At 45.7% G+C, this 144,179-nt stretch overlaps 1 protein-coding gene across 1 annotated transcript; it reads right to left on the bottom strand.

Moving 5' to 3' along the window:
• Window positions 1–61,846: 61,846 nt before the first annotated feature.
• On the bottom strand, window positions 61,847–131,215 carry LOC143995808 (uncharacterized). The gene is made up of 3 exons (XM_077490520.1): window positions 131,047–131,215; window positions 124,728–124,894; window positions 61,847–63,080 (listed from the first exon to the last, which is right to left on the bottom strand). The coding sequence occupies exons 1-3, from the start codon at window positions 131,196–131,198 to the stop codon at window positions 63,049–63,051; spliced, it is 351 nt and encodes a 116-aa protein (XP_077346646.1). The 5' UTR covers window positions 131,199–131,215; the 3' UTR covers window positions 61,847–63,048.
• Window positions 131,216–144,179: the final 12,964 nt, after the last annotated feature.

Raw genomic sequence — 144,179 nt, 5'->3', positions numbered from 1 at the left:
AGGACATAGAGAGATGCAAAGTAACATTGTTTATAAACATTGATCAGACAGGAGATAGAGAGATACAAAGTAACATTGTTTATAAACATTGATCAGACAGGACATAGAGAGATGCAAAGTAACATTGTTTATAAACATTGATCAGACAGGAGATAGAGAGATACAAAGTAACATTGTTTATAAACATTGATCAGACAGGACATAGAGAGATGCAAAGTAACATTGTTTATAAACATTGATCAGACAGGAGATAGAGAGATACAAAGTAACATTGTTTATAAACATTGATCAGACAGGACATAGAGAGATGCAAAGTAACATTGTTTATAAACATTGATCAGACAGGAGATAGAGAGATACAAAGTAACATTGTTTATAAACATTGATCAGACAGGAGATAGAGAGATACAAAGTAACATTGTTTATAAACATTGATCAGACAGGAGATAGAGAGATACAAAGTAACATTGTTTATAAACATTGATCAGACAGGAGATAGAGAGATACAAAGTAACATTGTTTATAAACATTGATCAGACAGGAGATAGAGAGATACAAAGTAACATTGTTTATAAACATTGATCAGACAGGACATAGAGAGATGCAAAGTAACATTGTTTATAAACATTGATCAGACAGGAGATAGAGAGATACAAAGTAACATTGTTTATAAACATTGATCAGACAGGACATAGAGAGATGCAAAGTAACATTGTTTATAAACATTGATCAGACAGGAGATAGAGAGATACAAAGTAACATTGTTTATAAACATTGATCAGACAGGACATAGAGAGATGCAAAGTAACATTGTTTATAAACATTGATCAGACAGGAGATAGAGAGATACAAAGTAACATTGTTTATAAACATTGATCAGACAGGAGATAGAGAGATACAAAGTAACATTGTTTATAAACATTGATCAGACAGGAGATAGAGAGATACAAAGTAACATTGTTTATAAACATTGATCAGACAGGACATAGAGAGATGCAAAGTAACATTGTTTATAAACATTGATCAGACAGGACATAGAGAGATGCAAAGTAACATTGTTTATAAACATTGATCAGACAGGAGATAGAGAGATACAAAGTAACATTGTTTATAAACATTGACAAGACAGGAGATAGAGAGATACAAAGTAACATTGTTTATAAGCATTGATCAGACAGGAGATAGAGAAATACAAGGTAGCCTTGTTTATAAACATTGTTTAGACAAGAGATTGAGAAATATAAAGTAACATTGTTTATAAACATTGATCAGACCATAGATAGAGAAATACAAAGTAACATTGTTTTGTGACAGAGCGAGGCTCTGTCCTTATGAAATCGGAGGAAAAAGAGACAGAGTTTGCATATCTCCAGCCCTGTGTCCGGGTCTTGAGGATAACGAGCAGGGTGTGTGCCCAGCTCCACACAGGCCATATAACAAAGGGCTGTTGGGAATGGAGTGTGGAGGATGGTGGAGTAGCTTGCTGCTGTGCATGTCCAAAGAGCCCAAAGCTGTGTGCGTTGAAGGGTTGAAGCTGTGTGCGTCCAAGGAGCCTAAGACTGTGTGTATCCAAGCAGCTCGTTTGAGGGGCAAGTACTTATAGCAGCACTACTGCTGAAGAGTAGCCAGGTGAGCTAGCATTTTTCATTTGGATTGTGTGTATTTAATTTAAGATTGGACCCCTGCGTGGGATTCCTGGATGGACTATTTTGTTTTTCCTTTTAATAAACGTGGGCTACCAGGCCCTTAACTATAAACGCCTGCCTGATGTGGACAGAAAAATGCCTCTAACCACTTGAGCTAAACACCCCAATGTCACAGTTTATAAACATTGATCAGACAGGACATAGAGAGATGCAAAGTAACATTGTTTATAAACATTGATCAGACAGGAGATAGAGAGATACAAAGTAACATTGTTTATAAACATTGATCAGACAGGAGATAGAGAGATACAAAGTAACATTGTTTATAAACATTGATCAGACAGGAGATAGAGAGATACAAAGTAACATTGTTTATAAACATTGATCAGACAGGACATAGAGAGATGCAAAGTAACATTGTTTATAAACATTGATCAGACAGGAGATAGAGAGATACAAAGTAACATTGTTTATAAACATTGATCAGACAGGACATAGAGAGATGCAAAGTAACATTGTTTATAAACATTGATCAGACAGGAGATAGAGAGATACAAAGTAACATTGTTTATAAACATTGATCAGACAGGACATAGAGAGATGCAAAGTAACATTGTTTATAAACATTGATCAGACAGGAGATAGAGAGATACAAAGTAACATTGTTTATAAACATTGATCAGACAGGAGATAGAGAGATACAAAGTAACATTGTTTATAAACATTGATCAGACAGGAGATAGAGAGATACAAAGTAACATTGTTTATAAACATTGATCAGACAGGACATAGAGAGATGCAAAGTAACATTGTTTATAAACATTGATCAGACAGGAGATAGAGAGATACAAAGTAACATTGTTTATAAACATTGATCAGACAGGACATAGAGAGATGCAAAGTAACATTGTTTATAAACATTGATCAGACAGGAGATAGAGAGATACAAAGTAACATTGTTTATAAACATTGATCAGACAGGACATAGAGAGATGCAAAGTAACATTGTTTATAAACATTGATCAGACAGGAGATAGAGAGATACAAAGTAACATTGTTTATAAACATTGATCAGACAGGAGATAGAGAGATACAAAGTAACATTGTTTATAAACATTGATCAGACAGGAGATAGAGAGATACAAAGTAACATTGTTTATAAACATTGATCAGACAGGACATAGAGAGATGCAAAGTAACATTGTTTATAAACATTGATCAGACAGGAGATAGAGAGATACAAAGTAACATTGTTTATAAACATTGATCAGACAGGACATAGAGAGATGCAAAGTAACATTGTTTATAAACATTGATCAGACAGGAGATAGAGAGATACAAAGTAACATTGTTTATAAACATTGATCAGACAGGACATAGAGAGATGCAAAGTAACATTGTTTATAAACATTGATCAGACAGGAGATAGAGAGATACAAAGTAACATTGTTTATAAACATTGATCAGACAGGACATAGAGAGATGCAAAGTAACATTGTTTATAAACATTGATCAGACAGGAGATAGAGAGATACAAAGTAACATTGTTTATAAACATTGATCAGACAGGACATAGAGAGATGCAAAGTAACATTGTTTATAAACATTGATCAGACAGGAGATAGAGAGATACAAAGTAACATTGTTTATAAACATTGATCAGACAGGACATAGAGAGATGCAAAGTAACATTGTTTATAAACATTGATCAGACAGGAGATAGAGAGATACAAAGTAACATTGTTTATAAACATTGATCAGACAGGAGATAGAGAGATACAAAGTAACATTGTTTATAAACATTGATCAGACAGGAGATAGAGAGATACAAAGTAACATTGTTTATAAACATTGATCAGACAGGACATAGAGAGATGCAAAGTAACATTGTTTATAAACATTGATCAGACAGGAGATAGAGAGATACAAAGTAACATTGTTTATAAACATTGATCAGACAGGACATAGAGAGATGCAAAGTAACATTGTTTATAAACATTGATCAGACAGGAGATAGAGAGATACAAAGTAACATTGTTTATAAACATTGATCAGACAGGACATAGAGAGATGCAAAGTAACATTGTTTATAAACATTGATCAGACAGGAGATAGAGAGATACAAAGTAACATTGTTTATAAACATTGATCAGACAGGAGATAGAGAGATACAAAGTAACATTGTTTATAAACATTGATCAGACAGGAGATAGAGAGATACAAAGTAACATTGTTTATAAACATTGATCAGACAGGACATAGAGAGATGCAAAGTAACATTGTTTATAAACATTGATCAGACAGGAGATAGAGAGATACAAAGTAACATTGTTTATAAACATTGATCAGACAGGACATAGAGAGATGCAAAGTAACATTGTTTATAAACATTGATCAGACAGGAGATAGAGAGATACAAAGTAACATTGTTTATAAACATTGATCAGACAGGACATAGAGAGATGCAAAGTAACATTGTTTATAAACATTGATCAGACAGGAGATAGAGAGATACAAAGTAACATTGTTTATAAACATTGATCAGACAGGAGATAGAGAGATACAAAGTAACATTGTTTATAAACATTGATCAGACAGGAGATAGAGAGATACAAAGTAACATTGTTTATAAACATTGATCAGACAGGACATAGAGAGATGCAAAGTAACATTGTTTATAAACATTGATCAGACAGGAGATAGAGAGATACAAAGTAACATTGTTTATAAACATTGATCAGACAGGACATAGAGAGATGCAAAGTAACATTGTTTATAAACATTGATCAGACAGGAGATAGAGAGATACAAAGTAACATTGTTTATAAACATTGATCAGACAGGACATAGAGAGATGCAAAGTAACATTGTTTATAAACATTGATCAGACAGGAGATAGAGAGATACAAAGTAACATTGTTTATAAACATTGATCAGACAGGACATAGAGAGATGCAAAGTAACATTGTTTATAAACATTGATCAGACAGGAGATAGAGAGATACAAAGTAACATTGTTTATAAACATTGATCAGACAGGACATAGAGAGATGCAAAGTAACATTGTTTATAAACATTGATCAGACAGGAGATAGAGAGATACAAAGTAACATTGTTTATAAACATTGATCAGACAGGACATAGAGAGATGCAAAGTAACATTGTTTATAAACATTGATCAGACAGGAGATAGAGAGATACAAAGTAACATTGTTTATAAACATTGATCAGACAGGAGATAGAGAGATACAAAGTAACATTGTTTATAAACATTGATCAGACAGGAGATAGAGAGATACAAAGTAACATTGTTTATAAACATTGATCAGACAGGACATAGAGAGATGCAAAGTAACATTGTTTATAAACATTGATCAGACAGGAGATAGAGAGATACAAAGTAACATTGTTTATAAACATTGATCAGACAGGACATAGAGAGATGCAAAGTAACATTGTTTATAAACATTGATCAGACAGGAGATAGAGAGATACAAAGTAACATTGTTTATAAACATTGATCAGACAGGACATAGAGAGATGCAAAGTAACATTGTTTATAAACATTGATCAGACAGGAGATAGAGAGATACAAAGTAACATTGTTTATAAACATTGATCAGACAGGAGATAGAGAGATACAAAGTAACATTGTTTATAAACATTGATCAGACAGGAGATAGAGAGATACAAAGTAACATTGTTTATAAACATTGATCAGACAGGACATAGAGAGATGCAAAGTAACATTGTTTATAAACATTGATCAGACAGGAGATAGAGAGATACAAAGTAACATTGTTTATAAACATTGATCAGACAGGACATAGAGAGATGCAAAGTAACATTGTTTATAAACATTGATCAGACAGGAGATAGAGAGATACAAAGTAACATTGTTTATAAACATTGATCAGACAGGACATAGAGAGATGCAAAGTAACATTGTTTATAAACATTGATCAGACAGGAGATAGAGAGATACAAAGTAACATTGTTTATAAACATTGATCAGACAGGACATAGAGAGATGCAAAGTAACATTGTTTATAAACATTGATCAGACAGGAGATAGAGAGATACAAAGTAACATTGTTTATAAACATTGATACTACAGGAGTTAGAGAAATACAAAGTAACATTGTTTATAAACATTAATCAGACAGGAGATAGAGAGATACAAAGTAACATTGTTTATAAACATTGATCAGACAGAACATAGAGAGATACAAAGTAACATTGTTTATAAACATTGATCAGACAGGAGATAGAGAGATACAAAGTAACATTGTTTATAAACATTGATCAGACAGGAGATAGAGAGATACAAAGTAACATTGTTTATAAACATTGATACTACAGGAGTTAGAGAAATACAAAGTAACATTGTTTATAAACATTAATCAGACAGGAGATAGAGAGATACAAAGTAACATTGTTTATAAATATTGATCAGACAGGACATAGAGAGATGCAAAGTAACATTGTTTATAAACATTAATCAGACAGGAGATAGAGAGATACAAAGTAACATTGTTTATAAACATTGATCAGACAGGACATAGAGAGATACAAAGTAACATTGTTTATAAACATTGATCAGACAGGAGATAGAGAGATACAAAGTAACATTGTTTATAAACATTGATCAGACAGGACATAGAGAGATGCAAAGTAACATTGTTTATAAACATTGATCAGACAGGAGATAGAGAGATACAAAGTAACATTGTTTATAAACATTGATACTACAGGAGTTAGAGAAATACAAAGTAACATTGTTTATAAACATTAATCAGACAGGAGATAGAGAGATACAAAGTAACATTGTTTATAAACATTGATCAGACAGGAGATAGAGAGATACAAAGTAACATTGTTTATAAACATTGATACTACAGGAGTTAGAGAAATACAAAGTAACATTGTTTATAAACATTAATCAGACAGGAGATAGAGAGATACAAAGTAACATTGTTTATAAACATTGATCAGACAGGACATAGAGAGATGCAAAGTAACATTGTTTATAAACATTGATACTACAGGAGTTAGAGAAATACAAAGTAACATTGTTTATAAACATTAATCAGACAGGAGATAGAGAGATACAAAGTAACATTGTTTATAAACATTGATCAGACAGGAGATAGAGAGATACAAAGTAACATTGTTTATAAACATTGATCAGACAGGACATAGAGAGATGCAAAGTAACATTGTTTATAAACATTGATCAGACAGGAGATAGAGAGATACAAAGTAACATTGTTTATAAACATTGATCAGACAGGACATAGAGAGATGCAAAGTAACATTGTTTATAAACATTGATCAGACAGGAGATAGAGAGATACAAAGTAACATTGTTTATAAACATTGATCAGACAGGACATAGAGAGATGCAAAGTAACATTGTTTATAAACATTGATCAGACAGGAGATAGAGAGATACAAAGTAACATTGTTTATAAACATTGATCAGACAGGACATAGAGAGATGCAAAGTAACATTGTTTATAAACATTGATCAGACAGGAGATAGAGAGATACAAAGTAACATTGTTTATAAACATTGATACTACAGGAGTTAGAGAAATACAAAGTAACATTGTTTATAAACATTAATCAGACAGGAGATAGAGAGATACAAAGTAACATTGTTTATAAACATTGATCAGACAGGACATAGAGAGATGCAAAGTAACATTGTTTATAAACATTGATACTACAGGAGTTAGAGAAATACAAAGTAACATTGTTTATAAACATTAATCAGACAGGAGATAGAGAGATACAAAGTAACATTGTTTATAAACATTGATCAGACAGGAGATAGAGAAATACAAAGTAACTGGATTACAAAGGTGATATCATTGTATAGAGCCAGTGATTCTGGACAGAGTGGGGGTAACCTGACTCTCCTGCCGCCACCTTTACTGGGCTTTCCCAAGCGACTGGGGATCCCGGTAAGGATTGTGACCGGTGGCACTCGGTTCTCAGAACTCGCTTTGTTGTTTCCAAACATTTAGCAGCTTCTACAAGGATCTGGACAAACCGATTTCAGTTTGATGTGATGCTTTGGAGGGCAGAGGAGAGATTTGGAGTCTAATAGACCTCAGATCTCTCCATCAAGAGGACCTGTCACAGCCCCGACTATCACAAGGGATGTTCTTCATCCTTTTAATAGCAATAAAATTGATAAAAAAAAAAAAAAAAAAAAAAAAAAAAACCTTAACAGTGTAAAAATAAAAACATTTTTTTTTTTTTGAAGCGCCCCCATCTCCCCATGCTCACCTGGAAATGTCAATGAATGCCTCAGTATTCGCAATGTAAGCGCAGATCGCACCACACACGTGCAATAATCCTAGCACCGGACCTCCTCCGTAACTCTGAACTGGTAACCTGTCCAGATACGTAAAAAAAAAAAAAAAAAAAAAAAGAAGCTCCGCCTCAAACAAAAGTCTCCTTTCGGGTGGAGTGAAGCTTCTCCGCTGGGTGAAAAGGTCGCCGTTTTAGTTTGACGGGTTGCAAACAGAGGCAGCGTCCCAGTGGAGGTCGGGGGATCATGGTGGGGATTGTCCAGATTTAGTTGTACAAATCGGTATCTGCAATGTCTGGAGCCCGGCCAGGGAAGGGAGAGTTCAGGGAGGGTTCACCACCTGCACTGTATGGGCAAACAGCAGGCCCGGGCACCGCATGTAATACCTTGTATCCACACTAATCTCCATAGTGAAACGCGAGATCGCCATGCCAAGCCTCAACTAAGTATCAAGGAAAAAGTTTTATGGCGGGGATTTCACGGGGGCCCGGGGGCCACGGGATACACATTTCATATCAGCGCTCCGATTGTCATCGGACACGGCTCGTCATTTCACCTCACCCATCTTCTGATCTGGTGTTCCTCCATGTATTATAATGACAGCGTGTTCTCCACGTATTGTAGGGATTGTCGGTGTGTGGTGCATGTATTATAGGGGTTGTGTGTGGTCCATGTATTATTTAATTATGTGTTGCTCCTCGCCAAACAGAATTTTTAAATTTTTTGGTTTGGTTCATGTTCCCTGAGGAAAGGGCCCAGGCCCCGTGCCAATGGTTGCACTGTCCCCTTGCCTATTAGCCTAGAAATTGGGCAGAACTGTTTTTTAATATTCGGCTCCTCATTGGAGATTGCAACCTTTTTGGCATCTGAACTTCAGTGACTGCTTGCAACCCGGCCACAATACATTTACTGCGACGGGGCAGCACAGTAAGCAGCCAGCCTCTGGTCCCCCTGGGGCTTGGGTTGTTTTTAGGGGGTTGGGCTTGGCCCCTTAGTTCCAGTTAAGGCGTCAGCATACCAAGACATTTTGGACAATTTCATGCTCCCAACTTTGTGGGAACAGCTTGGGGATGTCCCCTTCCTGTTCCAACATGACTGCCCACCAGTGCATAAATCAAGGTCCATAAAGACATGGATGAGCGCGTTTGGGGTGGAGGACCTTGGCTTGGTCCCTTAGTTCCAATTAAGGGAACTCTTAAGGTGTCACCTTACCCAGAACCCAAACTCCCTCATCCATGTCTTTATGGACCTTGCTTTGTGTACTGGTCCAAATCATTTGGTGGAGGGGGGATTATGGTGTGGGGGGAGGGGGGGGGGGATTATGGTGTGGGGCTTTGTTTTTCAGGGGTTGGGTTTGGCCCCTTAGTTCCAGTGTTAATTAGAAGTATGAATTTTGTTTTACGTGATGTATATTTTTGTATGATGTAAGACTATAAAATGAAATAAAGAATTAAAAAAAAGAAAAACTTATTGGATTTTTGAACTGCATTTCTATCAACCATGGGGTCTTAAAAAAAAAAAAAAAAAAAGAGTGAAGACTGTAAGCCAGACCTTCTCGTCCAACATCAGTGCCTGACCTCACAATTGCGCTTCTGGAAGAATGGTCAAACATTCCCATAGACACCCTCCTAAACCTTGTGCACGGCCTTCCCAGAAGAGTTGAAGCTGTTATAGCTGCAAAGGGCGGAGCCAACTCAATACTGAACCCTACGGACTAAGACTGGGATGCCATTAAAGTTCATGTGTGTGTAAAGGCAGGCGTCAGAATACCAAGACATTTTGGGCAATTTCATGCTCCCAGGTTTGTAGGAACAATTTGGGGACGGCCCCTTCCTGTTCCAACATGACTGCCCACCAGTGCACAAAGCAAGGTCCATAAAGACATGGATGAGCGAGTTTGGGGTGGAGGACCTTGGCTTGGTCCCTCAGTTCCAATTAAGGGAACTCTTAAGGTGTCACCATACCCAGACCCCAAACTCCCTCATCCATGCCTTTATGGACCTTGCTTTGTGCACTGGTCCAAATCATTTGGTGGAGGGGGGATTATGGTGTGGGGGGTTGTTTTTCAGGGGTTGGGTTTGGCCCCTTAGTTCCAGTGTTAATTAGAAGTATGAATTTTGTTTTACGTGATGTATATTTTTGTATGATGTAAGACTATAAAATTAAATAAAGAATAAAAAAAAAAAGAAAAACTTATTGGATCTTTGAACTGCAATCCTATCAACCATGGGGTCTAAAAAAAAAAAAAATGACCCATGGACATGTTTATTTCATGGGACTGACAGATCGGTAAGGCAATACAAAGCTTCAATAACCCCAATACTGCTTAACGTAGCAAAGAGCTTAATTCCAATAAAAAATGGCAAGAAACAGAAAGTCCTAAAACTCGAGATTGGATAAATGGAGTGAATGGGATACAAAAACCAGAGAAGGAAGAAGAACGGGACGAAGACCAGACAGGAGAGGTAGACCGTAAGGATAAATGGAAAGAATGGGATAAGTTTAAAAACTCCTGGAGATATATGATCGAGATAACTAAATGAATTAGAAAATAAGACTGGAGAAAGATCAGGAGATAGGAAGACCAAGGAAGGAGATAAGTAGTGGATAGACGAGGGAAGAAGAGCCATTGCCTACATTAACATGAATATTGGTGCGGGGGGGGGGGGGGGGGTGGTGGGTAAGGGGGGAGGAGGGTTAATTAGAAGTATGAATTTTGTTTTACGTGATGTATATTTTTGTATGATGTAAGACTAGGAAATTAAATAAAGAATAAATTAAATAAAAAAACTTATTGGATTTTTGAACTGCAATCCTATCAACCATGGGGTCTAAAAAAAATAAATAGTGGAGACTGTGAGCCAGACCTTCTCGTCCAACATCAGTGGCTGACCTCACAAATGCTCTTCTGGAAGAATGGTCAAACATTCCCATAAACGCACTCCTAAACCTTGTGGACGGCCTTCCCGGAAGAGGTGAAGCTGTTATAGCTGCAAAGGGTGGGGCCAACTCAATACTGAACCCAACGGACTAAGACTGGGAGGCCATTAAAGTGCATGTGTGCGTAAAGGCAGGCGTCCCAATACTTTTGGCAATAAAGTGTATATTTCATAGTTTGTGGACTCTATACCTTTCCTACAGACTAAATAATATACACTCATTTGAGTTATTTTCACCAAAGAAATGTAGCAGAATATATTTTTGCCTTAGGCTCGGTTCACACAGGACGCGGCACGACGCGGCACGACTTGCAGCGCCGCGACCTGCCGAGACCTCAGCGGCGACTTGCAAAATGACTTCTGTATAGAAGTCAATGCAAGTCGCCCGAAGTCATGCCAAAAGTAGTACAGGAACCTTTTTTCTAAGTCGGAGCGACTTGAGTCGCTCCTCTTAGAACGGTTCCGTAGTACAGAACGGGGGCGACTTGTCAGGCGGCGAAGTCGCCTGGACGAATCGCGCCTGTGTGAACCGAGTCTTAATTTATAATGAAAGATTATTTGTTTTGCAAACAAAGAAAAACACATTTAACCACTTCACCCCCGGAAGATTTGGCTGCTCAATGACCAGGCCATTTTTTTTTTTTGCGATTCGGCAGTGCATGGCTTTAACTGACAATTGCGCGGTCGCACAACGCGGCTCCCAGACAAAAAAATCAATGTCCTTTTTTTTTCCCCCACAAATAGAGCTTTCTTTTGGGGGTATTTGATCACCTCTGCGGTTTTTATTTTTTGTGCTATAAACAAAAAACAGAGCGACAATATTGAGAAAAAAAAGCAATATTTTTTACTATTTTCTATAATAAATATCCATAAAAAAAAAAAATTGTTTTTCCTCAGTTTAGGCCGATACGTATTCTTCTACGTATTTTTGGAGAAAAAAAAAATTGCAATAAGCGTATATTGATTGGTTTGCGCAAAAGTTATAGCGTTTACAAAATAGGGGATAGATTTATGGCATTTTTATTAATAATGTTTTTTTTTTTTTTTACTAGCAATGGCGCCGATCAGCGATTTTTATCATGACTGTGACATTATGGCGGACAAATTTTGGTGCTATTTTGGGAACCATTCACATTTATACAGCCATCAGTGCGATTAAAAATGCATTGATTACTGTGTAAATGTATCCGAGTCTCGCGAGATCACGTAGAATAACGCGATTTCTGCGCAGCGGAGCCAATCTGCCGCAGTAAAAACTGCGGCGGCGGCTGGTCCGCAAGCGGTTATATTAAAAATAAAAAAAAAACTGTTTATTTTAATTCATATAATACAAAATGAAAAACGCAGTGGTGATCACATGACCAAAAGAAAGTTCTATTTGTGTGAAAAAAAAAAATGATATGAATGTCATTTGGGTACAGCGTTGCACGACCATTACCAGTTAAAGTAGCGCAGTGCCGAATAGCAAAGAAAAAAACAAAAAACGCCCCGGGGTCACGAAGGGGGTTAAACCTTCCGGAGGTGAAGTGGTTAATTAGTGCGATCTTTATCTCTCATCTTGTTATATTGTGACATCAGATCTGTTCCGTTGCTACGGAAACAATGTAACAGATCTGACGTAGCAATATAATAATATGAGCTGTAACCATATATAGTATGTTGAGCTGTAACAATGTTTAAAAACCCGAATAGAACAATAAAACAAGACGATCTGTGACAATGTAACGGATCGGTGTTGCGTAATACAATGATATAACTTGTACAGTCGGCCTGCACTGACCCTGACAGAGACTTTTCCCATCCCGGAGGATGACTGCACCGTAATCCCAGATCTGGTTGGAATGCCGGCGGTGCGCGGGGGGCCAGGGAAGGGTTAAGCTGGCCCGGCGGCCGTGTTTGCTGCCCATAGTGGATCTGGACACCTGTTGCTCTGTGATTTCTGTTCGCTGTCCACACATGAAGATTCTGACGCAATGTAACCAGATCTGCACTCCAGAGCCAAGTGCCGGTTACCAAGAAAAGCCGCCTAAGGTGTTCCACGCTCCGGGGGGGGCAGTGATCCATCGATTCTACCGACACGGAGCCCATGACGGAGGAGAAGTGTTTATACTGGAGGAGTATGAGCTCCTCACTGGTCCCACTAAGCCTTTCACTGGTCCCACTAAGCTCCATGCTGGTCCCACTAAGCCTCTCACTGGTCCCACTAAGCTCTTCTCTAGTCACACTGAGCTCCTCACTGGTCCCACTAAGCTCCTCACTGGTCCCACTAAGCTCTTCACTGGTCCCACTAAGCTCTTCTATAGTCACACTGATCTCCTTACTGGTCCCACTAAGCTCTTCACTGGTCACACTGATCTCCTTACTGGTCCCACTAAGCTCTTCATTGGTCACACTGATCTCCTTACTGGTCCCACTAAGCTCTTCATTGGTCACACTGATCTCCTTACTGGTCCCACTAAGCTCTTCTCTAGTCACACTGAGCTCCTCACTGGTCCCACTAAGCTCTTCACTGGTCCCACTAAGCTCTTAACTGGTCCCACTAAGCTCTTCACTGGTCCCACTAAGCTCTTCTATAGTCACACTGATCTCCTTACTGGTCCCACTAAGCTCTTCACTGGTCACACTGATCTCCTTACTGGTCCCACTAAGCTCTTCATTGGTCACACTGATCTCCTTACTGGTCCCACTAAGCTCTTCATTGGTCACACTGATCTCCTTACTGGTCCCACTAAGCTCTTCATTGGTCACACTTATCTCCTTACTGGTCCCACTAAGCTCTTCATTGGTCACACTGAGCTCCTCACGGGTCCCACTAAGCTCTTGTCTGGTCACACTGAGCTCTTCACTGGTCCCCATTAAGCTCTTTTCTAGTCACACTGAGCTCCTCATTGGTCCCACTAAGCTCTTCACTGGTCACACTGATCTCCTTACTGGTCCCACTAAGCTTTTCACTAGTCACACTGAGCTCCTCACTGGTCCCAATTAAGCTCTTTTCTAGTCACACTGAGCTCCTCACTGGTCACACTGAGCTCCTCTACTGGTCCCACTGATCTCCTTTACTGGTCCCACTGATCTCCTTTACTGGTCCCACTAAGCTCTTCACTGGTCTCACTGAGCTCCTCACTGGTCCCACTAAACCAGGGGTAGGCAACCTTAAAGAGTTGGAGATTTATCTGAACAACATGGGAAAAGTCAAAGATCACCAAGCACAGTGTCGCCTCCTCACACCTAAATTACCATATTACCATGTTACAATCGCATGCACGGCAATCATGGGTTTAATCAGGTGGTGAGGAGGCAACACAGGGACGTGCAGTGAGGTGAGTGGCGGGTGAAGCACTGGCTAGTATCAGAGCCGTATACACACAGGTTACATACGCCGCAAACGCACACTGAGCTCCTTCCTGATCGCACTGAGCTCCTTCCTGATCGCACTGAACTCCTTACTGGTCGCACTGAGCTCCTTACTGGTCGCACTGAGCTCCTTACTGGTTGCACTGAGCTCCTTACTGGTCAGGTTGAGCGCCTCACTGATCCCACTAAGCTCTTCACTTGTTACACAGAGCTCTATAGTGGTCACACTGAACTCCTTACTGGTCACAATGAGCTCCTCACTGGTAACACTGAGCTACTGACCAATCATGCAAGGCTCCTTACAGGTCACGCTGAGCTCTTCACTGATCACACTGAGCTCCCTACAGGTCACGTTAAGCTCTTCACTGGTCACACTGAACTGCTCACTGTTCACGCTGAGCTCTCTTCACTGGTCACACTGAGCTCCTCACCAGTCACAAAAGGCTCCTCAATGGTCACACTGAGCTCCTCCCCAGTCACACTGAGCTCTTCACTGGTCACACTGAGCTCCTCAGAGGTCACGCTGAGCTCCTCAGGGGTCATGCTGAGCTCTTCACTGATCACACTGAGGTCCTCATTGGTCACACTGACCTTCTCACTGGTCCCGTGGAGCTCCTAACTGGCAACAAGGGCTCCTCCCTGGTCACACAGACTCAGATAATATCCTTTGACTTTTGCTTGTCGTCACAGACTTGGGGCTGCAGATGAACCATTGCCCAGAGAACCCAGTGTTTTACTGTGTTTTCAAGTTATCCAGACTGTGCTGGTCACTAGTTGACTTTTATGTCCATCTGGACTTTTATCCAGCCTGGGCACTGCATCAGGGCTTCATCGGGTCCTAGCCACATTCACGCGGAACTGTATAGCAGCTAGGGCCAATACCCACTAACTTTACTAGGAGCCGCTTTTAAGGCCCACTGTCCTGCCACGTCGCTTACATCTCACCAGGGTTTGGTAACCACAGCTATGGAACTGTTGACCGGTTACAAATGGCACCCAGGTACTCATAACCAGCTGTCACTTCCGGCCCCGTCTGTGGAACATGTTGCTTTTTGGATCATATCAACTGAGGGTCCAGGGCTATAAAATGGTATCCCGGAATTGCTAAGTAGATGAAGGATGAACAAACTCTGGACAGCCGCACTCCGGATCAGATGAGAAGTAAAAGGTGCCTTTATTTCTTCAAAATAAAAAAGCTCACATCACGCAAATAACAGCAGCAAAGGGAAAAATCTAAAACAAAATTGTTGACGCGTTTCACGCTAAAGCTAGCGCTTACTCATAGCTATTTCTCATAGCATATACTCATTTCTGTATAAATTCAGTGTGTTTCTCTAATAACGCAGCTCTTCTTGTTTACTCCAAAAACTGGTGTTGCCTATTTCTTTGGGGTGCCTACAGCTTTAGTCACTTTCCTCATGTTCCAAAGCTTGGGAAGCAGCTGCTTGGCGGAGATACCCAGTCGGGGTGTGCGGAGGCCATGACACTTGTTTTCCATGTTGCGATCACATCTAATGCCGCGTACACACGATCGAATTGTATGACGTACTTAGTCCGTTGAAACACATTTCAACGGACAATTCGATCGTGTGTGGGCTTGAGCGGACTTTTTCAGCGTGAAGTCCGGAGTACTAAGAATTTCGGTTTGCACAACAATCTTCCCGTCGTACTTTGGTTTCAGCGGACAATACGGTCGTCAGTATGCTAGTCGGGCGGACTAAGAATGGCGCATGCCCACATAGGATTTACAGGGCGGAAGCGCTCTGTCTTGTAAAACTAGTGTTCGTATTGAAGCTAGCATATTCGTCATGCTGCTAATTTTGTGATTTTTTTAATATAGCACATTCTTTTCTTCTTCATAATGCGAGAAAAGTGAAGTTGCTTTGCTGCTTATATTCACACAGAGTTATCACAAATGTCTTTATTCATCCTCATCCTATGATTAATATTCCAATTCGAGAATAAATAAAAATAAAAGCGCGAATCGTCTCTAACCAAACTTCCACTAACGCAAAGTCAGCAGAAGGAGCCCAAAGGGTGCTTTGCTGTGTCTTGGACTTCCTATTTCTAGTCCCGTCGTACGTGCTGTACACGTCATCGCGCAAGCTTTCGTCGGACTGTTTGTGTATCCATGTGCGGCCAAGTCCGTTCAGTCGAAAGTACGCCGGATTGTCCGTAGGATTGTATGACGGACTAAGTACGTCATACAATTCGATCGTGTGTACGCGGCATAAGGAAATTTATCATTTGACCACAAGCGGACAATGTTTTCTGTTGTGTGCAGAACTTTTTTTTTCTTGTTTCGGATGGAGTGTGGAAGGGTTAGAACCCCTGTTAGGTTTTTTTTTTATTGGAGTCCGCTGGGGAGTTACTATTTGTCCTTTCACCTAGACAGAGATGGGAATTCCAAACTTTTAGGGCACATTCACACTTGTGCATTGTGGCAACATGAGGTAAAATGAGGATTTTCCCACAATGCACAGCAATGCGCTTGTTATATGTGTGGGGCATCTCAGTCCTATTCATTGTGAATGGAACTCCTAATGGAAAAGGGAAAGGTCCTGGAAGTCGCACATCTCTGCAAAATCCCATAACAATGTGTATGAGCCCTCAGCCCCGGGCTACAGCCAGGCCACGCCTCCAACGCGTTTCATTCAGCCCAGCGCACACCATGCATCGTGTTGCTAAAAAACGCTGATGTGACTTTTTGACCCATTGGCAGACCATTTATAATAAAGGAGATCCCGTTATGCCATGCGTGTGCCATAACACACTAAAACATACCGATAAGTGTGCAGGGGCTTGAAGTGAGGGAAATCGTGACCTTTTACCATTAAAAGGTCAGTCAGTGACCTTGGCTAAGCTGAGATGATGTCATCTATTTGAGTGTTACATCATTCATTCTCATTAAGGTTGTAAACTTTGAAACTTTAAATCAGAACTTCTTCACAATGAACAGGAGTCCTTTACAGTTTACTGCAATCACCCATCCTGTAGGTCACGGTATTTTAATGTAAAAGGGTTTATGGGTGTACCCATGTTGGGACAAACAGGACACCACCACAAATAAATGGACAGAAAGCTCAGACATAATAATAAAGATGACCTTTACAGGGTATTCTCCACAAGGACCTTTCATAGCTCAACCTTTATAAAGAGGACCTTTCATGGAGGACCTTCCACTGCTCAACCTTTATAAACAGGATTGTCCACAAGGACCTTCCACTGCTCAACATTTATAAGGGGACCTTCCACTGCTCAATCTTTATAAGAAGACCTTCCACAAGGACTTTACACTGCTCAAACTTTTTAAATAGGACCTTCCACATATGACCTTTCACTGCTTAACCTTTATAAATAGGACCTTCAACAGAGGACCTTCTACTGCTTGACCTATGTAAAGAGTATCTTCTACGAAGGACCTTTCATAGAAGAACTTCCACAGCTTAAACTTGAAGTGAATCTTTCACAGGGGACATATCCCAGCCCAACGTTTATAGGATTTACCAAGGAGGATCTTCAACTGCTATAAAGATGACCTTCCACAGAGGACTTTCCACTGCCTAACCTTCATAAAGAAGATGTTCCATGGAGGATCTTCCACAACTCAACCTTTATAAAAAAGGAACTTTGACAGAGTATAGAAAAAAATCCCCTGCTCAACCTTTATAGAGAACCTTCCATGGAGGACCATCCATTGTTTAGTCCTTAGAAGAGGACTTTCCATGAAGGACTTTACACTGCCTAACCTGCTTAACCTCTATAAAGATGACCTTCCAAAGAGGACCTTGCACAGAGGACTTTCCACTGCCTAACCTTCATAAAGAAGATGTTCCATGGAGGATCTTCCACAACTCAACCTTTATAAAAAAGGAACTTTGACAGAGTATAGAAAAAAATCCCCTGCTCAACCTTTATAGAGAACCTTCCATGGAGGACCATCCATTGTTTAGTCCTTAGAAGAGGACTTTCCATGAAGGACTTTACACTGCCTAACCTGCTTAACCTCTATAAAGATGACCTTCCAAAGAGGACCTTGCACAGAGGACTTTCCACTGCCTAACCTTCATAAAGAAGATGTTCCATGGAGGATCTTCCACTGCTCAACATTTATAAAAAGGAACTTTGACAGAGGACTTTCAACTGCTCAACCTTTATAAACTGGACCTTCAATAGAAGACTTTTCAATGCCTAAACTTCATAAAGAAGACCTTCCATGGAGGACCTTCCACTGCTCAACCTTTCTAAAGAGGACCTTCCACCATCCATTCTTTATAAAGAGGAACTTCAATGATGACCTTACACAGCTCAATTTTTATAAAGAGGACATTCCACTGCTCAACCCTTATAAAGAGGTCCTTCCCCCACTCATTCTTTATAAAGAGGAACTTCAATGATGACCTAACACAGCTCAACTTTTATAAAGAGGACCTTCCACTGCTCAACCCTTATATAAGGGACCTTCCAAAGAGGATCATGCTCTGCTCAAGCATTATAAGAGGACTTTTAATTGAGGATCTTCCACCACTCAAACTTTATAAAGAGAACCTTTTATAGAAAAAATTCCCCTGCTTAACATTTATAAGGAGAACCTTCCATGGAGGACCATCCATTGCTTAGTACTTATAAGATGACTTTTCATGAAGGACTTTACATTGCCTAACTTGCTTAACCTCTATAAAGAGGACTTTCCATTGAGGACCTTTCACTGCTCAATCTTCATAAAGAGGACCTTTCACAGAGGACCTTCCACTGCTCAACCCTTATACAGGGGACCTTCCAAAGAGGACCTTACTCTGCTCAAGCATTATAACAAGACTTTCAATTGAGGATCTTCCACTGCTCAAACTTTATAAAGAGAACCTTTCACAGAAGACTTTGCCCTGCTTAAGCTTTATAAAGAGAACCTTCCATGGAGGACCGTCCATTGCTCAGCCCTTATAAGAGGACTTTCCACTGCAAAACCTTTAAAACAAGGACCTTCCACCGTTTGCCCTGAAATGCCTAAAAATTGTTACATTTTTCCATGAGACAGAACTTTACCTTTTAATTCAGAAACAATTTCTTCCCCTAAACATTTAGAATCCTGAAATATCTTGCTTGCAGCAGGCGACAGCTCCGAACCCTGGTGGCAGAGTGGCAGGTGGGCTGCTGTCCAGCAGGAGTCCCAATAACAACACCTGACGCCGGGGTTGGGTGAGGAGAGACGAGGAGATAATTTAGAAGCGGGTAGCAAGTGGATCTATATGATTTAATTGAAAGGATTAACACAAAGGTCCGGTATCTGCATACACGGTGCCATGGCACCCTTTGAAGGACAGTTTTAGGAGCCACCCTGCTCCCCTCCCTCACCATCTTCTCCTAGGCACACACAGGGCATAAGTGTCAACAGCATTCCCCGAGGCAGCTGCCACTGTGGCAATGGAAGTTAGACATTAAGGATCAGGAGAGGACGAGAGTGTCCAGAGGCGCACTCGCCAGGAGCAATGATATATTTAGATGGAATTCCTCGGCTGCCATTCTCGGTGCCTGCTGCAAGAAGGGAGGGGTGCGAGGAGAACACTGCCTGCGTTTACTCACTCACTGGAGGGTGGCATAACCATTTCAAGCCTCAGACACAGCCTAACACTCACATCATTCATATAAATAGAGATAATAAGGGAAGGAGGAGGGCGATGATTACACAAGTGCAGGATAGACATGGGCCATGCCAAGGTGATCCTTTAAAATCAACTAAAACACCAACATATTTTACAATGATGTACAATTTGAGTAGACTGAGTAAGGATAAAGAAATGAGAAGAGCTTACAATCCATTTGGGTATAAGGGAGGATACAGAAGGTGGAAGAGCTTACAATCCATTTGGGTATAAGGGAGGATACAGAATGTGGAAGAGCTTACAATCTATTAGGGTATAAGGGAGGATACAGAAGGTGGAAGAGCTTACAATCCATTAGGGTATAAGGGAGGATACAGAAGGTGGAAGAGCTTACAATCCATTAGGGTATAAGGGAGGATACAGAAGGTGGAAGAGCTTACAATCTATGGGGGTAAAAGGGAGGATAAAGAAGGTAGAAGAGCTTACAATCTATGAGGGTGTAAGGGGGGATAAAGAATGTGGAAGAGCTTACAATCTATTGGGGTATAATGGAGGATACAGAAGGTAGAAGAGCTTACAATCTATTGGGGTATAAGGGAGGATACAGAAGGTGGAAGAGCTTACAATCTATTGGGGTATAATGGAGGATACAGAAGGTAGAAGAGCTTACAATCTATTGGGGTATAAGGGAGGATACAGAAGGTGGAAGAGCTTACAATCTATTAAGGTATAAGGGAGGATACAGAAGGTGGAAGAGCTTACAATCTATTAGGGTATAAGGGAGGATACAGAAGGTGGAAGAGCTTACAATCTATGAGGGTAAAAGGGAGGATACAGAAGGTAGAAGAGCTTACAATCTATTAGGGTGTAAGGGAGGATAAAGAATGTGGAAGAGCTTACAATCTATTAGGGTATAAGGGAGGATACCAAATGTGGAAAAGCTTACAATCTATTAGGATATAAGGGAGGATACAGAAGGTGGAAGAGCTTACAATCTATTAGGGTATAAGGGAGGATACAGAAGGCAGAAGAGCTTACAATCTATTAGGATATAAGGGAGGATACAGAAGGAAGAAGAGTTTACAATCTATTAGGATATAAGGGAGGATACAGAAGGAAGAAGAGTTTACAATCTATTAGGATATAAGGGAGGATACAGAAGGTGGGAGAGCTTACAATCTATTAGGTATAACAGAGGATACAAAAGGTTAGTGTAATAGATATAAGAATGTGTTATACTTACAATATATTTGTTTCTATTAAAGGCTAGTTCACATCACATACGTTCCAGTGCTTTTTTTTCTGCATTCAAAACACATAGAAAGTAGGCTACAGTACATGGTTTTTAAGGGCATAGTTAACACTAGCGCTTGCAGTTCCAATGCGTTCTGGAACCAGAAAATAAAAGTAGAATATGCTGCGTTATTCCTGCACAGAACTGTGCTGGAACGTGGTAAAAGGCATAAAAATAAAGTGCACCGGAAAGCACCTCAATGCATCAAAAATGCACAAGACCCCTGTACAGTGAAAAAAATAAGAAAAAAACCCCATCTAGAACGCATCCAGAAACACATCAAAAACACATAAAAATGCATCCAGGACAGATCTGGAGGACATTTTTGTGGTGTGAACTAGTCCTAAATCTTTATGTAATTAAAAAATCAAGGCTCCAGGTGATGCACCTATACATTGAGAGTGGAGCTGGTATTGGTGGTGGGGGTGTCATGGTCTGGGGCTTGAGTGCTGCCGGCACTGGGGGGGCTACAGATCATTGAGGGGACCATGAATGCCAACATGTACTGTGACATACTGAAGCAGAGCATGATCCCCTCCCTTCAGAGACTGGACCGCAGGGCAGTATTCCAACATGATAACCACCCCAAACACACCTCCAACACCACCACTGCCTTGCTAAAGAAGCTGAGGGTAAAGGTGATGGACTGGCCAAGCATGTCTCCAGACCTAAACCATATTGATCATCTGTGGGACATCCTCAAACGGAAGGTGGAGGAGCGCAAGGTCTCCAACATCCACCAGCTCTGTGATGTCATTATAGTTATGGGGGAGGGGAAGAAGACTCCAGTGACAACCTGTAAAGCTCTGGTGACCTCCATGTCCAAGTGGGTTAAGGCAGTGCTGGAAAATAATGGTGGCCACACAAAATATTGACACTTTGGGCCCAATTTGGACATTTTCACTTAGGGGTGTACTGACTTTTGTTGCCAGCGGTTTAGAAATTAATGGCTGTGTGTTGAGTTATTTTGAAGGGACGGGAAATTTACACTGTTATACAAGCTGTACACTCACTACTTTACATTGTAGACAAGTGTCATTTCTTCAGTGTTGTCACATGAAAAGATAGAAGAAAAGATTTATAAAAATGTGTGAGGGGTATACTCACTTTTGTGCAATACTGTATATATGTATATATATATATATATATATATATATATATATATATATATATATATATATATATATATATATATATATATATATATATATATATATATATATATATATGTATATATATATACATACACACAAGTGGATATAAAAAGTCTACACACCCCTGTTAAAATGTCAGGTTTCTGTGATGTAAAAAAAATGAGACAAAGATAAATAATTTCAGAACTTTTTCCACCGTTAATGTGACCTATAAACTGTACAAGTCAATTAAAAAACAAACTGAAATCTTTTAGAGGGGGGAAGTAAAAATAAAAAAATAAAATAATGTGGTTGCATAAGTGTGCACACCCTCTTATAACTGGGGATGTAGTGGTCAGAATTAAGCAATCACACTCAAACTCATGTTAAATAGGAGTCAGTACACACCTGCCATCATTTAAAGTACTTCTGATTAACCCCAAATAAAGTTCAGCTGTTCTAGTAGGTCTTTCCTGACATTTTCTTAGTCTCATCCTACAGCAAAAGCCATGGTCCGCAGAGAACTTCCAAACCATCAGAGGGATCTCATTGTTAAAAGGTATCAGTCAGGAGAAGGGTACAAAAGAATTTCCAAGGAATTAGATATAACATGGAGCACAGTGAGGACAGTCATCATCAAGTGGAGAAAATCTGGCACAACTGTGATATTACCAAGAACTGGACGTCCCTCCGAAATTGATGAAAAGATGAGAAGAAAACTGGTCAGGGAGGCGGCCGAGAGGCCTACAGCAACATTAAAGGAGCTGCAGGAATATCTGTGGTGACAACAATCTCCCGTATTCTTCATATGTCTGGGCTATGGGGTGGAGGGGCAAGACGGAAGTCTTTTCTTATGAAGAAAAACATCCAAGCCCGGCTAATGTTTGTAAAAACACATCTGAAGTCTCCCAAAAGCATGTGGGAAAATGTGTTATGTTCTGCTGCTGAAACCAAGGTTTAACTTTTTGGCCATAATTCCAAAATATATGCTTGGCCCAAAAACAACACTGCGCATCACCAAAAGAACACCATACCCACCGTGAAGCATGGTGGTGGCAGCATCGTGCTTTGGGGCTGTTTTTCTTCAGCTGGAACAGGGGCCTAAGTCAAGGTAGAGGGAATTAATGAACAGCTCCAAATACCGGTCAATATTGGCACAAAACCTTCAGGCTTCTGCTAGAAAGCTGAACATGAAGAGGAACTTCATCTTTCAGCATGACAACGACCCAAAGCATCCATCCAAATCAACAAAGGAACGGCTTCACCAGAAGAAGATTAAAGTTTTGGAATGGCCCAGCCGGAGCCCAGACCTGAATCCCATTGAAAATCTGTGGGGTGATCTGAAGAGGGCTGTGCACAGTAGATGCCCTCGCAATCTGACAGATTTGGAGTGTTTTTGAAAAGAAGAGTGGGGCAAATATTGCCAAGTCAAGATGTGCCATGCTGGCAGACTCGTACCCCAAAAAAGACTGAGTGCTGGAATAAAATCAAAAGGTGCTTCAACAAAGTATTAGAGTAAGGGTGTGCAGACTTATGCAACCATATTATTTTAATTTCTTTATTTTTACTTCCCCATCTAAAAGATTTCAGTTTGTTGTTTCATTGTTGTACAGTTTATAGATCACATTAAAGGTGGAAAAAGTTCTAAAATGATTTATCATTGTCTCATTTTTTTACATCACGGAAACCCAAAATTTTAACAGGGGTGTGTAGACTTTTTATATCCACTATATATATATATATATATATATATATATATATATATATATATATATATATATATAACCACACATGTAGACCACTCTCTATACATCACCTATAAGGTATACATAAACACTACCTAAATTTATCCCCAAACCTCCCTCTTCCCTCCTCTATATCATAATCCAGAAATATTTATTAGCGATAAACAGATTGTATTTCTCCCCATGGCATCCTTGTCAAATGTAAAATATTTTATAGGGGCAGCTACTGGGAACTGTTTCTACTGATTTTGGCATTCCCCCAGAACTACATCTCGCAAGAGTCCTTCTCCTGCACACAGTGGGTAGCCCCTCGGCTGTCCAGACAGCAGCATTGTTTTGCTGGGAAAGAAACCAATGTATGTATAAGGAGAGGGACGGAGATAATCTTTAGCTGTACTGCCCAGAAGGGAACTTCTCCTCTTGGACAAGAACCCTGCTGCCTTAGGCTCTAAGGGGTAAATGGAGACATTGGGGCACACTGGGGATCACTAAATAACATGGGATTATCTGGCTGAAGTTGGAGTCATGGGGCACATACTGTATGGGTGCACTGGGGCAAATAGATGACATAAAATTATCTAAGGGGTAAACGGTGACACAGGGGCACACTGGGTCATTAGGGAGTTATGGCGGCAGATAAGAGTGCATTGGGGTCATTAAATGACATGGGATGCTCTAAGGGGTATATGGAGACACGGGCACACTAGGGAGTTATGGAGGCAGATATGAGTGCATTGGGGTCATTAAATGACACAGGATGCTGTAAGGGGTAAATGGAGACACAGGGGCACACTAGGTTCACTAGGGAGTTATGGAGGCAGATATGAGTGCATTGGGGTCATTAAATGACACGGGATGCTCTAAGGGGTATATGGAGACACGGGCACACTAGGGAGTTATGGAGGCAGATATGAGTGCATTGGGGTCATTAAATGACATGGGATGCTCTAAGGGGTATATGGAGACACGGGCACACTAGGGAGTTATGGAGGCAGATATGAGTGCATTGGGGTCATTAAATGACACAGGATGCTCTAAGGGGTATATGGAGACACGGGCACACTAGGGAGTCATGGGGGCAGATATGAGTGCATTGGGGTCATTAAATGACACCAGATAATCTAAGGGATAAATGGAGACAGAGGGGCTCACTGGGGTCACTAGATAACACAGGATGCTCAGGGTGCAGCTGAAGTCACGGGGGCACATATGGGTGCACTGGAGTCACTTCATGATAAAGGATGTACTGGGTGCAGTTGGGGCCCTGAGGGCAATGGACAACAAAGGATGCTCTAGGTGCAATTGGAGTCATGGGGGCACATACAGTAAGGGTTCACTGGATTCCCTAGATGACACAGGATGCTCTAAGGTGGGAATTGGACATGGTGGCACAGTGGGGTCATTAGATAACACAAGGTGCTCTGGGTGCTGTTAGAGTCATGGGGGTACAAATGGGTGCACTGGGGTTATAGATAACACAGGAGGCTGTGGGTGCAGTTGGAGTCACGGAGGCACATATGGGTGTACTGGGCTCACTAGAGGACATAGGATGCTCTAAGAATAAATGGAGGCACAGGGACAGAGGGGCACACTAGGGTCACTAGAAAGCACAGGATGCTCAGATTTCAGATGACGTCAGGGGGACACATATGGGCACACTGGCGTCACTTGATGACACAGAATGCTCTCGGTGCTGTTAAAGTCATGAGGGCACATTTGGGTACACTGTGGTCACTAGATGACACAGGACCCTCTGGGATGTTGTTGGAGTTCTTGCACTAGGGGTCATGTGTACCCAGAGGATAAGGACTGGCACGGAGGATACAAGTAATAAACTGCAGAAGGGTTCAGTTAGAAGCGTAGCTGCGTGTCCTCTTGCAATTTAGAGCAGCTCTATTAAGGTGGACTTTCTTTTGATTGGCCCGCGGCACTGATCAGCTGTTTTCCTAATGGCCTTGCCCCATGTGAAACCTGGATGTGCCAGCGGTCATATGCCAGAGAGGATGCCTGGCACTGGATCCAAAGAGAGGTGGGTATTACATCAGCACCTAGGAACCATGTCCTGAAGATCTGACCACTGAACTCCCAAAGTGATATGAGAACTGAAATACCACCTCCGAGTGGACTGACCCTGTAAGGTTAATTCTAGAATGTTGATGTAACTCATAAGAAACGGGACACCCCTTTGGAAATGACAGGAATGGAATGTTCTATAAACACCTCATTGCTGGAATCCTCCAACCTTACCAGATCCTACCACTTTTTAGGAAGGCTGGGGGGTGGGGGGGGGGGGGGTGGTGCTAATTACAGTAGAGGGGACGGTGGAGGCTGGAGGAGTGAGGAAGCGGATGAGGTTACCTGATACTTTGTAATATGAAGTATCGTCTTCTCTGCAGATGTCACCTGGGGCAAGTGTCACTTGTACAGGTGACCGCAGGGCTTCTCAGCATCGATCAAGTGACAGACAAGTAGATGTACAGATGGCTGTACAAACTGAGAGAATTTTGATATATATTTATATACACACTCCTCGTGCCCCTCAGTGCTTTCCTTTAATAACCTACAAGCTCACTTTCTCACTTCTAAACTACCACTTATAACAATGACTCTGGCCCCTAACCTGACACAAATTGGAATAGAATACCTCTGCAGCTTCAGAAGAGTTTCTGGCAAGTGGGAAATCCCAACCCCACCTGAAACAGAAAAATAACTTTTGAGTGGACTGGCCCTTTAAAGCCCAACTCTGAGAGCCCTACACCACCCCCTTTCCCCCAGAGATCAACATTTGGCAGTAGGTTGCCCTCAAGGATGCCATCAGCTCTGCTCTCTGCGTTATATCTGGAGCGCAGGGAACGGTGGCGACACCTCCTTAAGGGGCAGGTCCATGACTCCCTGCACTCAATATATGTCCTCAGTCTTCTGGATTGATTGAAGACTGAGGACATCTAGTGGTGAAAAAGAACCCTGAAACTGAGGACATCTAGTGGTGAAAAAGAACCCTGAAAATGAGGACATCTAGTGGTGAAAAAGAACCCCGAAAATGAGGACATCTAGTGGTGAAAAAGAACCCCGAAAATGAGGACATCTAGTGGTGAAAAAAGAACCCTAAAGCTGAGGACATCTAGTGGTGAAAAAAGAACCCTGGAACTGAGGACATCTAGTGGTGAAAAAGAACCCTGAAACTGAGGACATCTCGTGGTGAAAAAGAACCCTGAAACTGAGGACATCTCGTGGTGAAAAAGAACCCTGGAACTGAGGACATCTAGTGGTGAAAAAGAACCCTGGAACTGAGGACATCTAGTGGTGAAATAGAACCCTGGAACTGAGGACATCTAGTGGTGAAAAAGAACCCTGAAACTGAGGACATCTAGTGGTGAAAAAGAACCCTGGAACTGAGGACATCTAGTGGTGAAATAGAACCCTGGAACTGAGGACATCTAGTGGTGAAAAAGAACCCCGAAACTGAGGACATCTCGTGGTGAAAAAGAACCCCGAAAATGAGGACATCTAGTTGTGAAAAAAGAACCCTAAAGCTGAGGACATCTAGTGGTGAAAAAGAATCCTGAAACTGAGGACATCTCGTGGTGAAAAAGCACCATGAAGATTGAGGACATCTAATGGTGAAAAAAGAACCCTGAAACTGAGGACATCTAGTGGTGAAAAAAGAACCCTGAAACTGAGGACATCTAGTGGTGAAAAAGAACCCTGAAACTGAGGACATCTCGTGGTAAAAAAGCACCATGAAGATTGAGGGCATCTAGTGGTGAAAAAAGAACCCTGAAACTGAGGACATCTAGTGGTGAAAAGAACCCCGAAACTGAGGACATCTAGTGGTGAAAAAGAACCCAGAAAACTAGGACATCTAGTGGTGAAAAAGAATCCTGAAACTGAGGACATCTTGTGGTGAAAAAGCACCATGAAGATTGAGGACATATAGTGGTGAAAAAAGAACCCTGAAACTGAGGACATCTAGTGGTGAAAAAAGAACCCTGGAACTGAGGACAACTATTGGTGAAAAAGAACCCTGGAACTGAGGACAACTATTGGTGAAAAAGAACCCTGGAACTGAGGACATCTAGTGGTGAAAAAGAACCCTGAAACTGAGGACATCTAGTGGTGAAAAAAGAATAATGACATTGAAGTGGAATCAGGAGGAGAGAAGGCAGTGCATAGAAACTGGGGCCTTATCAGGGGCGGACTGACAATTTATGGGGCCCCCGGGCAATAGGAGAAGATAATGTGGCCCCCCAGGGCAATAGAAGATTATAGGGCCCCCAGGCAATAGGAGATTATGGGGCCCCCAGTATACACACACACACACACACATATACAGTATACACACACAGAATACACATACACACACTGAAAAGGTACTGGAGAGGCGGGGCAGCTATAATCTTGGGATTTTTTAAAAAAACACAGATTTTTACATCCCGTCCCTGGTTTTATTGAGGCTGTCAACCCTGATGGGGCCCCTTAGTGGCAAATGGTCAGTCTGCCCCTGGGCCTTATAAAGAAATAAAAAGATTTGCAGAGTTGGCATTCTGCACCCGGGCCCATAGGAGATATACAGAGATATGATTGTGCACCCGGGCCCATGAAATATTCCCAGGGATGCCAGTCTGCACCTGGCCCTGTGAGAGATGCACAAGGGATGACACTGTTGTACCCAGTCCCATGGAGGATGCACAGGGATGCCATTCTGTACCCAGTCCCATGGAGGATGCACAGGGATGTCATTCTGTACCCAGTCCCATGGAGGTTGCACAGGGATGTCAATCTGCACCCAGGATCATGAGAGCTGCACAAGGATGTCATTTTGCACGTGGGCCCATGGAGGATGCACAGGGATGCATAGCTCCAAACTGCCCCTGATTTGGAGGGGCTGTCCCTGATTTTTTGATTTTTTTGGGGGATATTTATTATAGCAAAAAGTAAAAAATATTGTTTTTTATTCAACATTGTCGCTCTTTTTTTGTTTATAGCGCAAAAACAAAAAAAAAAACACAGAGGTGATCAAATACCACCAAAAGAAAGCTCTATTTGTGGCTGAAAAAAGGGGGTTCATTTTATTTGGGTACATCGTCACAGGACCGCGCAATTGTCAGTTAAAGCGAGGCAGTGCCGTATCGCAAAAAAATGGGCTCGCCATTAAGGGGGCAAATCCTTCAGGTTCTTAAGTGGTTAATGTTCATGTGTGCGTAAAGGCGGGTGTCCCAATACTTTTGACAATATCGTGTATATCTAAAGCCCAAACAATTTATAGAAAATGCTGGAGAAAATGCTGCTCTAAGCTCCCTTCAGTGTTGGTAACAACATCGAATGCCTAGCCATGTTGAAGTGGAGGGCTGGCTGATTTAAACTCCCCTTTAGCAGAGATTATGTAAAAAAAAAAATGCCCCTGGGGGTTTTGCTGAGCGGCCCTGAAGGGAAGCTGGAGCAGCATCGTCCTCAGGAAAGACTATTTATTATTCTTTATGTATTCGTTCCTTCAGGATTAGAATGTAGGAAATGTTCTGATTGAGGAACATGTTCATCTGGCCTCATTCCCTTTCTCAGATTCTGATTGTCAGCACCACCCTGAACAGAGGAGGACGATGGCGGACAGCAGAACATGCGAAGTGCATTAAACCCTGCGGAGATGAATTGCTGCAGGGCGCAGGAATCCAACATGGGGAGTCTCTGGAGCGTGTCACCGGGGATGCTGATGCTGAACACAAGCGCACCATTTACAACTCTTTCAAACAATCAATGATCCATACTCGGCATTGATTTTCCTGGGCTTTTACTGTGTAAATCTAGCAGCAGATAATAGTTTTTATTAACTCGTGAAACGCCGCTCACCGGCTGCACAGTGCTGGGATGGAGTGTAAGCCAGAGGGCTCCAGCCACATGGGAGGTGGGGAGCCAGACTGGGGTGCATGGAAGATTCCCCAAGGATGTCATTTCTGCATTAGGGCCCGTGGAACATTCACAGTACTGGGATGGGGTGTTAGACAGGGCCCCAGCCACAAACAACTACATGGGGGGGGGGCACAAGTGGGGGTCACAAGTGACCACAGGGAGGTCACTTGTGCAGTGGGGCCCATGGAGGATGAACTATGATGCCACTTCTGCATCAAGGTCCATGGTAGAAGCCACAGATGTCATTGTGCAGTGAGGACCATTAAAGATGTCCATGGAAGATGCACAGTGGTGTGATGGACTGTAAGCCACAAATGACTACATGGGGAGGGGGGATCACAGGACCAGTCCTGACGGCCCAGACTGGGGTCCATGGAAGACACACAGAAATGCAATTTCCATGATTTGGCTCATGGAAATTGCACTACGATATGACCTCTGCAGCGAGGCCCATTGAAGAATCCGGGGATGCGATGGGGACCATCGAAGGCTGGAATGTCACCTGTGCGGTGGGGACCATGGAAGAAGACTGGAATGTCACCTGTGCGGTGGGGACCATGGAAGAAGACTGGAATGTCACCTGTGCGGTGGGGACCATGGAAGAAGACTGGATTGTCACCTGTGCCATGGGGACCATGGAAGAAGACTGGAATGTCACCTGTGCGGTGGGGACCATGGAAGAAGACTGGAATGTCAACTGTGCGGTGGGGACCATGGAAGAAGACTGGAATGTCACCTGTGCGGTGGGGACCATGGAAGAAGACTGGATTGTCACCTGTGCCATGGGGACCATGGAAGAAGACTGGAATGTCACCTGTGCGGTGGGGACCATGGAAGAAGACTGGATTGTCACCTGTGCGGTGGGGACCATGGAAGAAGACTGGAATGTCACCTGTGCGGTGGGGACCATGGAAGAAGACTGGAATGTCACCTGTGCGGTGGTGACCATGGAAGAAGACTGGAATGTCAACTGTGCGGTGGGGACCATGGAAGAAGACTGGAATGTCACCTGTGCGGTGGGGACCATGGAAGAAGACTGGATTGTCACCTGTGCCATGGGGACCATGGAAGAACACTGGAATGTCACCTGTGCGGTGGGGACCATGGAAGAAGACTGGAATGTCACCTGTGTGGTGGGGACCATGGAAGAAGACTGGAATGTCACCTGTGCGGTGGGGACCATGGAAGAAGACTGGAATGTCACCTGTGCGGTGGGGACCATGGAAGAAGACTGGAATGTCACCTGTGTGGTGGGGACCATGGAAGAAGACTGGAATGTCACCTGTGTGGTGGGGACCATGGAAGAAGACTGGAATGTCACCTGTGCGGTGGGGACCATGGAAGAAGACTGGAATGTCACCTGTGCGGTGGGGACCATGGAAGAAGACTGGAATGTCACCTGTGTGGTGGGGACCATGGAAGAAGACTGGAATGTCACCTGTGTGGTGGGGACCATGGAAGAAGACTGGAATGTCACCTGTGCGGTGGGGACCATGGAAGAAGACTGGAATGTCACCTGTGCGGTGGGGACTATGGAAGAAGACTGGAATGTCACCTGTGCGATGGGGACCATGGAAGAAGACTGGAATGTCACCTGTGCGATGAGGACCATAGAAGAAGACTGGAATGTCACCTGTGCGGTGGAAACTATGGAAGAAGACTGGAATGTCACCTGTGCGGTGGGGCCCATGGAAGAAGACTGGAATGTCACCTGTGCGGTGGGGACCATGGAAGAAGACTGGAATGCCACCTGTGTGGTGGGGACCATGGAAGAAGACTGGAATGTCACCTGTGCGGTGGGGCCCATGGAAGAAGACTGGAATGTCACCTGTGCGGTGGGGCCCATGGAAGAAGACTGGAATGTCACCTGTGCGGTGGGGACCATGGAAGAAGACTGGAATGTCACCTGTGCGGTGGGGCCCATGGAAGAAGACTGGAATGTCACCTGTGTGGTGGGGCCCATGGAAGAAGACTGGAATGTCACCTGTGTGGTGGGGCCCATGGAAGAAGACTGAAATGTCACCTGTGTGGTGGGGCCCATGGAAGAAGACTGGAATGTCACCTGTGTGGTGGGGCCCATGGAAGAAGACTGGAATGTCACCTGTGCGGTGGGGCCCATGGAAGAAGACTATGGAAGATGCACTGTGAAGTCACTCCTGCACCAGGGCTCATGCAAGAAGACAGGATGTCACTTATGAAGTAACTCTTGGCACAACTCTTAAAAGTCCCATGGGAATAGCTTTCCTTTTGCCATTTTGTTGAGTTAGGGACTGAGCTCCACCAACATCTCTGCACTTTTCACCATCCTTGGTTAAGCCCATGGAAAGTTCACAGAGATGTCATGTATATCCTAAGGCTCATGAAAAAGGTACAGGGAGGTCACTTCAGCCCCAGGGCTGAGGGCCCATGGATGAACTCCAGTCATGATCTGTACCAGGCCAATGCAAAATTCACAGGCATATCACGTATGTACTGGGGCTCTGGAAGATGCACAGTGATATATCTTCTGTACTGGGGAGGTAACTTGTGCACTGCGGCTCTGGGAGGATGAACAAGAAGGTAACCCCTGTACTGGGGCCCATAGGGGATGCACAGGGAAAGGTTCCTTCTGCACCATGGTGAATTGGGAATCCACAGGGAGAGAACCTCTGCACCAGGGCCTATGTCACTTGTAAAGTAGACCCCATTGAAGAATCTGGGGGTGTCACTTGTGCGGTTGGGCCCATGGAAGATGCACTATGATGTCTCTTCTGCAGTAGGGCTCATGGAAGAAGCCGGAGATGTTTATAAGCAGTGAGGACCATGGAAGATGCTATGTGATTTCAATTCTGCACCAGGGCCCATGGAAGAAGACAGGAAAGCCACCTGTGTGGTGGGGACCATGGAAGAAGACTGGAATGTCACCTGTGTGGTGGGAACCATGGAAGATGCCTATGGAAGATGCACTGTGAAGTCTCTTCTGCACCAGGGCTCATGCAAGAAGATACGGGATGCCACTTATGCAGTAACTCTTGGCATAACTCTTAAAAGTCCCATGGGAATAGCTTTCCTTTTGCCATTTTTTTGAATTAGGGCCTGAGCTCCACCAACATCTCTGCACTTTTCGCCATCCTTGGTTTATGCCCACAGAAAGTTCACAGTGATGTCATATATACCCTAAGGGTCATGAAAAAGTTACAGGGAGGTCACTTTGGCCCCAGGGCCCATGGATGATCTCCAGTCATGATCTGTACCAGGCCAATGCAAAATTCACAGGCATATGACGTATGTACTGGGGCTCTGGAAGATGCACAGTGATATATCTTCTGTACTGGGGAGGTAACTTGTGCACTGCGGCTCTGGGAGGATGAACAAGAAGGTAACCTCTGAACTGGGGCCCATAGAGGATGCACAAGGAGAGGTACCTTCTGCCCCATGGTGAATCAGGAATACACAGGGAGGAAACCTCTACACCAGGGCCTATGTAAGATGCACAGGGATGTCACTTCTATGGAGGGACCCATGGGAAATGCACTGTAATGCAACTTTTGCACCAGGGTCCATGGAAGATGCACAGGGAGGTAACCTCTGCACAGGGACCCAAAGAAGATACACAGGGATATCACTTACATAATGGGGCCCATGGGGGATGCACAGTGATGTAACTTCTGTACTGGAGCCCATGGGAGATGCAGAGGGAGGTAGCTTGTCCATCGGGGCTCATGGGAGATGCACAGTGATGTCACTCCACAGAGGGGCCCATGGGAGATGCACAGTGATGTCACTTCAAGGAAGGGCCCATGGGAGATACACAATGATGTCACTTCAAGGAGGGGCTAATTAGAGATGCACAGTGATGTAACTTCTGTACTGGAGCCCATGGGAGATGCGCAGTGATGTCACTTCACAGAGGGGCCCATGGGAGAGGCACAGTGATGTCACTTCACAGAGGGGCCCATGGGAGAGGCACAGTGATGTCACTTCACGGAGGGGCCCATGGGAGATGCGCAGTGATGTCACTTCACGGAGGGACCCATGGGAGATGCACAGTGATGTCACTTCACGGAGGGACCCATGGGAGATGCACAGTGATGTCACTTCACGGAGGGACCCATGGGAGATGCACAGTGATGTCACTTCACGGAGGGGCCCATGGGAGATGCACAGTGTTGTCACTTCATGGAGGGGCCCATGAGATGCACAGTTATGTAACTTCTGCATGGCAACTCATTATAGATGCACAGAGAAGTAACTGGGACTCCTGGAAGATGCAGAAGGATGTCACTTCCATGGAGGGGCCCCTGGAAGATGCACAGGGATGTCACTTCCATGGAGGGGCCCCTGGAAGATGCAGAGGGATGTCACTTCCATGGAGGGGCCCCTGGAAGATGCACAGGGATGTCACTTCCATGGAGGGACCCATAGGAGATGCACAGGGATGTGATTCTATATGAAAGGGACTTGCTATGCAGCTGTATAGAAGAGGAAAGGCTTTATGATGAGCCCACTTCTGTCTCCCTGGCCGGGACGGGCAGTGCCAGGTGGGTCTCCGCCTTCATCCTTCTCATACAGGGAAGAGCCAGGCATCTCGCAGGCAGTAATGGAGAATCATCTCACATGACGTTTAATGGCATCTGCTTGTCTATAACAATTCATGTTTATTGCCCAACATGTCAGCTGGAGTGCAGGGAGGTGTGCAGGGTGTGCAGAGGTACAGCTGGTAATAGGTTTGTATCCAGATGTGACAGCGCACAATCATAAAACAGAAATATGAGCATCTACTGCCCTCGGGGTTAGAGCACTTCACCGGCTTCACTCACCGACAACTGCTTATTTACTAAACGACCAACAGACACGCGTCCCCTTCCAGCTACACTCAGCAGAATGGGAACCTGACATTTCTATGTGTATAACCCGTCCTGATAAATCTCATTCTGATATATGCTTGAATCTGATCTCCGGGCACATATAAAAGACACATTATTGCCACTCTGTAGCCATTAATAAATAGTCCCTGTACAGCTGAGCTCAGGCTTAGAGAGAGAGAAGCAAAACAAGGAGCCAATCAGTTGTGCTGCAGGGTATGCAAGCACCAGCCTTTGAAGTGGTAGGTGCCGTTTCTTTCAGCAGCCACCCCCAAACCTAGATTGCTATAATACTGAGCCTGCTGTTGCCTGCCTGACCTGACTACTGTCTTCTAAGCATATTAGTCAATCGGAGCCGCACGCAAAATTCTCTTTTCCTCTAATGCTCCTTATTTTGATGTTGGTGATACAAATTAATCCATGTTGTTCCCACACAAGGACCAGCCCTCCTTAACGTATTTCACCCATTCTTGTGCTCAAGCCTTCATTGATGAAACGCGTTAAGGAGGAGTGGGCAAGGACAACATGGATGCATTTATGTCACTAAGAGCAAAATAAAGAGCTTTGGGGGAAAAGAGAATTTTGTATGCCCCTCGGATTGACTAATATGCTTATAAGATAAGAGAGGACCTCTGCCGTTCAGAAGAAAGTGAGTGAGTCGCGGATCTTAAGCAGGGCTACACCTTTGAGAGGTCTGACTACATGCCTGCCTGGAGCCTGCCTTGTCCTCTGCCTGGACCTGACTACTCTCTATCCTGCCATATGCCTTGTCCTCTGCCTGGACCTGACTACTCTCTATCCTGCCATATGCCTTGTCCTCTGCCTGGACCTGACTACTCTCTATCCTGCCATATGCCTTGTCCTCTGCCTGGACCTGACTACTCTCTATCCTGCCATATGCCTTGTCCTCTGCCTGGACCTGACTACTCTCTATCCTGCCATATGCGCTGTCCTCTGCCTGGACCTGACTACTCTCTATCCTGCCATATGCCTTGTCCTCTGCCTGGGCCTGACTACTCTCTATCCTGCCATATGCCTTGTCCTCTGCTTGGACCTGACTACTCTCTATCCTGCCATATGCGCTGTCCTCTGCCTGGACCGGACTACTCTCTATCCTGCCATATGCCTTGTCCTCTGCCTGGGCCTGACTACTCTCTATCCTGCCATATGCCTTGTCCTCTGCCTGGGCCTGACTACTCTCTATCCTGCCATATGCCTTGTCCTCTGCTTGGACCTGACTACTCTCTATCCTGCCATATGCGCTGTCCTCTGCCTGGACCAGACTACTCTCTATCCTGCCATATGCCTTGTCCTCTGCCTGGGCCTGACTACTCTCTATCCTGCCATATGCCCTGTCCTCTGCCTGGACCTGACTACTCTCTATCCTGCCATATGCCTTGTCCTCTGCCTGGGCCTGACTACTCTCTATCCTGCCATATGCCCTGTCCTCTGCCTGGACCTGACTACTCTCTATCCTGCCATATGCCTTGTCCTCTGCCTGGGCCTGACTATCTTCTTGCTTGACACCTGCCTTGACCTCCGCCTATACCTTACTACTCTCTTCCCTGCCACCTGCCTTGACTTCTGCCTGAAACTGACTACTCTCTTCCCTGCCATCTGCCTTGACTGACCTCAGCCTGGAACTGACTAATCTCTTGCCTGCCACCTGTCCTGACCTTTGCCCAGACCTGACTATTTTATTTCCGCTGCATGCAATGCCCACTGCTCACAGCTGACTACTCTCTTGCCTGCCACCTGCCTTGACCTCTGCCTGGACCTGACTATTCTCTTGCTTGCAACCTGCCTTGACTTCTGTGTGGACCTGATTACTCTCTTGCCTGCCATCTGTCTTGACCTCTGCCTGGACCTGATTATTCTCTTGCCGCTGCATGCATGCCCACTGCTCAGACCTGACTACTCTCTTGCCTGCCACCTGCTTTTACCTCTGCCTGGACCTGACCATTCTCTTGCTTGCTACCTGCCTTGACCTCTGTGTGGACCTGATTACTCTCTTGCCTGCCACCCGTCTTGATCTCTGCCAAGAAATGACTAATCTCTTGCCTACCACCTGTCTTGACCTCTGCCTGGACCTGACTATTCTCTTGCCACTGCCTGCAATTCCCACTGCTCAGACCTAACTACTCTTTAGCATGCTACTTGCTTTGACCTTTGCCTGTACCTGACTACTCTATTGCCAGCAGCTTGCCTTGACATCTGCCTGGACTTGATTACTCTCTTGCCTGCCTCGCCTTCTGCCTATACCTGACTACTCTCTTGCCTGCTACCTGCCTTGAGCTCTGTCTGGACATGACTATTCTCTTGCCTGCCACCTGCCTTGACCACTGCTCAGACCTGACTACTCTTTTGCCTGCCATGACCACTGCTTAGACCTGACTACTCTGTTGCTTGCTGCCTACCTTGACTACTGCCCAGACCTGACTACTCTCTCTGATCTGCCATTTTGTAAACAGTCTTCACACCATAGCCATTGGTGAGTCGATGCTGATGGCTGTGATCTGGTGAAAGCTTATCAGAAGGAAAACTGAGCACTTTTAACACAGCTACATCCCCAGTTATAACAGTCACTCTATTGTGGGGGGGGGGGGGGGGTCATGGATGTAAGGGCGAGTGGAGGCCTTAAGGTAAGAAGGGGGGGAACTGATTTAAAGGTCCCCTCTTACATCAGTGCCCTCACTCCCCTCTTACATAAGTGAACCCCTTTACCTTAGTGTACTCACTCTTAAGACTCTGGTGTAAAAGGGAATTGTGCAGACTCTGGTGTAAAGGGGAACTGTGGTGTAAGAAGGTCCTTTGGTCACCAGAGCCTCCCCTTACATCAGAGTTCCCAGCAAGCCCCCTTACATTAGTTAGCAGAGTTCACCCTCATACAGTGCAAGGGGAACTCTGTGGCCTCTGAGGGAAGGAGGAACTCTCCAAACTCTGATGTAAGGGGGGGGGGGGCTCTTGTGACCAGAACACCTCTTACACCAGAGTTCCCCTTTCCATCAGGGTCTGCAGAATCCCCCTTGAAGGGGAAGGGGGCCCACTATAGAATATGTGAAAGGGTCCCAATGCGGGACCATAATAAAGGGGCCCACGATGGGAGTAAAGAGCCTTCATGTTTTTTTTGTTAGGTCAACTACCCAAGGCCACATGGCAACATCTACAGAGGAGGGGCAGCCACCCCTTCCCTCTGGGACCCTGCTCTCAAGCAGGAGACCCTGAGCACATGTGCCCTTGGCATTTATACAGTCACCCAGCATGCAACTAGGCACTTTCCTCTACCAATAGCCAGGGCTGTAACAATGCCTGCACCCTCACTTCTCAGGTTTCCTCCCAGTGTCCAATATGTCTCTCTATTGGACCAGTGTGAAACATTCAGACAAGCCGAGCTGCACCTAAACACCAGGAGCAGACCTCACTATTAGATCCTGCTCCCTGGTAAGCAGAGAACATTCTAAATTTACCTAATGGTCCTCCTGTTAGGCAGAAAGACCCAAAACTATGCTCTCTTCTAGCACCTACCTAGGAGGGTGCTACACGCATATGTTTAGCTTATTTAAAGTGAACATCCAATTGGCCTTTCCTCTTTTTATAATAATAATTCAGGTATGTACAGTTAGGTCCATATATATTTGGACACAGGCACAATTTAAGTTTTTCCAGGTAATTACCAAAACATATTCAAGCTATAGCTATATAATGGATATGGTTTAATTTGAGAGTATGTACATCCAAATCGGAGGAAGGGTTTAGGAATTAAAGCTCTTTAGAATAGCCACACCCTCCCCCCTGCCCTTTTTAAAAGGGGCCAAAAGTAATTGGACAATTGAATCGAAATCTGTTCCATGGCCAGGTGTGTACTACTCCTTCGTTATTTCTTCATCAATGAAGTAGGTAAAAGGTCTGGAGTTGATTCTAAGTGTGGTATGTGCATTTGGAATCTATTGCTGTGAACATACATCATGCGTTCAAAGAAGCTGTCCATGCAAGTGAAACAGGCCATTGTAAGGCTTCAAAAACTAAACAAATTCATCAGAGAGATAGCAGCAACATAAGGAGTGGCCAAATCAATAGTCTGGTACATTTTGAGGGAAGAACAACGCACTGGTGAGCTCAGTAACATAAAAAGGCCTGGACGTCCATGGAAGGCAACAGTGGTGGATGATCGCAGGATCCTCTCTATGGTAAAAAAAAAAAAAACATTCACAACATCCAGACAAGAGAAGGACACTCTCCAGGAGGTGTAGACAAGTGAAGGACACTCTCCATTTAGGTGGGTGTATCCCTGTCAAAGTCTACAATCAAGAGAAGACTAAAGCCTCATACACACGATAGGACTTTGTACAAACTTTCCCTTGGATTTTTGTACAAAGGGCGTCGGCCCTGAACTTGTATTGCATACACACAGCAGGACTTTTTCAGCCAACTTTCACAAAATCACGTGGTTTTTCTGCTCTTTACCGCCACCTTTGGTCAACTTCTGTAATGTTGTCTGATCTTTTGCATTGGTTCTGAGCATGCCTGTTTGTACTTTGTACAAAAGTCCTATGGTTTTCTGTACACACGATCAGACTTTGCTCCATCGGACTTTTGTTGCCAGAAAGTTTGTCTGTTCGCACAGCCAACAAAAGTCCGATGAAAACCAAAAAAGTTTGTCCGATGGAGCGTACACACGGTCGGACATTGCTTCAAAACAGCTAATTTGCATGTTTGTTGTCAAAAAGTCTGATCGTGTGTATGGGCCTTAAGGCCGCGTACACACGGGCGGATTGTCTGGCCAAATAAGTTCGTCAGACAATCCGACAGACAGTCCGTCCTACTTTCGAATGAACGGACTTGACCACACACGATGAACAGACAGTCCGCCGAAAGCGTGCGCGATGACGTGTACGGCACGTACGACGGGACTAGAAATTCGACATCCAATACACAGCAATGCAACCTTCGGCCGTGTAAATCCTTTCTGAGCATGCGCCATACTTAGTCCGTCGAACTAGCCTACTCACGAGCGGATTGTCCGCTGAAACCAAGTTTGGACGGACAATATTACGGAAATTCCGAAAGACTTAGTCCGCCAGACTGTCCGCTGAAAAAGTCCGCTGAAGCCCACACACGAGCGGATTGTCCGCTGAAACACGTTTCAGCGGACTAAGTTGGACGGACAATCCTCTCGTGTGTACGCGGCCTAAGAGAACTAATCAGAGACTAATCAAGAGAAGCAAATACAGAGGGTTCACCACAAGGTACAAACCATTCATAAGCCTGAAGAATAGAAAAGTCAAATTAGATTAAAAACATCTAAAAAAGCCAGACCAGTTCTGGAAAAGCATTCTTTGGACGGATGAAACTAAGATTAATCTGTACCAGAATGACAGGAAGAAAAAAAGCGTGGAGAAGGCTTGTAACAGCTCATGATCCAAAGTACACGTCATCTGTGGTCACATGGCTTCCAGTGGCACTGGGTCATTGGTGGTTATTGATGATGTGACAGAAGCAGCCGGATGAATTCTGCAGTGTTTAGAGATATACTGTCAACAGAGATTCAGCCAAATGCAGCAAAGTTATTTGGACGGGGCTTCACAGTACAGATGGACAATGATCCAAAACACAAAGAAAAAACAACCCAGGAGCTTTTGAAGGAAAAGAAGTGGAATATTCTGCAATGGCTGAGTCAATCACCTGATCTCAACCCAGCTGAGCATTTCACTTGCTGAAGGCAAAACTAAAAGGCAGAAAAGACCTACAAAGAACTCCTGAAGACAGCTGCAGATAGAGCCTGGAAAAGCATCAGAAAGGAGGAAGCCCAGTCTTTGGTGATGTCCATGGGTTCCAGACTTCAGTCAGTCATTGACAATAAAGGATTCTCAACAAAATATTCAAAAGGAACATTTTATTTATGATTATATTAATTTGTTCAATTACATTTGAGCCCCTAAAAAGGGGGGTGGGGGGGGACTGTGTATAAATGGTTGCAGTTCCTAAAATTTGTACTTATGTTCAACCCCTTGATTTAAAGCTGAAAGTCTTCACTTCAAATTCATTTGGATTGTCTTGTTTTCATTTCAATCTGGAGCCAAAAGTATGAAAATTGTGCCTGTGTCCAAATATATATGGACCTAACTTTACGTTCTGTACCGTTACATCGGCTAATGCCAGGTGCGAGCATTGAGAAGATCCGGGCCCCCCCGGGGGCCATCTGCAAAGTATAGGCACAGCAGCTGACCCTCGCTCAGTCACCGGTGAAGTGGCGCATCTAACGCTGCCCGCTGAAGGGTAATAAAGCCTCGGGAATCTGCCTCCTTTCTTCATTTAATTTGAAGCCATTAGCATTTTTCTAGTTAGCTTGTTATTAGCTCCTTAATCCTACTCTATAGCCAATTAACTCGGCAATCTCTATAATCTCACTCATAAAATTCTCAGGTCACGGCCCCTCCACACACTCATTTATTATTAACAGGGGAGCCTCTGCCAATGTGATTTGTAAATGGCAAAATTCGATAAGCGAAGGCACCCATAGACGCAGGACGAAGGTCTCCCAACCAATACAAAAAGATTTGTATGATTGTTTACCAATCACAGAGCAGACCATTTGAAGTGACCCTGTCACTAGTTGAAAAGATTTACAGTGCCTTGTGAAAGTATTCGGCCCCCTTGAACTTTTCAACCTTTTGCCACATTTCAGGCTTCAAACATAAAGATATAAAATGTTTATTTTTTGTGAAGAATCACCAACAAGTGGGACACAATTGTGAAGTGGAACGAAATCTATTGGATTTTTGAAACTTTTTTAACTAATAAAAAAATGAAAAGTGGGGCGTGCAAAATGATTCGGCCCCCTTGTGTTAATACTTTGTAGAGCCACCTTTTGCTGCGATTACAGCTGCAAGTCGCTTGGGGTGTCTCTATCAGTTTTGCACATCGAGAGACTGAAATTCTTGCCCATTCTTCCTTGCAAAACAGCTGGAGCTCAGTGAGGTTGGATGGAGAGCGTTTGTGAACAGCAGTTTTCAGCTCTTTCCACAGATTCTCGATTGGATTCAGGTCTGGACTTTGACTTGGCCATTCTAACACCTGGATACGTTTATTTGTGAACCATTCCTTTGTAGATTTTGCTGTATGTTTGGGATCATTGTCTTGTTGGAAGATAAATCTCCGTCCCAGTTTCAGGTCTTTTGCAGACTCCAACAGGTTTTCATCCAGAATGGTCCTGTATTTGGCTGCATCCATCTTCCCCTCAATTTTAACCATCTTCCCTGCTGAAGAAAAGCAGGCCCAAACCATGATGCTGCCACCACCATGTGTGACAGTGGGGATGGTGTGTTGAGGGTGATGAGCTGTGTTGCTTTTACGCCAAACATATCGTTTTGCATTGTGGGCAAAAAGTTGGATTTTGGTTTCATCTGACCAGAGCACCTTCTTCCACATGTTTGGTGTGTCTCCCAGGTGGCTTGTGGCAAACTTTAGACGAGACTTTTTACGGATATCTTTGAGAAATGGCTTTCTTCTTGCCACTCTTCCATAAAGGGCAGATTTGTGCAGTGTACGACTGATTGTTGTCCTATGGACAGACTCTCCCACCTCAGCTGTAGTTCTCTGCAGTTCATCCAGAGTGATCATGGGCCTCTTGGCTGCATCTCTGATCAGTCTTCTCCTTGTCTGAGCTGAAAGTTTAGAGGGACGGCCAGGTCTTGGTAGATTTGCAGTGGTCTGATACTCCTTCCATTTCAAAATGATCGCTTGCACAGTGCTCCTTGGGATGTTTAAAGCTTGGGAAATCTTTTTGTATCCAAATCCGGCTTTAAACTTCTCCACAACAGTATTACGGACCTGCCTGGTGTGTTCCTTGGTCTTCATGATGCTCTCTGCGCTTTCAACAGAACCCTGAGACTATCACAGAGCAGGTGCATTTATACAGAGACTTGATTACACACAGGTGGATTCTATTTATCACCATCAGTCATTTAGGACAACATTGGATCATTCAGAGATCCTCGCTGAACTTCTGGAGTGAGTTTGCTGCACTGAAAGTAAAGGGGCCGAATAATTTTGCACGCACCACTTTTCAGTTTTTTATTTGCTAAAAAAGATTAAAATATCCAATGGATTTCGTTCCACTTCACAATTGTGTCCCACTTGTTGGTGATTCTTCACAAAAAATTAAAATTTTACATCTTTATGTTTGAAGACCTGAAATGTGGCAAAAGGTTGAAAAGTCCAAGGGGGCCGAATATTTCGCAAGGCACTGTAAGCAAACACAGGATGAAAAAGGATGAAATGCTGCATTCAGAAGAAAGAAAAACAGCTCATGGTGTGAAAGAAACTGAAAGTGGCTTCAGACGGACTCCTCCTGGGAGTCACTGGAGCATTATAGGACCTTGATTAGAGCGGTGCCTAAAATCCTTGAGGTTTACCCAGGGGCATTGTTGGAGTCCCAAAAGACCCATGGCCACCTCCAGGCACCTACTTCTCTTGCCTGCCGCATGCCTTGACCACTGCTCAGACCTGACTACTCTCTTGCCTGCCACCTGTCACAACCTCTGTCTGTACCTGACTATTGCCCATGGATTGCCTTGACCGGACTACTCTCTTGCTTGCTGCCTCCCTTGACCTCTGCCTTGACCTAATTACTCTCTTGGCTCCTGCCTACCTGGACCTGACTACTCTTGCCTGCCACCTGTCACAACCTCTGTCTGTACCCGACTATTGCCCATGGATTGCCTTGACCTCTGCCTGGACCGGACTACTCTCTTGCCTCCTGCCTACCTGGACCTGACTACTCTCTTGCCTGCCACCTGCCACAACCTCTGTCTGTACCTGACTATTGCCCATGGATTTCCTTGACCCCTGCCTGGACCGGACTACTCTTTTGCCTGCCACTTGCCTTGACCAATCAACATTGACTCATCTTTCAGCCACCAATGCTCACCTCATTTAAAGTCCCAAAAGCTCCCCTTTTTTCTTACTCTCTTTCCTGCCACCTGCCTTGACCCGACTACTCTCTTGCCTGCTGCCTGCCTTGACCTCTGATTGGACCTGACTACTCTTTTGCCTGCCACTTGCCTTGACCAATCACAGAGCAGGCATTTGCCATTCGAAGTGACAGTCACTAGTTTAAAAGATTTATTTGGCACTTACCTGAAATAGAAGAGAGGTTCTAACCTGGGCACTCCGCACTCTAAGATATAAAGCCCAAGTGTAAAGGAAACTGAAAGTGGTTTCAGACTTACTTCTCACCAAAGCGTTTCACCCCCACCTACAGGGCTTAGTCATATGTGACCACATGACCAAACCCCGTGGAAGGAGTAAAATGTGTCAGAGGGCGTGGCCTGGGAGGAGTCGGGCTGAAGTCAATTTCTCTTTCCTTCAGACCTGGACCGTTTTTCTTGCAGTGCGGTGTTTCATCCTCTTTCCTCCAATGTGTGCAGATATAGTCGGGACAGGCTTTCTTCAAGCTGGCACCTGTGGTTTCCATCTTTCTTACCTACCCTGTTTCCCCCGAAAATAAGACCTAGCGTGATTGTCGGTGATGGCTGCAATATAAGCCCTACCCCCCAAATAAGACCTACAAGGACTTTAACTAGGGCTTATTTGGGGGGTAGGGCTTATATTGCAGCCATCACCAACAATCACGCTAAGTCTTATTTTCGGGGGAAACAGGGTAGGTTGGATTTTGCTAATGCATAGATGTTCTGCAGGGCTTCAAGACCACAAAAGATGGGTTGTTTGGAAATTCAGACACTCGGAATGTCCAAGTAGATGTGCTGCAGGACTGTCCTGGGACTCGAAGGCCGGGCAGAGCCCTTTTGCACATCTGCATTTGTGCTAGAGTGAAAAAAATGGCGGCACGAGAGGGGGGGGGGGGGGGGGTTGGGCATATCTACACATAAAGGGGACTGAGTTCCTCTTTAAAGCTAATTGTTGTTCTCCATTTACTTCCCTACCTTCCTTTTTGTTGTCTTCCGTCTCTTGGGTCCCTTTCTCTTTCCCAAATACATTCCCATGAGGTCCATTTACACCCTCTAAGTGCTTTAACATGTACGTCGCTCATTAATGTGCGTTGTGCTAAGGCATTCCATTGAGATGAATGGGCTGTCAACGCACCCTAACTTGCTAAAAAAAAAGTACCTGACATTTTTTGTAACGCAATGCACAGCCCATTACCGTGAATTACCCTGGCACAAAAGTCGAAGGGTTCTTATACTTTAATACGTTAACATGCATCGCTTTTTAAGGCAATGCGCTCTATCGTGGTAAAAATTGGACATTACCCTTTTTCTGAAATGCAGCACACCCAGGGCAATACCGTGCATTGCAGCAAAATACAGCAGAGGTGCATTTCCTTAGTACCCCTTGGGGTGCCATTCAAAATTAAAGTGGTTGTAAACATCAGACATGAAATATGAACAAAGCACATCCCTCTATAGTGTGTACTTGTGCCAGTCCAGAGCATTAAGTGTATTTTTCTGTCTGCTGCCTCCTTCCTCTGCTATCTGCATGGGTTACTCCTGACAAGAGTTCCTGACACCAAGAGAAACAAGGTGACAGAGGAGGGAGCTCCAGCACACAGCCTCAGCTCTGTTCCTGTGTGAACGGGGGGTGTGTCCCCTTCCCTCCAATCAGCACTCAGAGTTCACCTCACTGAGCTCTGCAGAGTGTAACTTCAGCTCTCTGCCCCCCCCGTTTTCTGAAAGCTGAGACAAGCTTTATAACCTCTGCACTTTGAAAAGATGTAGAGATGAGAAGACTGCAGATAACAAGTACAACTTATGTAGGAGAATTTGTTTAATATCTGTGTATCACCTGAGGCCGTTCACTTCACTGGGTATATGGAAGGGTTTAGAACCACTTTAAAGCTGAACTCCCCAAAAATATTCTGGATACGAAAGCTCTCAATATTGCCCATCGGTAGTCCCAAATCAGTATAGTGGGTATTGTGATTTAGCATTGCAACATCATGTTTATGTATATACAAGGGTTCTTCAAAAAGTTTCAGCACTTTTTTAAACTTTAGTAAATATAAAAAAGTGCTGAAACTTTTTGAAGAACCCTTGTATATACATAAACATGATGTTGCAATGCTAAATCACAATACCCACTATACTGATTTGGGATTACTGATGGGCAATATTGTGTGTGTGTGTATATATATATATATATACACACAGTATCTCACAAAAGTGAGTACACCCCTCACATTTCTGTAAATCTTTCCTTCTAACTTTTCATGTGACAACACTGAAGAAATGACACTTGTCTACAATGTAAAGTAGTGAGTGTACAGCTTGTATAACAGTGTAAATTTCCTGTCCCCTCAAAATAACTCAACACACAGCCACTAATGTCTAAACCGCTGGCAACAAAAGTCAGTACACCCCTAAGTGAAAATGTCCAAATTGGGCCCAATTAGCCATTTTCCCTCCCTGGTGTCATGTGACTCGTTAGTATTACAAGGTCTCAGGTGTGAATGGGGAGCAGGTGTGTTAAATTTGGTTTTATCGCTCTCACTCTCTCATACTGGTCACTGGAAGTTCAACATGGCCCCTCATGGCAAAGAACTCTCTGAGGATCTGAAAAAAAAGAATTGTTGCTCTACATAAAGATGACCTAGGCTATAAGAAGATTGCCAAGACCCTGAAACTGAGCTGCAGCACGGTGGCCAAGACCATACAGCGGTATAACAGGACAGGTTCCCCTCAGAACAGGCCTCGCCATGGTCCACCAAAGAAGTTGAGGTCACGTGCTCAGCGTCATATCCAGAGGTTGTCTTTGGGAAATAGACGTATGAGTGCTGCCAGCATTGCTGCAGAGGGCGTAGGGGTGGGGGGTCAGCCTGTCAGTGCTCAGACCATACGACACACGCTGCATCAAATTGGTCTGCATGGCTGTCATCCCAGAAGGAAGCCTCTTCTAAAGATGATGCACAAGAAAGTCCACAAACAGTTTGCTGAAGACAAGCAGACTGAGGACATGGATTACTGGAACCATGTCCTGTGGTCTGATGAGACCAAGATAAACGTATTTGGTGTCAGATGGTGACAAGCGTGTGTGGGGGCAACCAGGTGAGGAGGACAAAGACAAGTGTGTCTTGCCTATAGTCAAGCATGGTGGTGGGAGTGTCATGGTCTGGGGCTGCATGAGTGCTGCCGGTGATGTATCAAATAGTGTCCCCCCATCAGATAGTGTCCGCCCTGTACTGCGCTTGTGCAGTATGGAGGACAAGGAGAAGCCGAACATCTCTGAAGATAAATGGCACCTGTGCAGTGAGTCCAGGTTCAAGCCCCACCATCCAAGTGGACATAGAGTTAGAATAAAAAAAAATAGCGGAGCGAAGCGAGGGCGTGCCCGAAGAGTGGTGAGCGAAGAAAGTCCGCAAGGGGCCCTGTTACTATGAGCAACCTTATGTCCACTTGGATGGTGGGGCTTCAACCTTGACTCAGTGTGCAGGCGCCGTTCTTCTTCAGAGACTTTCAGAGTCTCCTTCTCCTCCGTACTGAGTAAGCGATGCGCCTGCGCAGTACGGGGCGGACACTATTCGATGGCCGGACACTTTTTGACAGAACACCGGCACTGGGGAGCTACAGTTCATTGAGGGAACCATGAATGCCAACATGTACTGTGACATACTGAAGCAGAGCATGATCCCCTCCCTTCAGAGACTGGACCGCAGGGCAGTATTCCAACATGATAACCACCCCAAACACACCTCCAACACCACCACTGCCTTGCTAAAGAAGCTGAGGGTAAAGGTGATGGACTGGCCAAGCATGTCTCCAGACCTAAACCATATTGATCATCTGTGGGACATCCTCAGAGGGAAGGTGGAGGAGCGCAAGGTCTCCAACATCCACCAGCTCTGTGATGTCATCATGGAGGAGGGGAAGAGGACTCCAGTGGTGACCTGTGAAGCTCTGGTGACCTCCATACCCAGGAGGGTTAAGGCAGTGCTGGAAAATAATGGCGGCCACACAAAATATTGACACTTTGGGCCCAATTTGGACATTTTCACTTAGGGGTGTACTGACTTTTGTTGCCAGCGGTTTAGACATTAATGGCTGCGTGTTGAGTTATTTTGAGGGGACAGGAAATTGACACTGTTATACAAGCTGTACACTCACTACTTTACATTGTAGACAAGTGTCATTTCTTCAGTGCTGTCACATGAAAAGAGAGAAGAAAAGATTTACACAAATGTGAGGGGTGTACTTATTTTTGTGAGATACTGTGTGTGTGTATATATATATATATATATATATATATATATATATATATATATATATATATACACACACACAAGTGGATATAAAAAGTCTACACACCCTTGTTAAAATGTCAGGTTTCTGTGATGTAAAAAAATGAGACAAAGGTAAATAATTTCAGAACTTTTTCCACCTTTCATGTGACCTATAAACAGTTTTGTGATATAATGTATATATATATATATATATAATTCAATCTTCCGAGAATCTTTTCCTGCAATGATGAGATATAATGGGTATATATGCAACAGGACTGACCGCAACAGTCCAAAGTTTATAGCCAAAAGCTGGCCATACACCTATAGATTATCTGCAGATTTTCTCTGGTTAGATGGAAAAAGTGCAACAGATTTCTCCATGTTCGCTAAACTGTGTGGATGGAGGAATCTCCCACTTTTTCCATCTAACCATAGAAAATCTGCAGATAATCTATAGGTGTATGGCCAGCTTTTTAGTCAGAGCTTGCGGCACTCCAAGATTCTTTTTATTTTTCAATAGATAGAAATCATATACAATCACGTGATTGCTATCTGTCGTTATCTCCGGGTTTTCTTTAAGAGAACCCCCCACGTACAGATATGACGGGACATATATTCCAGGTGACTGAAGTCAGCATAATTCTCACCATACATCGATATCCTCCACTTTGAATGGAATATTGATTCCCGTATATTTACATCCTTCCATAGGGCAGCAGAAGGGTTTTTGCCACAACATTGTAAATTCTAAATTTAGCAAACTGAAATCTATATTTATGTTTTAATAGAGGGCTTCCCCCCCATATCCTCTCCCCCCCCCCCCGCAGCCCCTTTATGTTTTATGTCGTTTCCTTTGTATGGTTGAATTCTGTGTTTTTGCATCTACAGCATGTCTCCATATTGCTTCCTGAAGCTGGTCACATGCAGGTTATTAGCTGTTCAGTTTCTTTAATCTTTTAAGCAAAACTGATAGGAAATCTCATCTCTTTAAAACCCAACTTTTCGGCATATATTGGAGATAGGTATTGATGGTCAAATTTTGACTGCTTTGACCCGATTGGGGGAGGTCCCCTCACTTTCTGTCTCAGTGATATGAGAAATGGAGAGGGGGGGGGGGTTATGACAAAAAAAAAAAAAAAAAAGAGAGGCAGAAACAGGAATAAAAACCTGTTGGGGCTCTAACCCTTCCCCCGAAGGCTGGAGTTGCTTCCACAAATGTAGCTTCATTCCTATGGGATAGCCATACTCCGCTGAAGTCTGCCATAAGCACACTTCCTCCATAGGAATGAATATGGCCAAGAATGAAGGTCCTGGCTGGAATTTTTTTTGGAAGGGAAACTGTGCTGCTCCAAGTAGGGATGCACCATGAAGATTTCTGGAATGGCAAGGAAGGTATTTTACTAGGTGGGGTGCACTTAGGGGGATGGGGTTCAGTAAATAAAGAATAATTGCACTAAAGGTGCATTGTGGTGCCACTCTTTCTCAAAGGACAAGGTGTGTCGTGGTGCCATATTCTCAAGGAACAAGGTGTGTCGTGGTGGCACTCATTCTCAAAGGACAAGGCGTGTCGTGGCACCACTCATTCTCAAAGGACAAGGCGTGTCGTGGCACCACTCATTCTCAAAGGACAAGGCGTGTCGTGGCACCACTCATTCTCAAAGGACAAGGCGTGTCGTGGCACCACTCATTCTCAAAGGACAAGGCGTGTCGTGGCACCACTCATTCTCAAAGGACAAGGTGTGTCGTGGCACCACTCATTCTCAAAGGACAAGGCGTGTCGTGGCACCACTCATTCTCAAAGGACAAGGCGTGTCGTGGCACCACTCATTCTCAAAGGACAAGGCGTGTCGTGGCACCACTCATTCTCAAAGGACAAGGCGTGTCGTGGCACCACTCATTCTCAAAGGACAAGGCGTGTCGTGGCACCACTCATTCTCAAAGGACAAGGTGTGTCGTGGCACCACTCATTCTCAAAGGACAAGGCGTGTCGTGGCACCACTCATTCTCAAAGGACAAGGTGTGTCGTGGCACCACTCATTCTCAAAGGACAAGGTGTGTCGTGGCACCACTCATTCTCAAAGGACAAGGCATGTCGTGGTGGCACTCATTCTCAAAGGACAAGGCATGTCGTGGTGGCACTCATTCTCAAAGGACAAGGCATGTCGTGGGGGCACTCATTTGCAAAGGACAGGGTGCGTCGTGGTGCCACTCATTCTCAAAGGACAAGGCATGTCGTGGGGGCACTCATTTGCAAAGGACAGGGTGCGTCGTGGTGCCACTCATTCTCAAAGGACAAGGTGTGTCGTGGTTCCATATTCTCAAAGGACAAGGCGTGTCGTGGTGCCACTAATTCTCAAAGCGCAAGGTGCATTGTGGTGCCTCTCATTCTCAAAGGACAAGGTGTGTCGTGGTGGCACTCATTTGCAAAGGACAAGGTGTATTATGGTGGCACTCATTTTCAAAGCACAAGGTGTGTCATCGTGCTGCCATTCATTCTCAAAGCACAAGGCGTGTCGTGGTGCCAATCACTCTCAAAACACAAGGCGCGTTGTTGTGCCAATCATTCTCAAAGCACAAGGTGTGTTGTGGTGCCTCTCATTCTCAAAGCACAAGGTGCATTGTGGTGCCACTCATTCTCAAAGCACAAGGTGTCTTATGGCACCACTCATTCTCAAAGCACAAGGCATGTTGTGGTGCCAATCATTCTCAAAGCACAAGGTGTGTTGTAGTGCCAATCACTCTCAAAGCACAAGGTGCATTATGACACCACTCATTCTCAAAGCAAGAGGTGCATTGTGGTGCCACTCATTCTCAAAGCACAAGGTCCGTTATGGCACCACTCATTCTCAAAGCACAAGGTGCGTTATTGGCACCACTCATTCTCAAAGCACAAAATGTGTTGTGGTGCCACTCATTCTTAAAGCACAAAATGTGTTGTGGTGCCACTCATTCTTAAAGCAATGCACCTCTGACTCGTGTGTTGCAGTGCGTTGTTGTGTGTCAGGAAAATTGATGAATGTCTGATTTTTTTTTTTTTTTTTGCATTGGCAGTCCATTTAAATGAACTGGCTACCTTAACACGCTGAGGGTGATAGTATGAATGCCTAACGCACAGCAACAGATTGGAATGATCTGAATGAGCCCTAAAGAGAAGGCCCCCATGGTACCAAAAACACACAAGCACACGATAGCCTCTACGGTTGTTCTTTATAATCTTCTGCGGTGAAAATTTGGAGCTTTACACATTCAGCTTAAGGCTGGGAACTTGACATCAAACTGAATTCATTAGGAACGTGATTGTGGTCAGAAGATGCCACGGATGAGATCGTCCATAGCAGCTGTTGAGAAGATAAGCACGCCGACCAGCCCTCTTACAACATGCCAGGTTTATATGAAAAGCCTGCTGGAAGTAAACACTAGCTGCCAGTGATATTAATAAAAAAAAAATCATATACAAGAGTTTCTGATGTTGGGCCAAACACTTGGAAGGGCCACACACCTCCAGTGGAAGAGTCCGGCTCTACAGCAAGAATGGCGAATGCCAGACATAGCTGCTGGTTTACATTTAGTACAGAGGAATTTTCAGAAGTGGAGAGTAGAATAGCACAGAGAGATCTTCAGGTCTACAGAGACAGCTGGAGAAGAGACAGTGCCTTGAGATGAGGCACAGCTGACTGCGGACAGGTGCAACCAATGGCTTCTATGATAGAGAGAAAGAGAGAGTGATGAGAGAAGACAGACACGGGACTGACTGCTATGTGGATCAGGCTAAAGGAGGAGAAGCAGACACTCCGGGAAGACACGTCAAGTGGAGCGATAACATGACCAAGAGTGGATGAAGGAAGGAAAAGCAATGGTGACAGAGGTCCAGGCTGTATTGCGTAAGCAAGACACAACAAGGTCATAGTAGGCAAAAAAAATCTCCATATGGCACCCTTGGGCACATGCCCAAGCCTGAAACTTGTAAAAGGTGAGCAGCACCAAATTACACACTTGGCAATTTTTGGTAGGAGAAGGTAAAAACAAAAAAACCTTTCAGTGAAACGAATGGCAGAGATGCCTGGTGTGGTGTGTCTTAGCCCTTGTACACACGGTCGGAGATTCCGACAACCAAATCCGTTGGATTTTGTCCATCTGATTTTGTCCGAAACTGTTGCATACACACGGTCGGACGAAGTTGTTGGAAAATCCGATCGTTCAGAACGTGATGACGTAATTTCATTACGATGGGACTACGTTCAGGCTAGTAGCCAATAGCTTTGATGTAGGAATTTGATCTGAGCATGCGTGGCACTTTGTCTGATCGGAATTCTCTACACATGATCGGAGTATGTCCGATCGGAGCATTTTGTCGGAAAATATTTCCGGCAAGTTGGAAAAGTTGGTCCGACGGATATTCTGACGGAATCAGTCCGATGCAGACCACACATAGTCGGAATATCCGACAAAACGCTCCGATCGGACACATTCCGATGGAATCTCCGACTGTGTGTACAAGGGCTAAGGGTAGGTCGGAGTCATCAAGTTAGATGAATATCAGATAGCTTTATTTCACCAAAACGCATGCTTCAACTTGCCATTCTGACAGTTTATGGTATGTGACAGGGCAAGTCCCTGCCACTATGGAAATGTAATAACAAAGGATTTGCATTAAGGCAAGGTTCTAGACTATAATTTTTCTGGATTCTGATTGGGGCCTGGAGCTTGAAGGTTCCAAAGTGTCTTGAGTGGGACAGAACCTTCAATCCTGTGTCTGCATGCCTGCGACCTATGTGAGTGCACAGGGTTGCAGGGTTCTTATATACCGAAGCCTGAGAATAACTCAAAGCCCCCAGTTTGGAGATAGCTCCCATACTGGAGACAGAGGATCTCACCCAGGGGTCAGAGGAGTCCCCGTCAGCAGCCAGGAGACAGAAGGTCTCATCCCAGGAGTCAGGTGGGCTTCTATAGGGGTGTCCGCTATCCAGAGGCCAGGAGCGGGGGATGCAGCAGGGCGCTCTGACTAAAGGCTAAGTGAGCCAAGTGAACCAGGAGAGATGGGCAACACAGTCAGAGGAACTGGTAAGAAGACCAGCAGTGCTGCTGACAAGGGAGCCAGATGGCTCAGCGTTTTCAGCTGACATTTCCTGTTGATGTGGAAGAACCCCTACGTGGGCAACTGATGCTTGTGTAAACTTTCCGTTTTGTTTAGTAAAAGTGGGCTGCCATGCCCTAAAATACAATTTGGACTGGCAGAACTCATTGGGAAAAAGTATCTGCCACATGAAAGTAATCAGCGCAACACCACAGGTGATGCACAAATGTTGGACATTCTCTCTTGTGGGCATCTTTTGGTGATCTAAAGCTATCCGATATTCATCTAAACTTGATGATCCTGACCCATCCTTAGACACACCACACCAGGTACCCCATTCGGTTCACTGACTGGCGTTTTTTTTTTTTTTTACCACCTTTCATCCTACCAGTACAATGGCCACCTGAGAACTCCAAGATTAGGACCCCCGCGGTATTGAGAGCAACTGATTTCACCCAGCATGGAGACGGGGCCTTTCCTCCACCTGCGTTTATGGAAGGTTGCTTGGTTGTAGCCTCCAGGGTCACCACAAACTCACTAGATGCAATTCATGTTTTCTTTTTGTTTCTCTTGAGGAAACTTCTACATTTAGACACATACTACACTATTAGGGCTCTCCCCTCGCTTTTTTTAAGAGGATACTTTGGGCCTTTTAATTGATCCCCAGTCTCCTGTTGTGGTCTGACCAGTTGGACCTTTGGGGACCACCACACTACCTGAATCCCAGACATTGGCAATTTTTGTTGTCGTCTCCTTCCAGCTTTGGCAAATCACTACAAGAGGTATAACAGATTGAATGGAAAAAATGGCCACCTGAGAACTCCAGGAGGATCCAGGATTGGGACCCCCGTAGCATTGAGAGCGACTGATTTCACCCAGCGTGGAGACACCAGAACCTCACTAGATACAATTCATTTTTTATTTTAGTATCTCTTTAGGAAACTTCTACATTTAGACACATACTACATTATTAGGGTTCTCCCCTCTTTTTTTTTCCAGTGGATTTCTTTGGCCTTTTAATTGGTCCCCAATCTCCTGTTTAGATCTCACCAGTCGGACCACCACTACCTGAATCCCAGACGTTGGCAATTTTTGTTGTCTTTTCCTTCCACCTCTGGCAAGAGATACAACAGATAGAACTGTCCCTTTGCACTCATTTGATAAATATTCAATTTTCTCTACAGCAACTGGAATGGAACCTTCACCACACAACCCCCACATCTGAACATCGAACAGAACAACAAGCCGGGCTCTCCTTGTGTACTAGAAGAGTGCGGACATATTTCCCATGTCATCATTGTGGGACTCAGAGCCAAAACTGAAGATGAGAAGACAAAGAACTCTTCTACATCATAGGATCATGATTTGTATTTGCAGGCACTTGATTGGAGGACTGTATAGCCCAATGGCAGCTCTACACATAGAGCCAATAACTGTAAATTCCGTTTTAATTTCCACTCGTGTGTATGCAAAATGCGTAGAGGCTTCTTGGTAATTATGGACGTCACTTCCTGTCACAAACCCGAACCAAAACGAGGCTTGGAGCACACGCCGTGATCGAGGAATGAAGCGGCATAGTAGATCCCCAAAACAAAATGCTGGATAGACTCAGTGCTGGTTCTAAGGCACTAGAAAATGTGAGTGAACATTTCTTATATATTTTTCACTGGCCAAAAATAAATCTTTTATATATAAACATACTGCGCAATGATGAATATTAAATTTTTAAAGAGATACCAACATTTGGCATGGAGAAATGAGGAGCGTCTAGTGGCTAACTAGTTGGAGGAACGCCAGGATAGCGGAGTGGCAATCCCAATATGAACCAAACATCTCAAGAAGAGAAGAACAGACAGCGGCGACAGAAGACCGGGCCACCGCCAGTACAAGAGCTGGAAGAAAGAGAGGAGGCCCGGCAAGAACAACTGAAGAGGGGGACAAGACCCCCGAAGTCGGAAGAAGACCCCCGGGCGGAGGCGAAGAAGAAAGACGGGCTCCTCCGCTAGTAAAAGAGCTAGCAGAAGATAGCGGAGGAGTCCGGCGAGAAGACCCCCGAGACGGAAGAAGACCCCCGGAGCCGTGCAATAAATTATTTTAAACCCTTGTGTGTTGTGTTTTATTTACACTTTTTTCACAGGTGAATGGGTAGAAGTACATTGTACCCCATACTCATTCACATAGGGTGGGGGGGCCGGTATCTGGGGGGCCCCCTTATTAAAGGGGGCTCCCGGATTCCGATAAGCCCCCCGCCCGCAGACCCCCGACAACCAATGGCCAGGGTTGTCAGGAAGAGGCCCTTGTCCTCATGAACATGGGGACAAGGTGCTTTGGGGTGGGGGGGCCAAAGCACCCCCCCATGTTGAGGGCACGCGGCTTGGTACGGCTCAGGAGGGGGGGGGGGCGCTCGCTGGTCCCCACCCCCTTTCCTGACTGGCCGGGTAGCGTGCTTGGATAAGGGTCTGATATGGACTTTGGGGGGGACCCCCTTGCCGTTTTTTCGGCGCAGGGCTTCCCCTTTAAGTCCATACCAGGTGACGGGGCCAGCGACGTGTCAATCTCTCCGCCAAAGGCGGCGACATTGACTTCCTTCGCTAGTCCCGGCTACCTGGAGCCGCTTTCAAAATGAATGGACTTTCCTCCATGTGTGGGCAAGTCCGTTCATTTCAAAAGTACGGCGGATAGTCCCGTGTGTGGGCAGATCCGCTCGTTCAGACAGTCCGGCGGACTTTACCGCAGTTTGTCCGCCAGACTAAGTCCGCCAGACAGTCTGATTGTGTGTACGCGGCATTACAAAGCACGGATGAAAATTGAAGCACATGAGCACACTGAATGCATGTGACAAATGGCAATGGACATCGGGGATTAATATCATATGTTTATGGTTCAAGTTCTGATAGATTGCACTTTATAATATTTGGCACTTTATTGTCACATTGCACTTTATAGATTTAAAGAGCAAGGTTGGTATAAAACACCGTATTAGTGGTAACATTGTATGACCACCTGTTTGGATTAGCGCAATTACATTAATTGAATAATAACTTTTTTCCCTAAATCTATGGTACAGGACATTTTAACTGCAGAAGATCAATTTTGTAACATTACATTATATTTTATCGATTTTTTTATACATATTTTTTTTGCGTCGGTGACACAATTTCACATATAAAACTACATACCTGTCCAGAGGATGTGCCAGGAAATTCCATAAAGTGTGAAACCTTTGGGTGGATTCCCCTAGTACTAACGTTGATTCACCAGATGATTAAAGGGTAAATCCACTTTTGTGGGGGAAATAAAAAAAATAACAAATAAAGGAAAAATAATATAGCGTGTACAATTGCGATACAAGTCGTATTGTAATTCGATGTTATTAAAAAAAAATGACCTTTCCTTTTCAATCTGCAGCCGCTCTAATTTTCTATAAATGCAATGCAATATGGCTACCTGGAGGTTCTGTGTACTGACCACTCCCCCAAGAACATCATTTGCTGCTTGTGTGATTGGCTCGCCAATTTTCCCAGAAGTCTGCCTAGGATACAGGTCAGATTTCAGGCATCCCCTGCAACAAAAGTTTCATTCTTGGTAAGATATTTCCAATAGGAACACGTCTAAAGGGATGCAGGCCCAGCAGATTTCCTCATTAGTGCTCTGCAGCTGCCACAGCTGACTGATAATTATGAAACCACTCCCATTAGACGGTGCAGAGGCACAGACAAAACACACAGGGATTTCTTCAGAATAACAAAAAGGTAGGAATCTGCAACAAAGTTTGCAATGTACAGAGATCACCCAGTGGGGGAATGTTTTTTTTTCTGAACAAAAGTGTTACTCTTTAATTCATGATTATGTTAGGTTTGGCTATATATATGGTGTTGACATTAGTGATCTACCCTACAGCAATGTTTTGTTCTGGCAAGCTGCTCCTGTTATCTGGGATGGGGGAGGGGTGAGATCGGGGACGGGGGTGCTCTTTATCATTCTTTTTCGACTCATGCTTTATAGGATGTCTGAGAGGATTGTTTAGACCAGGGGTCTCCAAACTTTCTAAACAAAGGGGCAGTTTACTGTCCTTCAGAATGTGGCCAATGGAAGAAGAAAAAGTCTTGACATCAGTGGGGAGAAAAAAATGCCCTATCGTTTGTTTCAGTGGAAGTAACTGTGCCTCATCATTGGTGTTGGGGGGGGGGGGGGGTTGTGCCCTATTCTTGGTGTCACTGGGAAAAATTGTGCCCCATCATTGGGCCCAATTGTTTGTGTCGTTGGGAGAAATTGTGCCCCATCATTGGGCCCAATTGTTGGTGTCATTGGGAGAAATTGTGCCCCATCATTGAACCCAATTGTTTGTGTCATTGGGAGAAATTGTGCCCCATCATTGGACCCAATTGTTTGTGTCATTGGGAGAAATTGTGCCCCATCATTGGACCCAATTGTTTGTGTCATTGGGAGAAATTGTGACCCATCATTGGGCCCAATTGTTGGTGTCATTGGGAGAAATTGTGCCCCATCATTGAACCCAATTGTTTGTGTCATTGGGAGAAATTGTGCCCCATCATTGGACCCAATTGTTTGTGTCATTGGGAGAAATTGTGCCCCATCGTTGGTGAAATTGGTCCCCATTGTTGGTCTCATTGAGAGGAATTATGGCTCCAAGGGCTGGATAAAAGCAACCAAAGGGCCGCATCTGGCCCCTTTGCCATGGTTTGGAGATCACTGGTTTAGACTAACTGGAATGTCCGTACATCTCAGTCTTCACCGGCGGTTGGAGTGTACCACTTGTAACTCTTCGATGTAGGTATTTAGGTAACTAGGTTCTTTTGGTTATGTTGATATTGTTATATAAGTGAGCCTGGGTACCATATTTTTTTTCCAACAAATTTAAGTATCAAATACATGATAGTGGTTCAAAAACAGAGATTGGACTTTAGAGGTCGGACTTTTACTAAAGTCTGACCGCCGTTTTTGAAATACTTTCTTATGTTAAGAAAACACGAGGAGGAGTGGGACCCCCCCCCCCCCCGCCCCCCAAAATCTGGGATGGGACAGTTTAATGGAAGAGATTGCGACTTATCTAATCCACAACCATTGCCGACGAGGGCTGGAATGTTACCGGAATGATTGCAGTCTATGTGAACCAAGAAAAGCTCTCCTCAGCAAAGGTTCCTCCACCGTGTAATAAATAGGACACGAGACACAACAAAAGATATCTGCACTTTATTTAAGGCCCAGGATCAGAAAGTACTAAAAACACAGGCAGTATTCTAAATAAAAGCAAGTCATATAAAAACAATGGCATTTTTCCCCCCTCTCGGAGGGTGGGGCAGTGTTCCAACGTCCTAAGCAGTCAGTAGTCTTCTTATACTGACCGTTTTCTCACCTGGGGTCCCCTGCAGCCAGGGGATCCCTGATCTGGCAGTGATGGATGACCCCTCCGAGTCAGAGGTAGAATTTTAAACCTTGAATAAATCAGTTCTTGGCCATGAAAGGGGGTGGGAGGTTTTCTGGGTCCACACCCCCGAGGTCCCATTTAAAAAAGATTAAATGGGAGGGATTTACTAAAACTGGGGAGTGCAAAATCTGGTGCCGCTCTGCATAGAAATCGATCAGCTTCTAACACTAGACGCACCCGGGTGTCGGTGATAAAGCACCGCTATTTTTACCGTCGTTATAGCTGCGCTATTTGGCCGCTAGTGTGGCGGTTTTAACCCCCACTAGCGCCAAAAAAGTGTTAAAACCGCCCGCAAAACGCCGCTGCAGCAGCGCTTTTTTCCCGGCGGATCGTCGGCGCTGCCCATTGATTTCAATGGGCAGGGGCGCCCTAGGAGCGGTTTATTCACCGCTCCTCCTACAGCGCTGCAAAGAAGCTGCTTGCAGGATTTTTTTTGTGACGCCCTGCCGGCACAGCGCCCTCGTGCTTTCACACTAGGATTGCAGCTGAGGCTTTTTTTTCAGGCGCTTTACAGGCTAAAGCGTCTTAAAAAATGCCTCTAGTGTGAAAGGGGTCTTATTGCCAAAGCTTAATTGAACGAGCTGAAGTTAGAAGCTGATTGGCTACCATGCACAGCTGCAAAAGATTCTGAGTGCTCCAGTTTTAGTAAATCTTCCCCCAAAGTGAATATCTCGGCAAACCATAAAAAAAAAAAAAAAAAAAAAAAAAAAAAACAAAAAACACATTATTATATCTCTGCAATAAAAACTCTGCAGATTCCCCTCCCCCCACATTTTGTCTCAGTACAGAAATCCAGGGCTCTCCTAACTTCCTGTTTGAGGTGACACCACCGTGCCCCCCCTGCTGCACTGAAATCCCAAGCATTGCTGCCAAAGCCTTGCCCAGTTCTCACCTACTGGACTACAGAAACCCTCCTTCACTCCATAACTTAAAAGGGAGGAGGGTTCTGTAGTCCGCTATGGTACAAATTTGTGGGCCTTACAAACACTTCTTAGGGGTTTATTTGCATAATAAATCTGTATAGAGTAAGCAAAAGAACAAAAGTGAATGCAGTGTGAGCTATACATAGAAGTATCACTGTATGTCCCAAAGAAACTTTTCCAAAAAAAAAAAATAATAATAATTCAGAATATGGGTGAATGCAAGAAATAGGGATGGTCAAACGCAAATAATAAGGGGGTGTCTAATTCTGGCAGTAGAGTCAAATTATGTATATTGAATGATAGACGTCACTCCAATTATGGGGTCACCAGGGATGCCCAAAAAATACCAGGTGGGTGTTTTAGAAAGGAAGGAAAAAGGTACAGAAAGTTATATGGGGGGGGGGGGGGTGTAGAACAGGGGTGTATGGGCAGAGCATGGGGTGTACGGGAGTACTGGATTGTAAGGGATCAGGGAAACAAATGTGAGGGTGGAAGTAGGGACACTTGACCGTAGTAGAGTTTGCTGGAGTTCAGTTGCTTGGGAATTTTAGTGTAGTAGAGGCCATATTGTTAAATCGCTACAGGAAGTTTTGAGCTAGAGAAAATAAAAAAAAAACGCTGGATAGCCGCACTCCACAAAAAAAAAAAAAAAAATCACCTTTATTATATAAAAACAGATATCAAGGCATCATAGGTGGGTACAAACTAACTGCACATCTTCTGACGCGTTTCACACCGAATGCGGTGCTTAGTCATAGCTGAGGGATATACAATGTAATACCGACATATAATCACACACATAGGTTGGACTTGATGGACTTGTGTCTTTTTTGTTTAAACATCACCTACTATGTAACTATGTAAGTGCTACATATACAGACAGATTATATATATATATATATATATATATATATATATATATATATATATATACACACACAACCGAAAAATTCAACAATGGCCAAAAAATGTGTACCAATAGTAGTCAAGTTGAAAACACCTGTGAACATCTAGAATCTACAGATTAACCATTACACAAAATAGAAAGAGACCCCCCTTGCATATCAAAATATTTTCATATGTAGAATCTCCAGTAGGGGGGGGGGGGGGTCTCTTTCTATTTTGTTTAATGGTTAATCTGTAGATTCTAGAAGATCACAGGTGTTTTTCAACTTGACTACTAATAATACACAGGTTTTGGCCATTTGTTTCATTTTGAAGTAGTATATATATATACACACACATATACACACACACACACAGACGTCTATATATGTAGCACTTAGCTATGACTGAGCACCGCATTCGATGCGAAACGTGTCAGTGGATGTGCAGTTAGACGGTATGATGCCTTGATATCTATTTTTATATAATAAAAGGTGAATTTTTTGGAGTGCGGCTATCCAGCTATATATATATATATATATATATATATATATATATATATATATATATATATATATATATATATTTATATATTTTTTTTTTTCTCTATTGCCTCTGTTGCAAACAGAGCCAGCACCCTGCTTGATTGTGGAGACAGCTGCTGAATCTAGGAGAGGTAATTACCTTGGGACGGTGAACTCCCATATCCTAGGAAGTTATGAGCTCCCTGGATTTCTGGCAGATAAATGTATTTTCAGTATTAATAGTATCTATATATAATATAATAAGTATCAATAAATGGAGAATTGTGCTGGTACTGCAGAAGACTTCTGACTTTCCTGATCTGTAAACTTGTTCAAGGTCAGTGACTCAAAAATTTTCAAGGCCAGTATAACAGCCCCAACAAAAAAAACAAAAAAAAACAACCTAAGGCCTAAGATTTGTTCAGCAGTGACATCGGGAACAGGCAGCAAACCCCACCACACCTCTGAGGTCCTAACTGGTCTCTACCAGCCTCTGTGTAATACCCGGGTAACAAGATGCTCCTAGGGATCACTCATCTGCCATATTCATGGCCTCATATATGCCAAATTGGGGAGGATCCATCAGGATACAGGGGCAGGCTGCTACGCGGATCCACCATGCCCACCCCCCGTGTCATGTGCCTAGAAGTTCCATTCACCCTGCGTGCTCCGTGGCTCAGGACTACTGCAACGTCTGAAGCCTGGGCAGTAGCTGGCCAAATCCTGCCCTGATGAAGCCAGCACTGATGAAACCTTTCCGAGTGGTTGCAAAACCATAGGAAGGGCATTTTTACATTTCTCTGCCCAGTGCTTAATTTTGTAAAATGTGTGCATACCCAACGCTGTTAACTTTGGATAAAATCGGAACAGATTTGAATTCTTATCAAGTTTTATTGCTACGTGTGCCCCTATTAGACACATTCACCCTCTCCATTTGTCCTGTTGACTATTGTTAGAACGGGAGGGGGGGGGGGGCATCTGTTCCAGTGTCTAAGAGGGTATTCTATGGGTGAGATTACCTCTCACTTCCTGTTGTGTCTACTGAAGAGGAAGTGAGGAGAAAACATCCTAAGGGGATGCAGAGGGCAAAAAAAATAAAATAAACTAATAGGGGATTTAACCCATTCCTATTCTATCCATAAATACAAGGTTTGCTCTATATGCAGACTGCCCAGGATTTTCGCATGGGTGAAGATCAAGAGACAGTAAAAAAAAAAAAAAGGTGAAAAACAAAACAATGGCTCTGCATTTTTTCACATGGGGGAAGGGTACGGAGAAGGCTGTACGGTGCGCAGAGGGTTGTACAAACTTCTGTTCCAGTACAGGCCAATGCCCTTCCATATTCAATGCCATGCTATGCCATTGCCCGGTATGGTAAATGTAGTGCAGGAAGGCCACCTCTTAACATTCAGAAAAATGGCAGCAGGAAGGGACTGCTAAGGGCTCTTTCACATTACACATGTGCGCATTAACATGCGCATGCTGGTGTACGTTGTGAATGCGGCACTGTCATGCATCGAAATGCATTGATAAAAAAAAAAAAGCACCACAGTGCTTGCTTTCTTTCCATCTGAATGTAATTCTTAATTGCTACAGTTGCACTGCAAAAGCTTTACAGCATGCCGCTGCACACAAATGCAACCAATCCTATTTTTTTTTTTTGTCCAGCGCACGCCAACGCACTGCATTGGTATGAACTGAAGCCATAGGACATTTTTCCTTGGTCTTGCCCCGCGGCTGCGTTGGGCAATGCTGCTGCCCGTGAACGAGCCCTAAGAGAATTTAGTGAGTTTCACTCACTTAACACTGAAAAAAACAACAACAACCACAAAATGTAGACTCCGCCCACAGCACCAAAGATATAAAATATATAAAATAATTAATAAATTCTCTTATATCCAAAAACTATGAAATAAACTTTTCTTGGCTGAATTGCCAGCATGAAATTAAATAGATATCTCTGTAGAAGTATAGACTATGAAATGTGCGCGTGTTCACTCGGGAACACAAAGACCGCCAGAAACGCGGTGAACGGCTGGTCGGGATTTATGTGTGCCGCCATCGGGCTCCGGAGGATAATACAGGATAATACACACCAAGCCCTCTGGGTGGAGCTCTGTGGGGACCCTGAGTTGTAGTCGCTCCAAAAATCGGACCTGTAGAGGCCGCACAACGTCATAGGCGGGGCTTGATCCGCAGAGGCTTTCCTGGGAAACAGAGATGAAGAGTATTAGATGATGGAGGCGACAAATCAGAAACATCCAGAAAACAGACGGCATGAAGAGCAACTCCAACAGCACAGCTCACAAATAAACAGGAACTGTTCTCTAACACTATTATTTGCCCACATACTGCCCTGCCCCCCCCCCCCCCCGCCATCAGTCCCCTACAAGGATTCAGGACCCCTTTTCCATGAAGTCCTCCGGAACCCTCTTCTATTACAGCCCCCGAGGACATTATTCTCCTTTAGCACCTCCAGACATTAGACACTCTTCCCCATAGTCCTAAAAATACACTCTTAGATCTCAGTTACCCCCGAATTCAGGACACTCTGCCCCATCAGGCCCCCCGCCCCAGACACTCTGACCCGTCAGTCCCCCCAGACGCTCTGCCCCGTCAGTCCCCCCCGGACTCAGGAAACTCTGCCCCGTCAGTCCCCCTGGACGCTCTGCCCCGTCACTCCCCCCCACAGACGCTCTGCCCCGTCAGTCCCCCCCACAGACGCTCTGCCCCGTCAGTCCCCCCCACAGACGCTCTGCCCCGTCACTCCCCCTCACAGACGCTCTGCCCCCGTCAGTCCCCCCCCACAGACGCTCTGCCCCGTCAGTCCCCCCCACAGACGCTCTGGCCCCGTCACTCCCCCCCACAGACGCTCTGCCCCGTCACTCCCCCCCACAGACGCTCTGCCCCGTCACTCCCCCCCACAGACGCTCTGCCCCGTCAGTCCCCCCCACAGACGCTCTGCCCCGTCAGTCCCCCCACAGACGCTCTGCCCCGTCAGTCCCCCCCACAGACGCTCTGCCCCGTCACCCCCCCTACAGACGCTCTGCCCCGTCAGTCCCCCCACAGACGCTCTGCCCCGTCAGTCCCCTCCACAGACGCTCTGCCCCGTCACTCCCCCTCGCAGACGCTCTGCCCCCGTCACTCCCCCCCGCAGACGCTCTGCCCCGTCAGTCCCCCCCACAGACGCTCTGCCCCGTCAGTCCCCTCCACAGACGCTCTGCCCCGTCAGTCCCCTCCACAGACGCTCTGCCCCGTCACTCCCCCCCACAGACGCTCTGCCCCGTCACTCCCCCCCACAGACGCTCTGCCCCGTTACTCCCCCCCACAGACGCTCTGCCCCGTCAGTCCCCCCCACAGACGCTCTGCCCCGTCAGCCACCCCCACAGACGCTCTGCCCCCGTCACTCCCCCCCACAGACGCTCTGCCCCCGTCAGTCCCCCCCACAGATGCTCTGCCCCGTCAGTCACCCCCACAGACGCTCCGTCCCGTCAGTCCCCCCCCACAGACGCTCTGCCCCGTCAGTCCCCCCCACAGACGCTCTGCCCCGTCAGTCCCCCCACAGACGCTCTGCCCCCGTCAGTCCCCCCCACAGACGCTCTGCCCCCGTCAGTCCCCCCCACAGACGCTCTGCCCCCGTCAGTCCCCCCCACAGACGCTCTGCCCCCGTCAGTCCCCCCCACAGACGCTCTGCCCCGTCAGTCCCCCCCCACAGACGCTCTGCCCCGTCAGTCCCCCCCACAGACGCTCTGCCCCGCCAGTCCCCCCCACAGACGCTCTGCCCCGCCAGTCCCCCCCCACAGACGCTCTGCCCCGTCAGTCCCCCCCACAGACGCTCTGCCCCGTCAGTCCCCCCCCAGACACTCTGCCCCGTCAGTCCTTCCTGAAGAAAAATTGGAATGTAAGAAAACAATTACAATGTGAGTAATTAGCTTCAAGCCTATCTCCGAGATTAGAGGTCCCCAGGGAGTTTAAAAAAAAAAAAAAAAGACTGGCTGCAATACTCGCCTGCAACTTGGAGCAGCCCCCATAGGACTTTTTTTCCCACAAGATAACCTCAGTTTTCTGGGTTATATGACGGCCAGTGTCAATTCAAAGAGGAAAACTGAGCACACAGTGTGAGTGCAGGGTGTCATGGCCAACCCCCCCCCCCCCCCCAAGGAGGTGTCACCACAGCGCCATGCACTCACAGTGTATTGATGCAGAAGGTGGTGCCGATTTAGTCAGTGTTGCTCTCTGCATCAGTGAAGGCCGAATAGCCTGGAGCAGAGGTAGGGGAGACCTGGAACCTCATGTGACCAGCCTGAGGACATTGGAAAAGGGTAAAAAAAAAAAAAAGTCGCTGTAGAAAAAAAAAAAAAAAAACCTTTGCAGGTATAAAGTGCATGCCCTGGGGTAATGTCTAATACTTCAATAGCTGAACACCGGACCGCTCTGACGGCCAAAGAACTGACACTTCTGGGTGGTGTTGGCGCTTGGCACATGCAAACACAGAGCAAAAGAGGGCGTGGCTAAAGGTGTGCGCCTGCTCTGCAGCCATGGCAGAAATGACAGAAAGCAAAGCGCATGTGAACAAGACCTTAAAAGGGTTGGAAAGCCTAAACTTCATTTACCTTAATGCATTCCTTACATTAAGGTAAAAAATGTTTAGGTGTTGGCCCCCCCCCCCCCCTGCCCCCCATTTGTTCTTACCTGAGCCCTTCATTGGGTCCAGCGCTGCTGGGCATGTCTGCAGCTCTTCTCTCCCCTCCCTTGTCAATCAAAGCCAGTGAGGAGGGAGCGGAGTCAAGTCCCGCTGTCTGTGTCAATGACTCGGGTGCGTACACAAGACGCTTCCGGGGGGGGGGGGGTAGTACACGGCACAGAAGGGAGGGGCCAGAAGCGCCTGTGGGGGACCCAAAAAGAGGAAGTTCATGGCCGCCATTTGCAGGGAGATATTTAAACTACTTGCCTACTGGCCACTTCAGTGCTGTTACACTTTGAATGACAATTACACAGTCATGCAACACTGTACCCAAATGAAATTTTTCTTCTTCACACAAATAGAACTTTCTTTTGGTGGTATTTAACCACTGCTGGGTTTTTTATTTTTTGACAGAAAATTTCGAAAAAAAAAAAAAAAACAGTTTCATAGTTTGTTATAAAATTTAGCAAAAGGGTAATTTTTCTTCTTTGTTGATGTGCGCAGATGAGGCTGCACTGATAAAGCGGCACTGATGGGCATTGATTGGCAGCACTGGCGGGCAAAGGTAGGTGGCACTGATAGTCAGCAATGATGGGCATTGATTGGCACCACTGGTGGGCAAAGGTAAGTGGCACTGATCGGTGGCACTGATGGGCATTCATTGGCAGCACTGGTGGGCAAAGGTAGGTGGCACTGACAGCACTGATCGGTGGCACTGATGGGCATTGATTGGCAGCACCGGTGGGCAAAGGTAGGTGGCACTGAGAGCACTGATCGGTGACACTAATGGGCATTGACTGGCAGCACTGGTGGGCAAAGGTAGGTGGCACTGATAGCACTGATCGGTGGCACTGATGGACATTGATTGGCAGCACTGGTGGGCAAAGGTAGGTGGCACTAATAGCACTGATCGGTGACACTGATGGGCATTGATTGGCAGCACTGGTGGGCAAAGGTAAGTGGCACCGATAGCACTGATCGGTGGCACTGATGGGCATTGATTGGCAGCACTGGTGGGCAAAGGTAAGTGGCACTGATAGCACTGATCGGTGGCACTGATGGGCATTGATTGGCAGCACTGGTGGGCAAAGGTAGGTGGCACTGATAGCACTTATCGGTGACACTGATGGGCATTGATTGGCAGCACTGGTGGGCAAAGGTAGGTGGCACCGATAGTCAGCACTGATCGGTGGCACTGATGGGCATTGACCAGCAGCACTGGTGGGCATTGATGGGTGGCACTGGTGGGTACTGATAGGTGGCACTGGCATTTGGCACTGGTGGGCACAGATGAGGCAGCCACAGCTCTCTGTGTGAGGGGCAGATGTCCCTCTCAAAGAAGCCGGAGAATGGCTTTTTTTTTTTCCTCAGTTTTTCGTCTCTTCTGTTTACGTCACGTGATCAGCTGTCATTGGCTGACATTTGATCACGTGGTAAGGAACGGGATCGACCCCTTACTCTGATCTGTGATCAGCCGAGTCTCATAGACCCAGTGATAACAGAGCGCGCCGCGCGACCCGCAGGCAGCTCATGCATGGCAGGACGTCTATGGACGCCTCCCAACAATCAAGATCCGTGTTGTAGCCGTCTTTCAGCTATAGCGTGGGTGGCAAGTACCGGTAGTTAAAAAAACAAAAAAATACCTTTACAATCACTTAGAATTATTTTTAATTCTTTTTTAGATTTTTTTTTTTTTTTTAGATTTTTTTGTTTATTTATTTTTTTACATTTTGGGGGGCTTTGACGAAATATTAGGGTCCGAAACAGACCCCTGATGTCTCACATTTAGGACGGAGAAAGGGACTGAGGACAAAGCTCTATCTGCAGCCTCATCTGCAGAGATGAATGAAAAGGAAGAGGTCTGAGGCATAGTTTACTATGCTTCACCGATGTATGAACACAGGAGGGATCGGTACTGATCGCTCACAGTGTTCATTAATAATAAAAAAAAAATGAAGGGGCCAATGAATGACATTTACCTGCCCCTTTCCTGGTTGTCCATCCTGAAACAGTGCCCCCAACAGCAGTCAGCAGGAGAGGAGAGCAGGGAAGCCGAAAAAGCTGAGAGGAGAGCGGAGAAGCCGGCAAGGCTGAGAGGAGAGCGGGGAAGCCAGAAACGCTGAGAGGAGAGTAGGGGAAGCTGGAAATGCTGAGAGGGGATCGGGGAAGCCGGAAACGTTGAGAGGAGAGCGGGGAAGCCGAAAACGCTGAGAGGAGAGCGGGGAAGCCAAAAACGCTGAGAGGACAGCGGGGAAGCCAAAAACGCTGAGAGGACAGCGGGGAAGCCGAAAACGCTGAGAGGACAGCGGGGGAAGCCGAAAACGCTGAGAGGAGAGCGGGGGAGCCGAAACGCTGAGAGGAGAGCGGGGGAAGCCGGAAACGCTGAGAGGAGAGCGGGGGAAGCTGGAAATGCTGAGAGGGGATCGGGGAACCCGGAAACGTTGAGAGGAGAGCGGGGAAGCCGAAAACGCTGAGAGTACAGCGGGGAAGCCGAAAACGCTGAGAGGAGAGCGGGGAAGCCGGAAACGCTGAGAGGAGAGCGGGGAAGCCGGAAACGCTGAGAGGAGAGCGGGGAAGCCGGAAACGCTGAGAGGAGAGCGGGGAAGCCGGAAACGCTGAGAGGAGAGCGGGGAAGCCGAAAACGCTGAGAGGAGAGCGGGGGAAGCTGGAAATGCTGAGAGGGGATCGGGAAGCCGGAAAACGTTGAGAGGAGAGCGGGGAAGCCGAAAACGCTGAGAGGAGAGCGGGGAAGCCAAAAACGCTGAGAGGACAGCGGGGAAGCCAAAAACGCTGAGAGGACAGCGGGGAAGCCGAAAACGCTGAGAGGAGAGCGGGGAAGCCGGAAACGCTGAGAGGAGAGCGGGGAAGCCGAAAGCGCTGAGAGGAGAGCGGGGGAAGCTGGAAACGCTGAGAGGAGAGCGGGGGAAGCTGGAAATGCTGAGAGGGGATCGGGGAACCCGGAAACGTTGAGAGGAGAGCGGGGAAGCCGAAAACGCTGAGAGTACAGCGGGGAAGCCAAAAACGCTGAGAGGACAGCGGGGAAGCCGAAAACGCTGAGAGGAGAGCGGGGAAGCCGGAAACGCTGAGAGGAGAGCGGGGAAGCCGAAAACGCTGAGAGGAGAGCGGGGGAAGCCGGAAACGCTGAGAGGAGAGCGGGGGAAGCTGGAAATGCTGAGAGGGGATCGGGGAACCCGGAAACGTTGAGAGGAGAGCGGGGAAGCCGAAAACGCTGAGAGGAGAGCGGGGAAGCCAAAAACGCTGAGAGGACAGCGGGGAAGCCAAAAACGCTGAGAGGACAGCGGGGAAGCCGAAAACGCTGAGAGGAGAGCGGGGAAGCCGGAAACGCTGAGAGGAGAGCGGGGAAGCCGAAAACGCTGAGAGGAGAGCGGGGGAAGCCGGAAACGCTGAGAGGAGAGCGGGGGAAGCTGGAAATGCTGAGAGGGGATCGGGGAAGCCGGAAACGTTGAGAGGAGAGCGGGGAAGCCGAAAACGCTGAGAGGAGAGCGGGGAAGCCAAAAACGCTGAGAGGACAGCGGGGAAGCCAAAAACGCTGAGAGGACAGCGGGGAAGCCGAAAACGCTGAGAGGACAGCGGGGAAGCCGAAAACGCTGAGAGGAGAGCGGGGGAGCCGAAAACGCTGAGAGGAGAGCGGGGGAAGCCGGAAACGCTGAGAGGAGAGCGGGGGAAGCTGGAAATGCTGAGAGGGGATCGGGGAACCCGGAAACGTTGAGAGGAGAGCGGGGAAGCCGAAAACGCTGAGAGTACAGCGGGGAAGCCGAAAACGCTGAGAGGAGAGCGGGGAAGCCGGAAAACGCTGAGAGGAGAGCGGGGAAGCCGGAAACGCTGAGAGGAGAGCGGGGAAGCCGGAAACGCTGAGAGGAGAGCGGGGAAGCCGGAAACGCTGAGAGGAGAGCGGGGAAGCCGAAAACGCTGAGAGGAGAGCGGGGGAAGCTGGAAATGCTGAGAGGGGATCGGGGAAGCCGGAAACGTTGAGAGGAGAGCGGGGAAGCCGAAAACGCTGAGAGGAGAGCGGGGAAGCCAAAAACGCTGAGAGGACAGCGGGGAAGCCAAAAACGCTGAGAGGACAGCGGGGAAGCCGAAAACGCTGAGAGGAGAGCGGGGAAGCCGGAAACGCTGAGAGGAGAGCGGGGAAGCCGAAAGCGCTGAGAGGAGAGCGGGGGAAGCTGGAAACGCTGAGAGGAGAGCGGGGGAAGCTGGAAATGCTGAGAGGGGATCGGGGAACCCGGAAACGTTGAGAGGAGAGCGGGGAAGCCGAAAACGCTGAGAGTACAGCGGGGAAGCCAAAAACGCTGAGAGGACAGCGGGGAAGCCGAAAACGCTGAGAGGAGAGCGGGGAAGCCGGAAACGCTGAGAGGAGAGCGGGGAAGCCGAAAACGCTGAGAGGAGAGCGGGGGAAGCCGGAAACGCTGAGAGGAGAGCGGGGGAAGCTGGAAATGCTGAGAGGGGATCGGGGAACCCGGAAACGTTGAGAGGAGAGCGGGGAAGCCGAAAACGCTGAGAGGAGAGCGGGGAAGCCAAAAACGCTGAGAGGACAGCGGGGAAGCCAAAAACGCTGAGAGGACAGCGGGGAAGCCGAAAACGCTGAGAGGAGAGCGGGGAAGCCGGAAACGCTGAGAGGAGAGCGGGGAAGCCGAAAACGCTGAGAGGAGAGCGGGGGAAGCCGGAAACGCTGAGAGGAGAGCGGGGAAGCTGGAAATGCTGAGAGGGGATCGGGGAACCCGGAAACGTTGAGAGGAGAGCGGGGAAGCCGAAAACGCTGAGAGTACAGCGGGGAAGCCGAAAACGCTGAGAGGAGAGCGGGGAAGCCGGAAACGCTGAGAGGAGAGCGGGGAAGCCGGAAACGCTGAGAGGAGAGCGGGGAAGCCGGAAACGCTGAGAGGAGAGCGGGGAAGCCGGAAACGCTGAGAGGGAGAGCGGGGAAGCCGAAAACGCTGAGAGGAGAGCGGGGGAAGCTGGAAATGCTGAGAGGGGATCGGGGAAGCCGGAAACGTTGAGAGGAGAGCGGGGAAGCCGAAAACGCTGAGAGGAGAGCGGGGAAGCCGAAAACGCTGAGAGGAGAGCGGGGAAGCCGAAAACGCTGAGAGGAGAGCGGGGAAGCCGAAAACGCTGAGAGGAGAGCGGGGAAGCCGAAAACGCTGAGAGGAGAGCGGGGAAGCCGAAAACGCTGAGAGGAGAGCGGGGAAGCCGAAAACGCTGAGAGGACAGCGGGGAAGCCGAAAACGCTGAGAGGACAGCGGGGAAGCCGAAAACGCTGAGAGGACAGCGGGGAAGCCGAAAACGCTGAGAGGACAGCGGGGAAGCCGAAAACGCTGAGAGGACAGCGGGGAAGCCGGCAACGCTGAGAGGACAGCGGGGAAGCCGAAAACGCTGAGAGGAGAGCGGGGAAGCCGAAAACGCTGAGAGGAGAGCGGGGAAGCCGAAAACGCTGAGAGGACAGCGGGGAAGCCGAAAACGCTGAGAGGACAGCGGGGAAGCCGAAAACGCTGAGAGGACAGCGGGGAAGCCGAAAACGCTGAGAGGACAGCTGGGAAGCCGAAAACGCTGAGAGGACAGCGGGAAGCCGGCAACGCTGAGAGGACAGCGGGGAAGCCGGCAACGCTGAGAGGACAGCGGGGAAGCCAGAAACGCTGAGAGGACAGCGGGGAAGCCGGCAACGCTGAGAGGACAGCGGGGAAGCCAGAAACGCTGAGAGGACAGCGGGGAAGCCGGCAACGCTGAGAGGACAGCGGGGAAGCCAGAAACGCTGAGAGGACAGCGGGGAAGCCGGCAACGCTGAGTGCTAGAACTGATCCCCCTGCAGCACAGCAGGAGGTAGATGAGGAGACGCCAACAGCACTGCAGGGGGAGGAAGAGGATTAGTGTCTGTAATAAGGTAGTACACCCAGTCCTCCAGCTCAGCAGGTACTCAGGCCCCTCTTTTGAACTGATAGGGCCCGGGCCTGGTACAGGAGGGCCAGCTGTACTGCCTTATTAATGGAGCTGGCACACAGGGGAGTGCCCACCTACATGCCTAAGCCAGAGGAGGCTGGGAGGGGGGGGGGGTAGAATTCAATCAGCTCCTCCACTGCCCAATCAGGTATCAGGGAATGAAGACCAAGCTGGGATGAATAACTTCAGGATGCCGATCTATTCCCGCTGCCAGGATGTCGCTCATCGGGTAAGGCAGTTCTACATATTTCAATGGTGGATTTGAACCAGAAAGTTCTTATGAGCCATTTCCTGGCAGAGGAAGGTTCTGGTCCCGATGCCAGCAATCACCTTGTCTCTGCCGTCCTGCCAGCTACGGCTCATATCTCGGTGCCCGTCCAGTTGGCATTCCAGTGTGTTGAGGATATGCGGAGGGGCGTGCGGATATAGTTACAGTGTTTGTGAGAAGGCTGGCTATGAGGCTGTTGACAGAGCGTTGGCAGGACGGGGTACAGGCGCGTACGGCTGCTGTCACAGTGACGAGTGTTCGGTTATATTTAGAGCCTCTTAAAAAACATTAACAGCCTTACTTAGCCACTTCCAGGGCCGGACTCCATGACATGTAAACACGCCACCGACACCCCAGGCCCATCTGCCCCCAAATGACCAGGACACACGGGCACCGCCATCCCTGCCCTGTGCTGGTAGGCTCACCTTCAATAATAAAGATATATAGGAGGGCCTACAATCTGCACGTCGCCCAATTCTGCACGGAATGCCCCAATATAGCCACTTCAATACCAGGCACTTTTACCCCCTTCGTGCCCAGGCCAATTTCCAGCGTTGTCACACTTTGAATGACAATTGTGCGGTCATGCTACACTGTACCCAAATGACATTTTTATCATTTTTTTTTCCACATAAATAGAGCTTTCTTTTGGTGGTATTTAATCACTGCTGGGTTCATTTATTTTTTGCTTAAAAAAATTGAAAAATTACTATTTTTTTGGAAAAAAAAACAATCTTTTTCTTATTTTTTGGCAGAAATTTTTGTAAATAAGTGATTTTTCTCCTTCACTGATGGGCACTGATGAGGCGACACTGAAGGGCAATAATGGGGTGGCACTGATGAGGAGGGCACTGATATGCAGCTTTGATGAGCACTGATAGGTGGCGCTGGTGGGCAATGATAGGTAGCACAGATAGGCTGCACTAATGAGGCAGCACTGAAGGGCACTAATGGGGTGGCGCTGCTGGGGAGGCACTAAAATGCAGCTTTGATGGGCACTGATAGGTGGCACAGATAGGCTGCATTGCTGAGGCAGCGCTGAAGGGCACTAATGGGGTGGAAGTGATGAGAAGGCACTAATTTGCAGCTTTGATGGGCACTGATAGGTGGCACTGGTGGGTAATGATAGGTGGAACTTGTGGGCAATGATAGGTAGCACGGATAGGCTGCATTGCTGAGGCAGCGCTGAAGGGCACTAATGGGGTGGGACTGATGAGAAGGCACTAATTTGCAGCTTTGATGGGCACTGATAGGTGGCACTGGTGGGCAATGATAGGTGGCACAGATCGGCTGCATTGCTGAGGCAGCACTGAAGGGCACTAATGGGGTGGCACTGATGAGAAGGCACTAATTTGCAGCTTTGATGGGCACTGATAGGTGGCACTGGTGGGCAATGATAGGTGGCACAGATCGGCTGCATTGCTGAGGCAGCAATGAAGGGCACTAATGGGGTGGCACTGATGAGAAGGCACTAATATGCAGCTTTGATGGGCACTGATAGGTGGTACTGGTGGACAATGATGGATGGCCCTGGTGGGCAATGATAGGTGGCACGGATAGGCTGTACTGATAATGCAGCACTGAAAGGCACCGATGAGGAGGCACTAATGCAGCTTTGATGAGCGCTCACAGGTGGCACTGGTGGGCAAAGATAGGTGGCATGGATAGGCGGCACCGATGGTCGGCACTGGAAGGCAGCACTGATTGGCATCACTGATGGTCACAGATTGGCATCACTTATGAGTACAGGTTGGCATTACAGATGGCCACAGAGTGGCATCACTGATGGGCACTGTTGGGGCTGCACTAATGATCAGTGGCCTGATTACCTATACAGGCCTTCCCTGTGAGGAAGTGCCGCTGATTGGCTCTCCTCTCCTCGCGCTCTGTCAGTGTGAGGAGAAGAGAGCCGATAGTTGGCATCTCTTTGTTTACATGTGATCAGCTGTGATTGGACATCACACTCATATATTAAAGTGAGTTTCCCCATAGGAATCAATGGAAACTCAGATAATTTGTTCCAGTGTCACTGCTAGTGTATGCAGTATCGCATGTGGCCAGAGGTGGGGGGCGCCGGAGACACTCGGAAACACTTGGAGAAGCTCGGAGACACTCGGGAACTGAGTTTTTCTGAGCACTTCTGAGTGTCTCTGGCGCCCCCGCATCTCTGGACATATGTGGTACTGCACACACCAGAGGCTTGAAGCCTGCTCAGGATTTTAAAAAAACAACAACACGTTTTTCAAAACGCTTGTAAACTGAGTTACTCGCAATCCGAGGTTTTCCCGTACTCTCAGACCCGATTCACATCTATGGCATTTTTAGTGCTTTTTGCACATTTGCACTCCAGTCCATTTCACATGACTTCCTATGGAACACGTTCTGTAGAGCAAATCTACAAAATGCACTAAAAATGCCATAGGTGAGAATCAGGCCTCACCGGCCACTTGATCAGGTACACTCGTAAAATTGCTTGGTAACACAAATCAGCCAATCACATGGCAGCAACTCAATTTAGGCATTTAGATGTGGTGAAGACGACTTGCTGAAGTCCAGCAGAGCATCAGAATGGGGAAGAAAGGGGATTGAAGTGACTTTGAACGTGGCATGGTTGTTGGTGGCAGACGGACTGGTCTGAGTATTTCTGGGATTTTCACACACGACCATCTCTCGGGGGTTTACAGAGAATGGTGGGAAAAAAGAGAAAATATCCAGTGAGCGGCAGTTGTGTGGAGGAAAATGTCTTGATGTCAGAGGAGAATGGGCAGACTGGTTCCAGATGATAGAAAGACAACAGTATCTCAAAATAACCTCTCGTTACACCCAAGGTATGCAGAATACCATCTCTGAACACACAACACATCCAACCTTGAAGCAGATGAGCTACAGCAGCAGAAGACCACACCGGGTGCCACTCCTGTCAGCAAAGAACAGGAAACTGAGGCTACAATTGGCACAGGATCACCAAAATTGGACCATAGAAGATTGGAAAAACGTTGCCTGGTCCGATGAGTCTGGATTGCAGCTGCGACATTCAGATGGTGGGGTCAGAATTTGGCGCATGGATCCATCCTGCCTTCTATCACCGGTTCAGGCTGGTGGTGGGGGTGTAATGGTGTGGGGGATGAGATATCACCGGTTCAGGCTGGTGGTGGGGGTGTAATGGTGTGGGGGATGGGGTATCACCGGTTCAGGCTGGTGGTGGGGGTGTAATGGTGTGGGGGGATGGGGTATCACCGGTTCAGGCTGGTGGTGGGGGTGTAATGGTGTGGGGGATGGGGTATCACCGGTTCAGGCTGGTGGTGGGGGTGTAATGGTGTGGGGGATGGGATATCACTGGTTCAGGCTGGTGGTGGGGGTGTAATGGTGTGGGGGATGGGATATCACTGGTTCAGGCTGGTGGTGGGGGTGTAATGGTGTGGGGGATGGGGTATCACCGGTTCAGGCTGGTGGTGGGGGTGTAATGGTGCGGGGGATGGGGTATCACCGGTTCAGGCTGGTGGTGGGGGTGTAATGGTGCAGGGGGATGGGGTATCACCGGTTCAGGCTGGTGGTGGGGGTGTAATGGTATGGGGGATGGGATATCACCGGTTCAGGTTGGTGGTGGGGGTGTAATGGTGTGGGGGATGGGATATCAGCAGTTCAGGCTGGTGGTGGGGGTGTCATGGTGTGAGGGGATATTTTCTTGGCACACTTTGGGCCCCTTAGTACCCATTGATCATGGTTTAATCACCACGGCCTTCCTGAGTATTGTTGCTGACCATGTCCCTCCCTTTATGACTACAGTGTCCCCATCTTCTGATGGCTCCTTCCAGCAGGATAATGCCCCATGTCACAAAGCTCCAATCATCTCACCACTGGACAATGAGGTCCCTGTCCTCCAATGGCCTCCACACTCACCACATCTCATCCAATAGAGGACCTTTGGGATGTGGTGGAACGGGAGATTTGCATCATGGATGTGCAGCCGACAAATCTGCAGTAACTGTGTGATGTTATCATATCACTATGGAGCAAAAGCTCTGAGGAACGTCTCCAACACCTTGTTGTATCTATGCCATCAAGAATGAAGGCCAAAGGGGGTCCAACCCGGGACTAGCGAGGGGGACCTAATAAAGGGGTTCCATCCCGCTACTAGTAAGATGTACCTAATAAAGGGGGTCCAACCTGCTACTAGCAAGGTGTACCTAAGTGGCCGGTGAGTGTATATACATCCTCGGATGGGAAGGGTGATATCTCAGTCTTCACTGCAGCAATGATCGAAACTTTTAATGCCATTGATTTCCTACAGGGGCCCCCCCTCCACCAAACATCCCATTGGGGGGGAGGCCAGGAACAATGCGACTGTCTTGGTGGCATTCGGTGAGAACAGGGGAAGGAATGGAAGTTCCCGCCTCTCTTCTTGGATGTCAAAAACCAAAAGCAACGAGGATCTCATCACCTACAGTTTTCGGTTTTGTTGTTTGAAAGCATCTGATCAGACCGATCGCAGACCGATCAGATGCTTTGGAGGCCAGAGGAGAGATTTGGGGTCTAATAGACCCTGGATCTTGGCATAAAAAGGACCTGTCACAGCCCCGACTATCACAAGGGATGTTGTTCATCCTTTGGAATAGTAATAAAGTAAAAAAAAAAAAAAAAAAAAAGTAGAGGTGTCAAAAAAAGATTATTAAAATAAACAAAGATTTTTTTTTTTTTTTTTTTAAATCGGGAGCAGTGATCGCTGTCATGTCAGTGGTAGCCCCCCCCCCCCCCCCCCCAGTTAGAATCACTCCCTAGGACACACTTAACCCCTTCATCTCCCCCTAGTGTTTAACCCCTTCCCTGCCAGTGTGGTTACTGATATTCATACTATTCATAACTGAAACACCTTAAGAAAGAATGCAGTCACCAGCACACAAGACCACAAAATCAGTTATGGTGCAGAGACTTCATGGAGACTGGTAAGGGACTGTGTGCCAATACATCCCCTGGGTGTGCCAATCCCCCTGGGTATCCTCTCTGCTCTTTATAGACTGTTCCTGCAGGTTCCCTCTAGGACTCCCCCACCCTGTATTGGACTGGAGAAGGACAGTGGGAATACGATAGTGGAATTTTAAAACGTTCTGAGTGTTTTATCCTGCTCGTTATATATGAAGATACAGAGATTTCACCACCTCATTTTCACATTCCCATCAATATGTAAATGATGGCATCAGCAGCTCGTACTCCCCTCGGCACCAGTGTGGCACAATGCCCAAGACAGAACGGTCTGTTACCAAAAAGCATGTGCAATTCCCTGCCAGTCATCAGCTGGCACAGTACACACAGTGTATAGTAAAGAACCATTGAGATATCACTGACAGACAAATGACGTCCTATGACCACACGGTGAGCTGAATGTTCCTCTGTTACACCTGTCCTCATAGAGCACCCTGCCCAGGTCCAGCCTTCCTCTCTGGAGGTACATTTTTGACTTTAGGTAGTCCTTAAATCTAAGCTGTAAAATGATCAACTGAAAATAACTGTTACTTTTCTGAAAATAAGTATACTTTTTCTAGTGTGTTCGTTTCGTGAATTGAGCCTAATGTCTATAACAGCCTTTGTCAACCTTTTTACCCAAGGAACCCCTCAAATAAACGTTCAGATCTCGGGAACTCTTATGCCTCGGAATTCTCGTCGGAAAATCTCTGATGGTTTTGCGACGGAATTCGGCTCAAGCTGTCTTGCCTACACACGGTCACACCAAATTCCGATCGTTTATAACGCGGTGACGTACAACGCGTCTAGAAAAAGGAAGTTCAATAGCCAATAGCTTCTGTCTCGTAGTTGAATCTGAGCATGCGTGATTTTTGGCGTGTCGGAATTTCATACACACGATCGGAATTACCGATAGAACGTTTTTCCGTTGGGAAAATTGAGAACATGCTATCAATTTTTGGCTGGCGGGAATTCGGACAGCTAAATTGTGATGGAGCATACACACGGTCGCATTTTCCGATGAAAAGCTCTCATCTGTCTTTTTCTGGCCGGATTTCCGATCGTGCGTACGCGGCATAACTGGATAAGTAAAGTTGGATGGGAAAATGAAAAGATGCCCCTATTCATGGGTAGTCAGTAGAATAAGAATACTCTTACATTGGTGGTTGGAATGTTACCCTTACAGACAGTTAAAAAGATCATTGGCATCATGTTGCTGGCTTTTCCACGTGGCATTGGTCTTGCAGGCACCATCCCATCCAGTGAGAGGTCAATCAGCCACATCTCTAGGAAACCCTACCAACCTCTGGAGGAACCCTTTTTGAGAATGGTTAATCTATACCTTTCAGGGACAAAGCGTTAGCTGGAGCAACAGGGCTAGCTTCCTAACAGGTTAGGTTGAGAGGTACGACTAGATTTAAATTAAGAGATAGGGCTAAAAATTAGGTTAAGGGATATGGCTATAGTTTTAGTTAAGATAAGGCTAGATTTAAGGTTCGAGGTAGGGTTAGCAGTTGGGTTAAGGAGTAGGGGAAGCAGCTAAAGTTAGAAGTTAGGGTGAGACCATTGAATAAAGCATAAGAAGAAGGGTTATCTTAGGATTATTGGTAGGTGTTAGGTTGAGGTGAGAAGTCAGGTTGGGGTATATGATGAGAAATTAGGTCAAGAGATACGGGTTAGAAGTTATATTGAGGGATAGGGTGAGAGGTTAGGTTGAGGGACAGTGAGAGAGTCTAGGTTGAGGGACAGGGTGAAAGGTTAGGTTGAGGGACAGGATGAGAGGTTGGGTTGAGGGATAAAGCGAGAGGTTGAGTTGAGGGATAAAGCGAGAGGTTGAGTTGAGGGATAAAGCGAGAGGCTGAGTTGAGGGATAAAGCGAGAGGCTGAGTTGAGGGATAAAGCGAGAGGCTGAGTTGAGGGATAAAGCGAGAGGCTGAGTTGAGGGATAAAGCGAGAGGCTGAGTTGAGGGATAAGGTGAGAGGTTGAATTGAGGGATAAAGCGAGAGGCTGAGTTGAGAGATAAAGCGAGAGGCTGAGTTGAGGGATAAAGCGAGAGGCTGAGTTGAGGGATAAGGTGAGAGGTTGAATTGAGGGATAAAGCGAGAGGTTGAGTTGAGGGATAAAGCGAGAGGTTGAGTTGAGGGATAAAGCGAGAGGTTGAGTTGAGGGATAAGGCGAGAGGTTGAATTGAGGGATAAAGCGAGAGGTTGAGTTGAGGGATAAAGCGAGAGGTTGAGTTGAGGGATAAAGCGAGAGGTTGAGTTGAGGGATAAAGCGAGAGGTTGAGTTGAGGGATAAAGCGAGAGGTTGAGTTGAGGGATAAAGCGAGAGGTTGAGTTGAGGGATAAAGCGAGAGGTTGAGTTGAGGGATAAAGCGAGAGGTTGAGTTGAGGGATAAATCGAGAGGCTGAGTTGAGGGATAAAGCGAGAGGTTGAGTTGAGGGATAAAGCGAGAGGTTGAGTTGAGGGATAAAGCGAGAGGTTGAGTTGAGGGATAAAGCGAGAGGCTGAGTTGAAGGATAAATCAAGAGGTTGAGTTGAGGGATAAAGCGAGAGGCTGAGTTGAGGGATAAAGCGAGAGGCTGAGTTGAGGGATAAAGCGAGAGGCTGAGTTGAGGGATAAAGCGAGAGGTTGAGTTGAGGGATAAAGCGAGAGGTTGAGTTGAGGGATAAAGCGAGAGGTTGCATTGAGGGATAAAGCGAGAGGTTGAGTTGAGGGATAAAGCGAGAGGTTGAGTTGAGGGATAAAGCGAGAGGCTGAGTTGAGGGATAAAGCGAGAGGCTGAGTTGAGGGATAAAGCGAGAGGCTGAGTTGAGGGATAAAGCGAGAGGCTGAGTTGAGGGATAAAGCGAGAGGTTGAGTTGAGGGATAAAGTGAGAGGCTGAGTTGAGGGATAAAGCGAGAGGCTGAGTTGAGGGATAAAGCGAGAGGCTGAGTTGAGGGATAAAGCGAGAGGCTGAGTTGAGGGATAAAGCGAGAGGCTGAGTTGAGGGATAAAGCGAGAGGCTGAGTTGAGGGATAAAGCGAGAGGCTGAGTTGAGGGATAAAGCGAGAGGTTGAGTTGAGGGATAAAGCGAGAGGTTGAGTTGAGGGATAAAGCGAGAGGTTGAGTTTGAGGGATAAAGCGAGAGGTTGAGTTGAGGGATAAAGCGAGAGGTTGCATTGAGGGATAAAGCGAGAGGTTGAGTTGAGGGATAAAGTTTGAGGTTGAGATGAGGGATTAAAGTTTGAGGTTGAGTTGAGGGATAGAGCAAGAGGTTGAGTTGAGGGATAGAGCGAGAGGTTTTGTTGAGGGATAGAGCAAGAGGATGGATTGAGGGATAGAATGAAAGGTTGGATTGAGGGATAGAGTGAGAGATTAGGTTAAGGGATATGGCAACATTATTAAGTTGAATTATAGGGTTAAATGTTTTATTATTCACAGTATGATCAGGGGTTATACTCCAGCCTAGAGAATCCTAGAGGTTTTGATTGAGGAATAGGCTGAGAGGCTAAATTTAGAGGTTAGGGTGAGGGATATGGCGAGAGGTTAGTTTGAGGGACAGAGTGTTAAGATATAGAATATTTGGAGTCCGGAATAATGAAACTTCTGGAAGACTCCTGCAGAATTCCCCCTTATATTGAACTGTTTGCATCTAAAACATATAGTTTAGTAATGTGTAGTAACTCTTAGGTATTAAGCAATGTTGTTGTGTTAAAGGAAATTGTAATGTGCTGCCAAGTGATGTCTGTACTACTTTGGCTGTACATCGGCCCTTTTCTGGCATAGAGCTATCACAAAAAGGTCCCTTTTGAATGAACCCCTCTTGTGTAATCATAAGATTGATATAGTATGACGAGCTGAAGTTATATTTGTATCGGGGGCCACAACCCATTGAGCTGTTGATCCGGCGTACGCTGTATCTGTATGTATTATTATACTTAAGTAACCTCGTACTTGCAAAGAATGCTACTGGATCGTTGGTGCCTTTCATTTCAAAGCATGGACACAACGGTTGAATTTAACAGATGGTGACCCCCGAATCGTGTTTTCTTATCTGCATCTCCACCTCCGGCTCTCGGCCCACTTCAGGAGGGACAAAATGGCCAAAAGTGAGATATTTCTCCCATATTATTACTGTCTTTGCCTGTCTGGGGTCAACGCTGTATCTTGGCCTATGCCAACAAAGCGCAGGCCTAGGGCAGCATTTTGCAGGGGGTCAAGAAAGCTGCCCCAACCCCCCGTAAGGAAAAAACAAACAGCCTCCTCCTGAAGAGTGCCCACTGGCTTGCGCTACACTTCCAGTGTAGCGCCAGTTTCTTTGGGACAGATTGGGCGGGGGGCAGGGTCCAGGAGGGAAATCGGGTCTGGTGTCCCCATAAAGCGGCCGCACTGCTGCCGGTATGATAATACGGGCTGATGACTGGCCTGGCGCTCGCATTGACTGGAGGCCAGGGGAGGTGCCAGCACCCCCAAAATTCATATGCCGCCTCTTGCATATGCCATATGATACATCAGCTCTGTCTGCAAAAGCTGCTGTTCCTTAGATAGTCCCGTCAGTGGCGGATTGATATGCACTCCCTGTATCAGTGAACATGCAGAGCCTGCAGCTGCCCCCCCCGCTGTTGCCTCCTCAGTCAACGGAAAGGGCACTGTACCTGCTCCCTTCCCCAGCCCGCCTTATTTGACTTTTAAGCCATACAGGAAGAGGTGCCGGCAGCTGGATCAGGCTGGAGAGAGAGGGAACACAGCCCAGGGGATGAGCTTCAGGATGCAGCGAAATACCCAAAGCACCTGCAATGAGCCTTGTAAGTTCGTTTTCTCCTTACACATGATCTTAAGGAGGGGCACAAGCAGATTCTACCAGCATGCAGAGAGCGGGCTATACGGTGTTGGGATACAGAAGGTTGGAAGAACAGCATCAGAGGAACAAGTTCATTTTCTCAGTCTATTCATGCTGCATTGTGACACCAGCAAGGCTCTTGGTTAAGATCCTCAGTGGGACATACAGGACAGAATTCATGCATTACTTTCTTGCACCGGAAAATGTGATGAAATTTACAATAACCGCTTTAGATAATACCATGAATGTGTTCTTTCTATATTATTGCATTACCTGATATCTTATTCAAATAATTTGCAAACCAAAGTCAGTTGCCATGCCGGCCATTACCTTTTAAAACAAATTTCTTCATATATCTCAATATGCAATGGCTTCATATACTTGAAAAAACAAACCAACCATTAACCAGTCCATGTGAATGTGCAAACCCAGTCCTAGTAGGGTTTGTTTTTTTTTGCACACAATCCTAATATATCTTTTTATCTGAGACAAAAAGGTTCACCTCATGCATTGACTCTGCACATAGCGAACTTCTGAACGCTGCGCTCTGTACATAGCGAACTCCTGAACGCTGCGCTCTGTACACAGCGAACTCCTGAACGCTGCGCTCTGTACACAGCGAACTCCTGAACGCTGCGCTCTGTACACAGCGAACTCCTGAACGCTGCGCTCTGTACACAGCGAACTCCTGAACGCTGCGCTCTGTACACAGCGAACTCCTGAACGCTGCGCTCTGTACACAGCGAACTCCTGAACGCTGCGCTCTGTACACAGCGAACTCCTGAACGCTGCGCTCTGTACACAGCGAACTCCTGAACGCTGCGCTCTGTACACAGCGAACTCCTGAACGCTGCGCTCTGTACACAGCGAACTCCTGAACGCTGCGCTCTGTACACAGCGAACTCCTGAACGCTGCACTCTGTACACAGCGAACTCCTGAACGCTGCACTCTGTACACAGCGAACTCCTGGAACGCTGCGCTCTGTACACAGCGAACTCCTGAACGCTGCGCTCTGTACACAGCGAACTCCTGAACGCTGCACTCTGTACACAGCGAACTCCTGAACGCTGCACTCTGTACACAGCGAACTCCTGAACACTGCACTCTGTACATAGCGCAAAATACACAAGTAGCCACTTGGTATCCACTTTTATTATACAGAGAGGAAGAGGTTGAGCTCTAAGAGGAAAAACTGGAGCCTAAAGAGGAAGGGGGTGTTGTTTACAGATGACAGGGTGGGTCTTGATCAGAAAGGGGTGTGGCCTTGACAGCAAGGAGTGGGTCATATTTAAATTAGGGGTGCGCGAGTTTAGTCAGGCCTAGGGCAGCATAAAACCTAAAATTACCACTGGTAGGAGTGAGGTGCTGGGGAAGGAGTGTAGCTATAGAAGGTAGCACGTTTCTTTTATTTTTAAAATGCATTCTGCTTGTGCATGCTTACTGAGAATAATTATTTCTAGAATATTCGGATGATTATAAAGCAAATAATTGCAGCCAGAATAATAAGAGTACTAATTTTTCCTTACCCTTTGAAATGACAATATAATATATATGCTTTGATTAAGGGATGTACTGTAGCGGGTACCACAATTTCTAAGAGTGAATAGAAGTTGTTGAATGTTGAATTTTTTGCATGATTTTTTTGTACATCTGTGGTCCTAGGATGAGTAGTCCTCAGTGGATAGCCACAGTGAATATATGACCTGCTGTGTGTCCTTTGGAATAGGGAGTCTAGTCAGGGACTAGCCTATTGCCACTCAGAGAGGAGACGTTCCTCTGAGAATATCTCATGATATATTTGACTGCTGGTCATTGAGTTATAAAAAAGAGGAACTTTTGGTCCCGGAGTTCCAAACTTTGTCATTTCTTAAAGAGGTAACAAAAAATTTCTAAAGAAAGATAACGAGAGAATATAAATTCTTCACTTAACGAAAGTATACATAAACAGAAATGGGAAATTTGTTTAACAAAAATGTCTTACCCGTAATGGCAAGCTATGGGTTAACTAGGGAAAATGCTAAATGCCTTTTAAAAATAGAAAAGTCCACAGGGTTAAGTATTTCTAAATTACACCCAAGTGCCCCCATAGTTAAAATGATGGTAAGCGGAGAGCCAGAAGCTCTTAAACATCATGTTAAACGATGTAAATTCACCCGTAAAGAATATAAAAAAAAAAAAGATCCTGCTAAGTGATGGCCATCCGAAGGATTTCTAGATGCCCAAACCATAGATGCCTTATTCAGCTGGCTTTTTAAAATGTCAGACTGCGGTGGTATTGAATGTTTGGCTGCATGGGAAGAGCTATCCAGAAAAGATAAGAAGCCCCCTCCTTGTAAAACGCGTTCTGAAAAAGCTTTTTTGCAATTTGAAGAGTAAGGCCGCGTACACACGGGCGGATTGTCTGTCCAACTTAGTCCGCTGAACCGTGTTTCAGCGGACAATCCGCTCGTGTGTGGGCTTCAGCGGACTTTTTCAGCGGACAGTCCGACAGACTTTGTCTTTCGGAATTTCCGTAATTTTGTCCGCTGAAACTTGGTTTTGTCCGTCCAAACTTGGTTTCAGCGGACAGTCCGCTCGTGTGTAGGCAAGTTGGACGGACTAAGTATGGCGCATGCTCAGAAAGGGTTTACGCGGCCGAAGGTTGCATTGCAGTGTATTGGACGTTTTTCTAGTCCCATCGTACGTGCCGTACACGTCATCGCGCACGTTTTCAGCGGACTGTCTGTTCATCGTGTGTGGTCAAGTCCGTTCATTCAAAAGTTGAACGGACTGTCTGTCGGATTGTCTGACGAACTTAGTTGGGCGGACAATCCGCCCGTGTGTACGCGGCCTAAGAAGAATTGCCAAATGCATGGGCTTCCCCTTATGTTGCATTAAGAAGAGGTTAGGTTGAGAGAAAGGGCGAGAGGCTAGTTAGGCTGAGGGATAGAGCGAGGGATCAGGTTGAGGGACCAAATGAGAGAGATTGGGTTGGGGGACAGAATGATTAGGTTGAGGGACAGACTGAGTGGTTAGGTTGAGGGACAGAGCGAGAGGTTAGGTTGAGGGACAGAGCGAGAGGTTAGGTTGAGGGACAGAGCGAGTGGTTAGGTTGAGGGACAGAGCGAGAGATTAGGTTGAGGGACAGAGCGAGAGATTAGGTTGAGGGACAGAGCGAGAGATTAGGTTGAGGGACAGAGCGAGTGGTTAGGTTGAGGGACAGAGCGAGTGGTTAGGTTGAGGGACAGAGCGAGTGGTTAGGTTGAGGGACAGAGCGAGTGGTTAGGTTGAGGGACAGAGCGAGAGGTTAGGTTGAGGGACAGAGCGAGAGGTTAGGTTGAGGGACAAAGCGAGAGGTTAGGTTGAGGGACAAAGCGAGAGGTTAGATTGAGGGACAAAGCGAGAGGTTAGGTTGAGGGACAAAGCGAGAGGTTAGGTTGAGGGACAAAGCGAGAGGTTAGGTTGAGGGACAAAGTGAGAGGTTAGGTTGAGGGACAGAGCGAGAGGTTAGGTTGAGGGACAGAGCGAGAGGTTAGATTGAGGGACAGAGCGAGAGGTTAGATTGAGGGACAGAGCGAGAGGTTAGATTGAGGGACAGAGCGAGAGGTTAGATTGAGGGACAGAGCGAGAGGTTAGGTTGAGGGACAAAGCAAGAGGTTAGGTTGAGGGACAAAGCAAGAGGTTAGGTTGAGGGACAAAGTGAGAGGTTAGGTTGAGGGACCAAGTGAGAGATTGGCTTGAGGGACAGACTGAGAGGTTAGGTTGAGGGACAAAGTGAGAGGTTAGGTTGAGGAACAAAGTGAGAGGTTAGGTTGAGGAACAAAGTGAGAGGTTAGGTTGATGGACAAAGCGAGAGGTTAGGTCGAGGGACAGAGCGAGAGGTTAGGTCGAGGGACAGAGCGAGAGGTTAGGTCGAGGGACAGAGCGAGAGGTTAGGTCGAGGGACCGAGCGAGAGGTTAGGTCGAGGGACAGAGCGAGAGGTTAGGTCGAGGGACAGAGCGAGAGGTTAGGTCGAGGGACAGAGCGAAAGGTTAGGTTGAGGGACAGAGAAAAAGGTTACGTTGAGGGATATGGCAAGAGTTTACGTCAAAATATAGGGTAACACATTGGATTATTCAGTATGACCAGAAGTTATATTCAATAATCAAGCCTAGGCCAAGAGGTTTGATTGAGGAATAGGCCAAGACGATAAACTGAAGAATAGGATGAGAGATTAGGTTGAGGGCAGTACTCAGTACCGTTTCCAGTGTAAAGCTTTTGGAGCAGAAGTTTTGCACGGAAAGTATTGGTATTTAACATTATCAAGCCATGCAAGTGTCAACAAGAGTGAAAAAATGTTTTAACAATTGGAGACGCCATCACAGACAATTTCCACCATGCTGGATGATCCAAGTGTACGAACATCAATCATTTTATATAAAAAAAAGTGAACACCGTGTGTTCAGCGAAAACAATGGAGGGTTACTACCTGCCAGCAAAGTGAAAAGAAATAGGGTGATGCCCCATAGATACGCGCCAATGTGTTACTGGCAGCGGCCAGGGTAGTGCTGTATGTATCTTCTCATCACAGCAGTGTCGTCACATTAAGAGACAGTGAATATTACTCAACCTGGTTTGGAGGATAGCAATGAGATTCTCAGACAAAGCCCTGCTATCTTCACCATCTGCCACGAGTCTCTGCACCGTTACCGCTCGGCAGGGGCTCTGGCTGAGCTACCGCATTGAGGTGCTTGAGCAGCCCAGCAGCCAAAAACAGCGGGAGGCACCGTTAATGCTCACACAGCGCAGTCAGGGGGACCCGGCTATAATTTACAGAGGTAACTGTGGGAACTGATTAGAATTGTCTTTCCTTGCATCTCCCACTGAAAATCTCCTATAAATTCTGTGTAAAGAGGTTCCTATGTACCATTAATATAAAAATAAACTCCAGCGCTGGTCTCTCCTTTCATGCCGCCATCTTTTTTGTCATGAGGAGCCCGATGTGTCTCTGTTACGACGAGACATCAGATCTAGCGACTGTGCAGACAATGCGCAGAACGAAATATCACACAATTTGTCTCTCGGGAAGACAATACAGTTGCGCTCATAAGTTTACATACCCTGGCAGAATTTCTGATTTCTGGGCCATTTTTCAGAGAATATGAATGATAACACAAAAACTTTTTTCACTTATGCCGCGTACACACGACCGGACTTTTCGAAGGACTTGGTCCGGCAGACAATCCGACGGACTTTGCAGCGGAGGTCCACCGGACTTTCAAATGAACGGACTTGGCCACACACGATCACTCCAAAAGTCCGACGGATTCAAACGTGATGAAGTAGAATAAGGAAGTTCATAGCCAGTAGCCAATAGCTGCCCTAACGTCAGTTTTAGTCCGTTGGACTAGCACAGACGACCGTATTTTTCGACCGGACTCGAGTCCGTCTGAAAGATTTGAAGCAAGTTTTATTTCTAGGTATGCCGGACTTTTGAGAAGAAAAAGTCCGCTGGAGCCCATACTAGAGCTGCACGATTCTGGGAAAAATGAGAATCACGATTCTTTTGCTTAGAATGAAGATCACGATTCTCTCACGATTCTCAAAAAAACTGTTTTATTTGAAAAATTTACAGGCAGGGTATCGCAGAGTATTGGCAGGAAGGGTATGGGCAGAGTATTGGCAGGGTATTGCAGAGCATTGCTAGAGTATTGGCAGGGTATTGCTAGAATATTGGCAGGGTATTGCTAGAGTATTGGCAGGGTATTGCTAGAGTATGGCTAGAGTATGGCTAGAGTATGGCTAGAGCATGGCTAGAGCATGGCTAGAGCATGGCTAGAGTATGGCTAGAGTATGGCAAGATTATGGCTAGAGTATGGCTAGAGTATGGCTAGAGTATGGCTAGAGTATTGGCAGGGTATTGCACGAGTATTGGCAGGGTATTGCTAGAGTATTGGCAGGGTATTGCTAGAGTATTGGCAGGGTATTGCTAGAGTATTGGCAGGGTATTGCTAGAGTATTGGCAGGGTATTGCTGGTTACTTCAGGGTATGGAGGGATGGCTGCTTCCATCTCTGGATCTCTCCCCTCCACTGTACAGATTAGTTACAGAGGGGGAGAGAGGAACTGGCGTCATGACATGACGCCAGTTTGTTAACAAGCGATCGCTCCGTCGGAGCAATCACAGTGTAAACAGCCCGGGTGTAGAAAGATGGCCGCCGCTTCGGAGCTAGGCCGAAGCCTTGGCCTTTCCTAAGGCCGAGACAGCGGAGCGCTCCGCGGAGCGCGACATGTGCCGATCCGAGCAGGGTGATCCGTTCGGATCACGGATCGGTGACGATCCGTTGCACCCCTACTACTGTGTATAGCAGTGCACACTCACACTGCTGTTTCCCGGCCACTGTACCCGCCCACAACCAGGCAGCGGCACGCCACATCGCACGCTCCAATGACTGACGTCATTTCCGGTGGCTGACGTCAGTTCTGATATCCGCCATTTGCGTTCCACGCTCATTACGCGGAACCGGCGGCACTAAAAGAAAATCGCGCACCTCTAGCCCCCACACGATCAAATTGTCCGATGGATTCCAGTCCGCTGGACCAAGTGAGTCGAAAAGTCCGGTCGTGTGTACGCAGAATTAGTGTTTGGTTCTGAAGTGGCCATCTCAGTCTCCTGACCTCAATATCATGGAGCCACTCTGGGGAGATCTCAAACATGCAGTTCATGAAAGACGGCCCAAGAATTTACAGGAACTGGAGAACTTTGTGCCAAGAGGAATGGGCAGCTTTATCATCTGAGAAGATAAAGAGCCTCATCCACAAATACCACAAAAGACTTTAAGCTGCCACTGATGTTAAAGGGGGCAATACACAGTATTAAGAACTGGGGTATGTAAACTTTTGATCAGGGTCATTTGGCTAGTTTCTGATGTCATGATTGATAAGAAATGGCTTCAGCCAAACACTAACCATGACTGAACGAAATGTTTTTGTGTCATATTCTCTGAAAAATGCCCAAGAAATCATAAATTCTGCCAGGGTGTGTAAACTTATGAGCACAACTGTAGCCTCCTGGGATGGTGACGTGGACATCCCAAGAGGCTGTTGGTGGCCAACACGTATACCATACTTGCCTAGCAAAAAATTAGGAGGAGGGTGGACATCACTATAAATCTAGATTAAAAAAAGAGATTTACTTTTCATAAACGTTGAACATATTCAGTGATTTTGTAAGGGGGAGGAAGGACAAGGCAAAGTTGCCCCTCAGCTAATAGTTCTGCTTGAACATGATGCGTACATTTTCATCAGAGAACTTCTACTCACGATTTCATATTTCTGGCACTATGTTGGGGACAGGAGGGCTTTTGGGCAGCACACATTCAGGCATGTGTCAAGAAGAAACACAGTGGCCACATAAACAGGTAACCTCAGGCTTGGGAAAAGGTGTCAAAGCATTGGGGTAGAGCAGGTTGGTGGACACTAAAATATTTTCTGTGCAGAGAACACAATGGAAGTTTTCCACCTGCCAGCAACCTGAAAAGGATAGGAGGATGCCCCATTGGCCACCCCATGATATGTGCCAATGTGTTAATGCCAGCGGCCAGGGTGGCGCTGTATGTATTTTGCTGCAGAGAAGGAACAGATTCCAAAGGCCTCCAGTGACCACCAGAGTTCTATGAAGAGGTTTGCTACATATTTTAGAATGAAGGATCAGCCTAAAACCGGGCTCTCCAAACTACGACCCGTAGGCCACATCTGGCCCACGGCAACTGTCTGTGAAAATACCCCTACTGTCTGGCAGTGGTATCTGTATTCTGGAGACTGGCACATCCACTGCCAGTCAGTCTGCCATGACCCTCCCCCAGATGGGAACTCCTGGATATAAGGGGAGGTTCTGGTGGGCTCTTTAGGAAATAACGGCGGACTCTAAAAGGAGCTCCTACATTTAAGGGGGAATCCTGATAGACACTCCTGGATGTGAGGCGTAACTCTTTGCCCTTGTATACACGGTCGGACATTCCAATGGACAATGTCCGATAGAACCGCGTTGTCGGATAATCCGACAGTGTGTGGGCTCCATCGGAACCAAGTTTTCCAGCTGGGCTATAAAATTTTCTGACAACATGATCCAATCGGACTTTGTCCGATTATATGTAGAGAATTCAGATCGGACAAAGTGCCACGCATGCTCAGATCAAATTCCTAGACCAAAGCTATTGGCTACTAGCCTGAACGTAGTCCCGTCCTAACGAAATAATGTCATCACGTTAAGTACGATCGGATTTTCTGACAACTTGGTCCGACTGTGCGTATGCAACAGTTTCAGACAAAATCCGACGGATTTGGTTGCCAGAATGTCTGACCGTGTGTACAAGGGCTAATGGGCACTCCTGGATGTAGGGGGAGAACCCAATGGGCACTCCTTGACTTAAGGAGGACTCTAATAGGCTCTCCTGTATGTAAGGGGAGTCTCCGATCGGTAATCCTGGATTGAGGTGGGGGGGGGGACTTTAATGGTCAATCCTGTATGTAAGGGAGTGCCCTCCTGGAGGGCACTGCCTTTGATGGGCACTCCTGGATGTGGGGTGGAACTCTAATGGATGCTCCAGGATGTAAGGAGGGACTCGAATGGGCATTCCTTGATGTAAGGGGGGACTCCAAGGGGCACTCCTGGATGTAAGGGAAGACTCCAAAGGGCTCTCCTGGATTTAAGAAGGGGAATCTAATAGGCATCTCTGGATGTGGGGTGGAACTCTAATGAGCACTCCAGGATGTAAGGGGGGGGGGGGGGACGACTCCAATGGACACTCCTTGATGTAATGGGGACTCTAGGGGGCACTCCTGGAAGTAAGGAAAGAGTATAAAGGGCTCTCCTGGATTTACGGAGGGGAATTTAATAGGCATCCCTGGATGTGAGGTGGAACTCTAATGAGCACTCCAGGATGTAAGGGGGGGGGACTCCAATGGACACTCCTTGATGTAAGGGGGACTCTAGGGGGCACTCCTGGATGTAAGGGAAGACTCCAAAGGGCTCTCCTGGATTTAAGGAGGGGAATCTAATAAGCATCTCTGGATGTAGGGTGGAACTCTAATGAGCACTCCAGGATGTAAGGGGGGAGACGGGACGACTCCAATGGACACTCCTTTATGTAATGGGGACTCTAGGGGGCACTCCTGGAAGTAAGGGGGACTCTAGGGGGCACTCCTGGATGTAAGGGGGATTCTAGTGGGCACTCCTGGATGTAAGCCTCTGATGGGCACAACTGGGAGAGTAAGAAAGACTAGTTTCATTGACTTGGAAATATTTGGAAAATTCACAATATGTTCTTCATACTGAATAGATCCTTGGTCTACGTGGGGATCCAGCTCTGTCCTCACTCGGGGGCGGTTCTTAGCTGGTCTTCGGGTCCCCTAGTGGTACCTCAGTCCTGGAGCCTAACGCCCTGGGGGATCAGGGTAAGGTCCTTCCTAGTGGAGGATATCAGACACCCGTCTGCACTTTTTAGTGTGTCACTCTTTATGTGTGTGCACTTTTTTTATGCACCGGGTGGAAGTTTTTTGGGTGTATTTTTCATGCCATGGGCTTTTTCAAAAGAAAAAGAAAAGTGGTATCACAGCCAGCTCCAAACTGAGCATACTCTTGTCACCCTGCGATTTGTGAATGGTCCCGCAGACTTCGTGGAGCTGTGTTGTATTCCAGAAGGCTGTGGGCAAAGAAGGGGGCCGAACTTCCGCTTGGATCACCTAGGCAAACCAAGCCTATGTGGGAACGGTCACCTATCAAAACTAGATGACCACTATCCACCTCCCCGCCCCCCCAAAAAAAAGTTAAACGGGAGAGGGGGGAGGCAACAAAGTGGAGCGTCCCCTTTTGGGTGAAGTTGAAGGGTGGATGGGGGTGCAGGATGGGCAAATCATGTCTTTCTATAACTTTCCAAGTTCCTGGTGTCACAATATACAATAACAGTGTCATTTTTCCGAAAAGCTCCAACTCAATAATAAGATGCCTCGAGTGCCATTCTCCAACTCTGCCTAGGATGAGATGATGTCATCAGTCCGCTGCAGGAAGGAGGAAGCATTTCCTCAGTCTCCCCTCCCCCAGTTTTTTCTAATTTTGTAACAAGCGGAGAGATTGCAGCAGAGGCTGATCGGTGTCCGCTCATCTCCACCTGTTATCAGGCTGCACACTAAGCAGATGCGAAGAGACGGAGCAGCTAGCGGGTCACATTCCCTCCCTGCCTTCTAATGTATAGATCTGGAACCCGGCTATAAAAGCAGTGAAGGCCTCAGCTGATGTCTGCCGTTCTATACGGGAAGGTCTCTTCTGTTAAACTCCAAGTCTGACCTAGTTAAAGCGAGGCCGGCATGGTTCCTTCGCTCCGAACCCCCCTCTGCCTTTGTTTGCACCCTGTCAGACGACCCTCTGAATGTTCACAGCCGTTTTTTTTACAGGTTTCGCACTCCTGTTACAAGTGCCGTCTCAGCACTGCCGCTTGTCACTGTCTGTAAGCAGAACCAACCAAGGTGACACAGGTGGCACTCCCTAGGTGCCTGCAACCTTCTCACCAGAGGGTCTGTAACCTTCCTCGTCAATAACTAATTAATACAAGTCTGTGATCCCACCGATATGTAGGACATCAGCAGCTCCGCATGGCACAGCAATACAACAGCCAGAGCAAACCTAAATGAGAACTCCACCCTAAACTCTCTCTTCCCGTAATTCTCACACCTATGTTCCCTAATCAAGCGAAGGTATGATCACAACGTAGAGGACTGCGGCAGCAAAAGACGATGGCAAATCCCACGGTACATATCTCAAGTGAAAGATATAACCCCATGTCAGAAAAAAAATAACTAAAATTCAAAAACAGAATCAGAGTTGGAAAAAGGATCACCCCCCCCCCCCCACCACCACCTAAAAATGACTTGTAAACTCAATCAGGTGTAGCAAGCAAAGAGATTTGGGATTTTTAGGGTGCAAGAACACAATACAAAAATGTAAAAAAATATAAAAAATTTATTTTAACATTTATTTTAAAGGGGTTGTAAAGGTTTGTTTTTTATTTTCTAAATAGGTTCCTTTAAGCTAGTGCATTGTTGGTTCACTTACCTTTTCCTTCGATTTCCCATCTAAATGTTTTTTTTCTTTGTCTGAATATCTCACTTCCTGTTTCTCCTCAGTAAACTTCTCACCATCATCCGGGCGGTGGTTAGTCAGCCAGAACAGCTTACTGAGGAGGAACAGGAAGTGAGAAATTCAGACAAAGAAAACAAAGAAAAAAAACATTTAGAAGGGAAATCGAAGGAAAAGATAAAAGTGAACCAACAGTGCACTAGCTTAGAGGAACCTATTTAGAAAATAAAAAACGAACCTTTACAACCCCTTTAAAATATTCAGAACATTGTCATCATATATAGCCTACATATTATTAACGATTTATATAGCGCCAACAGTTTACGCAGTGCTTTACAATGTACAGGGGGGACAAAACAATTACAGTACAATACAAAAAGGTACAGGAGGGTACCATACAATACAATAAAATAAAATACAATTACAATACAAAACTTACATATCCATACGGTTGATGGAAAGGGTGCAGCGATTCCAATTCTCTACATGTTTCGCCATACGATGGCTTCTTTAGGAGAATTGGAGTCGACTGCACCCTTTCCATCTACCGTATGGATACATATGACAATGTTCTGAATATTTTAATGCCAAATTAAAATTTTGCGTTTTTTTTTCTTTTTACATTTTTGTATTGTGTTCTTGCACCCTTAAAAATCCTAAATTTCTTTGCTTGCTATACTTATTAACCACTTAAGGACCGGGCCTATTTTTCAAACTTGTTTACAAGTTATAATCCGTTTTTTGTTTTTTGTTTTTGCTAGAAAATTACTTAGAATCCCCAAACATTATAATATTTTTTTCCTAACACCTTAGAGAATAAAATGGCATTTTTGACACACCGTATTTGCGCCTTCGGTCTTACAAGCACGCTTCTTTTTTTGCAAAAAATAGTCCCTATTTTGAATTAAAAAATAAGACAACAGTAAAGTTAGCCCAATTTAAGAATCTCCCGGAGCATTTCAGTCCCTGGTAGAGCAACTGAAGAAAACAATCAACTATGGGTGGCAAGGCACTGACGCTGGGATCTAAAGTAAAAAAAAATGGATACCAAAAAAAAAAAAAATATTAAAATGCTTTACCAATGCCTAGAAGCACAGTCAAGTCTATTATTAAGAAGTGGAAGAATAAAATGGCGTTTTTGACACACCGTATTTGCGCAATCGGTCTTACAAGCGCACTTTTTTTTTTTCAAAAAAGTCCCTATTTTGAATTAAAAAAATAAGACAACAGTAAAGTTAGCCCAATTAAAAAAAATATATATATTGTGAAAGATGATGTTACGCCGAGTAAATTGATACCCAACATGTCACGCTTCAAAATTGCGCCCGTTCGTGGCGACAAACTTTTACCCTTAAAAATCTCCATGGGCGACGTTTAAAAAAAATTCTACAGGCTACCAGTTTTGAGTTACAGAGGAGGTCTAGGGCTAGAATTATTGCTCTCGCTCTAACGATTGCGGCGATACCTCACATGTGTGGTTTGAAAAACGTTTTCAGATGCGGGCGCTACTCGCGTATGCGTTCACTTCTGCCTGCAAGGTCGGCGGGACGGGGAGCGTTTAAAAAAAATTTTTTTTTTATTTTACGTTTTATTTATTTTTACACTGTTTTTTTTTTAAAAAAAAGTCACTTTTATTGTTATTACAAAGAATGTAAATATCCCTTGCAATAGAAAAAAAAGCATGACAGGACCTCTTAAAGCGGGGTTCCACCCTAAAGTGGACCTTCCGCTCATCGGAACCCTCCCCCCACTCCGGCGCCACAATTGGCACCTTTCAGGGGGGAGGGGGGTGCAGATACCTGTACAGTACAGGTATCTGCACCCACTTCCGGGATAGCTCTCTGCGGAAAGGGGCGTAGATTACGCCCCTTTCCGCAAGTGCCCCGCTGCCTGCTGGGAAACACACAGATCCCAGAGGCAGCGGGTCCATTCTTATTGCGCAGCGCGACTCGCGCATGCGCAGTAGGGAACCGGGAAATGAAGCCGAAAGGCTCCACTTCCTGATTCCCATACCCAAGATGGCGGCGGCAGCACCCGAGAGACGATCTAGATATCGGCTTCGGGTGCCGACATCGCGGGCGCGCTGGACAGGTAAGTGTCACTATTTTAAAAGTCAGCAGCTGCAGTATTTGTAGCTGCTGGCTTTTAAAAAAAAATAAAAATAAAAACGCAGAGTCCCGGCGGACTCCCGCTTTAAAGCGGGGTTCCACCCTAAAGTGGAACCTCCGCTGATCGGATCCCTCCCCCCCTCCGGTGTCACAATTGGCACCTTTCAGGGGGGAGGGGGGTGGAGATACCTGTCAAAGACAGGTATTTACACCCACTTCCGGGCATAGACTCCCGTGGGAGTCTATGTCATTTCCTGCCCTGCCGCGCTGTCTGCTGGGACACACACGGGTCTCAGAGACAGCACAGAGAATTCCTATTGCGCTGCGCGACTCGCGCATGCGCAGTAGGGAACCGGGAAGTGAAGCCGATTCGCTTCACTTCCTGATTCCCTCGCCTAGAATGGCGGCGGCAGCAGCCGAGAGCTGAGCGATCGATCGGCCTTGGCTGCCGGCATCGCTGGACCCCGGGACAGGTGAGTGTCCATTTATTAAAAGTCAGCAGCTGTAGTATTTATAGCTGCTGGCTTTTAATATTTTTTTTTTGGTGGAATCCCTCTTTAAATATGAGATCTGGGGGGTCAAAAAGACATCACATCTCATATTTAAACTAAAATGCAATAAAAAAAATAAAAAAATTTTTTATGTAATTTGAAAAAAATAAATAAAAATTAGCTTTAAGAGGTATGGGCGAAAGGGACATTTTGACGTCGCTCCCGCCCTGCAATGGTATGGAGACCGGTGGGGGCCATCTTCCCCTCACTCCTCTCCATACCAAACAGAGAGAAGGACGCGGCCGCCTCTGCCGGCGGCTCCGGTAAGTGGCAGAGGGGGCACACCTTAGAGCAGCGGGAGGGGCCCTCTTCCACCACCGATAAAAGTGATCTCGCGGCGAATCCGCCGCAGAGACCACTTTTATCTGAAAGTGGACCGCCCGCTGAAGAAGTGGATACCGGGGGTTATGGCTGCTGACTGCTGCCATAACAATACCCCTCTTCAAACAGCTGACCTATAACGACAGCGGGCGGTCCGGAAGTGGCCAAATTATGGGACGTGGTGCCGATCACTGTCAGACACTCAGCAATCTTCTATACATTCAATCAGATGTAGCTAATCGCCTTCTCAATGGCACACAAAGCCGCTCGACTTTCAACTGTGATCAGCTATGGTCATTTTGATTAGCTCAGCATGAAAAGAGCTTTCCTGGAGCATTTTAGTCCCTGGTAGAGCAACTGAAGCAAACGCTCAACTATGGGTGGCAAGGCACTGACGCTGGCATCTAAAGTCAATAGATGGATACCAAAAAAAAAAAATGAAAATGCTTTACCAATGCCTAGAAGCACAGTGAAGTCTATTATTAAGAAGTGGAAGGTATTTGGTACAACACAGACCCACCCAAGATCAGGACGCTGCTCCAAAACTGGATGAAAGCCAGGAGGAAACTGGTCAGAGATGCCACCAAGAGGCCCACAGAAACTCTGACAAAGAGTGGTCAATGTGTGCATGTGACAACAATATCACAAATTATCCACTAATGTGGCTTTTGTATGGGAGGGGTGCAAGAAAAAAAGACGCTCCTCAAGAAAGGCCACATGTAGTCACCGCTGAGCTTTGCCAAAACGCACCTTGAAGATTCTGAGCATAGATGAACATGGATGGATGGAGCACGGATGAGCCAGGGATGGATGAAGCACGGATGAGCCAGGGATTGATGGAACATGGATGAGCATGGATGGATGGAGCAGGGATGAGTCAGGGATGGAGCAGGGATGAGCCAGGGATGGATGGAGCAGGGATGAGCCAGGGATGGATGGAGTATAGATGGGCACATATGGACCATGGACAGGCATATATGAGGCACGGATGAGCACATATGGAGCATGGATGAGCCAGGGATGGATGTACCATGAATAAAAACAGATCAGCACTGTGGGCACTCCAGAGACAGCCCTGCTGCACCCGGCTCCCTCCTCTCCTCGCACACTGTACTGATTGGTGAGAGGAGAGGGGAGGAGCTGCACCGGACAAGCTCCGGTTTGTTGACAAAGAATCGCTCTGTCATTGGACGGAGCAATCACATGGTAAAGGGCCGCTGTCATTGGCCCTTTACCCCGTTTCGTGAACAGTCATAGACATTCCCAGATGTGCGCCCCGGGATTCTGTGAGGACGTCCATGTCGACCACGCTGTAGCCATCTTTCGGCTATGGCCTGGTCAGCACTTGGTTAAAGGGAGGCGATTCGTTTCCATACCCGGCTGTAGGTATCAGAGCTATATAAATGTATAAGAGTGCTTGGGTGTAACCTACATTTTTTTTACACTTTTTTTTTTCACTTAAAAGTGTCAGTAAACCCACATCCTAAAAAAACAATGAATAAATGGTGTATTCCATGCTATGAGATCCCTTTTCTGTAGTCTGCAAAGATCCTGGTTGATCCCGCTGCTCTCTATCTCCCCCTTCTGTCCATGTCCCCAATTCAGTTGGGGATTTTGCAGAGCAGTGTTGGCAGCTCTGCACACGCTCAGTTTTCAGTGAGTTTCTATGCTGAGGATTTCCTCCCCATCACGTCTGAGCAGCCCATGTGACTAGAGAGTCCCACATGTGGGCGTATACACAGTGCTAAATGACAGGCCCATCCCCTCCCTCCTCCTCCGTGCCCACTAAGAGCTGGGGTGGAGCAGCGGGACGTGACGGACAAGGCATTTTGGGAGCGCCGCTAAATACAGCGCCCCCAACCCGCCCCAAAGATGCTGCTTGCAGGAGTTTTCGCAACGTCCCACAAGCACACCGCCCCAGTGTGAAAAGGCACACTAAAATTAATGGAAGGCACTTTTCTAGCGCTAAAGCGCCTGAAAACCGCCTCAGTGTGAAAGTAGCCTAAGTCTATTCATTTTCATGATGTGAATTAATTAAAATACGGATTTGCCCGATTGGAAAAAGTAAGTTTTTGGGGGGGGTGAAAGATCGAATTATAATCACTTTTTAATAGGGGATTAATACCAGAGATAAAACAATAATTCTACCCACTATACAAGACTCTGGTCCGGCCGCACCTGGAGTATACTGTCCAGTTCTGGGCACCAGTCCTCAGGAAGGATGTGCTGGAAATGGAGCGACTACAAAGAAGGGCAACAAAGCTAATAAAGGGTCTGGAGGATATTAGTTATGAGGGAAGGTTGTGAGCTCTGAACTTATTCTCTCTGGAGAAGAGACGCCTGAGAGGGGAGATGATTTCATTATATAAATACCGGACTGGTGACCCCACAATATATAAATACCGGACTGGTGACCCCACAATATATAAATACCGGACTGGTGACCCCACAATATATAAATACTGGACTTGTGACCCCACAATATATAAATACCGGACTGGTGACCCCACAATATATAAATACCGGACTTCTGACCCCACAATATATAAATACCGGACTGGTGACCCCACAATATATAAATACCAGACTGGTGACCCCACAATATATAAATACCGGACTGGTGACCCCACAATATATAAATACTGGACTTGTGACCCCACAATATATAAATACCGGACTGGTGACCCCACAATATATAAATACCGGACTTCTGACCCCACAATATATAAATACCGGACTGGTGACCCCACAATATATAAATACCGGACTGGTGACCCCACAATATATAAATACCGGACTGGTGACCCCACAATAGGGAGAAAACTTTTTCATGGAAGGGAGTTTAACAAGCCAATAAAATTCGAAAAGAGGTTTAAACTTGAACTAAGTAGAGGGTTCTTTACTGTAAGAGTGGCAAGGATGTGGAATTCCCTTCCACAGGCGGTGGTCTCAGCGGGGAGCATCAATAGTTTCAAGAAACTATTAGATAATCACCTGAATGACCACAACATACATGATATACAATGTAATACTGACATATAATCACACACATGGGTTGGACTTGATGGACTTGTGTCTTTTTTCAACCTCATCTACTATGTAACACTATGTAACTATGTAATACTATGTAACAATGTTCTACTATGTAACTATGTAACAATTTTTATTTATTTAGTTATTTGATCTTTCACTTTCAGAGGTAGAGAAGAGATTTGAGATTTTATAGACTCCGGATCTCTTCCCTATTCCTATTACAATGGATGTTTACGTTCCTTGTACTAGGAATAACAATTCTTAAAAGCATAAAAATAAAAATAATAAGAATAAATAAAATGTAAAGCTCTCCCTATCCCTCTGTGCTCGGGGCACAGACGCGAACGCATACGTAGGTCGCGCACGCATATGCAAACGCTGTTCACATCACACATGTGAGGTATCGCTGCGAACGTCAGAGCGAGAGCAATAATTCTATCATTAGACCCCCTCTGTAACTCTAAACATGTAACCTGTAAAAATACTGAAAGTGTCACCTATGGAGATTTTTAAGTATCATAGTTTGGCGCCATTCCACGAGTGTGCGCAAATTTTAAAGCGTGACATGTTAGGTATCTATTTACTCGGTGTAACATCCTCTTACCAAAAAAAATTTGGTTAAATATTGTGTTTTTTTTTTGCATTAAAATTTATTAAAGCGGACCTTCAGTCATTTATTTTTTTCATCTTTCCAGCTATTAAAGTGGTTGTATACCCGAGGACGCTTTTTTTTTTACACACCTGTAAGGCAAAAGGCATAATGAGCTAGTATGCACCACATACTAGCTCATTATGAAATACTTACCTTAGAACAAAGCCCCGACATCTCACCCGATCCACGCCAAGGGAGCCGACATGTTCCCTTGGCGTGTCTTCCGGGTATCGCGGCTCCGGGCGCATGCGCGCGGGAGACTTCTTTCCGGCAAGGTCTGGCCACTGCCGGGCTTTCAGCCCGGGAATCCCCGATGCGCATGCGCTGCTGAAGTCAGTGGCTCATTGCGAGGGGAATATCTCCTAAACCGTACAGGTTTAGGAGAGATATTTTTCTTTTTACCTACAGGTAATCCTTATTATAGGCCTTATTATAGGCTTACCTTTAGGAAAAAGTTAAAATTTTGACTATACAACCACTTTAAATCTTCTGCCCTTGTTGTTGTTTTAACTTTGGATAGTAAAATATATATATATATATTTTTTTTTTATGTCAGTAAATCCCTTATGCAGCCCACTTCCTCTTTCTTGCCTGGTCATTAGCCTTATGACATCATACACAGCTCCCAACTGTCCCTGACTTCGAGGGACTGTCCCTGATTTGCAGCAATGTCCCTCCGTCCCTCTGTCCTCCTCATTTGTCCCTCATTTTGATCTGATCTATACAGCTGTATATAAAATGCAAATTTTTATCTTTCAAAAAGTGTTTTCCAACCCTAAACCTTTCATCCAAATTCTAAATGGCTGCATTTGTACATTTTAAAAGCCAATATAAAAGGAATAGTAAAAAAAAAAAAAAAAAAAAAAAAAAAAACCCTTGTGGATTAAATTAACCTTTTTTTTGGTTTCTTCTCCTTTAAGGGGGTGTGGCAGGAGGCATGTCCTATGCCTACCTATATTTGCCACCCTATTTCCCCCGAAAATAAGACCTAGCGTGATTGTCGGTGATGGCTGCAATATAAGCCCTACCCTGTTTACCCAAAAATAAGCCATACCCTGAAAATAAGACCTACAAGGACTTGAACTAGGGCTTATTTTGGGGGGGGGGGGGGGTAGGGCTTATATTGCAGCCATCACCGACAATCATACTAGGTCTTATTTTTGAGGGAAACAGGGTAGTAGGTGTCACTCGTTCCCATCTTGAAATGTTGGGAGGTGTGCATCATGCACAGCTCTCTCACTCTTGTGAGTGTTTCCCAGGAAGAAAGGGTGGGGAGAGTCATAAGAGGGCCAATGAGAGCTGCAGAGCTGGAGGTGTGTGTCTGTGTAAATCCAGGAAGTGAGCAGGCAAGTAGCCTCAGCCGCCCACAGTTAAAATGGCTGCAGCCAGATTCAGGAGGAGGAAGATTTCTGCAGCATATTTGGCAAATCTATAATTACAGTGTATATATATAGCCCTATTTTTTTTTTTTTCTATTTTTTTTTCTTTTTTGCTAGACAATTACCTAGAACCCCCCAAACACACACACACACACATACATATATATATATATATATATATATATATATATATATATATATATATAAAAAAATTGTTATATACATATAATATATATATATACATATATATATATATATATATATACACACACATATATAACAATTTTTTTTTTTTAGCGGAGAACAGAGTATAAAATGGCGATCATTGAAATTTTGTGTCACACGGTATTTGCGCAACAGTTTTTTTAAACGCATTTTTTTTTTTTTTGGAAAAATTCACTTTAAAAATATACTGCAGTCTGCTCACATTATTTATAATAAAAACATCTTTGCCATTCTGAAGCTTCCCTCCAATCACTTTCCATATTGTTTATATATACTCTATTTTCTCCGCAAAAAAAAAAAATATTTTTATAATATATATATATATATTTGGGGGGTTCTAGGTAATTGTCTAGCAAAATAAAAAAATAAAAAAATACAAAATAAAGTGGCAGAAAAGGCCTAGTCCTTAAATGGATATATTACATGTTTCTTGGGTTTAGATATATTATAAGTGCTGAAGAATAAACAGGACCTCTCCCCCTTCACCGCTGTGACCCCCATTGCTGCAGATCACTAAATACGTGCCGTGTCACGACGATCCCCCCCCCCCCAGGTAATGGCGTGCCCCATATTTTAGCTAAATTCAGCCTGTTGTAATTGTAAGCAAGCGCACCAATGCAAACCATTTCATTTGCGTGCTAATTTAATTAGGAAGCACCCATTTCAGTTAATTTGCTCTGGAAGAACGTTGCACACTGCTGGCAGGAACAGCTGTTCCCGTCTCCCCAGATGAGCGTTGTGGGCCTCGCAAATGGCTCCACTCAGCCTTGTTTGGGAGAAAGGAGAGGGTTTTATAGCCTCCAACAATTCTCTCAGTAAACACTTTACAGCTCTGCGCACGCCGGAGCGAGGATTAAACCCTTAGCAACGCGGCGGGCTGCAAATCTGACACCATACGGCCGTCATTTTATAGCCATATTTCACGGCCGTAACGTTAATGGAACACGTGTCTTTAACAGCTCCACTGAGCGCGCTCAAAACGAGGCCTTTTGGTGGGGCAGCAGATCTTGTTTTTCAGGAAGAAAGAATTTGTTTAACCCTCCAGGAGCCGGCAGGACTGAGGAGAGAGCGGATCCTGACAATCGTGTTCTAGAATTCGGGGAATTTCGAGAAACTGATGGAATTACATTAGAAGGGAAAGTTAAGTGTTAGAGCAACAACTCCCAACCTCTCCTCCCCCGAGGAACCCTTCCAATTATTTTTCAAGTCTCATGGAAGAATGTTCCTTACATTGGTGATCAGTGAGAAGAATGTCCTTTACATTGGTGATCAGTGAGAAGAATGTTCCTTACATTGGTGATCAGTGAGAAGAATGTTCCTTACATTGGTGATCAGTGAGAAGAATGTCCCTTACATTGGTGATCAGTGAGAAGAATGTTCCTTACATTGGTGATCAGTGGGAAGAATGTTCCTTACATTGGTGATCAGTGGGAAGAATGTTCCTTACATTGGTGATCAGTGAGAAGAATGTTCCTTACATTGGTGATCAGTGGGAAGAATGATCCTTACATTGGTGATCAGTGAGAAGAATGTTCCTTACATTGGTGATCAGTGAGAAGAATGTCCCTTACATTGGTGATCAGTGAGAAGAATGTTCCTTACATTGGTGATCAGTGAGAAGAATGTTCCTTACATTGGTGATCAGTGGGAAGAATGTTCCTTACATTGGTGATCAGTGAGAAGAATGTTCCTTACATTGGTGATCAGTGGGAAGAATGTTCCTTACATTGGTGATCAGTGGGGAAGAATGTTCCTTACATTGGTGATCAGTGAGAAGAATGTTCCTTACATTGGTGATCAGTGAGAAGAATGTTCCTTACATTGGTGATCAGTGAGAAGAATGTTCCTTACATTGGTGATCAGTGAGAAGAATGTTCCTTACATTGGTGATCAGTGAGAAGAATGTTCCTTACATTGGTGATCAGTGGGGAGAATGTTCCTTACACTGGTGATCAGTGGGAAGAAGTTTCCTTACATTGGTGATCAGTGGGAAGAATGTTCCTTACATTGGTGATCAGCGAGAAGAATGTTCCTTACATTGGTGATCGGTGAGAAGAATGTTCCTTACATTGGTGATCGGTGAGAAGAATGTTCCTTACATTGGTGATCAGTGAGAAGAATGTTCCTTACATTGGTGATCAGTGAGAAGAATGTTCCTTACATTGGTGATCAGTGGGAAGAATGTTCCTTACATTGGTGATCAGTGAGAAGAATGTTCCTTACATTGGTGATCAGTGAGAAGAATGATCCTTACATTGGTGATCAGTGAGAAGAATGTTCCTTACATTGGTGATCAGTGGGAAGAATGTTCCTTACATTGGTGATCAGTGAGAAGAATGTTCCTTACATTGGTGATCAGTGAGAAGAATGTTCCTTACATTGGTGATCAGTGAGAAGAATGTTCCTTACATTGGTGATCAGTGAGAAGAATGTTCCTTACATTGGTGATCAGTGAGAAGAATGTCCTTTACATTGGTGATCAGTGAGAAGAATGTCCCTTACATTGGTGATCAGTGAGAAGAATGTTCCTTACATTGGTGATCAGTGGGAAGAATGTTCCTTACATTGGTGATCAGTGGGAAGAATGTTCCTTACATTGGTGATCAGTGAGAAGAATGTCCTTTACATTGGTGATCAGTGAGAAGAATGTTCCTTACATTGGTGATCAGTGAGAAGAATGTTCCTTACATTGGTGATCAGTGGGAAGAATGTTCCTTACATTGGTGATCAGTGGGAAGAATGTTCCTTACATTGGTGATCAGTGGGAAGAATGTTCCTTACATTGGTGATCAGTGAGAAGAATGTTCCTTACATTGGTGATCAGTGGGAAGAATGATCCTTACATTGGTGATCAGTGAGAAGAATGTCCCTTACATTGGTGATCAGTGAGAAGAATGTTCCTTACATTGGTGATCAGTGAGAAGAATGTTCCTTACATTGGTGATCAGTGGGAAGAATGTTCCTTACATTGGTGATCAGTGGGAAGAATGTTCCTTACATTGGTGATCAGTGGGAAGAATGTTCCTTACATTGGTGATCAGTGGGAAGAATGTTCCTTACATTGGTGATCAGTGAGAAGAATGTTCCTTACATTGGTGATCAGTGGGAAGAATTTTCCTTACATTGGTGATCAGTGGGAAGAATGTTCCTTACATTGGTGATCAGTGAGAAGAATGCTCCTTACATTGGTGATCAGTGGGAAGAATTTTCCTTACATTGGTGATCAGTGAGAAGAATGTTCCTTACATTGGTGATCAGTGAGAAGAATGTTCCTTACATTGGTGATCAGTGGGAAGAATGTTCCTTACATTGGTGATCAGTGAGAAGAATGTTCCTTACATTGGTGATCAGTGGGAAGAATTTTCCTTACATTGGTGATCAGTGAGAAGAATGTTCCTTACATTGGTGATCAGTGGGAAGAATGTTCCTTACATTGGTGATCAGTGAGAAGAATGTTCCTTACATTGGTGATCAGTGAGAAGAATGTTCCTTACATTGGTGATCAGTGAGAAGAATGTTCCTTACATTGGTGATCAGTGGGAAGAATGTTCCTTACATTGGTGATCAGTGAGAAGAATGTTCCTTACATTGGTGATCAGTGAGAAGAATGTTCCTTACATTGGTGATCAGTGAGAAGAATGTTCCTTACATTGGTGATCAGTGAGAAGAATGTTCCTTACATTGGTGATCAGTGAGAAGAATGTTCCTTACATTGGTGATCAGTGGGAAGAATGTTCCTTACATTGGTGATCAGTGAGAAGAATGTTCCTTACATTGGTGATCAGTGAGAAGAATGTTCCTTACATTGGTGATCAGTGAGAAGAATGTTCCTTACATTGGTGATCAGTGGGAAGAATGTTCCTTACATTGGTGATAATTGGGAAGAATGTTCCTTACATTGGTGATCAGTGGGAAGAATGTTCCTTACATTGGTGATCAGTGGGAAGAATGTTCCTTACATTGGTGATCAGTGAGAAGAATGTTCCTTACATTGGTGCAGACCGCGGCCACCCCAAAACTGTGTGAATCTGCTTCATTGAATGCCGGGCACACTCTACTGTCATGCAAATTGGATGTGGGGAGCCCCTCCTCCAATTCGCATACGTGTGAACCTGGTCTTACAACGAAAAAAAAAATACATGTTTTTTAAATGGTTGTAAACCTCAAACATGAAATATGAACGAAGCATATCCCTCTATAGTGTGTACTTGTCACAGTTCAGAGCACTAAGTATTATTTCCGTCTGATGCCTCCTTCCTCTGTTATCTGCACGAGTCACTGCTGACAAGTTTCCCTGCCACCAAGAGATAAAAAGGTGACAGAAGAGGGACCTCCAGCACAGCCTGTCATTGGCAGTCTCAGCTCTGATCCTGTGTAAAGGGGGAGGGGGGGGGGGTGTCCCTCCAATCAGCTCTGCAGTGTGTAACTTCAGCTCTCTTACCCCATTATTTTCTGAAAGCTCAGACAAGCTTTATAAATTCTGGAATTCGAATGGCTGTAGAGAAGAGAACACTGCAGATAAACAGGTACAACTTATGTAGGAAGGTTTTTCCATCTTTGTGTATCACCTGAGGCCAGTTATTTCACTGGTTATATGGAAGGGTTTACAATGCCTTGAAAACGTATTCATACCCCTTGAAATGTTGGGAAAAAGTGTTAGGGAAATGATTTTCAACATTTTACATCTTCTCCTCAAGAGTGGTGATAGAAACGCGTCAAAACGCGTTGAGATATTAAATCCCCCCCCGTATTATAGTTCAAGATTGTTACTAATATTACTGACTATGTTTTACTGGAATGTACCAATTCAATCAAGAATATGTTATACATTGTGGAGACACACAATAATGGGTTTGGTGTTTATATCATTGTTTACAATATGAACCAATAAGTTACTCCTATTATCCAGGGATGGAGGGATTTGTTCTACAACGTTCCATGCCTCAAATAAAAGTTCCAACCCCCCCCATCTTCCTTCTTCATTAGCTTATTAGGACGCATGCGCCTATGTTTAGTCTATTTTATAATTCTTGGTACTATCCACTAGGGTTGCACCGATACTAGTATCGGTGCCGAGTATTTCCACAAGTATCGGTACTCCTGCAAATGCACCTAAACCTGAAACCGATACTTTCAGGCTCGGCTCTTGGAGCTGTCAGTGGGTTCTCTCGTGTTAAAGAAGTCTGGTAATTTGGAGCTGTCAAAAAAAAAAAAAAAAACAGCTGGCAATGTTTATTAACAACATTGCTCAGCCACTGAAACACTAAAATAAAAAGAAACATTGTTTCTTTTTGTATCTTTCTGTTTCCTCATCTGCAGATCAAAGGGATGAAGAAATGTTCCTCTGTTTAACCCCTTATTAACCTTTATTTACTCTAATCAGCCTTAATTAACTCCCTATTCTCCTCCATTGAATTATTATTCTCCTGCTTTTTTTTTTCTTTTGTTTTCAGATCTATTTTATAAACGATAAACAAAACTTTTTTTCCTGCTTTTTTTTTTTCACGTCTATTTTATAAACAATTAAACCTTTTTTTTGCTTTGTTAGTGAATATTTTTGCACATATATAACAACATATATTTACACATTTCACATTGAAAAAGCGCAAAATTAATAACAAAAATCAATTTATTTCATTTGTAAACCCCTTATTAAGCCTTCATTTACTCTAATCGACCTTAATTAACTCTTTATTCTTCTCCATTTAATTATTATTTTCCTGCTTTTTTTCTTTTTCGCGTCTAGTTTATAAAAACGATAAACAATTAAAACTTTTTTTTTTTTTGTTTTCTTTGTTAGTGAATATTTGTACACATATACACATATACACATTTCCCATTGAAAAAGCGCTAAATTAAAAAAAAAAAAATCTATTTATTTCATTTGTAAATAACTTTTCAATGCTTTGTACTAGAGCTGCACAATTAATCGTCAAGAATAGTTATTGCGATCTTGACTAAAGTGTTTCACGATTCTTTCTATGCAAAGAATTCGCTCTGCTCTTCTGAAGCCACAGCTCTCCAAAGAAAAGAAAGAAAAAAACTGGGCAGTCTGCCAGGAATCAAAACATTCTTTATCAGTTGAACTTAAAGCGGAGCTCCACCCTAAAGTGGACCTTCCGCTCATTGGAACCCCCCCCGCCCCCTCCGGCGCCACAATTGGCACCTTTCAGGGGGGGAGGGGGGTGCAGGTACCTGTACAGTACAGGTATCTGCACCCACTTCCGGTGTAGATTCTGCAGAAGGCACGCCCCTTTCCGCAGAATCTACACCCCTTTCCAAAGGTCCCCCGCTGCCTGCTGGGAAACACACAGATCCCAGAGACAGCGGGGGACCATCCTTATTGCGCAGCGCGACTCGTGCATGCGCAATAGGGAACCGGGAAAATGAAGCCGAAAGGCTTCACTTCCTGATTCCCATACCCAAGATGGCGGCGGCGGCAGCGCCCGAGAGACGATCGAGAGATCGGCTTCGGGTGCTGACATCGCGGGCGCGCTGGGCGGGTAAGTGTCCTTATTTTAAAAGTCAGCAGCTGCAGTATTTGTAGCTGCTGGCTTTTAAAAAATAAAAAAAAACGGCGGACTCCCGCTTTAAGTATAAACATTGTAACAATTTGTGAATGGAATAAACTTTGGTGTGTAAGTGAAAAAAGTTTAACCACTTAAACATTAAAGAAAAGAATAAAATGGTAGTTGTTGCAATATTTTAGGTCACACTGTATTTGCGCAGCGGTCATTCATTTTATTATTTTTCACATTTTTTGGGCCCTAGATTGTTATAGAGGAGTGGAGATTTCCATTTATTTTATATTACTGGGTTTCCAGCTACACCCTATACCAGTGATGGAGAACCTTGGCACCCCAGATGTTTTGGAACTACATTTCCCATGATGCTCATGCACTCTGCAGTGTAGTTGAGCATCATGGGAAATGTAGTTCCAAAACATCTGGGGTGCCAAGGTTCGCCATCACTGCTCTATACTATGCAGATGGTATGTTCTGGATTGCGGTGTGCTGGGCTGGTTGTGCTGCGATGCACTCCGGGGGGGGGGGGGGGGGGGTCCCTCCCCTTCCCTCTCTTCCTTTTGGTGACGTGGGGGTTTGGGCGGGCGTCCCGCTACGCATCGGCGTCATGCTCCCAGCGCTGCGCGCACTGCGTCCTCGCATATGTATCATTATGTAACATATGTGGTTCTTTTACTTTTACTATTTTACTAATTACCCACCAGACACACTCTTGTCCTGTCATCTCCCCGGCTGCTTCATACAAAGTCCCAAACCTTCCCCATATTTTTCATGTAATGGGGATGGAGACATTTGTTCAACAACGGTCGATACCTCATATATAGTCCCATCCCCCCTTCCTTCTTCGTTAGCTCTGGCTGGATGTTTCGGGTCGTTGTCCTGCTGGAAGGTGAACCTCCGCCCCGGTCTCAAGTCTTTTGTAGACTCTAACAGGTTTTCTTCTAACATAGCCCTGTATTTGTCTCCATCCATCTTCCCATCAACTCTGACCAGCTTCCCTGTCCCTGCTGAAGAAAACCATCCCCACCACATGATGCTGCCACCACCATGTCTCACAGTGGGGATGGTGTGTTCAGGGTGATGTGCAGTGTTTTCCCCCACACATAGCGTTTTGCTTTTAAGCCAAAAAGTTGATTTTTGGTCTCCTCTGACCAGATCACCTTCTTCCACATGTTTGCTGCCCCCTCCCCCACATGGCTTCTCACAAACTGCAAACAGAACTTCTTATGACTTTCTTTCTCCAATGTCTTTCTTCTTGTCACTCTTCCATAAAGGGCAGATTTGTGGAGAGACGACTAATAGTTGTCCTGTGGACAGATTCTCCCCCCTGAGCTGTGGATCTCTGCAGCTCCTCCAGAGTCACCATCGACCTCTTGGCTGCTTCTCTAATGAATGCTCTCCTTGCCCGGCCCGGTCAGTTTAGGTGGACGGCCATGTCTTGGTAGGTTGGCAGTTGTGCCCATACTCCGTGAGATGTTCAAAGCTTGGGAGATTTTTATATAACCAAACCCTGCTTTATACTTCTCCACAACTTTATCCCTGACCTGCCTGGTGTGTTCCTTGGCCTTCAGGATGCTGTTTGTTCACTAAGGTTCTCTAACAAACCTCTGAGGGCTTCACAGAACACCTGTATTTATACTGAGATTAAATGACACACAGGTGGACTCTATTTACTAACTAGGTGACTTATGAAGGCAATTGGTTCTACTAGATTTTAGGTAGGGGTATCAGAGTAAAGGGGGCTGAATACAAATGCCACCCTCCCCCCACACTTTTCACATATATATTTGTAAAAAATGTAAAAAACCATCGATCATTTTCCTTCCACCTCAAAATTATGTGCCACTTTGTGTTGGTCTATCACATAAAATCCTAATAAAATACATTTACATTTTTGGTTGTAACCTGACAAAATGTGGAAAATTTCAAGGGGTATGAATACTTTTTCAAGGCACTGTACATACAATCACTGTAACGATCGGTCGGTGAATACAGAATTGGATGTAGAGTTCAGATTTAATCATCGTACAGAAAAGCCACCTTCAGAGTGTTCAATAGGAAATGAATTGCATATATCAGAGCTTTAGGCCGGCACTTATTTACTTGTACAGTCACTGACCCCCCTCACCCGGCTAATATGATTCTTCGGATCTGATGCAAATGAAACCCATTAGAGAGAATGACGCCGAGGAGAAGCTGAAGCCCCCGGAGCTCGGTGAGTATTGGAAAAACATTTACCTGCATTAACATGGCTAATTCTACATTACTAGTGCCTGCTCCGCACATCTACCGGGGGGGGGGGGGGGGGGGGCCGGAATGTCAACAAGGGAATCTTCCGGATCCTGCCAGTGTGACTTGCATAGCAGGATTAAAGGGGAGTGGCAGCATAATTCATTGGCAACATTATTATGACGTACACTCACCGGCCACTGTATTAGGCCCACCTCGCTAGTACTGGGTTAGACCCCCTTTGGCCTTCATTCTTGGTGGCATAGATACAACAAGGTGTTGGAAACGTTCCTCAGAGATTTTGCTCCATAGTGACCTGAGAACATCACCCAGTTGCACATCCATGATGCCAATCTTGGGATGTGGTGAGTGTGGAGGACACTGGAGGACAGGGACCTCATTGTCCGGTGGTGAGATGATTGGAGCTTTGTGACATGGAGCATTATCCTGCTGGGAGGAGCCATCAGAAGACGGGGACACTGTAGTCATAAAGGGATAAACATGGTCAGCAACAATACTCAGGTAGGCCGTGGTGATTAAACCATGATCAGTTGGCACTAAGGGGGCCAAAGTGTGCCAAGAAAATATCCCCCCACATCATTACACCCCCACCACCAGCCTGAACCAGTGATACCCCATCCATTACACCCTCATCACCAACCTAAACCGGTGATATCCCATCCCCCACACCATTACACCCCCACTACCAACCTGAGCCGGTGATATCCCATCCCCCACACCATTACACCCCCACTACCAACCTGAACCGGTTATATCCCATCCCCCACACCATTACAACACCACCACCAGCCTGAACCAGTGATACCCCATCCATTACACCCTCATCACCAACCTAAACCGGTGATATCCCATCCCCCACACCATTACACCCCCACTACCAACCTGAGCCGGTGATATCCCATCCCCACACCATTACACCCCCACTACCAACCTGAACCGGTTATATCCCATCCCCCACACCATTACACCCCCACCAGCAGCCTGAACCAGTGATACCCCATCCCCCACACCATTACACCCCCACCACCAACCTGAGCCGGTGATATCCTATCCCCCACACCATTACACCCCCACTACCAACCTGAACTGGTGATATCCCATCCCCCACACCATTACACCCCCACCACCAACCTGAGCCGGTGATATCCCATCCCCCACACCATTACACCCCCACCACCAGCCTGAACCGGTGATATCCCATCCCCCACACCATTACACCCCCACCACCAACCTGAGCCGGTGATATCCCATCCCCCCACCATTACACCCCCACCACCAACCTGAACCAGTGATATCCCATCCCCCACACCATTACACCCCCACCACCAGCCTGAACCGGTGATACCCCACCCCCCACACCATTACACCCCCACCACCAACCTGAACCGGTGATACCCCATCCCCCACACCATTACACCCCCACCACCAGCCTGAACCGGTGATACCCCACCCCCCACACCATTACACCCCCACCACCAGCCTGAACCGGTGATATCCCATCCCCCACACCATTACACCCCCACCACCAGCCTGAACCGGTGATATCCCATCCCCCACACCATTACACCCCCACCACCAACCTGAACCGGTGATATCCCATCCCCCACACCATTACACCCCCACCACCAGCCTGAACCGGTGATAGAAGGCAGGATGGATCCATGCTCCAAATTCTGACCACACCATCTGAATGTCGCAGCTGAAATCCATACTTATAAGACCAGACAACGTTTTTCCAATCTTCTATTGTCCAATTTTGGTGATCCTGTGCAAATCGTAGCCTCAGTTTCCTGTTTTTAGCTGACAGGAGTGGCACCCGGTGTGGTCTTCTGCTGCTGTAGCTCATCTGCTTCAAGGTTGGATGTGTTGTGTATTCAGAGATGGTATTCTCTATACCTTGGGTGTAACGAGTGATTATTTGAGTTACTGTTGCCGTTCAATCATCTGGAACCACTCTGCCCATTCTCCTCTGACCTTAACAAAGTATTTTCCTCCACACAACTGCCACTCACTGGATATTTTCTCCTTTTCCCACCATTCTCTATAAAGCCAGAGAGATGGTTGTGTGTGAAAATCCCAGAAACACTCAGACCAGCCCGTCTGCCACCAACAACCATTCCACGTTCAAAGTCATTTAAATCCCCATTCTGATGCTTGGTTTGAACTTCAGCAAGTCGTCTTTGGAGAGGCCTAGTCAAAGTCCAAACTTAAATCCAATTGAGATGCTGTGTCATGACCTTAAACAGGCTGTTCATGCTGGAAAACCCTCGAATGTGGCTGAATTATCACAATTTTACAAAGAAGAGTGCGTCAAAATTCCTCCACAGCGATGAGAAAGACTCATCGTCAGTTATCACAAACGCTTGATTGCAGTTGTTGCCGCCAAGGGTGGCGCAACCAGTTATTAGGTTTAGGGGGCAACTACTTTTTCACATGGGGACAGGCAGGTTTGGACAGCATTTGTCCCTTAATAAATTAAATCAACATTTAAAAACTGCATTTTGTATTTCCTCGGGTTATCTTTGTGTAATATTACAGTGTCCCCATCTTCTGATGGCTCCTTCCAGCAGGATAATGCCCCATGTCACAAAGCTCCAATCATCTCACCACTGGACAATGAGGTCCCTGTCCTCCGATGGCCTCCACACTCACCACATCTCATCCAATAGAGCAGCTTTGGGATGTGGTGGAATGGAAGATTGGCATCATGGATGTGCAGCTGATAAATCTGCAGCAACTGAACCAATAAAGGGTCTGGAGGACATTAGTTATGAGGAAAGGTTGGCTAATTCTAATCAGGACTCGAAAGAATGCAAACATGTGAAAACATTATTAGTTCTATTATAAAATAGAATATAATTATATACAGAACTTACATATTTCCAAGTCCTATGCCCGGGAGCACGCACATGCAGGTGCCCCATCAGATTGGCACAGGATAGGGGAGGACTTAGCAAAAGGAGATTGCCAGAAGTTGAGAAAAAGCAGCCATAAAAAATACTATAAGGGCACGGCTTCACAACAAAAGGTTAGGCTTATTGCTTAGATATATTTATAAAGAGAGTATACACATATACTCTCCTTATAAATATATCTAAGCAATAAGCCTAACCTTTTGTTGTGAAGCCGCGCCATTATAGTATTTTTTATGGCTGCTTTTTCTCAACTTCTGGCAATCTCCTTTTGCTAAGTCCTCCCCTATCCTGTGCCAATCTGATGGGGCACCTGCATGTGCGTGCTCCCGGGCATAGGACTTGGAAATATGTAATTTCTGTATATAATTATATTCTAGTTTATAATAGAACTAATAATGTTTTCACATGTTTGCATTCTTTCGAGTCCTGATTAGAATTAGCCTGCCTATGTTACGCCCCTTGTTACCATAAAAGTACAATTGTAATATTAATGTGATACCTACGTAATAATGTGTATAAAAACCTTCAATTGCATCATAATAAAGCAGAACAGTTATTTGGAAAGATGCGGAGTGTATCTTTTGTGTCTGTTCCCTACTGCAGTAGTTATTATTAATTTGGAACCACTAATCAATATGAGGATAGGAGTTGCCTATCAATAAATTTCCATGTCAGACTGCATCCTAGCATCCCTAATGATGCCTGCGCCCGCACCCACAAGCATCCCCGACATCAGACATCGCAGCCCCACCTCTGCACCACCTCCCTGCAGAAGCTCTATCTTCAATGCAACAGAAGCCCCGCCCATGTAGCCCCGCTCCTGTGCAGTGACCGACCGTTCTGGTTTTATTGTTAGCACAGACAGGGCGGGGAATGGGCGTGCCTGGGAGGCGGAGCACAGAGTTTGATTTCTTCAGCTATGTATACGCCCTCAGGGTCAGCTTGTTTATTAAGTGTATGGGGATCACATGTGTGCTGCCACAAAGGCTCCTGGGACATGTAGTCCTGAAAGCAGGGTGGAGTAGTACTCAGGAGCACAAATATCAATAAGGGTGCAGATTAAGCAGTACAGGATATGTGATGTTTAGAAGTTGATTTGCTATAATAACTGTAAAAAGTTGTGAGGCTTTATAACCACCAAGTGTGACAAATATGCAAAAAAAATTAAAAATAAAATCAGGAAGGGGGCACATACTTTTTCATAGCACTGTACAACCAATAAGAGCCCGACACTGGATTGCTCACAGAACGGGAAACAGTGCAATCACCGTGCAAAAGATCATTGAATTAGCAAACATGTATGTCCTGTACACACACCGTATACAGTATGTAACCCTTTTGCTGCCAGAGCCATTTTTGCATATTTAAAAATCATTATAGGCCTAAAGATTAATTTACCCCCCCTCCCCCAAATTTTCTAAAGGCAGAGACCACAGAGAATAAAATAGCAGTCGTTCCAGGGGAAAGACACATGTTGTGAGTGATATTGGTGCTGCCGCCCCGATTAAGATACGAGATGGGAAGGTTCCCCCGGTGGGGATTTTCCACAGCAGGGTTAGTAGATTAAAGAAATAAATTGTTAAAAAAAAGGGTTCTTTATTGAAAAGTTGTCATCGTAAAACATGAACACATCACCATTAAAATATGAGCTCTGGTCGGGGGGGGGGGGGGGGGATATATTTGCCATTCAAAAGTACACAAAAAAAATGCAAACATAAAATTATACACAGCATTATGTGTCGAATGTCTGTTGTATAGGAAATCACGACGTGTTTCGACCTGAATAGTCAAGGTCTTCCTCAGGGGATTTGTTTTGCAATAAAAGGGTATAAATGGAAAGTCTTCTAACCAGAGTTCTTCTAAAATCAGTTGGATGATCCTAAATGTTCTTTGGACACTCACATACCAAGGAGGGGATACCACATCGCCTAATATGTCTTACAAGGAGTCACACTGAAGAATACCCAGTAAGGGAGCAGAGGGGTGGGAGATCCCGTACCTCAGAACCCAAATTTTGTGAAACTAACCGTTGAAGGCGTGCTGATTGATACCGGACTGTGGCTTACACAAAGAGTCTGTAGCTCTGTGAGTAAACCGACGGAGGTCCAATAAATCTGTATCAATTACTTGACGTGTTGGAGACACATATGACCATCCACTCCCAGGTGCTGGGGATCATTGCCATTTTTGCATATTTAAAAATAATTATAGGCCTAAAGATTAATTAACCCAAACATGTATTTTCTAAAGGCAGCAGAGACCAGAGAGAATAAAATAGTAGTCATTCCAAACTTTAAGTCACATGATATTAGCAACTTTTAAGTGCAAATCTACAGTAAAAATCTATCGACGTCCAACCAGAACCACGCCACGAAAGTCTCCTTCTCACCAAGCTTCTTGCTGATGGTCTTGTAGCCCAGTGGTCATCAACCCTGTCCTCAGGGCCCACTAACAGGCCAGGTTTGCAAGATAACAGAAATTCATCACAGGTGATATCATTTGCTGATCAGTGATTGCAGTATTCTGGTCTGCATCTCCCCCAAGGTAATACATAAAACCTGGCCTGTTAGTGGGTCCTAAGGACAGGGTTGATGAGGACCACTGTTGTAGCCCATCCCAGCCTTGTGCCGGTCTACAATCTTCTCCCTGATATCCTTTGACAGCTCTTTGGTCTTCCCCACGATGGTGAGGTTTGAATGGAAGAAGGAGATTCTGTGGACAGATGTCTTATACACATAACGAGTTGTCGTTAGGAGCTCCTTCTTCCATTGACAGGACTAATCTGTGCACCACATGAGCACCTACTGTAGCCAGTCTGTGGGGGGCAGAATTATTGTTGGTTGGTAGGAGATCAAATACTTATTTTACTCACTGGACTGCAACTCCATTTAAAGTGGTTGTAAACCCCTACAAACCACTTTGACCTACAGGTAAGCCTACATTAACCACTTGCAGACCGGACCATTTTGCTGGTCAAAGACCAGACCACTTTTTGCGATTCGGCACTGCGTCGCTTTAACTGACAATTGCGCGGCCGTGCGACGTGGCTCCCAAACAAAATTGACGTCCTTTTTTTCCCACAAATAGAGCTTTCTTTTGGTGGTCTTTGATCACCCCTGCGGTTTTTATTTTTTGCGCTATAAACAAAAATAGAGCGACAATTTTGAAAAAAACTCATTATTTTTTACTTTTTGTTATAATAAATATCCCCCAAAAATATATAAAAAAACATTTTTTTCCCTCAGTTTAGACCGATACGTATTCTTCTACATATTTTTGGTAAAAAAAAAAATCGCAATAAGCGATTATTGATTGGTTTGCGCAAAAGTTATAGCGTTTACAAAATAGGGATAGTTTTATAGAATTTTTCTTAATAATTTTGTATTTTTTTTTTTTTACTAGTAATGGCGGCGATCTGCGATTTTTATTGTGACTGCGACATTGCGGCGGACACATCGGACATTTTTGACACATTTTTTGGGACCATTGTCATTTATACAGTAATCACTGCTATATAAATGCACTGATTCCTGTGTAAATGACACTGGCACTAAAAGGGTTAACCAGTGGGTGGCAATGTAGGGGTTAAGTGTTCCTAGGGGTGTGTTACTAACTGTGGGGGGGTTGGGCTTTCATTTAGTGTACACTGATCTCTGCTCCAATCACATGGAGCAGAGATCAGCGTCACTAGTTGCTAGGAAATGTTGTTTATACAGCATTTCCTCCATTCGGCCGCTCCGCGAGACGATCGCAGGGATGCCCGCGGCTATCGAGTCCGCGGGTCCCGCGACCGGACTCACGGGGGTCCCGACCAGCGCGGGAGCGCGCCGCCGGCGGCGCGCTCCCGGTGGCAGGGCGCCATCGAATATTGGACGTACCTGTACGCCAATATGCCTGCCCGTGCCATTCTGTCGACGTACATCGTCGTGCGCTGGTCGGGAAGTGGTTAAGGCTTACCTGTAGGTCCAAGAAATATCTCCTAAACCTACACGGTTTAGGAGATATTTGCTGAAAGACAGGCACCGCAGGCGCACTGAGCACGCTGCAGTTAACGGCGATATGCCGCAAGTGGCGGCTCCCGTGCGCATGCGCGGGAGTGACATCATCGCGGCTCCGTCGAATGACAGCACCGGAGCAGCGAGACCCACCAAGAAGATTGAGGCTCCGTATACACAAGGGGATAGCTGTGACTTTGCTGGCTCCTGTGTCAGGTAAGTGACACATAATGGGCTACTATGCGATGCGATGCGATGCATAGTAATCCATTATGCTTTACCTTTGCAGGGAATCAAAGAGGAAGTAAACCCATCAGGGTTTACTTCCTCTTTATTATGATAATATAAAGGCAGACATAATATATGTAGTGCAAATGAGAAATAGTGGCAATACATGGGCCACAAATGAGTACTTGTGTTAATACGTGGGTAAGGAGCAGTAGTGGTAATATAGGGGTATTTGGTGTCAGTCTTCACAATACATGGGCAATAAATGAGCAGTGGTGGGAATACATGATCTATAAAATACACAGGCAAAAACTGGAATTTCATCTACTCACCTGCAGTGGGGGGGGGGGGGGGGGGAATAAATATTTGATCCCCTGCAGATTTTGTAAGTTTGCCCCCTTTACAAAAAAAATGAAGGGTCTATCATTTTTTTTCATCAAGAAAGGGGATAAGGGAAAGGACATGGACCTTTGGGCCAGAGTGTCAACTGGCTAGGTCAACGGTAGGAGTTCCGACCCATCCAAAGTGAGGATGGAGTTCACCAATAGGGACCAATAAAGGATTAAGGGTGAGGAAAAATATCCTCAAAAAAAAAAAGGCGGGTCCGTACCTTCAAGAAGAGAGGTGGGAACACACAGAGTGATACGCTTTATATAATTGTCAGGTCACCTGAGACCGGGTGACAGATGCACTCCGTAGGAGTCGGAAGTGCACCGCTAGGTAGCGGACCTTAGGACTGACTGCTGCGGATTGTACCCAGGAAGATTCAGGACACAGGTCTACTGGATCACTAACACAGATCCCAATGGGAGCTGGAGCATAGATTCCCCAGGGCGCGGAGTCTAAGAGCCAGCAGGTGTTCGCCAGAGCCTCCAGTGGTGAGGATGGACTTTGCTGCAGTCTGGCTCCAGGTCGCGGCCTCTAGGGTCTCACAGCTCACACTCACAGTAGACTACAGAAGGAAGCAGCAGGCTGGAACGACAAGGATAGTAAGGGGATAAGGCAGAGGTCTGGGCAACTAGCAGACAGGAACAGAGTACACGCCATAGGTTCAGGGTCACAGGCAGACAGGGATGGTCAGGGATATGCCAAAAAGGTCAAGGTCACAAGCAGACAGGAATCGTTGAGAACACGCCAAGGTCAGTAACAGAGATAAACATAGAGCACACAGCAAGCAGGAAACAGGAAGCCAAACCCACAATGGTTGATCGGCACCGCTGGCTTGCAGTGCACAGGTTAATATAGGGTTCCCTGATAGGGCCTGGGGTGGAGCCATGCTTAGAGGAGAGGTTATAAAAACCACCAGGTGGAAGTGGCTGGCCTCTTAGTCTGAACACATGAGGAGAGGTAGGCAGACAGACAGAGGAAGATCACTGCATAACCATGACAATAATACACACAAAAACAATTGGTAAACATTCACAAAAGATGGCAAAAAGGTTTAAAATGACAACGTTGTCCTTCTAAAAACACGCACTCCCGGGATGCCAGCCATGCCACTTTCATCCATACAAGACTCTAAACAGGTTAGTGAAGATAACATGTGAGGAAGGGGTCTAGAGGTTTCTTGGGAAACCTACGGGGCACCTGTAACTGAATTCTAGGTGCCTACCTTGAGAACATCCAGGCCCACTTTATGCCCTTTATCATCACTATTCATTACAAAGGAGGAAATCCCTCGGTGGACCAGCGTACATATACAGCAGTGGACGTAGTATCCAGGTTCTGAGTTCCTGTGGTATTCACCAATTCAAAGCCTCTGCTGTCTATACAAATCCATCAATGGTGAGAAACATAAGGGCTCGAAACCTATAGTTTTTATAATAGGTGTATTTTAAATGATAGAGACAAAATATCAATCAAAAATCCAGAAAAAATACATGATACAAATGTTTTAAAGAGGAAGTAAACCCTGATGAGTTTACTTCCTCTTTCATTCCCTGCAAAGGTAAAGCATAATGGACTACTATGCATCGCATCGCATCGCATAGTAGTCCATTATGTGTCACTTACCTGACACAGGAGCCAGCGAAGTCACCGCTGTCCCCTGTAGTCCGGCGCATCCATCTTCTCGGTGGGTCTCGCTGCTGGCATGCGCACGGGAGCCGCCACTCACAGCATATCGCCGTTGACCGCGGCGCGTGCCTGTCTTTCGGCAAATATCTCCTAAACCGTGTAGGTTTAGGAGATATTTCTTGGACCTACAGGTAAGCCTTAATCTAGTCTTACCTGTAGGTCAAAGTTGGTTGTAAGGGTTTAGAACCACTTTAAGTGGCACGGTGTTTGCCCACCTAATGCCAAAATGCCCATGAATGATGTTGTATTGCGCATGCGCTGCCAGTTTGAATCCTATGTATTAAATGAAATATACAAAAGTGTAGCGCTGAGAAAGACACCGTATAGGTGCGTAAAAATAAATGTCGATAAAATGCTGTAAACAGAAATCAATAGACAAAACAATAATAATTATAGCACATAAAAGTCCAATCACTGAGTGAAGAAGTGTGAGAAAACTTCATAGGGCATATGTCCGATGAGAAGACTGTTGTTCATTCCAAGTGATGAAATGGTGCAAACAAAGAAGTAGCTGCAAAGCACATTCAAAATGAGGATAGGCATTCGTCTGATGGAAAATTGTAGATAAATACTGTAGAAAATTGTAGATAAATACCAGACAAGGTGGACCCACCTATCGTACGACAGTGGGTCAATCAGGCTTGTATTGGCCAAGGGCCAGATGGTCATTGAAGGAACCAACTTTGATGTAGATAGAACCTTTAGAGGAATCGCTCTGAATCCAGACGTTCGATCAGTCAACAGGAGTGAATCCCGGTGTGGCACTACCAGATATCCAGAGCCCAAAGGCATCCTCCAAGTAGATATTCGTTGGATCTCAAGTTTGAACACCAGAACCAGCGACAAAATGGTACTTCATCTTATTGGAACCATAATGTGAAGAAAAAAGTCTCCATATGGTGCAGGTCAAAAAATAAAGATGTTTAATCTTGATAAAAATATACAAATATCTGTTGGAGATGACTGCTAAAATGTGAGTACAGGCAAAGTAAAAGCAATGTGGGTAATGATCCCGACGCGTTTCGACCTAATGGCCTTCAAATGGGGCATGCGCTGCCAGTGTGAATCCCATGTATTGCCACAATTGTCTGTGTCCCCCCCACCTTCCTTCATGTATGTAAATGTGCTGCAGGGCATTTTCAGGTTTCCATCACAAGGTGCTGTGATGTTTTTCAGCAAGCTACGTAATGCATCCTTGCTGGCTCCTCTCACCAGGCATGATCTGCCTGCACTGCATAGAGAAGCACAGAGCCCCCTTTCTGCCATTATGCATGTTCCATAATGGCGGCGTTGGAAAGGGAGTGGGTGGAGCCACTAAAGAGGGGACTGAAGTTCTTCCCCTTGAAGCACCCTCATCCCTAATGCAAGCAGTTGGTTGATTCTTGGGAGGAGTTATGCAAATATCAAAATGCCTTGATGGGTGGGTGTCAGTGTGGAGGAGTGGGCTTTCCTAGGCAGGCTGTATTTGCATATGGGGGTAATGCTGAGCCCTTCTTGATCGAAAGAGCTGAAATCCAATGAATGAAAGGGGGTGGGCCAGGGACAGTCAGGCGGGGATGAGTGTCTCTGGCTTGCCGATTTGATGATGTCGCTAGATGATGCTGGACGTCCTCCAACCAGGAAATGAGGCGGGCTTTATCAGATTTGCTGCAGGTTTCTAATGTACATTGTAAGAAGCTCACAGTGTGCGGTGAAATCAGAGTAAGCAAGCCATTTCAGTCCAGAGTCCCAGGCTCACTGAATTCCCAGGTACACCCATTGCTTGCACCCAACTTTGTTTGCAGTTCTACTTTAACCTAATTCTCATTCTGCAACAGGATTTCCAGGTTAAAAAGTTTGACTTGTCGTGACATTAAAACTTATGGCTACTTTCATGGCCTGACTGGCGCCAATCGCGCCAGTCTAGGGAAATGCGTGGGGGCGGGTTGGGGCACACGTGGGACCCTGCCCCAGCTGTCTGTTGGTAGTAAGATGCTCCGACATTAAAAGAATGAGAGCAGCCCTGTTCCCGCAGAGATCCCGGCGATTTAGGAGTCCCAGATCGAGACGCTGTGCCAGGCGGATAAGTGGAGCGAAGCTGACCTTCCTCGGAGCCTTGGGGGGGGGGGGGGGGGCACTTTTCTGGAAAGCTTGGAGGCTCTCGCTGAATTCCACCGCGCTGCCACCTCAATTATTTATAAGACAGACATATGGTGAACAAGACGTGAGCCGCGCGCTCCCAGCGCAGGAGCCGACGGTCCGCTCTCTCGAGGTGAAGTCAAACTTAGAGGTGAACTCCAAAGAAATCTCAAACTGTGTCTTATTTCTTATTTATGGGTCTATGAGGGGTGAGAGCCGAGGCCTCCGATTCCTTCATAAAGTAAAAGGACATATTCTATGTGATATGGAAAGGAGCGTCTGTCACCGGGAAGAGCGCCATAAGGGCCCCCGCTCACCTCCACCTCCCCTATGGAGGCTTTGATTAACCCCTTCCCCACCAGCGATACACAGAGGTGGACCTTATTCCATGCTGCCACATAGATGCTCCCCTGTTTTCTACGTGGGACCGCGCTTAATCGGCCCACCCCCTGCACTGTGACCGTGCTGTCGTTGATAGCCCCTGATGCCCACAATAGCTCCTCAGGCATTAAAGTGGAACTAAAGGCACTTCCTCTCTAACAGTCCAGGTACCTCCCCGGCGTCGGCATCTTCTTCCCCAATGACGATCTTGGCATCTCCATTGGAACTAAAGTCACCTCCTCTCTAACAGTCCAGGTTCCTCCCCGGCGTCGGCATCTTCTTCCCCAGTGAGGGTCTTCGGCATCTCCATTGGAACTAAAGGCACCTCCTCTCTAACAGTCCAGGTTCCTCCCCGGTGTTGGCATCTTCTTCCCCAGTGACGGTCTTCGGCATCTCCATTGGAACTAAAGGCACCTCCTCTCTAACAGTCCAGGTTCCTCACCGGAGTCGGCATCTTCTTCGGCATCTCCATTGGAACTAAAGGCACCTCTTCTCTAGCAATCCAGGTTCCTCACCGGCATCGGCATCTCCATTGGAACTAAAGGCACCTCTTCTCTAACAGTCCAGGTTCCTCCCCGGCATCGGCATTCTCTTCCCCAGTGCCGGTCTTCGGCATCTCCATTGGCTGGTGTGAGCTGATGTTCCTCCTAGGCAGAAGTCAGTCATCACAGCACACAAGGACCATGTCGACACTGTAAGCTGAGCTGCCCATGTGCAGTCTGTAGTAAAAAATAAAAAAACCTTTAAAACAAACAGTCACCCCCCCCCCCCCACCCCCCGGTAGCTCCTGGTCACAGAGTCGGGAGCTGGTAGGACTGGCTACCTAGTCACATGATCACAGTGACAGCCAATTCATGTGATCAGGAAGCCCACAGACACACCTCAGACATTAACCCCTTCCTGCACTCCTTCTGTTGGCTCTTTAACTGGGTCTTCCTGATCACAGCGATTGGCTGTCACGGTGGTCACATGATTAGGAGTCCATCTCTCCGACTGGGAGCTATCTGACAGTTTGGTTACTGTGATGGGATCGCATTCTCAGCACAGAAACCCTGGCCGCCATATGCAGGGTGTGCGAGTGTCAGGGTGTATCCTACTTGCCGTCGCACATATACATTCCATGCACTCCGAATGGAAACAAACATCTACAGGAATCGCTTCGCTGTCTAACTATAAAGGTGTACATGAACCCCAACAATAAACTTATTTTCTCCCTTTAGGTTTATGAAAGTGGTTATAAAGCCTAAACATGTTTTACCTTAATGCATTCTTTGCATTCAAATGATCACTTTGTAAAACAATCCATTCAGTTTAACCCCTCCATGCCGGCGCTATAGCCGAATGACACGTACAGCGCGGGCTTACTTTGCTGGGAGGGCATCTATTGGCGTCCTCCCGTGATTGTGCTGCCCACTCGCCACTGGTGGCTCGCTCTGTGATCGCCAAGTTCTTAGGACTCTGCTGATCACAGATCTGGGTAAGGGGCCAATCACAGCGGCCCTTTACCATGTATTTCAGTTGTGTCCAATATCACAGATGTAAACACAAGCAGGTTATCAGCTTTTCTTGTGGTCAGTGCGAGGCGATAAGAAGAAAGACGATAACCAGTGTCCTGATTATCAGCACAAGCCCAACAGTGCCCACCAGTGCTGCCAGTGTCCATCAGTGCTGCTTATCAGTGTCCATCAGTGCTGCTTATCAGTGCCCATCAGTGTTGCCTATCAGTGCCTCCTCTTCAGTGTCACCTATCAGTGACCATCAGTGTTGCCTATCACTGCCACCTATAAGTGTCTCCTCATCAGTGTCACCTATCAGTGCCGCCCATCAGCGCCACCTACAGAGTCCATCGGCGCCGCCTATCAGAGTCCATCGGCGCCGCCTATCAGAGTCCATCGGCGCCGTCTATCAGAGTCCATCGGCGCCGCCTATCAGAGTCCATCGGCGCCGCCTATCAGAGTCCATCGGCGCCGCCTATCAGAGTCCATCGGCGCCGCCTATCAGAGTCCATCGGCGCCGCCTATCAGAGTCCATCGGCGCCGCCTATCAGAGTCCATCGGCGCCGCCTATCAGAGTCCATCGGCGCCGCCTATCAGAGTCCATCGGCGCCGCCTATCAGAGTCCATCGGCGCCGCCTATCAGAGCCCATCAGCGCCGCCTATTAGAGCCCATCAGCGCCGCCTATTAGAGACCATCAGTGTTACCTATCAGAGCCCATCAGTTTCGCCTATCAGAGCCCTTCAGCGCCGACCTATCAGAGCCCATTAGCGCCGCCTATCAGTGCAGCCCTCATCAGTGCCACCTATCAGTGCAGCCTTCATCAGTGCCACCTATCAGTGCAGCCTTCATCAGTGCCACCTATCAGTGCAGCCTTCATCAGTGCCACCTATCAGTGCAGCCTTCATTAGTGCCACCTATCAGTGCAGCCTTCATTAGTGCCACCTATCAGTGCAGCCTTCATCAGTGCCACCTATCAGTGCAGCCTTCATCAGTGCCACCTATCAGTGCAGCCTTCATCAGTGCCACCTATCAGTGCAGCCTTCATTAGTGCCACCTATCAGTGCAGCCTTCATTAGTGCCACCTATCAGTGCAGCCTCATCAGCGCACATCAGTGCAGCCTCATCAGCGCACATCAGTGCAGCCTCATCAGCGCACATCAGTGAAGGAGAAAAATTATCACTTTGCAAAATTTTATAACAAACTATGACTTTTTATTTTTTCGCAATTTTTGGTCTTTTTTCGTTTGTTTAGCAGAAAATAAAAAACCCAGAGGTGATTAAATAACACCAAAGAAAAGATCTATTTGTGTGAAAAAAAAATTCATTTGGGTAAGCTGAACACTTATCTGGGTGGGGGGGGGGGGGGGGGGGAAGTGCCCAGTAGGCAAGTGAAGTGGTTAAAATAAAAATGAAAGGTAAAATATTTGTGTATAGATATAAAAAAAACTGTATAAATAAGTTTTCCCTTTTTTATGAGTGATCACATTCCCTCTGTTCTCAACTGCATAAAGCTGGGGGAGGGGAAGAGTAGCACACTGGTCTTCCGAAGTAAATGGCTGTGCAGAGGGGGAGCGTCAGGACAAGTCTGATCATTGGCGGTGAGCAGGCTGAGCTCCCAGCATAGCATAGAGAACTGCCCACGCTGTGCTCTCAAGCCTAGTGTGGACAGTTTTTGATAGGAAAGCAGAGAGACTGGCAGAAACACCAGGGATTTCACACAAAGGAAGCAATACAAAGAGAACAGGAGACTTTTTACATGGTACAACAGTTAATGTTGTGAAAGGAGGATGATAGATAACTGTAGAGTTCGGAGAGGCCGTTACCTGTGTCCTCGGCGGGTTTCCTCCTTCCAGAAGGGGGCGTAGATTCACTGCTATGGGAAGAGCTCAGGGAGATGAATGAAGGACAACTGATCAGCCCTCTGCAGTCATCAGAATGCCGATCATCACAGGAAGAAACATTACCAGGACCCTCCGCTGATTGCTGGTCTCTGCAGGAAATAAACACAGACATTGGGGAAGACACATTATTATTATTTTGCACACTTCCAACACAGGGGTGGCTTTCTTTACTACCAAGTTCATCAAACCACTGAGATGCCTTTTAGACATTTAGAAAACATTTTCTAAGCCCTTTACAGAATAACAAAAAAATCTTATAAGGCGTGCCTCTAAACCAGTTATGGCCAACTTACCAAATATAGGGGCCTCAAGTGCAGCCCCTGATGTCACCAAAAGGCCACAGAAAACGATCATAGACTGAAGACATGCTACAGGAGATGGCCAGAGACTGCAGACCTACTACAGGAGATGGCCAGAGACTGCAGACATAGTACACGAGATGGCCAGAGATTGCAGACATACTACAGGAGATGGTCAGAGACTGCAGACATAGTAAAGGAGATGGCCAGAGACTGCAGACATAGTAAAGGAGATGGCCAGAGACTGCAGACATAGTAAAGGAGATGGCCAGAGACTGCAGACATAGTAAAGGAGATGGCCAGAGACTGCAGACATAGTAAAGGAGATGGCCAGAGACTGCAGACATAGTAAAGGAGATGGCCAGAGACTGCAGACATAGTAAAGGAGATGGCCAGAGACTGCAGACATAGTACAGGAGATGGTCAGAGACTGCAGACCTACTACAGGAGATGGTCAGAGACTGCAGACCTACTACAGGAGATGGTCAGAGACTGCAGACCTACTACAGGAGATGGTCAGAGACTGCAGACATAGTACAGGAGATGGTCAGAGACTGCAGACCTACTACAGGAGATGGTCAGAGACTGCAGACCTACTACAGGACATGGCCAGAGACTGCAGACCTGCTACAGGAGATGGGCAGAGACTGCAGACATACTACAGGAGATGGCCAGAGACTGCAGACATAGTACACGAGATGGCCAGAGACTGCAGACATACTACAGGAGATGGCCAGAGACTGCAGACATAGTAAAGGAGATGGCCAGAGACTGCAGACATAGTAAAGGAGATGGCCAGAGACTGCAGACATAGTAAAGGAGATGGCCAGAGACTGCAGACATAGTAAAGGAGATGGCCAGAGACTGCAGACATAGTAAAGGAGATGGCCAGAGACTGCAGACATACTATGGGAGATGGTCAGAGACTGCAGACATACTACAGGAGATGGTCAGAGACTGCAGACCTACTACAGGAGATGGTCAGAGACTGCAGACCTACTACAGGAGATGGTCAGAGACTGCAGACATAGTAAAGGAGATGGCCAGAGACTGCAGACATAGTAAAGGAGATGGCCAGAGACTGCAGACATAGTAAAGGAGATGGCCAGAGACTGCAGACCTACTACAGGACATGGCCAGAGACTGCAGACCTACTACAGGACATGGCCAGAGACTGCAGACCTACTACACGAGATGGCCAGAGACTGCAGACCTGCTACACGAGATGGCCAGAGACTGCAGACCTGCTACAGGAGATGGCCAGAGACTGCAGACATACTACAGGAGATGGCCAGAGACTGCAGACATAGTACACGAGATGGCCAGAGACTGCAGACATACTACAGGAGATGGCCAGAGACTGCAGACATAGTAAAGGAGATGGCCAGAGACTGCAGACATAGTAAAGGAGATGGCCAGAGACTGCAGACATAGTAAAGGAGATGGCCAGAGACTGCAGACATAGTAAAGGAGATGGCCAGAGACTGCAGACATACTATGGGAGATGGTCAGAGACTGCAGACATACTACAGGAGATGGTCAGAGACTGCAGACATACTACAGGAGATGGTCAGAGACTGCAGACCTACTACAGGAGATGGTCAGAGACTGCAGACCTACTACAGGAGATGGTCAGAGACTGCAGACCTACTACAGGACATGGCCAGAGACTGAATACCTACTACAGGAGATGGTCAGAGACTGCAGACATAGTAAAGGAGATGGCCAGAGACTGCAGACATAGTAAAGGAGATGGCCAGAGACTGCAGACCTACTACAGGACATGGCCAGAGACTGCAGACCTACTACAGGACATGGCCAGAGACTGCAGACCTACTACAGGACATGGCCAGAGACTGCAGACCTACTACACGAGATGGCCAGAGACTGCAGACCTGCTACACGAGATGGCCAGAGACTGCAGACCTGCTACAGGAGATGGCCAGAGACTGCAGACATACTACAGGAGATGGTCAGAGACTGCAGACATAGTAAAGGAGATGGCCAGAGACTGCAGACATAGTAAAGGAGATGGCCAGAGACTGCAGACATACTATGGGAGATGGCCAGAGACTGCAGACCTACCACAGGAGATGGTCAGAGACTGAAGATCTACTACAGGAGATGGTCAGAGACTGCAGACATAGTAAAGGAGATGGCCAGAGACTGCAGACATAGTAAAGGAGATGGCCAGAGACTGCAGACCTACTACAGGACATGGCCAGAGACTGCAGACCTACTACAGGAGATGGCCAGAGACAGCAGACCTACTACAGGACATGGCCAGAGACTGCAGACCTACTACAGGACATGGCCAGAGACTGCAGACCTACTACAGGAGATGGTCAGAGACTGCAGACATAATACACGAGATGGCCAGAGACTGCAGACATAGTACACGAGATGGCCAGAGACTGAAGACATAGTACACGAGATGGCCAGAGACTGCAGACATAGTACACGAGATGGCCAGAGACTGCAGACATAGTACACGAGATGGCCAGAGACTGCAGACATAGTACACGAGATGGCCAGAGACTGCAGACATAGTACATGAGATGGCCAGAGACTGCAGACATAGTACACGAGATGGCCAGAGACTGCAGACATAGTACACGAGATGGCCAGAGACTGCAGACATAGTACAGGAGATGGCCAGAGACTGCAGACATAGTACAGGAGATGGCCAGAGACTGCAGACATAGTAAAGGAGATGGCCAGAGACTGCAGACATACTACAGGAGATGGTCAGAGACTGCAGACCTACTACAGGAGATGGCCAGAGACTGCAGACATAGTAAAGGAGATGGCCAGAGACTGCAGACATACTACAGGAGATGGTCAGAGACTGCAGACCTACTACAGGAGATGGCCAGAGACTGCAGACATAGTAAAGGAGATGGCCAGAGACTGCAGACATAGTAAAGGAGATGGCCAGAGACTGCAGACATACTACAGGAGATGGCCAGAGACTGCAGACATACTATGGGAGATGGCCAGAGACTGCAGACATACTATGGGAGATGGTCAGAGACTGCAGACATACTACAGGAGATGGTCAGAGACTGCAGACCTACTACAGGAGATGGCCAGAGACTGCAGACATAGTAAAGGAGATGGCCAGAGACTGCAGACATACTACAGGAGATGGCCAGAGACTGCAGACATACTATGGGAGATGGCCAGAGACTGCAGACATACTATGGGAGATGGTCAGAGACTATGGACATTCCTTATATAGGACACATAACTTAGGTATATACTTTAGGCAAACTAAACCGCACCTCCCATCCTGACCATGTCACTCCTTCAAAAAATCCCACAGCAGCCACTGGTCAAATGATCTCAGGTAAAGGGAAGCATCAGATAATAAGAAGGAGCTCTCGACTGGCCAGCTCTGGCCAAACTAATGCCATTTAAACTAAAGACATGGTCCAATGGCATATAATCATGTGAGTGGTAGCAGGGGGAGCACAGAACAGAAAAACACCACCCCCATAATTTAGTACTTTAAATTTCTCAGAATGTGGCAGGTTAATTTGGCTAGAGGATTCATTTAGGATGGCGAACTGTTACCTTCCAGAGAACAGATGATGAGACACCTGACACGTAGCAGTACACTACTAGGACTGTTTCAGTCTTCTGTGAGTGGACTCCATGTTCTCTGGAAGCAGCCTAATGGGCCGTACACACACGGTCGGATCTTCCAACAACAAATGTTCGATGCAAGCTTGTCGGAAATTCCGACCGTGTGTATGCTCCATTGGACATTTGCTGTCGGAATTTCCGACAACTGTTTGAGAGCAGGTTCTCAAAAAGAAGTCTTCTTGTCGGAAATTCTGAGCGTGTGTACACAAATTCCAATGCACAAAAGTCCACGCGTGCTCGGGATCAAGCAGAGGCGCCGCATTGGCTATAGAACTTCATTTTTCTTGGCTCGTTGTACTTGTTGTGAGTCACCGCGTTCTTGACGTTTCGGAATTTTCGACAACATTTGTGTGACCGTGTGTATGCAAGACAAGTTTCAGCCAACATCCGTCAGAAAAAAAATCAACGGTTTTGTTGTCGGAATGTCCAATCGTGTGTACATAGCACTGGTCCAGGGGCGGACTGACCAATGGGCCACGCGGACACTGCCTGAGGGCCCCATGCCACTAGGGGGCCCCATCAGGGTTGCCAGCCTCAGTAAAACCATAGACAGTATGTAAAAATTTGTGTTTTTTTTTTTTACATCTGTCTCTGAAATGTCCCTTACCGACATCCTTTTGGTCTAAAAATCCCGAGATTATAGCTGCCCCACCTCTCCAGTACCTTCTCAGCCAATAGAAACACGTCTGTGTATACTGTGTGATTGTATACTGTGTGTGTGTGTTTGTGTATACTGTGTGGCCCCATAATCTCTGATTGCCTGGGGGCCCCATAATCTTCTATTGTCCGGGGGCCCCATGAGTTGTCAGTCCATCCATGCATTGGTCTTCTCTGGGACGTGACCCAAGTTTTCTCTGGGAACAGCCTCAATCTTCTCTGGGAATGGCCTTAGCTTTCTTTGGGAATGGACTCAGTCTTCTCTTACATAGTCTGGCTGAAAAAAGTCCATCTAGTTCAACCAGTCTTCGAAGACACCTTCCTCGGCCTGCTTGGAACACCTTCCTCCGTCTTTCCCGAAACGCCTTCCTCCGTCGCCTCGAAAACGCCTTCCTCCGTCGCCTCGAAACGCCTTCCTCCGTCGCCTCAAAACGCCTTCCTCCGTCGCCTCAAAACGCCTTCCTCCGTCGCCTCAAAACGCCTTCCTCCGTCGCCTCAAAACGCCTTCCTCCGTCGCCTCAAAACGCCTTCCTCCGTCGCCTCAAAACGCCTTCCTCCGTCGCCTCAAAACGCCTTCCTCCGTCGCCTCGGAAACGCCTTCCTCCGTCGCCTCGGAAACGCCTTCCTCCGTCGCCTCGGAAACGCCTTCCTCCGTCTTCTCGGAAACGCCTTCCTCAGTCTTCTCGGAAACGCCTTCCTCCGTCTTCTCGGAAACGCCTTCCTCCGTCTTCTCGGAAACGCCTTCCTCCGTCTTCTCGGAAACGCCTTCCTCCGTCTTCTCGGAAACGCCTTCCTCCGTCTTCTCGGAAACGCCTTCCTCCGTCTTCTCGGAAACGCCTTCCTCCGTCTTCTCGGAAACGCCTTCCTCCGTCTTCTCGAAAACGCCTTCCTCCGTCTTCTCGAAAACGCCTTCCTCCGTCTTCTCGAAAACGCCTTCCTCCGTCTTCTCGAAAACGCCTTCCTCCGTCTTCTCGAAAACGCCTTCCTCCGTCTTCTCGAAAACGCCTTCCTCCGTCTTCTCGAAAACGCCTTCCTCCGTCTTCTCGAAAACGCCTTCCTCCGTCTTCTCGAAAACGCCTTCCTCCGTCTTCTCGAAAACGCCTTCCTCCGTCTTCTCGAAACGCCTTCCTCCGTCTTCTCGAAACGCCTTCCTCCGTCTTCTCGAAACGCCTTCTTCCGTCTTCTCGAAACGCCTTCCTCCGTCTCCTCGAAACGCCTTCCTCCGTCTCCTCGAAAACGCCTTCCTCCGTCTTCTCGGAAACGCCTTCCTCCGTCTTCTCGGAAACGCCTTCCTCCGTCTTCTCGGAAACGCCTTCCTCCGTCTTCTCGAAAACGCCTTCCTCCGTCTTCTCGAAACGCCTTCCTCCGTCTTCTCGAAACGCCTTCCTCCGTCTTCACGAAAACGCCTTCCTCCGTCTTCTCGAAACGCCTTCCTCCGTCTTCTCGAAACGCCTTCCTCCGTCTTCTCGAAACGCCTTCCTCCGTCTTCCTGGGACACCTGCCTCAGTCAGCCAATGAACAGCTGACACTAGTGGTCTCGTACCCAAATGTCCCCAAATGGTTTCACCATCATCACCCGACATTTCACAATGAATACCTAGATTTGATAAGTGGGGTCATCAGTTTTCTTTTCTTACCCAGAATCCTCCTTTGATTTCCTCCTTTGCTTAGAACTTAGCGGCGGGTGCTCTGGCGTTTGGCTTTCTGTTCGCCTCTTCTTTTGGCGGTGCTGCAATTTGCACTTGGTTCCATCTGGACAGGTGCCGTTCCGGGCGTAGTGCGGGCACATCAATGTGTGCTTCTTCTTACACTGCGGGGAAACAGACACGATTACTGCTAATAGGGGAAATCATCATGCAGGATGAGTACAAAGGGCACACTTCACTCACTTCTGATGTTTGATAAATACTTCCTAAAACATTTGCTAAGATACAATGTTCAACCCTACAGTCCAACATTGCCCTAGAACATGGGCAATCGTTCACTTATTGAAATTCTCACTAGCTCCTCACTTATAGAGCTCAGTAGCTCAAGCTGAAATGTACACAGATGCATGTGTCAGGACAGTGACTCATCCCCTTCTAGAGCTGTTACTCCTCCCACTCCAGGTCCGTGGTCCCTCCTCTTCCTTTGTACAGTTCTATCAGAGATTTCACTAAATTTCACTAAATTGGCAGAATGGTAATAACTTTAGCAAACCCATAGTGCTATACTTTATGTGTGGAACCTCCTCGAAATGAACATTTGGTGAAGACCCTTTTTTGTCCCACCATGACTGTGCCCTGTGGACAAAGCCAGCTCCATAAAGACTCGGTGTGACCAGTTTGGTGTGGAGGAACTTGAGTATCCTGTACAGAGCCCTGACATCAACTCTACTGAAGACTATTGGGATGAACTGGATTGTGAGCCGGGTCTTCTCCTTCAACATTAGTACCTGACCTCATAAGTGGGTGCAAATTCCCACAGACACCCTCCAAAATCTTGTGGAAAGTCTTCTGAGAAGAGTAGAGTGTGTTATAGACACAAAGGGGGAACAACTCCATGATAATGTTCATTGTTCCAGAATATAGTGTCCAGCAAGCTCAAATAGAAGTAATGCGCAGGTGTCCACAAACCTTTACACACACAATGTATATTATATGGGAAAATTCAAACTATTGTGAAGGAGTGCAGGCTTAAAGAGTCTTTTCCGAAGGCATGCAGACCCAGGAACTGAGAACAGGGATAGTGGGAACCTTATAATGGGCACAGCAGGTGTGTAAACTCAAGAACTCAGCACAAGGATGATGAGGAACCCTTGTAATGGGCACAGCAAGTGTGCAAATCCAGGAACTCAGCACAGGGATTGTGAAAACCCCTTATAATGGACACAGCAGGTCTGCAGAACCAGGAACTCAGCAAAGGGATGGTGGAAACCCCTCATAATAGGCAAAGCAGGTGTACAGAACCAGGAGCTCAGCACAGGGATGGAGGAAACCCCTCACAATGGACACAGCTGGTGCTTTATAGCAGCTCAGCCATTGGCTCCCACTGCTGTCAATCAAAACCAATGCCGTGGGTGCCAGGGGGCGGGTCCGAGTCCTGCATTCTTGTCTGTGGATGCAAATGCTGGACTTGGGAGCGTGCCCGCATGGTAACCCCCTCGGCAGAGCGCTTCTCCTAGGGGGTTGATGTGAGAGGCGCCGGGGGACCCCAGAAGAGCATGTTCGGGGTCACTCTGTGCAAAAAGAGCTGGACAGTGGAGGTAAGTATATGTTTGTTATTTAAAAAAAAAAAAAGATCCTTTACAATCACCCTTTATAATGTTTACAATCGCTGTTTGGTAGAAATACAACAGCAAAGACTTGCAAGAGCCCATTCATGTTTGGAAAGTATGAAACGGCTTCATGATGACGGGGTTAATAATCCAGGGAGAACTTGAATTTGCCAAACTCTGGGTGTCCCTGTAATATTAGCCTCCACCATATGGAGGAGGAGGAGGAGGAGGAGGAGGAGGAGGAGGAGGAGGAGGAGGAGAACCAGCAATAAATAAATAAATAAATAAATCTCATCCCTGAAGCTCCGGCGGTGCTGAAACCATGTCAAATGTGATTGATTACTTTTTAATTATTTAATTAGTGTAAGACATCTATCAGCTTAGTCAGGGGATGCTCCGGCCAAAAAACGCCGGGAAGAAACTCCTGGCAGATGTCTTCATTATTAGCGTAGCGACTCCTCAGCCAAATACTACTCTTGTGTATACAAATCAGGCGCTTCCAAAGGAGAACGTACACACAGGGGGCCCCTAGGACCACAGGGACCCCCCCCACCCCATGGCCCCATCGTTGGTGTCATTAATAGGAATTGTACCCCTTCGTGGATGTAATTGATAGGTATTGTGCCCCATAGTTGGTGTCATTATGCCAATTATTAGTGTCATGGGTAGGCATTGCGCCCCTTCGTTGATGTCACTGGTAGGTATTGGGCCCCATCATTGGTATCATTGGGCCCCATTGTTGATATCAGTGGGAGAAACGGTACCCCATCATTGATGTTATTGGTATTAATTGTGCCCCATCATTAGTGTCATTGGGAAGAATTGTGCCCCATAGTTGGTGTCATTAGGCCAATTATTAGTATCATGGGTAGGCATTGCGCCCCTTCGTTGATGTCATTGGTAGGTATTGGGCCCCATTGATGGAACCAGTGGGAGAAACTGTGCCCCATCGTTGAGGTCATTGGCATTAATTGTGCCCCATCATTGGTGTCAATGGGAAGAATCGTGCCCCATAGTTGATGTCATTAGGCCAATTATTAGTGTCATGGGTACAGCCAATGTCATGGGTAGACATTGCTCCCCTTCGTTGATGTCATTGGTAGGTATTGGGCCCCACTGATGGAACCAGTAGGAGAAACTGTGCCCCATCGTTGATGTGACGGAGTGATCACTTGTAAACAAACCAGCGTCATGTTATGACACCAGTTCCTCCCTCCCCTCTCTGTACCGATCGGTACAGCGGAGGGGGAAGAGACTGGTGTCAGCAGCGCTGTGGGCTGCATCTGCAGTGCCCACATCGCTGCTCACCGAAAATTAACCCCTCAATTCCCTGCAATACCCAGCCAATACTCTGCAATACCCAGCCAATACTCCGCAATACCCTGCCAATACTCCGCAATACCCTGCCAATACTCCGCAATACCCTGCCAATACTCCGCAATACCCTGCCAATACTCCGCCAATACCCTGCCAATACCCTGCCAATACCCTGCCATACCCTGCCAATACTCTGCCATACCCTGCCAATACTCTGCAATACCCTGCCAATACTCCGCCAATACCCTGCCAATACTCCGCCAATACCCTGCCAATACTCCGCCAATACCCTGCCAATACTCCGCCAATACCCTGCCAATACTCTGCAATACCCTGCCAATACTCTGCAATACCCTGCCAATACTCTGCAATACCCTGCCAATACTCTGCAATACCCTGCCAATACTCTGCAATACCCTGCCAATACTCTGCCATAAATTGCCATACCCAGCCATACTCGGAGATACCCTGCAATGCCCAGCCATACTCTGTAATACCCTGCAATACCCAGCCATAGTCGGTGATATCCTGCAATACCCAGCCAGACGTCATATGATGTCCTTGACTTTGTGCGGGGATATCTGAAATTATGGGTGCAGCTACAGGCATCATTCAGATATCAGCTTTTTCAGCCAGCGATTCCCTACACCATAAGAACAATCACATCGGCTGTTCCGCTGCTTGATTACAGGAGGCGAAAGGGGACGTCCCCCCCTCCCGCCGCCCTCCGGTGCTTCTACCGACTCGCCAATACGATTAAAGCCAGAATCTTTTTTTTTTTATTTCAGGCTTCCCAGCCTAGAGGTGAGATGTGATCTTATTGACCCCATATCTCACTGTAAAGAGGACCTGTCATGCCTATTCCTATTACAAGGGATGTTTATGTTTCTTGTAACAGGAATAAAAGTGATCAAAAAATGTATTTTTGGGGAAAAAAATTTCAAACTAAAATAAAGTAAAATGAACAATAAAAAAAAAAATAAATGTAAGCGCCCCTGTCCCCATGAGCTTGCATGCAGAAGCGAACGCATACGCAAGTCCCGCCCACATATGAAAACGGTGTTCAAACCACACATGTGAGGTATCACTGAGAACGTTAGAGCGAGAGCAATAATTCTAGCCCTAGACCTCCTCTGTAACTCAAAACATGTAACCAGTAAAAAAAAATGTAAAGCATCGCCTATGGAGATTTTTAAGTAGCAACGTTTGGCGCCATTCCACGAGCGCATGCAATTTTGAAGAGTGACATGTTGGGTATCTATTTACTCAGCGTAACATCATCTTTCACATTATGCAAAAACATTGGCCTAACTTTACTGTTTTTTTTTTTTTTTTTTTAACCACAAAACTGTTTTTTTTCCCAAAAAAAACATGTTCGAAAAATTGCTGCGCAAATACCGTGCGAGATAAAAAGTGACCACCATTGTATTCTCTAGGGTACATATAACGTTTTGGGGTTCTATGTAATTTTCTAGCAAATAAATGATGATTTTTACATGTAGGAGAGAAATGTCAGAATTGTCCTGGGTGCTCCAGAACACCTGATGGCGCTCCCTGCATGTTGGGCCTCTGTATGTGGCCACACTGTGTAAAAATCTCACACATGTGGTATCACCATACTCGGGAGTAATAGCAGAATGTGTTTTGGGGTGTAATTTGTGGTATGCATATGCTGTGTGTGAGAAATAACCTGATAATATGACAATTTTGTGAAAAAAGGAAAAAAAAAAAATCTTGATGTTGCAAAGAATTGTGGGAAAAAATGACAACTTCAAAAAACTCATCATGCCTCTTACTAAATACCTTGGAATGTCTTCTTTCCAAAAAGGGGTCATTTGGGGGGTATTTGTACTTTTCTGGCATGTTAGGGTCTCAAGAATTGAAATAGGCCGTCAGTACTTCAGGTGTGATCAATTTTCAGATATTGGCACCATAGCTTGTGGACTCTATAACTTTCACAAAGACCAAATAATATCCACCAATTTGTACTTATTATTACCAAAGATATGTAGTGGTATAAATTTTGGCCAAAATTTATGAAGAAGAATTACTAATCTGCTAAATTTTTTATTTTATTTACAGAATTTTCGGTCTTTTTTCTTTTATAGCACAAAAAATAAAAAAACCCAGCTGTGATTAAATACCACCAAAAGAAAGCTCCATTTGTGTGAAAAAAAAGGACATAAAATTTCATATGGGTACAGTGTTGCATGACTGAGTAATTGTCATTCAAAATGTGAGAGCACCGAAAGCTGAAAATTGGTCGGGTTATTAAGGGTGTTTAAGTGCTCAGTGGTCAAGTGGTTAAAAGACTAAACCCTTTTCTGTCACTTGTTAAAATTAGCATTTTTTGCTAGAAAATGACCTTTTTTGGGTGTTCAAACATAAAAAAATAAAAATAAATAAATAATATATATATTTTTTTTTTAGCAGAGACCTTTGAAATAATAATAATAAAAAAAAATAATAAAATGGCAGTCGTTGCAATATTTTATGTCACACTGTATTTGCGCAGCAGTCTTTCAAACGCATTATTTTGGGGAAAAAATACGCTTTCATGAATTAAAAATAAACGAAAATACAGTCGTTTTTCTTCGTATAATGTGAAAGATGATGTTACGCCGCGAGAATCGTCATCTTTATTCTAAAAAAAAAAAAGACTAGTGATTCTCATTTTAGCCAGAATCGTGCAGCTATAACCTATGCTGTTACAAAGGATGTTGTTCATCCTTTCTGATAGCAATAAAGTTAATAAAAAAAAAATGAAAAATAAAGTGTAAAAAAAAATAAAATAAAAAATAAATACTAAATACGCCCCTCCCACACGCATATGTACACAGTGATCGCACCACACATGTGATACATATCGTCGGGAACGTCAGAGCGAGAACAATAATTCTAGCACCAGACCTCCTGTGTAACCCTAAACTGGGAACCTGTAAAAGGTGTCTTTTGAGAATTCTAAGCACCGTAGTTTGCTGCCGTTTCGTGGGCAGATCCAGTTTTAAAACGTGACATGTTAGGTATCCATATACTCGGCGTAACATCATCTTTTACCTTATATTAAAAAATTGGGGTAAATATTGTGTTTTTTTTTTTATTTATTAATTAAATTGTATTTAAAAAAAAAAAAAAAAAAAACTGCTGTGCAAATACTTTAAATACTGTGTGACATTAAAAAAAATGACAACACCCATCATTTTATTCTATAGGGTTTTTGCTAAAAAAAAATAAAAAAATAAAAAATAAATTATATATATATATATATATATATATATATATATATATATATATATATCCATAGCTATAGATGTCTATAGATATATCTCCATAGCTATAGAGATGTCTATAGATATATATATATCCATATCTCTAGATTTTATATATATATATATATATATATATATATATATATATATATATATATATATATATAATCTCTATATATATAAAAATGTTTGGGGGTTTTAAGTATTTTTCTAGCAAAACAAAGTCGATTTTTCCACGTAGGAGAGAAGTTTTATAATTGGACCGGATGGGAAGAGGTTAACAATACAATTATTCCAACAAATTTATAACAATACCCCGGGGACCCCTTACAATGCTGTGAATAAGATTTTCTTCCCATCTTAATGATTGTTGGAAGTATAGCTATTGCTTTCAGATAGAGCTGCTGTATTGTCTTTCTCTTTACATAATTGTATGTATTTTATTTAATTTTTTTGGTATGGGGGTGTTGTCCCAAGGAGGTGGGTGGGATTATGGTCCATATGCTGGTAGCTCCCCCCACAGGTCTCTGGCTGTGGCCGCTGGCATGCTGGGGGGGGGGGGTTATATCATTAATCATTTTGAAGAATTTTCTGTGTTTAAGTTATTGTGCGTGTACATCTATATATCTTCTAGAAGAGTACCTGTCACATGTCTATTGATGTAACAAGGATGTGTACATTCCTTGTGATAGCAATAAAAGTGATAAAAAAAAAATGAAAACTGAGAAATGAGAACTGTAAAAATAAAAAATAAAGTAAAATAAAATGATTAAAAAATAAATAAAGGAACCGTAAAAATAATAAAGTAAAATAAAATGAATAATTTAAAAAAATAAAAATAAAATAAAGGAACCGTAAAAATAATAAAGTAAAATAAAATGAATTAAAAAAATAAAAATAAAATAAAGGAACTGTAAAAATAAAGTAAAATAAAATTAATAATTTAAAAAATAAAATAAAAATAAAGGAACCGTAAAAATAAAGTAAAATTTATAATTACAATAAAAATAATAAAGTAAAATAAAATTAATAATTTAAAAAATAAAGAAACTGTAAAAATTAAGTAAAAGAAAATAATTAAATTATATCATTTTGAAGCATTTTCTGTGTTTAAGTTATTGTGTGTGTGTACATCTATACTTCTTCTAGACCCCAGGTCACTCCATAAAGAGTACCTGTCACATGTCTATTGATGTAACAAGGATGTGTACATTCCTTGTGATAGCAATAAAAGTGCTAAAAAAAACAAAATATGAAAACTGAGAAATGAGAACTGTAAAAATAAAAAATAAAGTAAAATAAAATGATTAAAAAATAAATAAAAAAATAAATAAAGGAACTGTAAAAATAATAAAGTAAAATAAAATGAATAATTTAAAAAAATAAAAATAAAATAAAGGAACCGTAAAAATAATAAAGTAAAATAAAATGAATTAAAAAAATAAAAATAAAATAAAGGAACCGTAAAAATAATAAAGTAAAATAAAATTAATAATTGAAAAAATAAAAAAAAAAGGAACTGTAAAAATAAAGTAAAATAAAATAATTAAAAAAAATAATAAAGGAACTGTAAAAATAAAGTAAAATAAAATTAGTAATTAAAAAAATAAAAATAAAGGAACTGTAAAAATAATAAAGTAAAATAAAATTAATAGTAAAAAAAATTAAAAAGTAAAGTGCCCCCCATCCTCCCGTGCAAAGGCGAACACGCATGTCAGTCCCGTACGTACGCAAACAGAAAACGCCCTACACATGTGAGGTATCAACGTGAACGTCAGATCATGGACAGTAATTCTAGCATCAAACCTCCTCTGTACATCTAAAGTGGTAACCTGTCATGGCTTTTAAAGCGCCGCCTATGGATAGTAAAATGTACGCCGTTTGTTGCCGTTTCACGGCGTGCGCAATTTTAAAGCGTGACATCTTTGGTATCTATGCGAAACATGTCAGGCTAATATATACGAAAAAGCAACCTCTGTTAAAGTTGAATATTTGCCTAATGACCCCCCCTCTGTCATCAATTGTTGACTATCAGTGAACAAAGCGGCTCTGTCTATGTTTTAAATTTATTCTCATTAAAATTGTTATATATCTTTTTATATCATTGGTTTTCATTATTATTTGTAAGCAGCGTAAAAATCCCGTTCCTATTTCATTTCTGTTGCTTTTTATTCTGCTAGTTCTGTAGGGATGTGGCACCAAATTGCGACGTGTAATATGAGCAGATGAAGGTTCCATTCGTTCTCATACTACAATTGAAAACCGTGGAGCAAACAAATACTAATCCCCCATATAAGTAAGTCTCTACCCCTCCTAGATATTTGTGTAGCATAGGTAGTGCATAAAAAATCTCATAGGAAGGGTGATGTACTTTAGTAGGCAGCTCCACCTGAGACCTAAAATAAAATAAAATAAAATAAAAGGAAAACAAAAAGGTGGGGGGGGGGGGGCGCCAGCTAAGTGCAGCATCAATGGGTTTATTACTTAAATATAAAATCAAAGAGCTTATCTGCCAGTCATACCACACTGAATGGAAGCCGTCCACCGGAAGAGCAATCAACTTAATGCCAGTGAGGAAACCAAGTCCACTGCCCCAGGAAGTGAGGAGAGCCACGACGCAGAATGTGATGTCACGCCTGGGGTGGGGCTGGTTGCTAGGGTAACGCGTTTCGGGAACACCTATTGGCTCCTTTCTCAAACCATCAGATGGCTCTCCCGGAGGCCTGGCGGCTTCCATCCAATGAGGCATTGCTGGAGATAAGCTCTATTTGTGAGTTTGCATTTGGCTTTTTTAATCGTAATAAACCCATTGATGCAGCACTTATGCCGCGTACACACGATCAGACTATTCGGCGGACTTAGTCTGGCGGACAAACCACCGGAAAGTCCGCCGGACTTTCCGAACGAGCGGACCTGCCCACGCACGACTGGACTTTTCCGGCGGACCTATGGCAGGAGTCCGTCGTACTTATGAAATGAACGGACTTGCCCACACACGGAGGAAAGTCCGCTCATTTTGAACGCGGCTCCAGGTAGCCGGGACTAGCGAAGGAAGTCAATGGCTTCTTCCTTGAGATGTTGACTCGACGCCGTCTCTGGCCGTAATGACAGGGACGTGTTGCGCGGCGACTTATATAGGGACAATGGGCGGGGTCACTGGGTGATGTCCCCGCCCATTATAATGTCACAATCCCAGCATCCTCTGGGGGGGCGGTATCTGGGGGCCCCCTTATTAAAGGGGGCTCCCGGATTCCGATAAGCCCCCCGCCAGCAGACCCCGACAACCAATGGCCAGGGTTGTTGGGAAGAGGCCCTTGTCCTCATCAACATGGGGACAAGGCACCCCCCCCCCATGTTGCGGGCACGCGGCCTGGTACGGCTCAGGAGGGGGCGCTTGTTCGTCCCCACCCCCTTTCCTGACTGGCCGGGTAGCGTGTTCGGATAAGGGTCTGATATGGTCCTAGGGGGGGACCCCCACTCCGTTTTTTCGGCGTAGGGCTTCCCCTTTAAGTCCATACCAGGTGACGGGGCCAGCGACGTGTCAATCTTGCCGCCAAAGGCGGCGACATTGACTTCCTTCGCTAGTCCCAGCTACCTGGAGCCACATTCAAAATGAACGGACTTTCCTCCATGTGTGGGCAAGTCCGTTCATTTGAAAAGTCCGGCGCACTAGCACACAGACGGCGAGTCCGGCGGACAATTTTTTAGTCAAAACTACTTTCTAAGTCAGCCGGAGCCCACACACGGGCGGATTGTCCAGCAGAGAGTCCACCGGATAGTTTGATCGTGTGTACGCGGCATTAGAGGAATTTTGGAGGAGGAGAGAAGTCCTAGAAGAGGAGTCCTAGAAGAAGAGAGGAGTTCTAGAGAAGGAGAGCAGTTCTAGAAGACGAGAAGAATTTGTAGAGGAGAAGAGGAGTTCTAGAACAGGAGAGAAGTTCTAGAGAAGAGGAGTTCTAGAGGAGAAGAGCAGTTCTAGGAGGTGGAGAGCAGTTCTAGGAGGTGGAGAGGTGTTCTGGTGGAGAGGCGTTCTGGAGGAGGAGGAGAATTCTATGGGAGAGGAGTTTTTCATGCCTGCATGTGTTTACAGGACATCTTTGGGGACAAAAACATCTGAACACACTCAAGAAAAAAAAGCTCATGTACTTTTCTGGAGCGTATGGTGTAGGCCAGTGATTCTCAACCAGGGTTCCTCCAGAGGTTGCTAGGGGTTCCTTCAGCATTGGGCAATTTCTGCCTCTCAGATAAGTTCCCACCGACACCATTGATCTTTTTAGCGATCTGTAAGGAGGTAATTCTTCCCAATGACCACAAGTGTAAGGACCATTCTTCCCACTGACCATCACACTAATGTATCATGAGTTGTAGATTTCTCATTTTTAGTAGGGTTTCCCCCGAGACTGGAGAACTATTTCAAGGGTTCCTCGGAGTTGAAAAGGTTGGGAAAGGCTGGTGTAGAGTGTAAGGTAAAAAGTGTGAACAATGGCAATTAGAAAGAATGTGATTGTGGATATTGAGCGCAGTCCGGCGTGAGGAAAAGACCTGAAAGACAATCGAATAGAGACCTCCCAGCGTAGAGACACAAGTGAGGCCACACACCATCACAGTGGTAGGCAATCTGACAAACAGGCAAACAGTGTAAATTTGCTGTCCCCTCAAAATAACTCAACACACATCCATTAATGTCTAAACCGCTGGCAACAAAAGTCAGTACACCCCTAAGTGAAAATGTCCAAATTGAGCCCAAAGTGCCAAAATTTTGTGTGGCCACCATTTTCCAGCACTGCCTTAACCCTCCTGGGCATGGAGGTCACCAGAGCTTCACAGGTCACCACTGGAGTCCTCTTCCCCTCCCCCATGATGACATCACAGAGCTGGTGGATGTTGGAGACCTTGCGCTCCTCCACCTTCCGTTTGAGGATGTCCCACAGATGATCAATAGGGTTTAGGTCTGGAGACATGCTTGGCCAGTCCATCACCTTCACCCTCAGCTTCTTTAGCAAGGCAGTGGTCATCTTGGAGGTGTGTTTGGGGGGGTTATCATGTTGGAATACTGCCCTGCGGTCCAGTCTCTGAAGGGAGGGGATCATGCTCTGCTTCAGAATGTCACAATACATGTTGGCATTCATGGTCCCCTCAATGATCTGTAGCCCCCCAGTGCTGGCAGCACTCATGCAGCCCCAGACCATGACACCCCCACCACCATGCTTGACTGTAGGCAAGACACACTTGTCTTTGTCCTCCTCACCTAGTTGCCCCCACACACGCTTGTCACCATCTGACACCAAATACCTTTATCTTGGTCTCATCAGACCACAGGACATGGTTCCAGTAATCCATGTCCTTAGTCTGCTTGTCTTCAGCAAACTCTTTGCGGTCTTTCTTGTGCATCATCTTTAGAAGAGGCTTCCTTCTGGGATGACAGCCATGCAGACCAATTTGATGCAGTGTGCGGCGTATGGTCTGACCACTGACAGGCTGACCCCCCCCCCCCCACACCCCTACAACCTCTGCAGCAATGCTGGCAGCACTCATACGTATAGTTGAGGGGACGGCAAATTGACACTGTTATACAAGCTGTACACTCACTACTTTACATTGTAGCAAAGTGCCATTTCTTCAGTGTTGTGACATGAAAAGATGTAATAAAAAATTTACAAAAATGTGAGGGGTGTAATCATTATTGTGAGATACTGTACCCGTCACTGCCTATTGCTTTTTACAGGGGATATTTATATTTCCTGTAACAACAATAAAAGTCATTAATGACTGAATTCCAGGACAGTTTTGGTGGAGAATGCGGGCACTTTATAGCGACGGTGTATAAAATGCTACTCAATCATTTGGAGGGGGGTCTACTTACTAAGCCATATAGTATAGGTGTGATGGTCAGGGGTCCACATTCCTTTGGTCAGTAAAATAAAAGACCGCCTAGGGGTGGAGGCTAAGACAAAGGTCTCAGGCTGCTCAATAAATAAGATTACGTTACGTGTTTTGTACACCCATGGAGGAGGAAGTCACACATGCTCCTTTCCACTGGGATGGGCAATGCTGCATCCAACACAGAAGTGGGCACTGGTATTTGAATACATCGATTGGGTTTCCTGTATATCTATAATAAACTCAATTGGTTGTGTTGGATTCATGCACAATATTTTCTACTCCACCAGTACATCATGACATCTGCCCCGGGGCACTCAAGCTACATTGCCACCACGGGACCACGGCAGCTGCCAAACTTCCCGTGAAACAGCACAGCACCAGAGAGGAAAGTGTTAACAAGAGCTTGGCTCGGGTGAAGATGGTAAATTGGGGGGGGGGATGGACCAGAAAGCAGATAACGGTGGAAAGAAAGGCACAGGAGGGTCACTGTGTTGAAGACACACCAAGTAGGAAGGGTTAATGAGAGTTGCCCCGGACCAGAGAAGGATAGGGTTAAAGCGGAAGGGGGGCTCATCACATCAGGAGATACTAGGGAGGACTGGAACAGAAGGGTTAATGAGATTGGCTGGCCTCCAGTAATGTTTACAGGTTGGGGGGGGGGGGGGGTCTGGCCCTGCCGCAGATGGGGCACAATGGACCTGTGAAGGGTTAAAGGAGCCTGCGGTGGCAGGAAGTGCTGGCTGCGGGCACAGCTGGCACCAGGAAGGGGTTTGGGCCGCAACCTGCTCCCTGCTGTAATGCCATGTCACATAAGGTGACGGGAGGAGGGGCCCGGCCTGTCCTGGGGGGGGGGGGCTCATTCCTGAGGGTCACTCGATGCCTCCCACCTGTCCGGGGTAACTAATTATATACACTGCGGGATCCCGGCCAATCAACAGGTTGGGCTGTAAAAACAGAGAAGGATCTGGACACAGGACAAGAGACCACCCTCCCCCGCTATTAACCTCTCAGCTGCTGAGACAGGATACCCAAGAATATTAACCCC

This window comes from Lithobates pipiens, unplaced genomic scaffold (genome assembly GCF_037356315.1).
Source record: "Lithobates pipiens isolate NorthernLeopardFrog02 unplaced genomic scaffold, aLitPip1_a1.2 Scaffold_19, whole genome shotgun sequence".
NCBI classification, from domain to species: domain Eukaryota; kingdom Metazoa; phylum Chordata; class Amphibia; order Anura; family Ranidae; genus Lithobates; species Lithobates pipiens.
The sequence above is the reverse complement of the archived record's forward strand: the minus strand, read 5'-3'. Positions and strand labels throughout refer to the sequence as shown.

What these genes read in the sequence shown, in the direction of transcription:
- LOC143995808 (XM_077490520.1), bottom strand. Translation starts at nt 131,198, where the DNA reads ATGTGCCCGCACTACGCCCGGAACGGCACCTGTCCAGATGGAACCAAG. An exon ending in AAATCAAAGGAGGATTCTGG is followed by an intron (nt 124,895 to 131,046) that starts GTAAGAAAAGAA and finishes TATTTCCTGCAG; the next exon opens with AGACCAGCAATCAGCGGAGG. An exon ending in GAAACCCGCCGAGGACACAG is followed by an intron (nt 63,081 to 124,727) that starts GTAACGGCCTCT and finishes TCTGTTTCCCAG; the next exon opens with GAAAGCCTCTGCGGATCAAG.